The sequence below is a fragment of the Lampetra planeri genome, chromosome 14 (genome assembly GCF_965212315.1).
Source record: "Lampetra planeri chromosome 14, kcLamPlan1.2.h2, whole genome shotgun sequence".
NCBI classification, from domain to species: domain Eukaryota; kingdom Metazoa; phylum Chordata; class Hyperoartia; order Petromyzontiformes; family Petromyzontidae; genus Lampetra; species Lampetra planeri.
This window is the reverse complement of record NC_136120.1, coordinates 523,066-647,078: the sequence shown is the minus strand read 5'-3', so window position 1 is coordinate 647,078 and position 124,013 is coordinate 523,066. Positions and strand designations below refer to the sequence as shown.

Below are 124,013 nucleotides of genomic sequence, written 5' to 3'. Positions count from 1 at the left end.
CAATGACCAGAGACCAACAATTACCGATCAAACTCTTTTGTTGACAGGAACAAGAAGAAAAAAACAACTCGAGCAAGTGTAGGATTTTTTTTTACAAGCAACGGGTTGCTACATGCGTTGTATGCTTACATTAAAAGCATCTGTTTAAAACGGTCCCGTTTATTTTATTGTATTCAACTGACGATAAATAACGAAATCCTTCAGGAGAAAAAAAAATGCAAAGTGAGAGACACAGAGCAACTGGAATGATGTGATTTGTGAGTTAAAAGTAGTCTTTGGTGAACATTTAAAAGTAAAATACAAGCAGATAAATAACGCAAACGACTAAGACTGACCCTGTAACGACAGCATATTATGCACATGTTTGCTAGCCAGTATTAAAATTAACAATGTACAACTATAATACATCATTAAAAGCATTTTATATCTACCGTCATGTGTGTTGGTACGTAAAGGCTACAGTAAGGGAAAAAAAAATGTTATAAATTGATTTGCATTTTAATGAGGGAAATAAGTATTTGACCCCTCTGCAAAACATGACTTAGTACTTGGTGGCAAAACCCTTGTTGGCAATCACAGAGGTCAGACGTTTATTGTAGTTGGCCACCAGGTTTGCACACATCTCAGGAAGGATTTTGTCCCACTCCTCTTTGCAGATCTTCTCCAAGTCATTAAGGTTTCGAGGCTGACGTTTGGCAATTCGAATCTTCAGCTCCCTTCACGGATTTTCTATGGGATTAAGGTCTGGAGACTGGCTAGGCCACTCCAGGACCTTAATGTGCTTCTTCTTGAGCCACTCCTTTGTTGCCTTGGCCGTGTGTTTTGGGTCACTGTCATGCTGGAATAACCATCCACGACCCATTTTCAATGCGCTGGCTGAGGGAAGAAGGTTCTCACCCAAGATTTGACGGTACATCGCCCCGTCCATCGTCCCTTTGATGCGGTGAAGTTATCCTGTCCCCTGAGCAGAAAAACACCCCCAAAGCATAATGTTTCCACCTCCATGTTTGACGGCGGGGATAGTGTTCTTGGGGTCATAGGCAGCATTCCTCCTCCAAACACGGCGAGTTGAGTTGATGCCAAAGAGCTCCATTTTGGTCTCATCTGACAACACTTTCACCCACTTGTCCTCGGAATCATTCAGATGTTCATTGGCAAACTTCAGACGGGCATGTATATCGGCTTTCTTGAGCAGGGGGACCTTGCGGGCGCTGCAGGATTTCAGTCCTTCACGGCGTAGTGTGTTACCAACTATTTTCTTGGTGACTATGGTCCCAGCTGCCTTGAGATCATTGACAAGATCCTCCCGTGTAGTTATGGGCTGATTCCTCACCGTTCTCATGATCATTGCAACTCCACGAGGTGAGATCTTGGATGGAGCCCCAGGCCGAGGGAGATTGACAGTTCTTTTGTGTTTCTTCCATTTGCGAATAATCGCACCAACTGTTGTCACCTTCTCACCAAGCTGCTTGGCGATGGTCTTGTAGCCCATTCCAGCCTTGTGTAGGTCTACAATCTTGTCCCTGACATCCTTGGAGAGCTCTTTGGTCTTGGCCATGGTGGAGAGTTATGAAAATTATTGATTTATTGCTTCTGTGAACAGGTGTCTTTTATACAGGTAACGAGCTGAGATTAGGAGCACACTCTTAAAGGGAGTGCTCCTAATCTCAGCTTGTTACCTGTGTAGAGGTGTAATTGTGTATGGGCGCGGATGGCTAACAAACACAGGGGGCGTGGTTAGGGCCGTACACAGAGGAGGTGCTCACACCGACGTCCGCACCTGCATCCCCCACGGGCCCCTCCCGGGGGCCGAGTACTATAAAAGGTGGTGAGCCGGAGGGCTCGAGGTCGGGGGTATCAGCTTTAACCAGCGAAGACCGAAGACCAGCTAGCATAGGCCCCGGAGCTCCCCTGGCTCGCTGTCCTTGTCAGGGCCGACCAGGGCAAGCCGGTGGCGTGGCCCCGAGAGCCCAGACTCAGGGTGCCGGGATCCCAGCTTGACCAGGGCTGGGATAGGTAGCCTCCCTTAGCTCCGTAGTGGAGGACTTGGGCTTAGGTTAGCGGGGTTAGATGTTGTGTCTCCCTGTTAGCCGAGTAAAGGGGACGTTAACCCCTTAAGTACTGTGTGTACCCGCTACTGTACACAAGTTGGTGTTAATAAATAAGTGTGCCTCCGATCCCGTCGTCAAGCCTCCTGAATACTTACTACACCTGTATAAAAGACACCTGTTCACAGAAGCAATTAATCAATCATTTTCCTAAGATTTCTGGCTCCCAGGTGTCTTTTATACAGATAACGAGCTGAGATTAGGAGCACACTCTTAAAGGGAGTGCTCCTAATCTCAGCTTGTTACCTGTATAAAAGACACCTGGGAGCCAGAAATCGTTCTGATTGAGAGGGGGTCAAATACTTATTTCCCTCATTAAAATGCAAATAAATTTATAACATTTTTGACATGCGTTTTTCGGGATTGTTGTGTTGTTATTGTCTCTCACTGTTTAAATAAACCTACCATTAAAATTATAGACTGATCATTTCTTTGTCAGTGGGCAAACGTACAATATCAGCAGGGGATCAAATACTTTTTTCCCTCACTGTACATACACTGTGTAATGGATATATGTCCACACTATGTATTTGTTACATAATTGGTTCATATTTCGAAAGTGAGTATATACAATAATATATGCACACATATACAGGACCAGTTGGGGAAACGGTGGCACAGTGGTTGGCACACCGCACTTCCAACCCAGCAACCTCAGTTCGATTCCCAGCCACGAATACACATCAGTCAAAAGAAAACAATATAATATTTGTATTCAACAGGTAAAGCCCACAGAGCTATTAAGCTCCGATTCAGAGGTGACCTGGCCACACCTGATAGCTCATGGAAGTGGCATCACATGCAGAAATGTATCGGATCCAATTCATCTAAATAATCCAGATAATTACATTTTCTCCACCGGTCCTGCCCACCCATCCATCCACTAACCCACACTGACCAGCGTGGTGAGGTATCGACAGATAACCCTGATGGCCGATACTGTTTAATTAGGCCTTAATCCATCAATGGATTTGAAAGAGTGCTCCATTAATCTATTTTATATTCATATTTTTTTAATACATGAACAGCCACTATGTTTGTCTTGCTTTGTACATTATAAGTGATACTCAAATATTCGGAACAGGTTGTTTTTTGTCCTTTGCCCGCACCTCCAATTAGCATGGTTGGCTACGTACCGTGCAAAAGAAGTTCAACAAACATACACACACAAACTCACATGTTTTGTTCTAAACAGCGTAAGCCTGGACATCAATTCACGTGCCTTATCCACGGTTGAATTAATTTTGCAAGATTAAATTAAGGACAAACACACTGGAAAAAAGGGACCGATCGCCCTTCACAAACACTGCTGCTAGTTCATATATTATGCAACTGCAGAATGTATTTCTGCTCGTGATGGTGCTATTGAACGACGTTTTACATGGGGCATTTTCCATAAATTGTATATCGCTTGGGTTTATAAAAACGTTAGTAACGTTAGTAACGTCATACCTTTCATCACTCGACCTCGAAAAACACAATCACGGAGGATGTTGAATCTACGCGGAGTTGTTGACGGACAACAATTTGCCTGAACATGAAACGAAAAGAAAACCCTTCTAAATGAACTTGTTTCGTAAACAAAACGATGTGATCCATTTGTTTTGTTTGCGTTTGCATTGTGGCCATGACATTTTCTGTTGCTGCCCCACTGTGTTCCCACTCAACCATGGAATGTCCACGACTGAACGGTGGGAAAGGCATTGCTCGTGGTTCCAAAGGCAATTGTCGCGCGTGTCTTGGGCATCCGATTCCTAGCTGCTTCGCACGTTACTCCCCCGTTGGCGGAGCGCCAGTCCCACTTGTGTTCGATAAAAAATGAAACGACACGCGGGTTACATGTAAGTTACACCGTGTGGTGGTGCAATGTGCAGGTTTTACTCCCATCGTTTTCAAAACATCTGGCCAAAGTAGAACAGCAGGACAAAATACCCTCTATAGTTCCATTTCGTGGGAGGTCCTTCCGCCAGCAGTGACGTGATCAAGCAATTGCAGGGCTGAACCTTCCCCCCGCCCCTTTATCCACCTTTCACTCCACATAAAAGCGTCTGCAAGGAACACACTTGCTGATCTTTAGATATACATATATTTTTTGCCTTCACCATCCCGATCAGCATTTTCCTCTCCGGTTTGGCGCGTTGTTAAAAAAACGATGCCAAAACAGCGACGGTCGATTCAGAACACGGGTTTTTTTTTGTATCGTGGACGCGCACTCGTTAAATGAATCGGCGACAGAGAGGGCCCACCCCTCAACACCCCCCCGCCCCGTAACTGTGTGCGTACGTGGGGCAGGCGGCTAGTTGGCCTTGCCACCACGATTGTCCTTTTCGCTGGCGTCTCCCGCCTTCCTAAGTGAGCCCTTGTCGTTAGGGAGGGCGGGAGCTGGCGTCGACGCAAGGCTGGCGGCTTTGCTCTGCAGGTGCTTCTCTTGGTAAGCCAGCATCTCACCCAGCACCGTCTGGAACGTGCTCAAGGCTGCACAGAGGGCGGGCGTGCCGAAGCCGTGGGTAATGAGGCTGAAAATCACCGCGCCACGAGCGTTAACAACTTCTAACCACCCAACAACGTCTTCGCCATCCTCATCACACGACACCGAAGACAAACATCATTCTGCAACAGACTGTCAGGGCAAGTGCTGTTAGCGAGCACCTATGAAGGCCGGCACGGCACACAAGGGGTTTGGTGGCCAGCACCACGCCCGGCCGCTTTTGTCTCCCAGTGGCGATGTTTTTACACACCGCAACAGGTACTCAATTGAGGCTCAGTCGACCTAGGGGAGGCCCAGGACCGGTTCAGATATTCTTCACTGGTTTTGGCCGTGAGCAGGACTGGAACTTGGGTCGCCTGGTTCGTAGCGCAGCCCACTAACTGCTACACTACCGCTCCCCACACACCACAACCCCCACCACTCATAAAAACACTCGAAATGCAAACTCTTCACACTGGCGATCGTGCACAAATCTCCCCGTCCAACCGTTCCCCGATTGCCGTATTCTCTTCATACAGAACAAGAAAAAAAAACACCAAACATCGTAACCGGTATTGGCCAAGTCTCCCAATGCTGAAAAACAATACCTGCAAATCAGTCGATTTGGGATTACACATAGCAGCAACACACACCCGTTGAGTATCGATAGTAACAATTTCTGTGTGTTACTTTATTGAGGGACTGTTTATTGTCTTGGTGTGGCCTGTTGTTTTGTTGCCTTGCCCAAGCTTGCATTTGGTGTTGAAGGGTCGGCAGGAATGTATCTACTTATGCAATTAAGTACTAATATGCTTTGTGTCTTTATTTTAGTAACTTGGTTACCCTTTCTCTATGTTGCACTCCTATCGTATTTTGTATAGCTTGTAACTTGCCAACCCACCCCGACTGGACGTCTGTGAAAAAGAGCTTCATAGTTCTTCGGATTCCTCCAAGATAAATAAACATTGATTCTGAACCCCCCTTCCCCCGACAGTGAAACACGTGGCAAGACCCTGCTGAAAAAAAAACACGTGTTCATGTAGTATCTATTGAAAAGTGTGATAAATAGTCTTAAATAAGTATCTGTAATCTTGAGTCTATAACACCTGTTATGCATGTTGGTTGTCCACCCAAACACTGTCAGGGGTTTCATTCCTACTTTGTTGCAGAGTTATGGATGACATCGGGCACATTACAGGGGATCTGGCCATAGGTGGTCACAGCTGCTATATGCTGCTGGTGGTGGGGGGGTGTATGTTGTGGCCAGCAGAGCGCATTGCAGCAATATCCATAAAATTGTACTTCACTTCTACGCTCCTTCAATTCGCCAACCCGTACTGGCCAGAGTGCTGAGCTATGTGGTAAAGTCACGTAGATAGAAAAATAATAATAAAATTAATAAAAATAAAATAAGAACCACGACGTTTCGATCGCAACACAAGCGGTCGTCATCAGGAAAAGGGGCTTTTCCTGCGAGGCTGCCCTTACCTGATGACGACCGCTTGTGTTGCGATCGAAATGTCATTTTTATTATTTGTATTCACTTCATTATTATTTTTCCATCTATGTGACTTTACCGAAAGAACCAAAGAAAATGAAGTTCTACGTACATATGTAAGGCCCACTGAGCTAGAAATCTATTTTTCAGAAGAGACCTGGCCACAAATGATAGCTCAACGAAGTGGCTTATCACGTGGGCAAGTATAGCATGCAAATATACTCAAAAAACATGTTGATTCTAAATATGGAGGGAAAAAAACGGAGGATCCTGAGGAAAAAATCTACATGACTATGAGGAGAGAGAACATGCCAACTCCAAATATACAGCGGGCATCAGGGTCGGGATCGAGCCCAAAATATATACAGCGGTACCTCGGTATACGTCGTTAATTCGTTCCAGAAGGTAGGACTTATACCAAAAATGACGTACACCAAACGAATTTTTCCCATAAGAAATAAAGGGAAAGGAAATAATCCGTTCCAGAGTATGAGAAATTATATTTATATGGCATATTATACATTCTAGATTTGAAGCTTTCGTGACTGCAAGGATTCATATTCTTAGGTTTTTTCGGTAAAGTCACGTAGGTAAAACATTAAATTAATAAAAGTAAAATAAAATAAAAATCACGATGTTTCGGAGGCAACACAAGCTTCCGTCTTCAGGTGGAACCGTCACAGCCACGACAGCTGTATCAAGTAAATGAGAGATTACAAGAGCTACCACTCCGTGTATATAATGGTTGGAGAGGGGGGAAGGCCCAAGTACGGCACACTTTTTATTAATATGGTAAGGTGAGGCTTAAGAGGCTGAGCCTTTGTTATGGGGAGGTACGGTTTGTGACTAAGCCTGGCCTACATAACAATAGTGTGAAAAAAGAAACAACTAAACATGGTAAAACAAGCCTGGCTGTCTATCAATAACCTGTAATAGTTGTATGTCAAATAAGATGGTCCAAATAAGTGTAGTTAAATCTTTTTTGCATGGTTAATCACATCTTTCCAATGATTACTCAGTTTGTAACCATCATCACGGTGGAAATTATGTCTGTGTTTGTATATTTGTATGTTTGTACACGAAGCCATACAAATATACAAACACAGACATAATTTCAACCGTGATGATGGTTACAAACTGAGTAATCATTGGAACGATGTGATTAACCATGCAAAAAAGATTTAACTACACTTATTTGGACCATCTTATTTGACAGACAACTATTACAGGTTATTGATAGACAGCCAGGCTTGTTTTACCATGTTTAGTTGTTTCTTTTTTCACACTATTGTTATTTAGGCCAGGTTTAGTCACAAACCGTACCTCCCCATAACAAAGGCTCAGCCTCTCAAGCCTCACCTTACCATATTAATAAAAAGTGTGCCGTACTTGGCCCTTCCCCCCTCTCCAACCATTATATATACGGAGTGGTAGCTCTTGTAATCTCTCATTTACTTGATACAGCTGTCGTGGCTGTGACGGTTCCACCTGAAGACGGAAGCTTGTGTTGCCTCCGAAACGTCGTGATTTTTATTTTATTTTACTTTTATTAATTTTAATGTTTTACCTACGTGACTTTACCGAAAAAAAACCTAAGAATATATATTATACATTAATAGGGTTGTATAAAATAATATAGACACTACTTATTACTAAAATGCATACATAAATTAAAATAAATAAATTGAAATAAAATGTAACATCACTTTACCTTGCTGAGAGGAGTTGATAGCCTACGAAGATGGTGGTGAGGAAGGGGAGGAGTCGTGAACGGGGTCTACGCGGTGACTCATCCCGACCCATACAAGTTCTAGCAAGCGCGTCGTATCCCAAGCAAGACGTCGTATCCCAAGACATTTTTTTCTCGTTAAAACACGACGTATACCAAATTCTACGTATTCCAAAGCGGTCGTATACCGAGGTATGACTGTATACCAGGCGGTGTAGTTAGCATCTCACCACCATAGTAGCCCAACTGACAGTGAACTGACTGGCCAAGAGGACTGTATGTGTACATGTGTAGGACTTGAAATCACGCGCCACGCGTTCTGTTGCTAGGCAAGCGAGCAGAGTACAGTGGGAGCATCTGAGGACACGATTGTTGTTGTCGTGGCATTAAGGGGGGGGTCGTTAAGAGACACGACAGGTGTTAGGGGTGACTGAGGACGCAGGCCGGTGATTGGTCAGGAGGGTGAGTGGTTAATGACCGACGCCGGCCTGGCGGCAATAACATGGTCACGTGAGGCTGGGGGCCTGGGGGCGAGTAGCAAAGCGGGGGATGAGATAATTGATTGGGACTGATTGGTGCAGGGATATAGGGCACAGCGTAACGGAGAGACGGGAGTCTTGGTTGGGATTGGAGCTGGAGTGGTTGGTGCCCGGGAGAGAGACGGAGCAGCAGTGAGCAGGGATAGGTACGGTAGAGTGGATAGAGAGAACACAGTGTACGGTTAGCAGTGGATAGAGAGAACACAGTGTACAGTAGCAGTGGATAGAGAGAACACAGTGTACGGTAGCAGTGGATAGAGAGAACACAGTGTACGGTAGTAGTGGATAGAGAGAATACAGTGTACAGTAGGAACGGAGAGACATGGAGTGTTGTTAATGGCGAGTTGTGCATCGGAGCGAACGGAGACATGGAGCGATGATGAGGAGGTGTGAACTCTACGCGTGAATAAACGAGACGAGAAAGACAGCGAGAGTACGAGTCCTACACATGTACCTGAAGTGCGTGAGGTGACGCTGAACCTCTGGGTCCAGCACAGGTGTTGGCCGTGAGCTGCCAAGGGGAGAGCGGTCCTGGCTCAGGAAGTCCTGGAACTCCTTGCAGATCTGTCTGTCGAGAGCATGGTGGGTGGGTGGGTGGGTATGGAGCACCACGGTACCTCAACACCTGGGCGCACTCACAAGTGCGACCTTACAAGGTCCCACTCATCACACAAAGTTCTTGCCACAAATCACAAATGGGCCATGCCACGTTGCTGATCTCATCAAAGAGCATGAACCATCACGTGAGCTCCAGTCAGCCTCACGGCAGTGGCTTCTGTCCAGCCTTCGAACAAAGACGGTTACCGCATTGTGCGCGCTTTCAAATGTGCTTCTACGGCCGTCTGGAACGCTCTTCCTTTCTATATTAGGAAGCCACTGCAGCTATGCACTTTTAAATCATCTAGATTATAAACGAAATTATTTTATAACTTATTTTTGTGTTTTGTTTGTTGTCCTTCCCCCACACCTCCGATTAAAATGGTTGGCCAAGCACGGTGCGAAGGAAGTTCAACATAAGTACATACATACCAGGAACCATCCTGGGACGGTCAAGTGAACATATTGCATAGGGCGTTAAGCTCTTTGCTTATTGGACACATGTGACTATTCACTGCTCCGCGATTCAATTAAAGAGTGATGGCCAAATTCAGGAATCGCTTTGTTTATTTCGCAGTCGTGGCATGTGCAGAATCTGTAGCACGTGGACGGGGGAATTCTTTCCTTACTGAGGGGCGGATAGGACTGTCAAATGCCTGGCTGCCACACTTTAGTCAACACCATGATCACACCGAGACGGTACACACATTGACTGTGTGATCACAACTACATGAAAGACCCCAGCTGTCAAGGGCAATTGCCCTTCCTCAGAGAAGCGAAGAATGGCCATTGCTGCATTCTTCGATATTAGGAAGCCACTGGAGCTTTGCACCATCAAATCTAGATAAAAACGAATTTCTTTAGAACAGTTTTTCTGTGTTTAGTTTGTTCTTCCTCCACACCTCCGATGATGAGCGTAGTTGGCTACATCGGTGCAAAATAAGTTCTACATACATACAACACTGGTTGTTGTTGTCGGAAGGAAGAGCGTTCCAGATGGCCGCAAAAGCGGGCCTGAAAGCGCACGATGCGGTGACCGTCTTTGTTCGATGGCTAGCCAAAAGCCGCTGCTGTGAGGATGGCCAGAGATTTAGGTTCCTCAACGAGATCAGCCAGGTATTGTGGTTCAATTGTGACAAGCGCCTTTCCCAGAGCGCTGCTCACTTCATCAACAGCAGAGAAGATGACACGCGCCGAGTGAATCCCCACAACAAGGATGTGAAACTGCTACCCTGACGCCAATCCAGGGCGGTGTTGTTGGGGCCGCTGCTACTTATCATCTTGCATCGCTTACTTTTCATTATTGCATCAGTAATTTCACTTATCATAATTAATCTTGTATGATTACCTTATCATGATTATCTTACTTATGATTATGATTATTTTACTTATCATCTTGCATGATAATCACTTTGGCGAATGACAATATTGTGTAATAAATACTTCATCTTGTATCGCTTACTTATATTTTATCGCTAACTTGGTGGTGAGTATCATCTCACTTTGTGGTATCATCTCACTTGGTGGTGAGTATCATCTTACTTGGTGGTATCATCTCACTTGGTGGTGGTATCATCTCACTTGGTGGTGGTATCATCTCACTTGGTGGTATCATCTTACTTGGTGGTGAGTATCATCTCACTTGGTGGTATCATCTCACTTGGTGGTGAGTATCATCTCACTTGGTGGTATCATCTTACTTGGTGGTGAGTATCATCTCACTTGGTGGTATCATCTCACTTGGTGGTGAGTATCATCTCACTTGGTGGTATCATCTTACTTGGTGGTGAGTATCATCTCACTTGGTGGTATCATCTCACTTGGTGGTGAGTATCATCTCACTTGGTGGTATCAGCTTACTTGGTGGTGAGTATCATCTCACTTGGTGGTATCATCTTACTTGGTGGTATCATCTCACTTGGTGGTATCATCTTACTTGGTTGTGAGTATCATCTCACTTGGTGGTGAGTATCATCTCACTTGGTGGTGAGTATCATCTCACTTGGTGGTGGTATCATCTTACTTGGCGGTGAGTATCATCTCACTTGGTGGTATCATCTTACTTGGTGGCGAGTATCATCTTACTTGGTGGTATCATCTTACTTGGTGGTATCATCTCACTTGGTGGTGAGTATCATCTTACTTGGTGGTGAGTATCATCTCACTTGGTGGTATCATCTCACTTGGTGGTATCATCTTGGTGGTATCATCTTACTTGGTGGTATCATCTCACTTGGTGGTGAGTATCATCTTACTTGGTGGCGAGTATCATCTCACTTGGTGGTGAGTATCATCTCACTTGGTGGTATCATCGCACTTGGTGGTGAGTATCATCTTGGTGGTATCATCTTACTTGGTGAGTATCATCTTACTTGGTGGTATCATCTTACTTGGTGGTATCATCTTACTTGGTGGTATCATCTTGGTGGTATCATCTTACTTGGTGAGTATCATCTTACTTGGTGAGTATCATCTTACTTGGTGGTGAGTATCATCTTACTTGGTGGTAAGTATCATCTCACTTGGTGATATCATCTTACTTGGTGGTATCATCTTATTTGGTGGTGAGTATCATCTCACTTAGTGGTATCATCTTATTTGGTGGTGAGTATCATCTTACTTGGTGGTGAGTATCATCTTACTTGGTGGCGAGTATCATCTTGCGTCGTGTCTGCTGCTCTTTGGGCTCTGCGTGCTGCTTCGCCAGGTGCTCGCCCACCGCCTTGCCGGGGAACTCCGTCTCGCACGTGTAGCCAAAGTCACGCGCCAGGTGAAGGGCCTCGCCTGCGGGAGAGCGGACGATAAAGGCACCCCCAGGTAGCTGTGTGGCCTTAACGGGCTGCTGGGTCGACTTGCTATCGAAGCAAGCACCTACGAAGGTCGGCACGGTGCACTAAGCGGTTGGTGGTGGTCGGGATCGAGCCCATGACCTCGTGCATACCTGGCGAGGTAGTTAACATCTCGCCACCGTGGCACCCCAAATAGAGTGAAGGCACCCCAGAAGGCATCCACCACGGAGATGGAGTGATGGAATCAGCTCGTACTCAGGTGCTAACCCTTTTTTACATTCACTGATCCTAATAAATTGACAATGACCTGGTCAATGGTCCTAATTCAGGCCTCCCAGAGTTGTGTATTTTGTGTTTTGAAACAAAAGAGCGGGAAGTAAATGATCTTCTTCGGGAAAGGCAATGGCGTTAAATTGCATCGACAGTTTCAGCGCGTCAAAGCGTATTAAGGTGAACTCAACACTTTGGCAAAACATTTAAAACGAAAAACAAGAAAACAAATCCAATCATACAGGTTACAGACACATGGCTTTGTACAGCAGTATTACACTTGCCTGGAATTCACACTCATAATGAATCACTGCCCTAATTGGCATCACAGTACAGTATTGTTATTATTGTCATCTTCTTGGTTCTTTCGGTAAAGTCACGTAGAAGGGAAGTAATAAAATAATAAAAATAAAACATAATTAAACAATTCTCACGACGTTTCGGCCACAACGCAAGCAGCCGTCCTCAGGTGAAAACCAGGTCTGTCGAGGCGACAGCGTCTGAATGAAACAGCACACGTGCTTGGAGCATATATATAAGCTGGGTTGGAAGGGGGGAAAAGGGGCGCCTTGACAAAATAATATGCATATCAAGAGGCATTTAGCATATTTATGGGAAATGCAGATATGTGATTAGTACTACTTATGCCCGTACATTATGCAGGATTAGCAGCATCAAAGGGAAGGGATATGGGAAATGCAGGTATGTGATTAGCAGAGGTGTGGACTCGAGTCATGTGACTTGGACTCGAGTCAGACTCGAGTCATGAATTTGATGACTTGCGACTCGACTTGGACTTGCATAACAATGACTTTGTCCCACCTATGAGATGTGGACCCGAGTCATGTGACTTGGACTCGAGTCAGACTCGAGTCATGAATTTGATGACTTGCGACTCGACTTGGACTTGCATAACAATGACTTTGTCCCACCTCTGGTGATTAGTACTACTTATGCCCATGCATTATGCAGGATTAGCAGCATCAAAGGGAGGGGATATGGGAAATGCAGGTATGTGAATAGTACTACTTATGCCCGTGCATTATGCAGGATTAGCAGCATCAAAGGGAGGGGATAGGGGTAGCATTAATAAAGGGAAGGAGTGTTAATAGTATAAAGCTGCAGTAACTAAAACCACCATGTAAACAACTAAAGTATAAACTACATAGTATCATCAGTATACTAAATGCACTCTACAATAAGCTGAGTTACTAACAGTAAGTAATGCTTAATACAATGTACAAAGTAATATATAGTATAGTAATTGTATAGTCAATATACAGCAGTGTGATATACATTAGGGTGGGTAGAATAATACATAGTGTAATATTACAATGTATAAGGTTTAGGGTGGTTTATGACAATACAGTATATAATTTAATGTTGGGTTTGTCTATGGCAGTATATAGTACAGTGTAGACTCGTGTGATGTAAGAGAATAAACTTTAGATGGGAAAATATTATATGTTTTACGACGTAGAATTGTAATGTATTACTTACTGTTAGTAACTCAGCTTATTCTAGAGTGCATTTAGTATACTGATGATACTATGTAGTTTATACTTTAGTTGTTTACATGGTGGTTTTAGTTACTGCAGCTACATACTATTAACACTCCTTCCCTTTATTAATGCTACCCCTATCCCCTCCCTTTGATGCTGCTAATCCTGCATAGTGCACGGGCATAAGTAGTACTAATCACATACCTGCATTTCCCATATCCCTTCCCTTTGATGCTGCTAATCCTGCATAATGCACGGGCATAAGTAGTACTAATCACATACCTGCATTTCCCATAAATATGTTAAATGCCTCTTTATATGCATATTCTTTTGTCAAGGCGCCCTTTTCCCCCCTTCCAACTCAGCTTATATAAATGCTCCAAGCACGTGTGCTGTTTCATTCAGACGCTGTCGCCTCGACAGTCCTGGTTTTCACCTGAGGACGGCTGCTTGCGTTGTGGCTGATACGTCGTGAGAATTACCCTTTGGTTCTTTCGGTAAAGTCACGTATAAAGATAAAATAATAAATTAAATAATAGCATACGACGTTTCGATTGCAACACAAGCAATCATCATAAGGTATAAATGAAATAGCAACAAAAATCTAACCAGAAAACTATAGACAGACATATAAGCGGACAGATATCACCAAGATACATAGAGAGAGTAACACAGGCACAGAGAGGGAGATCGTCTCTGTGGCGAGGCCTTAAATAGACAGAGGGGGGGGGGCGGGGGCGGAGAGAGGGAGGGGTTAGAGAAAAAACTAACATGTCAATGAGTGCGGCGACGCGTGGTCAATTACGCAAGCTTGAACATTAGGAAAGAGGGAGAAAGAACACACTCAATTAAATAACTTAGCAAAATATCGAAATGTTATGTAATACAACACAGAGAGTCGGTCAACACACAATTAACGCATAGCCTGGTCGATTACGTATTTCAAAGATTTCTAAGTTATAATTTAAGTGTGAAAATTCCAAAGAGAGACAAAACATAAAAACAAGAGGAACGGAGACACACAGACAGAGCAGAACATAAGAACGACAAAAAACGAGTGGAGACAGAAAAAATACACTAAATACACAGGCAGAGAGAGAAAACAAAAAACCCAGAGAGAGAGAAAAAGATAAACTTGAAACTTCCCCGTAGAAGTGGTTCGATCTTTTTACCGCATAGCCTGGTCGATTACGTATTTCAAAGATTGCTAAGTTAGAATTTAAGTGTGAAAATTCTTGCTTGTGTTGCAATGGAAACGTCGTATGCTATTATTTAATTTATTATTTTATCTTTATACGTGACTTTACCGAAAGAACCAAAGAGTAATTCCTGCAGTCACGGAAGCTCCAAATTTAAGTTCGTGAGAATTGTTTTATTATGTTTTATTTTTATTATTTTATTACTTCCCTTCTACGTGACTTTACCGAAAGAACCAATACGATGAATCCCTGCAGTCACGAAAGCTTTAAATAGAAAATTATTGTCATCATCACACGGTTAATAGCAAAACTGATTAGACTGGGGCTACATTCGAAACTAGGGAGTTATACATTATTGTGGAAGAAGAGAGTTCCGTACTGTATACACTATTTACTGTATGTGTAGTGACATAAGAGGGGAGGGGCTGCTGGGGGCTCTGGGTTCCCAGGCAACCCAGACGCTTAAGCCCCTTGGCGCCAGGCGCTAGGTTCCCAGGCAACCCAGACGCTTAAGCCCCTTGGCGCCACCAACGGGGGGGGGGGGCTGTGTGTGCTCTGTGGGATATCTGGGGGCGCACACAACCCCACCCCTCGTTGGGGACGAGACATAAAAGGGCAGCTCCCTGGACGATCGAGGCCAGTTGTAGCTCAAGACCCAAGACCAGCCATCTCAGGACCCTGGGACGATGTGAGGGCCAGTGGTGGGACTCTGGAACTCCCGGCTCTACGTCCTTGTGAGGGCGAGTTCCAGAGCGTAGCCAGAGTAGTGTATCTAGGCTGTGTACCTAGGCTGTGTACCTAGGCTGTAACAGAGTATCAGGACTGTTGGAGTGTTGGATAGTAATAAAGAAGTTACCTCTACAAGTGCCTCCGGAACCCGTTACATATGTATTTATTAATTACAATACTGTATTGCACAGTAAAATGTAAAGTTAAACAACACGATAAAGACTTAGCCTACCTAATTGAACTGTGCGAAATTACAAATATTTTACAATTTTGTCGTATCGCTATGGCCATCGTAAGATCGAAATATCGTAAGTCGGACCATCGTAACTCGGGGACTATCTGTATTTACATCTTTAAGCTCATCATCAGGAATGCATTGGCGGTAAGCGACTGTGCTGGCAAAAACTATTGAAAAAAAACTCGGCACATGCATAATTAACATTGCGACACAACAAACAATATCGAATATGCCAACGCTTTGTGCAAAGACCCTTCATCAGAGTAGTTTTTTGTTTGGTATTTAAATGATGAACTGTAGATGTATATGCTAAGTGTTCCTCTGCGCCCTGCACTGACCGGCGTGGTGAAGTATGGTCAACCCTCTTGTACCATTCCCATTCTGTTGTCACGTGCAGCACTGCTGTCTACTTTATAGAGGGCGATATTGGCATGTAAAATAATGATTGATTGGATTGACAAAGGACTGAAAATGTGTTAATTACCAATTCCATTGTTCTTAAAAAGCGCACGGTGCTCTATTCGCTGTTGGTGCAATGTATGCAATTGCTGTGCATGTCAGAGATTAGTGTGTGTGGGGGGGGGCAAGGCTGGATTATGGACCGGGCTAGTGGGACCAGTGCCCCAGGGCCTCGGACTGGCAGGGGGCCTCCAAGCCTCAGGCCGCGCGCGGTGCGTGGCCCAAGACTTCCTAAGGCCCCTTGGTGTTTAATATGTGAGCTAACCACTAGGGCCCCCCAAACACCTCAGCTCTTACAATGTGAGGACCCCAGACCCCTTGGTGTTTAAAACGTGAGCTAACCACTAGGGCCCCCCAGACCCCTCAGCGCTTACAATGTGAGGGCCCCCAGACCCCTTGGTGTTTAAAACGTGAGCTCACCACTAGGGCCCCCCAGACCCCTCAGCGCTTACAATGTGAGGGCCCCTAGACCCCTTGGTGTTTAAAACGTGAGCTAACCACTAGGGCCCCCGGGCACCGCAGCGCTTACAGTGTGAGGCCCCTAGGTGCTTACAGTGCGAGTTGACTACTAGGGCCCCCAGGCCTCTCGGTGCTTACATTGAGCGTAACACCTGGGCCCCTTGGTACATACAGTGCATGTTTAAAACGAGAGCCTCTAGGAGAGTGCAGTGCTTCTGTACAACTGAGCCACTGGTTGGCATGCTATAATATGCTGTGACATGATACAATATTCACCAACATAGTCAGTTCATTCTGCATAACAGGACAGTTTAAAGGTGGTCATATTATGGCAAGCCGTTCGTTATTTGATTTACCGTAACTCGCTATCCCTTTATTTTAGCTAGCTGCCCATTTTACCTAGATAGTTGCCCAGATGAATCAGCTTGTTAACAGAAATTAGTTAGCTAGCTGCCATTTTTGCCAGCTAGCTGCCCTTAAACCAAATTAGCTGCACTAAAAAGCCAGCTTTGCTCTTCATCCACACAGAGATGGGCGAAAGTCTTTCGGAAGACAGATGTCAGACTGACATTAAAATCGCTGTCCAGTACTCGGTGGAGTGCTCGGACAGAATCAACCAAGGCACTGTGGAGAAATTACACCCACATTAGAGAGGCCTTCGGTGGTATGTGCAATGATGATAATGAAAAAAGAGATACTCGAATTGAGGCCGCTGGACTATGTGCTAAATTTGACACCTTAGAGATGGTGTTCATGGCACATTTCTGGGACGTCATACTTGACCGGTTCCACGCTACAAGCATGCACCTACAGAAAAGTGACATTGACATATCTGTAGCAGCATAGCTTTTGTCTTCGTTAAATTATTTTGTGGTGGGACAGCCAGACCAGTTTGAGGCCTTTAAAAGGGCAGCCTTAAATGTGACAGGTGTCTCTCAGTCATATAAGCAGAGGAAACACAAAACATTTGTAGATGAGAAATCAGAGCCAGGTGTCACACTTCAGGGGAGGGAGAAGTTCAAAATAGAAACATTTTATGTGGTCATTGATAAGCTCGTGGCATGCCTTGAACATCGCTTGGACGCTTACAAGCGTTTGACCAGTCTCTTTGGAGTTATGTTTATGTAAGATCAGGTGTCTAACAGTGATGTCATAGTGAAAAGGTAAATGCACTCTCTGCTGCATATCCATCAGACTTGGACATTAACTTTTCCAACGAACTCATCCAATTCAAGTCTTTTATGTCTGACTCTAAGGGTGAGAAGTGCCAAACTAAATTGCTAGAGACGTTGCAGGCACTTAATCTGCAGTCAGTGTTCCACAATGTTTTCGTGGCACTTCGGATTTTTCTAACTTTGCCAGTGACAAACTGCCAGGGTTCACGGACATTTTCTCTTTTAGGCAGAATAAAAAATGAGCTGCGGAGTAGCATGTTGCCAAACATGTCTCAGCTCATTGTCACTTATGCCCAGGGGCCTCACGGGACCATGCTCCGGCCCTGTGTGGGGGGAAGCGGGAGTGCAACGGTTAGCACGCTGCACTACCAACCCGAGTTTGATTCTCGCTCACGGCCACCAACACCAGTGACGATTATCTGAACCAGTGCTGGGCCTCCCCTCTAGGCCGACTCGGCCTCAAACATCGCCGCTGGGGAGACAAAGGCGGCCGGGCGTGGTTGTTGGCTACCTACCCCCTCGTGTGCCGTGCCGGCCTTCATTAGGTGCTCGCTAACGGCACTCGCTAACGGCACTTGCCCCAACAGCCTGTGAAGGCTACACGGGGCATCTTCATCTTTGTGCGTGCCCTACTACGCCTGTCACGTGTTCGGGGAGAGGCACGGAGGTGCCGACGCGGTGGATTCTCTTTGTCCGTCGTGCAGTTCAACGGGGTGTCAGCAGAGAGCGACAACGCACAAATGTCTGGCGAAGGCATTGCCACTCCAAACCACCAGCAAGCAGCGGGACACCTTCGATCTAAAGCCCCAGGGAGATCGGGATCAACGGCGCTTTGTATGAAACAATCGGGGATTCATTTCCGCTGGGTCTGTCCGGGTCGCCGACCCAGGCAAATATTTCCCCACCCGGCACACTGCATCCAGTATACCCCTTGCCTAATGCTAGCCAGGTGCCTCCTGCGGTCTACCAGAGAAATGAAGCCCTGCATATCATGCAAAGCACTGGATACAATTCACACACATTTTCGATTTTCACATGCAGTGACAACACGGTAAATGAAAACGCATTCCGTTGTTTTATTGTGCTCGAACGTTCGTCGTGACTTAGAATAAAGTCGTTGTTATTTCACAAACACTGCATGCGTAAATTATTTGCTTTAAAGAGAGTGGTGGGTGCTGTGAACACGGCGGCCGAGGTTGGTTCCCCAGCCACAGCCATTATCAGTGGCACGTGATATGTGCATCATATAGTCTTAAGCAGCCCATTCACCAACCCGTACGGAACAGAGTGGTGAAGTATGGTCAGATGCCCGTGAGACGCAACATTGTGGGGGGGGAGCTTCTTTCGGCAGTGGACTTAGGAAGAAAAGTGACCAAACAGAAACATCCCAATGCAGGCCCCCTCTTGAGACAAAGTGTCTCAGGATTCGGCGAGGCTATTCTGTGGTAAATAGGCGGGGGGGGGGGGTGCTTGGGGCTGGGGGGCATGAATGGTATCATCTGAGAACAGACATAACGTCATTAAAAATCTCTTTGAGAAGGACTTTCCAGTGCGCTTGACTTTTTTGGGGGGGACGGGAACGCAGCGTAAAGAGCCCTTGTTTCCGCTTCCCAACGAAACAGGTCACCAGGACACGACAAGGGGATTAGGGGCTGGCTTAGCCGTGCTTGTGTGTCACAAGTCAGAGACTGGTTTGTTGCACAGAGGATCCAATTTTTTCTTCCTACGCGACAATGTGCCGTGTTTTTTATTTTAAAGCTTCGCCGCCACAGAATCATAATAAACAAGTTTTTATTTTATTTTAACAGGGAAGGCCCAATGAGCTGTGTAGCTGCTTTTAAGAAGCGGCCTGGCCATAAATGATAGCTCAACGAAGTGGCTCATCACGTGGAAAATTTATAACAGCCAAGTAGTCTCAAAGCACGTTTCTAAATGTGGAAGGGGAAACCGGAGGACCCAGAGAAAAATCCACGCGACCACGGGGAGAGAGACACACAAACTCCAAATATACAGCAAGCGTCAGGGTCGGGATCGAACGCACGACCTCCTGTATACAAGGCGAGGTAGTCAACATCTCACCACCGTGGCACTCCTCAATCTTTTTATTTATCATGGAGAAAATTCCGATGAGCGATGAAGCTCTTTTTTTTTGCAGATGTCCAATAAGGGGGGGGGTCAGAAAGTTACAAAAACAAACAATACAAAAACCATAGAAGTGCAAAGTAAAGTAAAGGTTAGCAAATTACTAAATATTATATCTTTTTTAAGTACGTAAGTTTGAATTGTATAAGTACACCAATTCCTCAGGCTTGGGCAAGGCAGAAAAACAACGTTAAAAACAGCCCGAGACCACACCAAGACAAAACACAATAAAATTGCACGTACAAATTTGGAACTATCCATACATGGATGGATGAAAGTAAGGAATAACGTTACAAAATCAAGAGACTTTGTGCAGAGGACATCGGTAATTACCATAGGGAATAGATGGTAACCAACGGTGGAGCCGCCCTGCGATTGTTTACTCGTGCAACTGCCGGCAGAAGAGCCTCTCCCTCCTCTCCCAGAGCCCCTGAGGAAGGTAGTTGGACATACTCTTCCATGGCGGCCAGACTTTACCCCACCACACGCAACTTGCCGATCGACTGCGGCGAAACCCAATGACGCAGCTGGGGTGGACAGAGGGCACCGGGAGGGGAATTGATTTAAGAAACCTGCCCCCATCGTTTCAATTGCCATGCAGGTCGGGTGAGCTAACCGTTACACCATTGCAGCACCCCAATTCTACCTCAAACTAAAACAATATATACGGCATATATATAAATCATACTTCCATCTAAAGCCAAAACATGCACCCTCCGTTTCTATTATTTAATTACGGGCATGTTGCGCAGTCCGTTCTCCTTAGTGGGTCGGCATCACGCAAGAACTAACAGCACCGTAAATCCACAGTGGCAGGGCTGCTGGCGAGGCAGCAACTTCACGACACGGTGACGTTAAAAGCCAAATTGATTTGTCTTATTGAGAGCGTCATCGTTTGACGGTGCGCTCGGCGATGCGCAAAAATGGGATCTTGCTGCCGAAATAGAAAACACTTATACGTGCGCGGAGGATATATACGCGCACCTGGCTACACGCGGCGTCATATTGGCCATTCAAGTAAATAGGATCATCAGGATACAGGCAATGGGTGACCGCAGCTAAATATTGCACGTGGCACCCAACATCCCTATAACCTTCAGTTGCATCTCAGTACCCTTTTGAAATGAAACTAAAACTAAACTTTTTATTTTACCAGGTAAGACCCCTCCTGAGCTCTGTAGCTCTTTTTCCAGAGCGACCTGCCCACAAATGATAGCCCAACAAAGTGCTTTTAAACATGGAGGGGAAAATCCACGTGACCACGGGGAGAAGACATTAAAACTCCAAATATACAGCAGATGCCAGGGGTCTCGATAGATCCCACGACCTCCTGTATCCCAGACGAGGTAGTCAAGATCTCGCCAACGCGGCGCCCTGTATATTATTAAACATATTGACCATGATCAAAGAATAATATTTACAAGTGTAAATAGTTAAAGCCCTTTTGTGAATGCACTTCTTGTATAAAGGCATCCCCATGATGAAGGCTTCTGTCTAGCAAACACTCCTATGCCAGGAATCAAACCATATTGTTTTGCAAACAAGGGAGCAAGTTCCAGATGTCAAACTTGAAGAAGTAAACACTGCCCTTCGCAGTGTGAAAGAGATGGACCAGATGAAATAACTATGGACAGAATGAAGAAAATTGTACCAGCTGCTGGAAAAAAATTGCCAGAAGTATTTACTAAATATTTATACAGAAATGTAGCACTGTATTTTTAGTCACTGAATGATGCCTCGAACTGAATTTGAAAAGCTACAAACCCATCTGCCTCCTATAACATGAATGCAATTAATCACGAAGATCATTGAGAACGGAATAAATAATGGATCAGAAACATGGAGAGTCCCAAAGAAAATTTAACAAAAAAGAGTATGCAACGGAACGTGGAGAGATGCGTAATTGTATTTACACTGACAGACGGAAAAAAAATTAGTTAAGAAAAATAAGTGCAATGCAATCGAGGGACTTGTCTTGGTGTGGTCTAGGACTGTTGTTGTTTTTATACCTTGCCCAAGCTTCCATTTGGTGTTGATAAATTGACAGGAATTCATCTAAGAGTGAAATTAGTACTCCTATGCGTTACTTATGTTTATTGATTTGTGACTTTCTCACCTTTTCTCTACCTTACATCGTTTTTCCTTTTGTCTGTTGATGTACCACTTTCTGACACCCAACCCCGACCCTTCCGGACACGTCTGTGAAAAAAATCTTCATAGCACATTGATTCCTCCACTCTTAATAAAGATTTTGATGCTGAAGCGGCCTCGGGCAGGAAACGTTGCAAGAGGACATGGTGGCCGCCGGTGGAGACTAGTGAAGCCGTGTCAGCCAAAGGAGTGTACAACGCTCCGAGTGGACGACCTCCGGGGAGATGGAGCCTTTTGGATCGACTTGTGAGAATGAGACCGGTTGAATTGTTGTGTTACGAGGTCATGGGCGACTGCGGCAACTTTGCCGATGCCTTCGTCGCGCATTGGATAAATCATGGCTACTACTGCTGATGATGATGTGTGGATGCATGGAGAAGTTATTTTACATTGTACGTAGACAACCGTGCTATTTGGAGATGCGGGGAAAGGACAAATAAACTAAACAATCAGTTCGAAATAAATGAGTTTTAAATCTAGAATCATGATGAAGATGATGATGACAGTGATGCAAAAATATCCCTCCATGGACAGACACAACTCAGCTGGGAGACAAGCAGAGATACATTCAAACTATCACAATCACAATCGTGAGATTGTGAATTAAAACCTCACACAGGCGTCACTCGACAACCACCGTCCCGTCGAGGGTCGCAGCATCGCCCAGAGGGGCCTATCCAGCAGTTGGGTTCAAGCTACCAGTGGTTGTCCTATTTACAGACTACTCACTTGTTACTTAGTCCTTCCCATGCGTCAACAGAACACAGGGCATCGCAGCTTCTCCACAATTCTGATCTTCTTGCCATTTTGCCTGATTCATCCTACGTCGTTTCAATGAACTAAACTGGCATTTTTTTTACACCAGGAAAATTCCATTATTTCAAAGCAGTCGAGATAGTTGTCTCCCCAATTCTCTATCGGTCTTCCTCCTCTTTCCCTCGCTTTTTTCTTTCTTCCAAATCCAACTGCCTTGCCTGTGCCCCAAATCATTCACAAACTGGTTCTCCCTAAACATAAGCGATTATTTTTTCCAACACCGGCTGCGTACCGAGCAAATCGAGATGAAGGCGATCCAATACTCATTTCAGCATTGGGACGGGGAGGCGGGGGTGCTTTGACATTTGTGTAGTGAGTTCTCAGTGAGTCAGACGACGTAGTTGAGGCACACTCTTTTATTTAACCAAAGGCGGTAACAATACTTGAAGGGGTAACGGCCCCTTCACACGTACTCAATGGGAAACACCCCTAGCACTATTCCCTGACTGTCCTATTCCGAGTCCTCCGCTATGAGTGCTAGGGGAGACTATCTGATCCGGCCCTGGTCAAGCACGGATCCCGGCACCCAGCTAACCAGACCGTGCTCTTACAAGAGCAGCGGTCCTGAAGCTCTTGGGGCCGCACCACTGGCTTTCCCTGCTCGGCCCTGAGAAGGACAGCGAGCCAGGGGAGTCCCAGGACCTATTCTGCCGGTCTTCAGTCTTCTCTGGTAAGCTTCTAACACACTGGCCCCGAGACCTCTGGCTCCCCGCCTTTTATAGAAATATCTCCGAGGGGTGGGACTATGGGGGATCACAGCACCCCCCATGGCCCCCCAGGGTTAACCGATGCGGGCGTGGATGTAGACACCCGTGTGTGGGTGCAGACACCCTTGTGTTTCTGTCCACCTTTCTCCCCGTAATAACCCCTACATCACCCCCCCCCCCCCCTGTACAGCCCGCAGCCATCCCGGCTGCAAAAAAAAAACCCCAAAAGCCAACAACAATAAAGACGTAACACAATCAACATGTGTGTGCCTCGTAACAATAACAAGGGTAACAAAAACAACTGACGGTCCCCTATAAATACCCCAACCCCAACATGCAAAAACATATGTACAGAGTGTGATTTCCCACCCCCTCCCAAAAGGTGAGTGAGCCCCTCGGCAGCGGAACACGCACGGGAATCAACTCACAACAACCGGCGCGTCTTGGCGCGTGTCCGTGCAGCGGGCCCGTCACAAGGGCCTGACCCGGTCGGGCCGGCAGTGGGTGTTGAAAGTTCAGGTGCACGGCCCTCCGGCTTCTCGGACGAGCTTGCGCTGACCCCCTCGGGGGAGGCTGGCGGCCGAGAGGGCGTCAGTCTCTGGACCCCTGAAGGCGGAACAGTTAGCAGCGGATCAGAGGCTGGTGGTGAACCCGCCCTCCAGGAGTAAGTGGACCCCCCACATGTTCGGCCATAGTTGTGAGGAGAGGAAGCATGTGGCGCAAAGAACGGCTTCAACCATGAAGGGTGGACGAACCACCGGCACTTCCCCAACTTAATGCGAACACATTGGGGCCGCAGAACCTGCACAATTTCCACGGGGCCCCTCCATGGTCGCAACTGCTTAGACAAGGTAGCCAATGGCACCTGGGGACAGTGTAGCCACGTGTGCGACCGGCGCAATCTCAACCTTTCATTCGCCTTCTGGCGAGAGTCAGAGTTTTGAATAGCCGCCTCCCGTGCCTCAGCCAACTTGAGGATATTAAATTTAACATGGTCAGCCAATTTGGACTTAGCATGCAGTGTGGAAACGCGCAGCTGGGTCGCGACAGGTGGGTCAACTTTGCGGCCATACATTTTAAAAAATGGCGAGAATCCGGTCGCCGCGTGAGGAGCCATCCTGTAGGCTGCCAGAACCCCTGGGATTTGAAGGTCCCAATTGGTTTGGGACTCAGATACCTGGTGGGACAGCATGGACGTAATAGTCCTATGCAGGCGTTCTACCATCCCATCCATTTGTGGGCGGTATGGGGAGGTACGAATTTTCTTCGTACCGAAAAGCTCGCACAACTCGTGTAAAAGGGAACTAGTGAAGTTCTTTCCCTGATCAGTCAACAACCGTTCCGGAGCGCCCTTGTCGAGGACATAGCCCTGGACAAAAGCCTCCGCAATGGCTGCTGCCGACTGGTTGGCGAGGGGCCAAGCCATAGGCCATCGCGTGAAATATTCCACGCCAACCAGTAGGTACTTATTACCCCTAGGCGTGGAAGGAAACGGCCCCAAAATATCAAGAGCGACGAGCTCATTAACCTGGGTGACCGAAATAGACTGGAGCGGTGGGCTGGCTCCCCTTGCTGGTCGCTTCCGTTGAGCACACTGGGTACAGGACTGCAAGAGATCGTCCACATCCCTTGCCATGCTCGGCCAAAAGAAATTAAGCTGGAGCATGGCAAGGGTTTTGTGGGTGCCCACGTGCAGGAGCCACTCATGAGCAGCCCACACAGCCTTACCCCTCAACGTGGAAGGCACCACCAGCCTGTGGCGGCGGATCGTCCCGTCCCAATGCATGAGGAGGCCCTGGCACAACCCCCCCCATGAGTCAATGCCCGACCTACCCTGACCGGATTCCCCTGCACGATGCCGTAGCGCCAGGAGGGAAGTATCCTCCATTTGGAGGCGCCCCCACTCCGCACCTGACAACCCCAGTAGGGAATCCTTCCCTCCCATTTCAATAGGGCCAACACTCGAAGGTGCCTCAGCGGCGGCAGCAAGGACCCGATCATGGCTGTCGCTCGTAGATTTGCAGCGCCCCGAGCCCAGGAGACAAGTGCAATCCGAAGTGGCCGGCAGGCGCGACAAGGCATCGGCATTAGTGTGGCGAATCCCCTTGCGATATGTTATTTCAAAATCGAAATCCTGAATGATCTCCAGCCATCGGGGCAATTATCCCGCAAGGCATACTGCAATGCCGCATGATCTGTACGGACGGTGAAATGCCGACCGTACAGATATGGCCAGTACTGTTGAATAAAGAACACAATAGCCAACAGTTCACGGCAGGTGACGCAGTATCTTTGCTCGGCAGGAAACAATAATCTACTACCATAAGCCACTACGCGCTCCACGCCTCCAACAACTTGGGAAAGCATGCCCCCAATCCCCGTATTGCTCGCGTCCGTGTCGAGCAAGAAAGGTTTAGAAAAATCGGGGTAACTCAACAGTGGGGCCCCCACCAAGGCGTCCCGAAGAGAGTTAAAGGCGGCCTCCTCTTCCGGCCCCCAATGAAACTTCACCCCCTTTGCGTTAGGGCATGTAACGGCTTAGCGATGGAACGAACTCTGCGACAAACCGCCGGTAATATGGAGCAAAACCGATGAAACTCCTAACCTCCCCCACCGAGGTGGGAGTCGGCCAGAAGCTGACACAACACGTTTTGGCGGGATTGGTTGAGATACCTGACCGTCCGACGATGTGACCCAAATATCTCACAGATTCGCGGAACAAATGGCACTTTTGTGGTTTAAACTTCAAATTAGCGGCGCGCATTTTGAGAAAGACAGCCCGAAGCCTATCAAATTGTTCCTCGAATGTCCTACTAAATACGATCACGTCGTCTAGGTAAATCAAACAGACGTCCCATTGCAAGCCAGCGAGAACCAATTCCATTAGGCGCTGGAACGTTGCAGGAGTTGAGTGAAGCCCCATAGGCAAACTATTAAATTGGAAGAGGCCGTGCAGCATTCGAAAAGCTGTTTTCGGCTTTGATTCGTCATTCAAAGGGAGTTGCCAAAACCTTGACAGCAAATCCAAGGTGGAGAAGAATCGTGATCCAGTCAGAGCATCCAGAGATTCGTCCATTCGAGGAAGCGGGTAAGCATCGGCCACCGAGATTTTATTTAAACACTGAAAATCAACGCAGAACCTTTGGGACCCATTGTGCTTTTTGACTAACACTATGGATGCACCCCAAGGGCTGGTTGAGGGCGAAATAATGTCAGAAGCCAGCATGTCATCTACAGTCGATTTGACATGATCCTTTTCGGCGGGACTTAAATGAAAAGGATTTTGGCAGATAGGAGCGTTGTCACCGGTGTCAATATGGTGGCGCAGCAATTTTGTACATCCGATATCATATTTGTTCATACTAAAGACATCCGAAAATTCTCGCAAAAGGGTAAGCAATTTAGCACGTTGTGAGTCAGATAGGTCAGGTGTCTCAGCACAAAGTGCCTCCAGTCAACTCTTCGTCATGGTCTGACGGCAGTTGCGGCTGAGAAGCGGTGGCCACCTGGCCAATGATCGGCATTTCCGCAGGTACCGGAATCGCGTGTGTGAACACGGTTCCATGGGAAACCACAGCCGTCCGTGTCCCGACATTGAGGACCGCGATGAACGGGTCCTCATCCCCCTTACCAATTGTCTGGGCCGCCACCAAATCTGGGCCATTCACCCTGGCCCTAGACGGTCCCAGCAAAATGCCCTGGTCCAAAACCCCCTTAGCGAATGGTCGACGCAACTGCAGAGGCACGAGCATCTGTGCCCCTGGGGGTACGCGCACCGTTCGAGCAACGAGCGCCTGTACTGTTGCACAGGCTGTACGCAAGGCAGGGGTGGAGGGCAAGAACGTCATACGTCGGCCCGAGGGAAGTTCGATGCATCCCTGGTCAATCAAAATTTTAACAGGCATTTTGGCCAAGAAGTCTGTCCCCAACAGGCACGGAACTGCCAGAGAGTAGGAGACCAACACCGGCCCAGATCATTTAATATCCCCGATAGAAATTTGCGCTCGAATTTGGCCGATGATACCTAACAAGCCCCTGTTTGCAGCGTAACAAGGTATGTCGACGGGGAGCAACGGGCGACTCTGAACGGGCAGGATATTATAGATCAAATTGGAAACAATCGTGGCCGATGCTCCCGTGTCGATCAATATCCGTACCTCCACCCCATCAATGTGCCCCATGACAACGGACAACCCCACCGATGCAGCCACAACCCGGTGAGCCAACTGGGAACATTGGCCCGGTTGGAGCACCCTCCCCATCAAGCCGCGACCCGACGCACCAGCACCCGAACCCCGAGAATCGTGTGTAGGGGTATGTGAGAGAGAAGTGGGTGTGCGTGCAGGCCGAACATGTGGGGTGCCACGACTTGCCGGAGGTTGTTGTGGAGGCTTTGGAAGAAGGCCGTCCTCAACCCGAGTTCCCGCCCACGCTGTCGGGGAGCCCGGTATCCCGAGGCCACAGTTGAAGCACATGATGAGCGCTCCTAAAGACTTGGGCTACTCTCGGTGGCTCGGTGCGTCCCGAGCCGGTCGGCCGCCAGACCGCCATTCCGCTGGACGGCCCGCAGCGAAGACCTCCTCGCATGCGGAGGTGGTTGCCGCCACAGTGTGTCCCGCAGCTGCCTTGTTGGCCTTCCTCCGTTGGGACAGCAGGTTGGCATGGATGTGCCTCGCAGCCCGCAACGAAGACATGTCCGCATCATCCTGCGCCAGGATGACGATGTTCAAGTCGTCAGCCAACAGCAGGATCTTCTCGGCCACCATCGCGTCCACCCCTTCCTCGTCCATGCGCGGGAAGGCCGCCTTCACCAACACCAACAGGGCCGTACGGTATGCGAGTGGTGACTCCTTGTCGCACCTCTGCTGCTCGTAGAAAAGCTGGCGACAGTCGGAAGGCGAGCCATAAACCGTGGCCAGCAGTTGAAGCGCCGACCTAAGTGTGGAGCGCGCCGACTTGGGTGAAGCTGTGAGGGTGCCGAGGGGTCGCTATCCAGCGTCGCTGGGAGAGCACGCAGCGCCTCATTGTCCGTCCACGCAGCCATCTATTGGTGGGCGAGGAAACGGCGCTCAAACGCTCCCCAATCGCTGCCGCTTGATACGAATTCTTGCAGGACCGGCAGGCATTGCTGAAATGTCGGCTCCGTCCCCCGACGATCGCCCAGCACCGGTCCCGTCTCCATGGACAGTATGGAGAGCAATGGCGGACCCAAATGGAGGTCGTGCCGTTTGTGACGCGCTGGCTACGGCTTGGTGCTCAGTGCCGTTGTCCGCTGTTGATGACGCGGCGACCGCTGATAGGTAGCCACTGCTCGCTGGTTGGCCCCCGTCGCCCGCGTGATGTGCTGGGGCCCCTCCCTCGGCTCCTACTGTACTCGTAGCGGAAAATTCGAGCCGTGGCCCGTCGTAACGGCGGGAGTTTCGGCCGGGTTCTGTCCGTCTTTGCGGCGCGCCACTCCTCCCAGCCCCAGGCGGGTTATCTGCTTCAGCGTGGTGACCGCTGCATATAGGAGCTCCGCCAATCGGGAGTACATCGGCGGCAACCTCATGCACCTCCTCTTCCAAGCTGTAATCCTCTCCAGGGTCTTGGGTACGAGTTGTCCGTCTCGTATCGATTCTTTCTACCACTTCTGACCCCAGATATAGTGAGTTCTCAGTGAGTCAGACGACGTAGTTGAGGCACACTCTTTTATTTAACCAAAGGCGGTACTCAATGGGAAATACCCCTAGCACTATTCCCTGACTGTCCTATTCCCAGTCCTCTGCTATGAGTGCTAGGGGAGGCTATCTGATCCGTCCCTGGTAAAGCACGGATCCCGGCACCCAGCTAACCAGACCGTGCTCTTACAAGAGCAGCGGTCCTGAAGCTCTTGGGGACGCGCCACTGGCTTGCCCTGCTCGGCCCTGAGAAGGACAGCGAGCCATGGGAGTCCCAGGGCCTATTCTGCCTGTCTTCAGTCTTCTCTGATAAGCTTCTAACACACTGACCCCGAGCCCTCTGGCTCCCCGCCTTTTATAGGAATCCTCTCCGAGGGGTGGGGCTATGGGGGATCACAGCGCCCCCCATGGCCCCCCAGGGTTAACCGATGCGGACGTGGATGTAGACACCCGTGTGTGGGTGCAGACACCCTTGTGTTTCTGTCCGCCTTTCTCCCCGTAATAACCCCTACATCTGTACGTTCCTGGGCATAGGTTGATGCACTCATCTACAGCTTAGTTCCCAACCCTTCACTCCACCCCATTCTTTCTTTCCCCATAAGGCCAAAACAAAGACCGTAACTTGCACCTGCACCTAACCTTTTGCTCCCACATGTTTTCACCGTTCCTTTTCGATCTGCGCGTGTTTATGTCACCGTTAGACTGACGTGTAGGGTCTTAGTTGCATCTGTACCTCAATTTCCCTGGCGCCTCTTTGCTCTCACATTATATTTCCACCATTTGGACGATTCCCGGGTGTTTAGTTCACGACCATTAAACGCCTCGTTCGCTATTCCTTCAGGACCCTTCTGTACCGGTTTCTCTGCAGTGTTGATGTTTTTGTTTGCGTTGTTGAAGCTGCTGTGCCCAACACACCACAGATCTCCCTTGTAAAATAATCAACAGCTGACAAGACTGGATCATCCGTGTAACAAATCAAAATAAACTGTGAAGTAAACTATAAACAAATGTTGCTTTATGCCTTATTGCAACAACACAAGTCTCTAGCCCACCCCTTCCCTCTCCTTCCCCAAAAACACCACGTTCCTGATCATTGCCCCTACGTGAGTAGGGGGGGCATAATGGTCTCAACCACCTTCCCTTTCCCCTTACCCATGGGCACCTGGCCTCGGGCTTGCCATCTGCGGAATAACTTTACGCCTATCCCCTACCACTCGTGCGTTGTAAGAAGAGGCTCTTGTTCAACAAAAAAATAAAGAATGTCTCTACCCGTGGACCGTGGAATTGCTTTGTGTGTATGCAAAACGTCTTTCGCACGATTAAGTAGCCAACCACGCTAATCGGACGGTGTTTTTTAAAACACCACCAATTAGTCAACCACGCGCCACAGGGCCGATCCGTACGCGTCGACAAACCGACGGGGGATGTGGTCCAGGGTGATGTCGTGCTCGCTTTATTAATTTGCCGCGAACGCGAGCGAGTGTAAATAAATTACGTTAACGCAGCGACGGAATCACTTTCAAGGGCGATGCAGGCACCGGCATTCGCGGGGAGTTTTTATTAGATTTTTTAAAAGCGATTACGCACATAGATGGGGATACTTTCTCCTTTGCGATCTCTCTCCACTGCATCATGGAGTCCCCCTTTCCGTGGCTGCCACTGCCCAGAAATATTTCCTGTTTCTGAGGCGGCAGCAGCAACGTTTTTGTGGCTGCGAAGCTCGTACATATGTAGTGGTGATACGCGCTGGGTGTATATGTCGTGTGCCAGCGCGTATGTACGGGTGTGTGTGTGGTGACGCGCGCTGACGGGGAGGAGCAGGCGTCAGTGCGCGGGTGGGGGTAGTGCTGCTGATTGGCTGTGTGCCGGTGACGCGCCCAGAGGGAGTGATCGGGTAGCAGCGCGGTGTGATTGGTCGGGGAGTGGAAACACGCGCTGAGCGGAACCGGATCGTAGGGATAGCGCGTGGGGATTGGGTAACTGAGGAGCGGTGCCGACGTTGAGGTCCGCATCCGCTCCGTCTCCCGGGAAGAAGAGGTATATAAGGTGATGCACAGAGGAGCAGGGGGCAGAAGTGGAACCATCTAAGAATGAAGACGAAGGTGCAGAGATAGAGCCCGGAGAGGAGAGTAATGGAGAGTAGAGGAGAGTAATGGAGAATAGAGGAGAGTAAGGTATAAGTGTGTAGCCAGTGAGAGAGAACGGTCTACACGAGCTGAGTAATGTATAGTGTGTAGCCAGCGAGAGAGAACGGTCTACACGAGCTGAGTAATGTATAGTGTGTAGCCAGAGAGAGAGAACGGTCTACACGAGCTGAGTGATGTATAGTGTGTAGCCAGCGAGAGAGAACGGTCTACACGAGCCGAGTATGCATACGGTGTAGCCAGAGAGAGAGGAAGGTCTACACGAGCCGAGTATGCATACGGTGTAGCCAGAGAGAGAGATGCAAAGTCTACACGAGGCGAGTGGAGAGTGTAGCAGAGGCGCAGAGTCTACACGAGGCGAGAGAAGAGTGTAGCCGAGGCGCGGAGTCTACACGAGGCACAGAGAGCCAGCAGCACAGAATCCAGAGAGTCAAGAGAAGCGTAGGGTCAGAATCCAGAGAGTCAAGAGAAGCGTAGGGTGAAGAAGAAGAGGTCACGAGTTGTACCGTTGTATGGTGACCGCATTGTGAAGAAGAGAGGCCACGCGTTGTATTGTTACAAGTCAAGATTTAATAAAAGAAGTGTGTTCCCGTCAAGGAGTTTCCTGCCGTCATTTTCCAATACTTCATCTGGCGTCAGAAGTGAAACGGGCTTCCAAGTATGGAGACAAGGAAGACCCGTAGGACCCACGGGATTGACCGCGAGGAAGACCTGGACGACTCGGGGCCGCTGGTGGCGGGGGGTGAGGAAGAGGACTTGCCCACGCTACAGGGTCCGTCGACGGCGCCGGCCGAGCGACCGGGGACCGACGCCGGGCTTCGTGAGGCGCACTCCCGACTGGCGGAGCTGCTGCTCGCCGCCGCGTCCATCTTGGCGGAGATCAGCTCGTCGGGAGGAGCGGGGACGGTGGGGGACATTTTACAAGGTCGCCCCGCAGATTCCCGCCAAAACGAATGGGGGATTCCCGCCATTGCGCCTGGGCCTACTTTTGGCGGGAACGGCGAGCGCCACGTGGTGGTGGGTTCCCAAGCGCGCGCATCGACGTCATCAGCGCGCGAGGGGGTCCGCCATCTTACGTCTGCTGCTGGAGCCGCCATCTTAGACACCGACGGACAGGCGGAGAGGAACCACGAGGCGGATGACTTCATTTTTCAGCAGCGCCTGCCCACGTTGTCAGCCTTCAAGGCGGAAGGCGGAGACTGGGGCCAATTTCAGTGAAGGTTTTTGGCGCATCAAGAGATGTCAGCGTGGTCCGATGCTACGGCGCTGCGGGCATTGCCCGCCATGCTGGACGACGATGCGCTCGCGGCCTTCAGGGCTGCACGGAAGTCGGACCGCTCCACGCTGAAGGATGCGCTGGGTTTGTTGGCCAGGGTCTACGGACCTCCCTCTACGTGCCGCCATCAGTTCTACGCAAGACGGAAAGCGGCCACGGAGACCGCGCTGGCCTATCGCACGGCGTTGCTGGCTCTTGCTGATGCTGCGTTCCCTCGGATGGACGAGGAGGGCCAAGACGCGATGGTTTTGGAGCAGCTGCTCAAGTTGGCGCAGGACCTGGGGGTCCCTATCAACACAGCTGACGAGATTGATATTTCTTCTTTGAGAGTCGCCACGAGTATTCAAGCGCACGAGGCCCTACAACGGAAGCAAGGCGTTGGTTGCAACGCTGCTGTCGTCGCAGCCCCGGGTTTGGTGGTCGCCGAACCCCAAGTCGTCAGCCCACGAGAGGAGGCGTTCGCCACGGGACGACCAGGGGACTGGAGGCCGGGGGCCCGGTCGCCTCTGCGATCGGGCCGAAAGTCGGAGCAACCAAGATCTACTCCGACCCTCGTCACGTGCTATAACTGCGGCCTCCGGGGCCACGTGGCGTCCGGGTGCCGCGCTCCGCGGCAGCGCGCCATGGGAGCTTGGCTGGACGACGACCGAGAGCCCAAGTCATCTCTACAATCCCCGGCAAGTCGCGGCACCTCACACGCTCGGCCTGTTTATTCGGCACACATGGGACGCCGCGTTGCGGCGGAGGAGGGCCGGTTAAGGTTCGGGGATTCGGTTCGGCGAGGGGGGTTCGGCCGGGACCAGGGAGACATTGAATGGGCGGAATTGGGGCATAGAATTGTGGCTGCTTCGGCGGGTTCGTCCGTTGTTACGGGATCTATTGATGGGGTTGAGATTAGGGTGTTAGTGGACACGGGGGCATCGGCAACTATTATATCGGACCTCATTTATAATATTCTTCCGGTCCAATGTCGTCCGCTGCTTCCAGTGGATGTGCCATTTTACGCCGCTAATGGGGGATCGTTGGGCATTATCGGTCAGGTTAGGGCGTCCATTTGCATTGGAGATATCAAATTGTCGGGACCCGTTTTCGTTTCGTCTTCTTTGGCAGTTCCGTGTCTTTTGGGCACTGATTTTTTGGCTAAAATGCCTATTAAAATTCTTATCGATCAGCGATGCATTGAACTGCCATCGGGTCGCCGGATTTCATTTTTGACGGGCCCTACTGACATTCGGACGGCGTGCGCTACGATACAAGCGGTGGCGACGCAGACAGTGCAAGTGCCCCCGGGTTCACAGATGTTGATTCCCCTCCGGTTGCGGAAACCATGGGTGAGGGAGGCTTCGGGACAGAGTATGCTTTTGGGTCCTTCTAACAAGGCTGTCGGGGGTCTTGATTTATCGGTGGCTCACACTTTGGTGCGGGCTGACAGGGATCCGTTTGTGATGGTTTTGAACGCGGGGTCGCGACCAGCGGTCATTCCGCAGGGCACCGTGCTGGCTCACGCGGCGCAGGTCCCTGGGGATGATGGGTTGGTTGCGCAGGTGGGCTCGAGCCCCGCGCGGAACGTTGAGCCAAGGGAAGACCTTGAGTGGGTCCATTCGCTATGTGCCGCCTCGGACGATTTGTCGGCGGCGCAGTTGGGTGCGCTGCGCGAGTTGCTCATTGAATTCTCTGATGTATTCAGTAAACATAAGTATGACATTGGGTGCACGGATTTGTTGCACCATCACATTGAAACGGGCGATGCGGCGCCGGTCAGGCTAAATCCCTTCCGACTGAGTCCCGTGGAGAAGGAACATGTTCAGTCGGCTGTTAACGATATGCTAGAAGCCGATATTATTTCGCCCTCCTCTAGCCCGTGGGGAGCGCCTATTGTGCTGGTTGAGAAGCAGGACGGGTCCCTGCGATTCTGCGTTGATTTCCGTCGCCTGAATAAGATCTCTGTGGCTGACGCGTATCCGCTCCCCAGGATGGATGAGTCCCTCGATGCATTGTCTGGTGCGCGATATTTTTCGACTCTTGATTTGTTATCGGGGTTTTGGCAGTTGCCGCTCGACGAAGAGTCGAAACCTAAGACAGCATTTCGGACTCCAGGGGGGCTGTTCCAGTTTAACCGGTTACCCATGGGACTTCACTCCTCTCCAGCGACGTTTCAGCGACTTATGGAGCTGGTTTTGTCGGGCTTGCAGTGGGATACATGCTTGATTTATATGGACGATGTCATTGTTTTCAGTAAAACGTTTGAAGAACACCTCCGGCGATTGAGAGGGGTGTTCTTGCGAATGCGATCGGCTAAGTTGAAATTTAAACCGGCCAAATGTCACCTCCTTCGTAGGTCCGTTAGATACTTGGGTCACATTGTCGATTCTTCGGGGATCTCCACCGATCCCGCGAAGACGGATTGTGTCGGTTCGTGGCCGACACCTACGTCCGTTTCCGACGTGCATAGTTTCATCGGGTTTGCTTCTTATTATCGGCGGTTCGTCGAGCACTTCGCCACTATTGCAAAACCCTTGCACGCTCTAACGGCGAAGGGAGTGAAGTTCAAATGGGGATCGGAGGAGGAGGCCGCGTTTCGCTCCCTCCGGGACGCCTTGGTGGGTGCCCCACCCTTGTGTTATCCCGATTTTGCCAGTCCCTTTTTGCTGGACACGGATGCTAGCAACACGGGCATTGGGGGGGTGCTATCCCAAGTCGTTGGGGGTGTCGAAAGAGTTGTCGCCTACGGTAGTAGGGTGTTGTCTCCGGCGGAGCAGCGCTACTGTGTCACCCGTCGCGAGCTGCTTGCCATTGTTTTTTTTGTGCAGCAGTTTAGGCCATATCTCTATGGTCGTCACTTTACAGTCCGAACGGACCACGCGGCGCTACAGTATTCATTGAGGGTCGCCCAGCCCTCGGGCCAGTTGTCGCGTTGGTTGGAAGTCCTCCAGGACTATCAGTTTACGACTACGTACCGTAAGGGGTTGCGACACACGAATGCCGATTGCTTGTCGCGGTTGTTGCCTTGTGATGAATGCGCGTGTTTGTCGGGATCGGCGCGCTGTAAACCGACGCTTGCGGGGGAGATGGGGGCACTGGCTGCGACAGCGGGCGCACCGATCGGGGATGATTCCACTGCCTCTCAGGGTCGGGACTCGCTGCTCTCGCTGTCGCTCAGCGAATGGGGCCGCCTCCAGATGGCGGACAGCTCGCTGCTAGCATTGCGCCGCAAGGTTGGGGGTCCCGAGGGGGACCAGGAGCGTACCGGCTCCTATGTACTTGAGCAGGGCGTGTTATTGAGATGGGACAGTTTGTCCCGGCGGAACGCACTCGTGGTGCCTTCCGCTGTGAGGGGGAGGGTTGTCTTGGTGGCACACGAACGCCTCTTGCACTTGGGAGTTAACAAGACGCTTGCCCTGCTTCAGCGTGACTATTACTGGCCGGGAATGGGAAGTGATGTGGTACATATTCTGAAGGGGTGCGTTGAGTGCGCCAGGCGTAAACCACCGGCCGTGGCAGCTAATCCACCGCTGCAATCTATTCAGGTCTCGCGTACCAACGAGCTCGTTGCACTCGATATTTTGGGGCCCTTCCCAGTCACGCCGAGAGGGAATAAATATTTGTTAGTGGGGGTCGAATACTTTACCCGATGGCCTATGGCGTGGCCTCTCGCTAACCAGTCGGCAGCGGCTGTGACGGATGCCTTCGTCCAGGGCTATGTCCTGGACAAGGGGGCTCCCGAACGCCTGCTGACCGACCAAGGTAAAAAAATTTCGAGTAAATTGTTGCAAGAGGTGTGCGATCTGTTGGGTACCAAGAAGGTGCGTACCTCCCCGTACCACCCGCAGACTGACGGGATGGTGGAGAGACTCCACAAAACTTTGACTTCCATGCTGTGCCAGCAGGTGTGCGAGGCACATGTAGATTGGGACCTGCAGGTCCCGGGAGTCCTTGCCGCGTATAGAATGGCCCCCCATGCAGCTACGGGGTTTTCCCCATTCTATTTGATGTACGGTCGGGAAGCTGACCCGCCAATGGAAACGCAACTTGGCCTGTCCGCTCCACGAACTAATTCTAATTTGGCAGAACATATTAAGTTTAATATTCACAAGCTGACAGAGGCGAGGGAGGCCGCACGGCTTAATTCGCGGGCTCGCCAAATGGCTAATGAACGGTTGCGGGCACGGAAGGTGTCCATGCACGAATGGAAACCAGGTGACAGGGCCTGGCTGCATTGCCCTCAGGCACCCTTGGCTACGTCGCCTAAATTGTTGAGACCGTGGAGGGGACCCGTGGAGGTCGTGCGCGTTGCACGGCCCCAGTGCGTTCAGATAAAGTGGGGAAAGCGCCGTTGGTACGTTCACCCCTCCCGACTGAAACCGTTCTCGCCTCCATATGGCCTCCCCTTGTGTCGTGATGGCCGGGCGTGTGACGTGACCGGCGACCCAGAGGGGGAAATGTCTCTGCCTGATCCACACGTATTTTCGCCTGATCTGCTCCCAGGTGTCTCGGAACTGACAGCTGCCGATCACCGGCGGCCGGATCTCCGCGGCGGGGCCGGCCCTTTCAGGCCCGTTCCGCGCCGTCTGGAGCAGCCGGAACCGCCGGACGGTCGTCAGTGTCCCGCCCCATACGATGGACCAGCCAGACGGACTCGCGCCAGGTCGTGCTACTTTGCATGACCTGCCTCGTGAGGAGTCGGGGCAGTTGGAGCGCCTCGTCACTGCGTGTAGTCGCAGGGACGTGGGGCGCGTTCGTTTTCGAATTTGCTCGTATCGTGTTATTGTTGACTTTTCGTGTTCATTGTCAATCTGTACATAGTTATTCTTGTTGTTGTTGTTGTTGTGTTATGTTACGGGGCACACTCGGGGGGTTACGGGGTTTTTTTTGTTGGTTGTCGTTTTATCGTCGCGGTTGGTTGTTGTTAGCAGCCGGGCCGGCTGCGAGCTATGTGGGAGGGGGTGATGTAGTGGTGATACGCGCTGGGTGTATATGTCGTGTGCCAGCGCGTATGTACGGGTGTGTGTGTGGTGACGCGCGCTGACGGGGAGGAGCAGGCGTCAGTGCGCGGGTGGGGGTAGTGCTGCTGATTGGCTGTGTGCCGGTGACGCGCCCAGAGGGAGTGATCGGGTAGCAGCGCGGTGTGATTGGTCGGGGAGTGGAAACACGCGCTGAGCGGAACCGGATCGTAGGGATAGCGCGTGGGGATTGGGTAACTGAGGAGCGGTGCCGACGTTGAGGTCCGCATCCGCTCCGTCTCCCGGGAAGAAGAGGTATATAAGGTGATGCACAGAGGAGCAGGGGGCAGAAGTGGAACCATCTAAGAATGAAGACGAAGGTGCAGAGATAGAGCCCGGAGAGGAGAGTAATGGAGAGTAGAGGAGAGTAATGGAGAATAGAGGAGAGTAAGGTATAAGTGTGTAGCCAGCGAGAGAGAACGGTCTACACGAGCTGAGTAATGTATAGTGTGTAGCCAGCGAGAGAGAACGGTCTACACGAGCTGAGTAATGTATAGTGTGTAGCCAGAGAGAGAGAACGGTCTACACGAGCTGAGTGATGTATAGTGTGTAGCCAGCGAGAGAGAACGGTCTACACGAGCCGAGTATGCATACGGTGTAGCCAGAGAGAGAGGAAGGTCTACACGAGCCGAGTATGCATACGGTGTAGCCAGAGAGAGAGATGCAAAGTCTACACGAGGCGAGTGGAGAGTGTAGCAGAGGCGCAGAGTCTACACGAGGCGAGAGAAGAGTGTAGCCGAGGCGCGGAGTCTACACGAGGCACAGAGAGCCAGCAGCACAGAATCCAGAGAGTCAAGAGAAGCGTAGGGTCAGAATCCAGAGAGTCAAGAGAAGCGTAGGGTGAAGAAGAAGAGGTCACGAGTTGTACCGTTGTATGGTGACCGCATTGTGAAGAAGAGAGGCCACGCGTTGTATTGTTACAAGTCAAGATTTAATAAAAGAAGTGTGTTCCCGTCAAGGAGTTTCCTGCCGTCATTTTCCAATACTTCACATACATTACTGGCCTTTGATCAAATTGCCCAAACTGTGCCTTATCTCATCCGATTTCAGTATCCAAGCAGTGTTGGTGGTCCGGTCACGTAGGTTCTCGCGGTTGTGCCCTACAGGATCTCCCGATGCATTTTCTTTGGATTAGCGCAGTTGGCTACCTACGGTGCGATACAAGTTCGACGTACAGTACGTGCCGCACGTTGTTCGGCGCGGTGTCCAACTTTTCGTTCCACATGCCGGGAGCTTCTTCAGAAACTGAAAGCTAGAGTTGAGTATGTACATGTTTTTTGTTTGCATGTTCACCACAAGTACGTGTGGTTAATGCAGACAGGATTCCTTGAAAAAGGATTCTGTTTGGTGTTTTAACATCTTAACACAGCTGTTTTATTGCCAAAAAGGGTAAAACCAATTTTTATATTTTGATACTGGCAAGAAAGGTCACATATTGTGTAGAACATCCTTCGCACCGTATGTTGTCGACCGTGCTAATCGGAGGTCCGGGGGAAGGACAACAAACTAAACACAAAAAAGCACTTCTAAAAGAAGTGAGTGTGGTCAGTGCTCAAAGATGAGAATGGATGGCAATACGAGACATTACAGTCTCGGGCTGTGGCCATGAGATGGCAGTACAACAAATGTATTCTTGAATCCATCTGTGTCGACCTTCGACTGTTATATCCCCTCCTACACGCCAAACACTCAACGGTGGAAATGGCCAAAATATTCCAATGGCAAAGCCCTCGTGAATTTTGCCTCAAGGCTCGAGGCTTCTCTAGGAAAAAAACAAAACAAATGGCATCATTATTATTAATTCAGTACTGCATTTTCTCACACCAATGTTTGTAACAGAAAAAAACATTACAAAACATCCATGCCTGACGCATGCGATCTCGACTCGCGTGATGGCTGCCCAAGTAGATCTTGGATAAGTTGTAGGTTTGATCTAACCTTGCTCCGATCTAGCTCGTCTATTTTCTGGAGTCATTGTTTTGCTCAACCATCCTCACGTATTTTTATTTTATGGGGAGCGGGAGCATAGTAACGGTTAGCGTGATGTGCAATGAACCCGGCGATCCGAGTTCAATTCCTGCTCACGGCCAACATCGGGTGACGAATATCTGAACCACTCCTGGGCCTCTCCTTGGTCGACTCAGCCTCAATTGAGTACCTGGTGTAGTGTGTAAACATCGCCAACAGGGAGACAAAGGTGCCCGAGCGTGGTGCTGGCCACCCACCCCTCGTGTGCCATACCGGCCTTCCTCCGCACCTGCGATTAGTATAGTTGGCTATGTACAGTGTGAAAGAAGTTCGACATACATACGTACATACACACAAAAAATACGGTGATACAGGGCATGGCGGTGAACCCAGCGACCAAAGTTTGATTCCTGGCCATGACTGGCTTCAGTTGTGGGTGATATATTAATCAGTCCCCTACCCATCCCAATCCCCCCCCCCTTCACTAACTCACACTGATCAGCACTGTGATATACGCTCAAAAAGTTCCCATCCAGCTGTGACATTGGGATGTAGGAATTGAACAGCACGCACAGTGAACTCCAACGTGCACTCCGTTTGCCCCCGGATACCACGCATCTCTGCGTTCAAAATCCTCGGATACAACCACTGCTCGATTGCCTGCTGTACACTCGCTGCCCTGCCCCCAAAGTCATTTAACCTTTCGCCTTGGTTTGAAACGGGCTCCGAACACAGAACGGTTGGAGCGGATGTGGCTGATTGCCCAATGGAGGCAGACAAAGCACTTATAATAATACATCTACGACGAATACTACGCCAGATTAGGACCAGGTTTTTTTTTCTTTTTTATTTGCTCGCACACGCACACACGCGCAAAGACAAAGATCCCCCCCATAGCCCTAATACACTTTTGGCGCAAGTGCTGGTAGCGAGCAACCTATGAAAATCGGCACACGAGGGGGGCAGGTTGCGAGCACCACGCCCAGCCACCTTTGTCTCCCTAGAGGTGATGTTTACACACCAGACCAGGTACACGTTTGAGGCCGGGTCGACCTCGAGGAGGCCCATGGCTTGTTCAGATAATTGTCACCGGTGTTGGCCGTGAGCGGCAAACAAACTCGGGTCGCCGGGTTTTTAGGGCAGCGCACTAACCGCTGCACTACCGCTCCACCGCACACACACACACACAGACTTCGCCTCATGCTGCCGCGCATCCCCCCCCCCCCCGCCGTAAGGCAGCAAGGGGCCGGGGCTCACGCGACGGCGTGGCGAGTGAGCGGAACTAATGGCCTTTACCTTCCACCAGCGAGGTGAGCAAGGTGACGTTGGCTGCTTTCCTGCGCCCCGCGGGGAGGTTTAACCCCAGCCGGTCGAGTTTCTCGCGCAGGCACCGGCCACCGTTCTTCGACTTGGCTCTGAGCGGTGGTGGTGGCGGTCACGATCGGAAGTATGGGAAACAACACAAGGCGTGCGCACTGGTGAGTTCCACTCAATCGATGAGTTCACGATGATGATGATGATCATCATCAGCAAAGATTCATTTCAGCAAGGTCATCATAATCATCGTCAGCAAAGATTCATTTCAGCTAGGTCATCATAATCATCATCATCATCAGGGATTAATTTCAGTTGGGTCATCATTATCATCATCATCATCAGGGATTCATTTCAGTCAGGTTATCATAGGCATCATCAAGGATTCATTACAGCGCTTGTGAGAAGGATAACATTGTTGGAAGGACATACATTTTTTGCCTATGACCAAATCACCCAGAATGCACTTGATTCTGTTGGGCCTTGCTAGCTAAGCTGATTTGGGCCTAGAGAGTACCTTAGATGGGTGGCCACCTTGTCAAAAAACAGCATAACTAGGCAGTGAGAAACAGAGGGCATTGTGGCAAAATCCACCGTGATTCTGTACTCCCTGCAACCTTCACCAATCTGACCAACGTGGTGAGGCATGGGCAGGTAACCCTCATGGCCTGCGTGGTGTGGAGAGGCCCTCATCCAACACTAGATTGCCATGTGGGCTGTGTATATGTAGATACATTCATACCCATCCTATTGATTTTTCCACAACAACTTTTATTTGAATACACACTACTTGTTAAAAAAAAATGTTTAAGTGAAACGAAAAGCCACTCTCTGACCAACAACAACCACAAACGTGCACTACTCACTATGCCGTATCGATTCCCCTTGCTTAACTTTGCACTGGAACCATCCAGAACGCAGTTCCGAAAATTATTTTGGCTATCCTACATCCATCCATCCATCCATCTCGCCTAGTTTTTTTCTTACGACAACCGTGAGCCACCACCATTTAATTTGTATAATCCTGTTCATAGAGTTATAGGAATGTAGTAAATAATGATTATGGATAGTACTTTGTGCTCTAGTGGTAGTGCTTTCCACCAACAAGACCTGCTCCAAGCTGGCCTAGCCGCGTTGCGGAAAATATCGAGTGAGATGTTAACCTATTTACTAAACTAAAATTAAACTTTGTTTATTTTACCAGGTAAGGTCGACTGAGGATTATAGCTCTTTTCCGTAGCGACCTCGCCACAAATGATAGCTCAACGAAGTGGCTTATCACGTGGAAATATGCAGCAGCCAAATACTCTAACTGCACTTTCTAAATGTGGAGGGAAAAACCGAATGCCCTGGAGAAAAATTATATGTGACCACGAGGAGAAAATATACTGGCATCAGGGTCAGGATCGAACGCCTGCAACTCCTGCATACCAGGCGAGGTAGTTAACATCTCGCCTAAACCACAGCGAGAACAAGCGCATCCCAAGCAAAACAAACACTCTCACAGTCACTTAGCCTCACCGGCATTAGCAACAAACTAAGGACTGCAGAGCTTCAACAGCGATGTGTAGAAGAAGGTCAGGCTTATTACTGCGATACCCCGTGAACTTTACAAAGGAATGAATGTCAGATGGAGCACTCTCATCTCGCATGAATTACCATTCAAATATACAGGAAGTTTTAAAATAATGGACCCAATTTCTAAGCAGTATACTTCACGATGGCAACATGTTACAATTACACGAAAAGTTACAAAAGGTTTAATGAGTTCTCAAGTTTTACTAACCATTTGAAAAATGCTCTATGTGCCCTCCACCTGCTGTACGGACAACATCGAGACGATAGTTGAGTTCGTCCCAAACGCCTTTCTTCTCACGTTTTCCTCTGAGGTGTGTGGTCACCCTGTTCTCTTCCCCTTACATAAACAGCCTGTTTCCTCAAATTGTCGTTACCAACGACGAATGCTCTTTGACATTGGAGGATCAATGCCAAAACTCCGTTGAAACGCACGCTGCACCGCAATTACGGATTCAGTCTTACTGAGCTGCAGAACGCAAAACGCCTTGTGTTGCGGGGTTGCCATCTTGCGAATGACTGTGGCTAGGGGCTGTTTGTGCACTGGGAGAGGCATCTAGCGGTAATCATTTGAAACGTTATTCCCTGCCCTTTCAAGTGTTAAGAGTTTCATTCATGGGCGGTTCGTGGTTGCAGAGATATAGCGATTTCAAATCGGGTCCATCTTTTTAAAACACCCTGTATATCTCTCCCCCGCGCATTGTCCCCCCTTCTATGAGAGTCTGAACTTCTCTGCGCATCCTTGCCTTTCCCTCCCCGAGACACCCAACCCATCCGAAATATGTACGCGTGTTTAATTTGATCGTAGCCTTCAGTAAAATGTGCTGAGCAAAGTCTGAACGCAAGCGCATTCTTGCGCCGAAATGCGCGGCTTTTTACGAGTGATTAACATATAAATATGTAAAGAGTTACAAGACAATACCATTAACAAGACGGCAAGCATTCTACCGACGTTACCGTCAAACGCCGCTCCGCGCGAGAGTGCGCGGGATGCCGCGCGCATTTCGCCGGCGTGACCTATTTAAGAAAAGGTGTTGGACTAATTGTGCTCAGCACGCCCGGTCGCGAGCGTAGTTGTCAAAAAAATAAACACGGCCGCTATTTGCAAAGCTCTATCGACCGAATCAATCCTCAAACCTGTGATTAAAGTAGGGTGAGAAGCAATTACAGTATCTTTGCATTATTTCCTTAGCTAGGGACATTGGTATCATTGCTGTTGTTGTTAGTGACATGAGTTAAAATTTCTGGACCAGTAGACAGGTGACCTTTATGGTCAGTTGGAGGCCCACTAAAAAAGCAGGGCACTCTGTCAAAGTGAGATCTAATTTGAGATTTTGCCGACGACACGCAAAAAAAAAACCTTCCATCTTGCGAATAGTGCCAAAGGGTCTTCAACATTTTTACTTCATGCGCTTTGTTAATACCCAACAAGAAAAAAATTACCAGGTGGGCAAGAGATTCCGTGCAGTGGCTCTGCACAAACACGTTCAGCGGTGAGCGAGTTGACCGCGCGTGTAGACTGCGGGTTTAGCGATGTCAGAAATGTCAAACTCAAATATGCTACTTAACATCCCTGCAGCTAAATAAAACAACAGGTTTTCACAAATCGTTTTTTTCTTTCCCCACACTGTAAATATGGTCACACATTTTGGGGACAAATGCTGCTTTACGCAATGCGCTGTCCATCATCGTCATCGTCAGCCATGATCAATCCACTGCTGGATGAAGGCCACCCTGAAACGTTCTCATCTCTCACGGTCCTCATGCCTGCGCTGTTGAGATCCGAGGTTCAAATTCAGGTTTGAGAGCCACCCATGATTTTAAGCGGGTTCTCAAGTGCCATGTATTGATGGTCTCAGTAGAGTCACCAACGACTGCATGCATGAGTTGAGTATTTGGCTGATATGGATTTCCACGCGAAAAGCCACTTCTCGTTGAGCAATCATTTGTGGCCAGGTCACTTCTGATAAAAGAGCTATATAGCGCAATGGGCCTTACCTGGTAAAAAAAAGAGATTTCGTTTGAAAAAATCTTCGTATTAAACTCCATTCGTAATTTATTTTACTTATTAAAGCTACCCAATAGAAAACAAACGTTTGACTTCCACGAAACAAACACTCTGTAGAGGGAATATGAGCAACACATTGTGACACAAAATGTCAGCATTATCAGTGTGATTATTTTTGTGTGTGTTCGATGTTCTAATACGGTAATTACTGCACAAGTCGACAATAAAATCGTGTAATTGCTCCTCTAGGCGATGTGGAAATGTATTTTAAGCTTCCCACAGTTACAACTTGAATGGGGATGTCACATTAGCCTCCGCGCGTGTGTGTGTGCGTGTAGCTGCACGCAGTCCACGGGGCTGCACGCCACTCGTCACGGCCCGGTGCGAGATGTGGCGACGGAGCGGACAAACGCGTGCCGTTACGCAACGTGCGCTGCGACAACCTCCCAAGTGACACGACAAACTTGCGCTACACAGGCACAGCCAGCCGGCTCCGGTGGGGGGGGGGGGACTAATACCAGAACGACGAGACATTGTAAAACACCTCCTTTGTTCCCCTGAATATTGGTACCCACAGGGAGAATGGATTTTTGTTCTAACCAGCAAGCATGGTTAGATTGAGGATTAAGGTTCGGGTTGGGTTAGGTTACGGTTTTGATTCGGTAAGTTGGAGGGTTAGGTAGGCTAGTGGTATGGTAAGAGATACGATTAGGTTATTGTGAGGTTAAGGTTAAGATTAGGTTAGGATTAGGATTAGTTTACAGTTGGTTTTGGGTTAAGTGCCATGTCAGATTTGGTTCATTTAACGTGAATGCATGTTTCACAAATAGCTTTGGAAAAGTGGTACCTAAAATAGCATATGTTTTGTTGAATAGGCATGTATATAGGCTTACGTTCAAAACCTGAGTAGCCAAGTGGACTTTAACAGACCGCACTGTTGAAGAATGTGTAATAGACCAAAGTTCATGTTCTTTAATTGGGCAATGATATAAGGTTTTGGGAAAACGAGACGGTGGGAGAGAATGACAGTGTCGAGTAATGTGAGAAGACAGAGGAAAGTAGGGGGGTGCCATGGTGGCGAGATGTCAACTACCTCGCCTGGTATACAAGGAGGTCGTGGGTTCGATCTTGACCCTGACGCCTGTATTTTTGGAGTTCGCGTGTTCGCTCCCCGTGGTCACGTGGAATTTCCCTCCGGGTCCTCCGTTTTTTTCTCCCCACATTTTCAATCGGCACGTGTTTAGCATATTTAGCTACTAGAAATGCCCACGTGATAAGCCACTTCGTCCAGCTACCATCACGTGAGGCCAGGTCGCTTCTGAAAAAGAGCTGTGTAGCTCAGTGGGCCTTACCTGTTAAAAATATACATATTTTAGTTTAGTGTTGTGACCTGCAATGTGGTGGTTGAACCCAGGGTGGATGAGATGAAATGGATCAGTTTAATCTCATCGATGCTGTTAGAAGAAATCATTGAGGGAAATTCATAGGAATAGTAGCCATGGTAGTAGCGATTTAAGAGTGATGAGGAGACTGACCACCAGTAAGTCAGTGACTGGAGTCAATCACTGAGTGCTGGATCATAAATCAACGCTGACTGGTGTCAATATCTATCCCTCCCCGTCAATTGCAAGGCCTTCTCGTGGGAGTGCATGATTTCAACAGCATTGGTTCAATGCAATCAAACTCTGGACAGGTTTCGACATACAATTTGCCATCAACAGATTCTGACTTGCTTGAACTAATGCTGCAGAACTTTCCAGATATTTTAGGCAAGGGCCCTCTCTTTAATATATGGATCCTTTTTTTATGCAACGTCATAAAAATGCATACCGCTAAGTATTAATTAGCGTAGTTGTGGAGGACGCAAGCAACAACATAAATAAGCGAACACCATATCCCCTTCATATATTTGAACACGGGGAGCACAAACAAACATACTTTCATTTTGTTGACGTAGAGGGACAGATATATAAAGTAGTTAACGAGGTAGAGTCTGCTTATTTATCTTCTCCACAACGACGCTCATCATAATTCCGTGCTATGTATTCAGGTATAATGGTTGATGCAGTGTACCAGGTGGGACAATATTTACCAGGACACCCTCCAGCTACGGGCTGAGCCCCAGCTGAAATTAATCCATGGTTTCACCTCAGCATCTACCCCCTGCCTCCCCCCACACCACACCTCACCTTCTATTAAATTATTAGTTTTTACCAGGTAAGGCCCACTGAGCTACATAGCTCTTTTTCAGAAGCGACCAGGCCACAAATGATAGCAGAACGAAGTAGCTTATCACGTGGAAATGTACAGCAGCCAAATTCTCTAAAGGTATGTTGATTCTAAATGTAAAAAGGAAAAACCGGAAGACCCGGATAAAAATCCACGCGACCACGGGAAAAACATGCAAACTCAATTCCTCGGTTAACAGTGACATCGGTTAACGATTTTTCGGTTAACGTTCCGCCTCCAATAGGACCCCCATTGTTTTGACTAACGTTAACATTTTTATTAACGGTACGTTTATGTTATGCAATTTCGGCCAATCCGAGTACTCGTAAGTGAGGCTGAGCCATGCCCTCAGCCAATCAGGGACGCCCATTTATGAGCCGTTTAGACCTCAACTGGCTTTGTTTACATTACGTTTTCTGTTTTCGATTAATGCTTTTAAAATGGAATTCCTATATTCGATTAACAGTTATTTCGATTAACGGTAGCTTTTTTTGTGGAATGGATAAAAAAACGTTAACCGAGGGACTACTGTATACAGCCATCAGGGTCGGGATCGAACCCCACGACCTCTATGTACACCAGGCGAGGTAGTTAATATCTCGCCACCACGGCACCCCTTGACAAAGCGCAGCAGTAGCGGGCGTAGTCGCTCACCTCCTGAGGATGCCGCCCAGGAGGGACGCGTTGAGACATTCTGGGGGAGACAGTCGCCGCTTCACCTCTGCAATGGTCACCTTGTACTTGGACGTCGAGCTGAGGAGGGACAGCCGGCCGGGCACCGAGCAGAAGAGGTCAGTGGGGTTGACCGCTGCGGATCCACCTGCGAACCGCATGGGGAGGCACGGCGCACGATTAGGCGCCGCAAAAGCTGGGCCCGCACGCGCGTCTCCTTCACGCATCTGACCCTCCACGTTAATGCGCGTCCCATCGGTCACACGCACACACACACACCACTGCAGCATTGGTTCAACAGAAGCAAACTCTGGACCGGTTTTTGGGCTTTCCGAAACTTTGCACTCCTATCGTTTTTGTTTGTTTGTTGTCGTACCTTTATGACCTGCCCCCCTTACTGGACGTGTGGGGGGGGGGGGGAAAGAGGTTCACAACTCGTCAGATTTCTTCAGGATAAATAAAGATTTTGACGATTCTGGTCAGTGTCTCATCAGCGGTGTAAGAGGCTTGCTGGTGAACTACCAAATGTTTAGAGACGAAGACACGAGTCCTAGTTCAACGCAAACAGGCTCAAATTTAGACTTAAAACTTCCGTGACTGCAAGAATTAATATTCTTGGTTCTTTCGGTAAAGTCACGTAGATAGAAAACAAAAATCTAAATTAAAAGCAAAAAAAACCACGACGTTTTATCGGTGAAAGTGCCCCCTCTGAAAATTAGTCAAGAACACTGGACTAGAGAATGTGGCAATTGTTAGAACGATCTTATCGGCTCCCGAAAATGTAAAGCGAGGGTAAGAAACGTCGCTGGAAGGGATGAACGATGGCCGATGGATCAAGCAGGATGGCGGAATGGCAGCCGAAGAACGGAACATTGTCCAAGAGTACGTTCAAGGACATGGAGCGAAATCGGCTGTTGTGCAGGAGCTAGAGGTGGGTGTTTTACTTTGCAGGATCGTGAGAGGAGGCTATCGCGCTCGGAGTCGGGAGAAACTCATCCAGCAGTGGATTGACAAAGGCCCGTAAAATAAGTATTAATAACGTTCTTTAAGGGAAGATGCACTGAGTACTCTAAGGTTAAACTCTTTTTTGTGATACTGTGTTGGCAGTGGTGAATAGGCACGCTTATCAAAATATTGACCATGCATCAATAACCCTTACCTAAGAATTTAAACATATAAATAGGCAACGTGTCTGCCAATGGGCCCTTCTTCATAGCGCGACTGGCATGAGGCTACATAGAACCACCCATAACAGACTATAGGGGCAAGTGCTGTAAGAGAGCAGCACCTATGAAGGCCGGCGCAGCCCCGGCACGGCAAACGAGGAGGGTGGGTGGGTGGCCAGCACCACGCCCGGCCGCCTTTGCCCTCCCCAGTAGCGATGCTTACACACCACACCGGGCACTCATTTTGCGGCCGAGTTGTCCTAGGAGAGGGCCCAGGACCGGTTTAGCTCACAGGGCATTTCTAAAGAAACTCTTCTAAATTGTTCTGTTCCATGGCATAGCGCGCCTACCACTGTGCCATCGCCCCCCCCCACCGCCCCCCACCGCGAGGTAAGATTTGACCCGCGGTGAACTGCACGGAGTGGGAGAGCGCCCAGCCACCTGTTACTGACGCGTCACTCGCACGGGGAAGGGATTCATCCGCCGCACTCGTTGATGGAGTGCACACAGGGGGGGGGGGGGTCGCGCAGTTCGTCTGCCAAGTGGCTCGCGCGCTCGGTTGTAACCCTAATGAGCGAGGTTGAGGGCCTTTAGAGACAATGAGCATGGAGAGAGCCTCCGGAGCGCTCTGATGCTAACCCCAAGCCCAAGCGATATCGGTCAGCTGTGCCCCTAACGTAGTGCATATATATTATAGACCCAACTAGTATCGCCTTTGATTCCTCTAACATTGTTATCGGGATCTTCAATCAAACATGTTAGATATTTCCATATCATTACGAGGCATAATCAATCCACTGCTGGATGAAGGCCTCCCCCCAAGTCGTTGCATCTCTCAACAAACCACCTCTAACACCTGCGCACACCGACCATTATTCCTGAGTGGTGTGTTCTGCCTATAAATCCACTTCTTTTGTACAATTCGAAGCATGTATTTAACCTGCATATTTACGTGTTGGCTTCATTGCTTTGTTGAACTCTACTATGCTTCAACGTATATGCTCCCCACCTTAATTTCCCCCCACTGACCAATGTGGTGAAGTATGGTCGAATACTCCGTAAGACCCGCATGGAGTGGGGGGGGGGGGCGTTTTATTCAGCACTGGATGAACAAAGCGTTGACTGAGCATGTACGACTAACACTATATTTGGTATGTTAATGACTGCATTTACTGAAGTATAATATAAATGCAGCGTGAGCAAAAAATATGCGTGTAATCAGATATATTTTCATATGTGAGGCCTGCATCAAGCACCGAATCACTTAAGTGTGTAAGAATCGATAATATTTGATTGACGCGAGCAAACATGCCAAAGTTACTTTTAAGGTAAGTGTGAGAGAAAAATGTACAAAACACTGCTCAAGCGAAATAGTTTGCAATGCAAAATGGCTAAAGGAGGCGGATAAAGCGAGGCCAAAAAAATTCCATTTATAAATATATATATATAAAATAATCGCGGCCTGGCATCACGATTTCATCAATTCTCGGGGAGGAGGATGAAGGTGAATATTTGCTCCCAGTGCCAAAATATTTCCAATTGTCATCACCTGCGTCTACCCGTGTCTGAAATTGCAAGTTAAAAGACAGGATTTGATTATTACGACGATTCGTTGCCAGTCGTGCACAAGCACAATTACCAAAAACCAGAACCCCGCACTCACACTGCCGCAACATGTGCTATGAAAGTAGGCCCATTGCCCGAAACGTTGCCAACGATTATTATACATTTTCTGTTAAGGCAGTGTGTTGTTGACCGCGAGTTTGTAAAGTGGTTTCTTTTTTTTCCCCACGTGCATGTTCTGCGGTGGAGCAATATTCCAAGATGATGCAAATCGGGATCGCATTGTGTGTGAACAATTGCAGCCATTGGTTGGAATCATTCTCAACAGATGCTAATTATCAGAGGATTTTGACTCAAAGCTTTCGTGACGTAAAGTCATGTAGATAGGTTCAAATTAATAATGATGACGATCGCTCGTGTTGTGATAGAAATGTCGTGGTTTTTGTTTATGTTATTTTTATTAATTTGAACCTATCTACGTGACTTTAACGAAAGACCCAAAGAATATCAGGGGATTGTATAATATCGTGTGGCATGTCAATCGGCTGCTGGATGATGGCCTGCCTCTGTCGTGCAGGGTCGTGGCGGTTATTCGGCCATACTCAACCATGCTGGTCAGTGCGGGTTGTAGGACGAAATTTGAGAGCATGTCTACTCCCTTGAGTAAAACAATAAGGGTGCTTAGGTGTGCAGTAAAATAATTGAGGTTCGTTTGTATGTGTAATGCGAGCAAGGACAGGGTGGGCGCTGCCTCCGCACCACTCACACGGGCCGGAGTATTGGGGAGGCGGAGCCTGGTCGACGGGGCGTGTGGGAGGAGCCACTGCTCACCTCGGCTCCAATGGGAGTCGGGGTGAGTGGGGGCGGAGACAGGGGAAGTGTGGGAAGGAGGAGTCAGGGTCACGTGAGAAGGAGGATATAGGGAGAGAGCCGGAAGAGATCTGTGAGTCGGGAGAGCATGGAAATAGGGGAGAGCCACGCTGGGTGGTGGCGGAAGAGTGGCGCTATTTGCCACGTGGTCGGAGTCACGGCACCGTCGGCCAGTGGTGTACGTGGGATAGCAGTAGCTAGCGGAGTGTGTGGAGCTAGCGGGGTGTGAGGAGATAGAAGCGTGTGCGGGGCACACAGGGGGCAGCGGTGTGGCTGCAGAGTGTGCGGGGCACACGGAGCAGCGGTGTGGCTGCAGGGTGTGCGGGGCACACGGAACAGCGGTGTGGCTGCGGGGTGTGTGGAGCACACGACGCGTGCGCGGGGCGCACGACAGAAGAGGCGCGGGTCCAACACGCGGACATCGCGGGGTGCGAGACAAGAACCCAATAAAGGACAAACGGAGACCTACATCGCCTAAAGAGTCCTTTATTACATATGTATCCTGCTAAATATACTGTACTAGCGGGAAGTACCCGGCGTTTCCCGGGAAAAAAATACAGACACACACATCGACCTATACACACTTACAGACATTGACCCACACACACACAAAGACATCGACTTACACACACACACATATGGACTCACACACACAGACATCGACTTTAGATACACACACATGGAGCCACACACAGACATATCGACTCTCACACACACGCACATGGACCCCCACACAAAACACATCGACTGACACAGACAGACACATCGACTCACAACAACCGCCATTCACCACTAAGTGGCGGTGACGTCACCATGACGCTTGTGCCAGGCCATGTGCACCTTGAGGCCACGTGAAGTGTCGAACGCCCGCTCGCAGGAGGTGACGGGGCAGACCCAGGTGCCACGGGTCGACTGACTGAGATGACCGAGATGACTGGCTGATGCACCACCTGTGCCCCCTACTGTGCCAACTTGCTGTGCTTTAGCCACCCGGCGCTCCGCTCGTTTTTGTGAGCATCGCTCCTCCGCCCTCCGTTGTTGTTGGACGGTGACTGCCTCCAACTGCCCAGTAGCGTCCTTCACGAGCCTCCTCCACATAGGCCGATCTTGACACCGCTGGTACCAGTCATTGGCAAGTCCACTCAGCTCCACGTCCTCCTGTACCACATCACTCCATCTCTTCTCTAGCCCGTACCGTGCGCGTTTAGCCCCCTCGATCCGGCCGAACAAAAGCTGTTTAGGCATGCGGTGGCTGGGCATGCGGGCTACATGACCCAGCCAACGCAGCCTTGCCTGCCGGAGGAGCTCACAGATGGGACTTGCCCAGATCTTTCAAGGATTTGTGAGCTCCTCACACAATCCAGCCTGGTTAAACCCAGGATGGATCGTAGGCAGGCCAGCCTAAATGTATCTAACCGGCGAAGATGCTCCATTAGGGGGGTACACGTTTTGCAAGCGTAGAGAAGGGAGGGAATGACTGGCCAAGAAGACCTGAAGCTTCGTGCGGAGCAACAGACCAGGTAGCTCCCACACAGCATTACGCAACCGATGAAAAGATATTGCCGCTCGACTGATTCAGAGTGAGACCTCTGCTGTTAAACTGGAGCCGGTCATAAGCACACTGCCCAGGTATGGGAAACTCTCCACTGTCTCCACAACTGCCCCATCACCGATTGGGAGTTGTGGGGGTGGAGTGTTCAATGGTACAAAATACCCAGGCAGGTGCTTAGTTTTGGTGGGGCTGATGGTAAGGCCCCACCTCTTAGTGGCACGCTCCAGTTCTCAGCAGCATCTCCAACTCCTCCTCTGAATGAGCAGATATTACCAAATCATCGGCATACATAACGTGGTTGACCAATAGGGAGCCATCCCTTGATCGCACCCGGGCATCGATCAGCCTCCTATCATATCTGTACCAAATGGAAATTCCCCCCGGTACAGCTATTGAAGGCTTCACGAACTACGTGGTCAAAATAGATGTTACATAATGTGGGAGCCAGAGGACATCTCTGTCGCACCCCAAGGTGTACAGGGAATGGCTCCGACTCCCGGCCACGTAGTTTTACCCGGGCCCACTCACCATCATTAAGGTCCTTAATGATCGTGAGCAGAGCGTCAGGGACTCCGAAAGCACGAAGAACAACCCAGAGCCCAGGCCTACTGATGGTATCATAGGCCTTGACCAGGTCAATAAAACAGAGATGTAGGTCTTGTAGGAATTCCCTACACCTCTGCTGTAGCAGACGTACAGAAAATATGGCATCTGTGCAGGACCGCCCTTTCCTGAAACCGCATTGGGGCTCCGCAAGCCTCTCCTCAGCGTGCCTAGCAAGGTGATGTTGAATAATCCTTGCCAGGACCTTTCCCGGCAAACTGAGGAGTGAGATGCCCCTGTAATTGTTACAGTCTGTGCGGTCCCCCTTCTTAAAGAGGGGGACCACCAGAGCATCCTTCCAATCCTGCGGAACCTGTCCAGTGGTCCAGACTGTTGTTATGATGTCATATAGGGCAGTTTGTGCACAAACGCCACCCTCCCTCAGCATTTCGCTTGGGAGATCATCTCTGCCCGGTGCCTTTTCTGGTCTCAGACTCCGGATCGCTTTCAGTACTTCCTCAACAGATGGCACCTCAGCCAGCCACTCACAGGGGGTGACTTCTTCTAATATATGAGGCACCGCAGCCTCAGCAGGGTCATCACCACTTTGTGCCATGATGTTTTCCTGGCTGAGGGATTTCCCCTCCCCCAGGACCTCACAGAAATGCTCAGCAAATCTGCAAACCTGTTCCTGGGGGTCGGAGATTGGATCACCGTTTTTTCCCCTAATGATGGTAATAGGTGTGGCGCTGCAGGTTACTTTTTTGATGGAGTTAAATAGTTGTCCACTGAGGCAGACTCCATCTCCTCAGCAACCCGTGACCACCACCCATCCTTGCAGCGCCTTACGGCTCTCCGAACCTCCGAGCGAAGGCTGCGGTAAGCCTCTAACATTCTCTGACGTGGGATGCTGTAGCCGATGAGAGTGGGCCTGTCGCTTTTTCTCAATTAACCTGAACACCTCCTCCATCAGCCAGGGTTTCTGGGGAGGTCTGGACCGCGTACCCAAAGCAGCCATTGCAGCTGCATGAGTCACAGTCTTAAACCTCGCCTATTTACCCTCGACATCAGGTGGAATGGGGGACGATGCCAACCCCAGCTGCAAGCAATGATGAAATTCTCGCTTGCAACTTTCATCAGCTAACTGAGACCAGGCCACTTTTGGTTGGAATGGGATCCTGGGTGTACACCCACCACCGGAGTGGAAGAATGGCAGGCGCATCTTACAGATGACTAGTCGATGGTCAGAGGTCAGATCAGCTCCACGGTAGGCCCTGGTGTCAAGGACATGGGCTCGCATCCGCTGGTCCGTCACTATGTAGTCCAGCAGATGTTCTTGCTTGGACCCGGCATGTATCCATGATGTTGTGTGGATGCGCCGATGCCAGAAGAGCGTGTTGGTAATTACAAGCCCATGGGCTGCACAAAAATCTAGCAGCCTCCTACCGTTATTATTGAGCTGATCTGGCCCATGCCTTCCAATCACTCCAGACCAGGTGCCAGCATCATGACCAACTCGGGCATTGAAGTCACCCAACAAGATGACTCTGTCCCGAGTGGCCACTTTAGCCAGCACCTGTGACAGGAGGTCATAGAAAGCGTCTGACTCATCGGCTTTGCCTGCATCCCTCCACGGATGTTCGTCTTCGGTGGGGGCATAAGTAACCACGACCACCACTCCTCGCCTCTGGTTGATGGGAAGGCGAGCCCAAAGTATCCTGGGGCTTACAGCTTCCCACACCTCACCGCCACGCTCCCACGCCCCCTTCATTCTTTTGTTCAGAAGAAGAGCCACACCCTGTTGTTTGGCAGTCTCCTGCCCCGAGTAGAGGACTGTCCACCCCTCATGGTGGCAGGATCCACCGGACCTCCTGAATGCCACAGAGATCCAGGCGGTACCGGTCCAGCTCCCGACAGAGGAGTGGCAGCCTCTCCTCCGCAGTGAGCGTTCGAACATTCCACGTGGCCATCCGCAATGGTTTTTCGTTGTTTCTGGAGGAGCCCCGAGGGTGAAAATTCAATCTCCTGGCTCCGCCAAATGGGGTTTGGCCAGGAGACGTCATAAAAGCCTGACCCCCCGGGGCCTCCGGCACAAGCTTATTAATTACAGGTTTATGTTTAATTCGTAGTTTAGTGGTGATTAATTGAAGGTGGAGGGGTTACCAGCCCCTCGCACCCGTCCAGAGCCCCCGTTTAGCCACTGTGGTGGTCACAGACGCCATGAGGGGAGAGGCCAATGGGCATTGGCCCTCCCCCCACAGCACTGCCCACGACAGTGTTGCCCGTCCGGCACCGCGAGGAGGTAGGAGGTTGTTTTGCCGGACACACACACACATGCACCTACACACACACACACAAAGAAATGGACTTACACACTCACATGGAGCCACATACACACAGACTCACACACACACATCGACTCACACACACAGACAGGTACCCTCACACACACATACATCGACTCACACACACAGACACGTCGACTCACACACACACATCGACACAGACAGGCACATAAAATCACATGCACACATGGACTTAGACACACACGTAAATAAAATAAAAAATACTAACTTAATTTCCAAATTTTAGTTGTCTATGCACACACACAAACTACGCACACACATTGACTAACACACACACATCGACGGACAAATACACATATCGACTCATATACACACACGAAAGGACTCACACACACACATATCGACTTACACACACGCACAAAGACTTACACACATACATAGACTCATACACATAGATTTGCACGCACACACAATAGATGTTTTAGTTGCATTTGCACACATACATACATCGACTCACACAGACACATGCACCTACACACACAAAGAAATGGACGTACACACTCACATGGAGACACGCACACACATCGACTGACACACACACATGGACTCACACATGGACTCACACACACACATAGACTCACACACACAGACACATCAACTCACACGCACACATGGACTTAGACACACACATATATATTAGGAAATGTCAATTTTTTTTAAAAATAATTAGTTGTCTACAGACACAGACCACGCACACACATCGACGGACACACAGATATATCAACTCATGCACACACACATCGACTCGCACACACATGGACTGATACACACACACACGGACGTAGACACCCACACATAGTGGAAGACACACACATGGACTCGCACGCACACAAGGCCGTAGACACAATAAAAAAGATAATAACATTCACCAAGTAAATTTAGAAATCTTTGTTGTGAACACACAAACATTATGAATGTAATATTTGCAAGGTAAGTCTTTAAAAATCAGGTTTCTATCAGCGTGAGTTGACACAATAATAATAATATTATAAATGACTATGGTAATTTAAAAATATTAGTTGTGAGCAGACAAAAAAATAGTTGTCTGCACATAAACATAGTTAATGTAATATTAGCAAGGTGAATATAAAAAAATGGGTTTCTATAAACGTGAATATAAGGAAAGAAGCAAGGAAATAGTACTTAACATTGCCGTGGTGAGGCCTTGTCCCGTGCAGAGCCCCTTGCAGACGTCGCAAACGGGTTTTGATTCCTTACCCGTACCCGGCCGCACCAGGGCCATACCCGTACCCTACCCGAAATGAGTGACAAACGGCTACTCACCAGTGACTCATGGCCTACCAGTACCCGTACCCGGCCGCACCAGGGTCGCAAACAGCTACCCGTACCCGTACCCGGCCGGGTATGGGTAGCCGGGTATCGGGTAGGGTACGGGTATCGGTTACCCGATTGCGACCTGTGGACCCTGGCTTCGCCTAGATTGCCCAGCCAGCGAGGTGTCACCTTGGCAGGGTGTGGGCTGGACCGCTCCCCCCGGCCGTGCTACATTAATACTATCTAAGCGCAGTAATATTAATATCTACGGACTCTATAGTAGCAACAGGACGCATTGGGGTGGAGTGGGGAGAAGAGGACATCTCACTATGAAGAATTAAGCTCAGCGTTGTGTGTTTTGTTGCATTTTTAACGCGAATGCAAATGTGTGCCGATCGTGTGTGCGTTGCTAGGGGCAACCCCTGTCAGCAGTGCAAAGTGTAATTTTACAAATGCATATCATAGTAATGTGTGCAACGTACCTTGTAGAGTGTGAAGGAGAATAAAAAAGCCGGCACACCTCCGGCGATGGTGCGTGAGAGTTTGTGGGGGCTAACCGTGATGAGCGTTGTGCGCATGTGCAGCTGTGCGCGTTGTCCCGCCCCGACCGGCGAAGGGAAATAAATATATAATAGCGGAACTACATCTTTTCATAAAAATAAATCGCAAAAAATACGCTATTTTAACTATTTTAAAGGTGAGTGACGGGAAAACTGAATAGTGCTTGCCCACCGCGATGCTTGCGGCGTGGTACCAGGCAAATTTTATTTCACGTAAACCCCACCGTTTGAGAGTCAAATCCCTCGCAAGCGCAATTGCGCAGACAGAGACAGACGGACAGACAGACAAAAATTTCATTTTATAGGTAAGAGATGTATAGCAAAGACCCCCCGATATAGCCAGCAGACTGTTTGGGCAAATGCTGTTAGTGAGCACAAATTAAAGCCGACACGACACACGAGGGGCCGAGTGACAAGAGACCACGCCCGGCTGCCTTTGTCTCCCCACTGCTTATGCATACATCAGGTACTCATTTTAGGCTTAGTCCACCTAGGGGAAGGCCCAAGGCTGATTCATTTATACGTTAGTGGTGTCGTCCGCAAGCTGCAATCGCCACCTGGGGTTTGTCAGCCGCAGTGCGCTAACCACCGTTCTCCTTCTAACTACCGACACACTTTACATTTAAAATACACACATGCATCATAATACACGACACACAGGGCGCCGATAATAGGTGGCAATACGGTGGGCGTTCTTGCGTCAATGCGAACTGCCGTTTACTGGACACGGGCTACGAAGAGCTTCGTAGCCCGTCGGATTTCTCCAGGACAACAAAAAAAATAATTCCGATTCGGCGAATACCTAGGCGCGCACGCTTCGCACGATGGCACGCATCTCCTCCGTGCCACGTGGCTTTTGTTTGGTGGGGTGGTGGGGTAGGGAGAGAAATCGCTATGAAAGATGCTAATTGGGGCTTCGGCTACGATTGGCGAGAGGGGCTCTAGCCCTTTTAGGGTTGTGACATATACAAATTATCTCATGAAGGCGCCTCTCGACGCGCCGAGATCGGTTGGGTGGGAGGCAGGCAACGTTACAAGCAAAGCGATATGTGCGGTGCCGTTTCGTTCATATTAATGTTGAAAATGTTTTGATTCAAAAGCAGTTTGTAGTTTCTGTCGCCGACGGCAAAAAAAAGCGAGGGTGGAATCCGCAAAAAAAAAGAGAGAGAGCGCCCGTCTACAATACACCCTCCCCTCCACCCACCACCCCACCATCCCTCCCCCAGCTCTACTTCTCTCCCCCCTCCTCCCCTCTTTTTTTGCGCCCTGGGCGAAAGTCTCGGTTAGGCTGTGGGGGTCGCCCGCGGCGAGCGGAGGAGCGGATCACACGCAACGTCAGACGGCGACGCGCTGAGCGAGCAGCGGTGCGCACGCACGCCGCCTCCGCCTCCTCCACCGCTCACAGACCACGCGTGTCGATAGCGCTTGGCCGTGTGTTAAGTGAGAGTATGATAGTGTGTTGTGTGTGTGTGAGGTAGTGGTAATATAGCGGTCAGCGCACTGCGCTCCGAACCCGGCAATCCGGGTTCGATTGCCGCTCACGGCCAACACCAGTGACGATTATCTGAACCGGTCATGGACCTGTTCGAGTTCGGCCTCAAAGGAGTACCTGGTGGCGATGTGTGTGTGTAAACATCGCCACTCGGGAGACAAAGGCGGCCGGGCGTGGTGTTGGCCACCCACCCCTTCGTGTGCCATGGTAGCCTTCATAGGTGCTCGCTAACGGCACTTGCCCCACCAGTCTGTTCTGGATATATGGGCAGAATCTTTGTCTTGGAGTGTGCGCGAATGTGAGATTATAACTCAAACACTTTGTATGTATGTTGAACTTCTTTCGCACCGTACATAGCCAACCGTGATAATAATCGAAGGTGCAGGGAAAGGACTTTAACAATCTCTCACTCGTACACACAGAAAGACAAAAATCCCCCCCCCACCCGTATATCATGTTTTGGCAATAGTGCAATAAAGCCAGCACCTATAAAGGCCATCACGGCACACGAGGGGGTCTGTGGCCAGCATCACGTCCGGCCGTCCTTTGTCTCCCCAGTGCACCAGGTACTCATTTGAGGTCGAGTCGACCTAGGGGAGGCCCAGGACAGATTCAAACAATCGTAACTGTTGTTGGCCGTAAGCGGGACTTGAACTCAGGTTCGCCGCGCTAACAGCTACACTACCGCTCCCCACACACGCAATACACAAATACAAATATCCCCCTGTTGGGGCAAGTGCTGTTAGCGAGCACCAATCAGAATATGTATTCATGCTGGAGGAATCCGATAGACTGTAAAGCTTTTTTTCACAGATGTCCAATAGACACCGGACAGTCACCGGCGGGGGAATCCACCGCCACGTCAAACTGCCTTTGTTTCTCCATTGTTAATTGGAATGTGTTATTTCGCAGAATAACAGTCCATGGTCAATCCACTGCTTGATGAAAGGCATCAACCAAGCCGTTTCCACACGGGTCGTGGAAGCTGTTTTAACAAACTTCACCACGTTGCTTTGGCCAATGCAGGTTGGTCAAGACCGGGAAGAAGGGTGGGGGTAGAGGTACTTGAGATCGGTTCAGATATCAGTCGCCACTGATGTGAGCAGCTGTTGCCGTGAATCAAAATCCGGTCGTCGGGTTTTTAGTGTACAGTGCACTAACCACTGGGCCACCGCTCCGCCACTCTGATTACTCCCGTTGTAGATATAATGTACTGGTACTCTAGTCACATTTAGCAAACACTTACTTCGACACACGGGGTAAAGTTTCTGAAAGCGGGTTAGGGGTTTGTGATAATGGCACACCATTATCTTGCTCTTACAAACTACACTACAATCTACAGCGCCCGCTATAATTTGACGAATACAATACTGCAGCTGGTGGTAGCTCTAAGCCGGAATCGAACCATCGGTTTACAGTACAACCGAGCTCAGCAGTGAGATCTTCTGTCACGATAGACTATTAATGGACTAACGGGAGGCTTGAATACCTATACAGGAAATCACGTGGGCCAAAGGATACCCCCACCGATTTCGAATAACCATAATTGCCCTCAACAGGCGATTGACTCCTGTGAAAGCTATAGCTCAGTGTGTATATATGTACACATATCCAGATTATACAATGCAGGATTGGTACACGTTCACTCCTGCATGTTTGCCTCTGGGCCATTTTATGCTGTATTTGAATGATTCTCACCTGGGCTCCGTAAAAAAAACGCTACTGGGTATTAGACAGAACATGCTTCCTGTTTCAGCAGGGGTTTTAAGATTGTATTATTATTAGCCATACAAAGTGGGTTTTAAAGAATCAGTTACACAGATTACGTGGCCCAAATGCAAAGTCCCTAATATATCCACAACTGAATTGAGATTGAAAAAAAACAAGAATGTGTTTTGTTATTCTTTGCATACACGTAGCAGGTCTGCACATCTCTCTTGCAAAGTACCGTAGATCGTTACTGTAATTATTTCACATTCACAAAAAAAATCATCAATTGTAAATTAATGATTGCTACAAGTTTATAAATTTAATAACATTTAAACAAATACATGCGCCAATGGCTTATGACAGGAATGCGAATCTTAACGTTTTTGGCATTGCGCTTAATTAATATACTGTAGAGCACACCTATGCCAAGTAATTTTCCATGGTGATTACCAAAGTGCGCAACTATCTCTAAAATGGGACATTAAAAACCCAATGGTATCGTAACGGAACGACGGTGCAAGGCAGTGTTTAAAGATGTATAGTATCTGTAAAAATATGTGTACTTATTTATATCAATTAACCTTGCACAATAGTGGATTGTCAATGGGTTGGGCACGTGGATTACATTAACAATATCAAGCAATTAATATATTTTTCCCATAGTGTAAGGTCATGTACATAACAACTGGTACACAAATGTATTCTCGATAATTCACATCGTATTATTATTCAGTGCATGACAGGTGGCAGTCAAAGAAATTGTACAATTGGATGGTTACACTGACGCAGTAAATCACTGCAAACATTTAATGATTAATTCATACTTAATACACGACAGTCAGCCTCGTTATATAGAGGGTGATGCATTTAGAAATTCCCCACGGACATCTAACGACCATTTACTTTCCTCAGACGATTTAATTACTGTGGAAGTGATGGCTCCTTATCTTACAACGTGTTGAAACAACAGTAACAATCATAATACGTGTATTGAGATCGGTGGGTCGACGTGTGGAGATTCAAAATAAAATGTTTCGTTTCTCTCCAATTCATCCATACGATTTAAAGCGAGGTACCTTACAAATCGATCGCTCAGTGCACGAACTATGATCAAAGTCAGCAGTGACCAACAACAACCCTCGGCTACACTTTGGTCATTGCTCCATTATGAACGACAATGTTTACCATCAGCCAAGAAGGAAACCTATTTGTTTATGACCGAGGTGTTTTTACTGTGTCCTGAGCTCAACAAAACATGCAGCGATCCCACCGCTGGTCGAAGCTCACCACTACTGCATTGTGTATAGCCTACAGTATATGCAGTACATGTACTATTTTGCTTGTGTGTGTATATGTGTAGGGCTTGTATGCTGCTGTATGCCTGCACGCTATATATATGCGTATACATTTTAAGCAGTCAAGCAGCTGTATAAACAAACGAACAAAACTCGTGTGCAGACGTGACACACTTTGGCAATGTGTGCACAGCCATGGTCCCGAATGTCTTACCCCTCCTTATGACACCGCCTGGGCCATTGATGAGCAATCCACTTGGTCCTTCAAGGCAGCCCTGGGCAAATGGAAACACGAAGGGAGATTTTTTTTTTTAAACACATTGTGCACAGCGGTTGCGTCGCCTTACGCAATCCCTATATGCAAAGATTAAGGGCCTTTTCACGATTCCTCTGCATCCCATTAGCGTAATGAATCATCGTCGCCACCACCACGTGTTATCTACATTACACCAAACGAGCGCGCGCAATTTACAACCACGATTTGATGATTGTACTAAAATTGCAACAAAAAAACACATGCCCACGTTGCAAATGTGTAGGGGGAAAAAACATGTGAAACCTAATTCACACAAATTAATTGTTTGAGCCCGTGAAGCTGAACACAATGAATGCACATCCATCGGTAGAGGCGAATCTGTAGGATCTAAGTCAATGTCCTACTGTGAGCACATTAGATGGTACACACGGATGCGCATTCAGAGAGGCAAGGCCTCGTTTTGTTTCATGGTGAAGGTAATGGGGCTAAGCACAATACGAATTTATAATCTGCATTATCCAACATCCACCGGGCAAACGGAACAATGAAATCAGCTCGCGTGCAAGGTGGCGATCGATGGGATCGTTGTTATTACTTTCGCAGGATCGTCGCAGGTAGCGACGGCATCGGGGAGAGGCCTTCGTCCAGCTTTGGATTGACCAAGACTCACAATAAATGACGAATTTACATATAAACACACGCATGCGTGGACTATATAGGTGTACGTGGGCGTATACATATATGTGTGTATGGTACAGTGGTCTGAAGTGTGAGTGTGTCGTGCAGGCCTTCGCTAACAGCAGCACTTGCCCCAAAAAGTATGTTAAAGGCTACACACGGGAGAGATCTTTGTATTTTTGTCGGTGCGTGACACGGTTAAAAGACACGCCGGTAGGATGGGATTTTTTTTAGCACGATCTAGCGAGCGAGCGAAATGTGTGTGGGGGGTGGGGGGCAACTGTTGTAAGCAAAATGAAAGTGCGCCTCTCTCCGTCAGCCTTGTCAGCGCCGCCTCCTGTGATTCGGGCTTTTAAGCAGGGACCGGGGTGGGTGGGTGGGTGCCCCGTGACTGACACTCGAGGCTGTGGGCGCGTGACGGCGAGGAGAGGTTGTGACAGCTCCCATTATCCGCCACGGCAAATCTCTTCATAGGGCCGCACGCTCTCGAGGAGTTTCAGCGCCAGAGCCGCTGCTCCGTAGGCGCTGTGGCTGTACAAAAAATGGGGGGGGGGAGGAGGCCGCTTCCTCCTCTCGCATCCATCTGCCAGTGCCAAGAAAGCTTTATACATCTTTTAAACACCCACCACGCGAAGTAGACTGCAGGGTGGAAGGTGAATAAAGCGTTTAAAGTAAAGCGCCACCACCACGTTTTCCCCTTCCTTAACATATCCATTATCCCAACACCGTGTTTGCTTTGAGGTGCCCCCGTTTTTAGCGAGCTGCCTATTAATTTATTTCTTTATTGAGCCAGGCGAGCGAGCCGGGGTTTTTTTGTTCGTGTTTTAACTCGCCCTTTCTCTGCCGCTAATTTTATAAGCTCTGAAGCACTTAAATCCGTCGTCTGCCGCCCCCAGGCCGCCTTTTGTCGGTGGTGGCCTACGAAATGCGGGAAGAGTTAAAGGAGGAGGAACAGGAAGACGAAGAAGAAAACAAAAAAAACCCGACGGCGTCTGTTGCTGCTGGTGTCGCTGTACAATAACGGCGTTAAAGTCCCACAATTGGATAAACTCTGAAGCGTTACTTTTAATCGGCGAGGCTGATCGGCCCGTCCGAGAGCCCCCCCCCACCCCCCCTAGTTTTGTTCCAAGAGGGATCAGCTCCACGGACAATGCTGGACCAGTTGGGAGTGCGCGCGAGCACTCCATCATCGTCATCATCATTTTAATAGCAACACAATGTAAAATGTTAATGCTTTACAAGGGCCTTGTAAATCCACTGCTGGATGAAGCCCCCGCCCTCCCACCACTCCCCTACCCCACCACGTCGCCACCTGCACGATCCTGCGATGTGATGAGAAGAATCCACATTGGCACCTTGCACCGATAACGGATCGATTTCATCCTCGAACGCGTTCCCATTCCTTGACTCTTACGTCGGCTAATAACTGTTACAGTAGTAATAATTCACAACCTTTCATAAACCCACTGCTGGATTGGGTTTTAAGTCTCCCCCCCTCCACACTGAAAAATTATCATGGGGTGGGGGTTGTTTGACCATACTTCACCGCGAAAAGTATAATTACGCACAGATATCAAATCACATAAGGTCACACCGAGATGTTGAAACCTTTTCAAACGACATTGCCGACAGACGCACAGTACGCGTCTGTGCGAGGTGTCAACCTACGGGAGTGCTCACGCACGATTTTGCACACTTGATGCTAATTGTAAGTAACACACACAAAGACCCCCCCCCCCCTTATAGCCTTTAACAGACTGTTGGAGCGCGTGCTGTTTGCGAGCACACGAGGGGGTGGGTGGTCAGCACCATGCCCGGCCGCCTTTGTATCCCCCCCCCAGTGCTGATGTTCACATCGCACCAGGTGCTCAACTTAGGCTGAGTCGACCTAGGGGAGGCCCAGGACGGACAACGAAAATCGGAATTCGAATCGCCGAGTTCGAATCGCAGCGTGCCAACTGCTGCACAAGCAAATACAAATATCTCCCCGAAAGCCTCAACAGAGTGTTGGGGAAAGTGCTGTTAGCGAGCACCGATGAAGGCCGGCATGGCACACATACGACCGCACGCACTCTCTGACACGTGCAGTATATGTGTGTGTCAGTGGTACATTCGGCTCGACCCAGAATAATCAGACTGCACTCGCACGCAATCACAAGCAGCGGCTGGTCGCTAGATTTTGGGGGGTGGGGGGCGTGAAAAATGTGCCCCCCAACCCCCATACGCGCCACTCCCCCCACATCTGTGTGGACTTCATGGCGTCAATGCGATCGAGTGGTTGAGCCAGAGTCACTCGTGGCAGATGCGAGAGGTCACCACCGAATAATGTTCTCAACTATTCTTGTTTTATGTTTCGACCCACCAAATCCCCCCACTCCTCCGTTTTTTTGTATTGTGACTTATTTAAATTATAATGTTTTTGTCGTTGTTGATAAGCGGAGTTTGATATAAACATTGTTGCGGTATTTGAATAAAACTGGACGGAAGGTAACATATTCGATGTCGAATTGGGACCCTGTTTTAAAGGTTCATTATAATATATATGTAGAACACCGTTCTATAATCCCCATCTATAAATACAAACTTCGTTTTATTCCAACGGCTTTCGAGATCAATATCATTCAACAGCATTCGTCTAAGCAAGCAAACAGTGGTTCGATTTCTCCTGCGTGTATAGTGGCCTTTTTTAAATTAGCCTCTGAATAATGGTTAATTGTGGATTTTTTTACATGCAACAGTAAGACGGTTGCAGACATTGATAATCATAATAATTATTATACGTTTCTGGAGACACGTTCCAGATTGTGACACCGATACAAACAATAATCCTATCGCAGCATAAGTACATACATATTCTTATTAAAATAAATACTGCACTCAAAAAATATATTGAAGGCATCCTCATAGTTCGCGTATGTCCATCAGCAACACAGGCTATTCGGTTTGCGGATGCGTCGAAGTATCCTCCTTGGAATTTAATTCTATACACAGTACTATATACTGTATCGTTGTTTTAAAAAAAATGTTATTTTCACCGTCATGGTCAATCCACTGCTGGATGAAAAAGCATTTCCATATCCACCGCCATCCCTCGCGATGTAGTAACGATCCACGCAGCAGCAGCATCATCTGTGGTTGTTGTTGTTGTGGTTGTTGTTGTTGGTGTAACGCGTGGCGATTTCCCCCACGGCCACATTCCTTCCATTCCTTGCGCTGCCACTCCGCACTACTCTCGACCATCACCACCATCATCATCGTCCCTTCCAGCGTGGGTTTACTCTCCAACACACAAGCGATGTGCTGAAGTAATAACTCAATTGTCACCTTTTGTTTTACGTGACAAACCAAACAATTGCCTGCGTCGGGTGGTGGCGGGTTTAACGACGCAATTTATATTTACGCGATCTAACCCCAAAAAATACCTTTATTATGGATAATATTGGTCGCGAAAGCCGACGTGTTAAACTGCCCAAACCAAATTACTAATCTCGACAGTTCAAATTGTGTACTCATTTGAATTGTTTCATTGTATTAAATACTATATATGCAATTACACAAAATATTGAACAAATTCAGATCGATGAAGTTACGTCTGCAACATACGCGCACGGTGTGCAAACAGCAGCACTGGGAAGACGAAGACGGCCGGGCGCGGAGCTTTCCACACCACTCGCACCAACGTGCGTCGTTCCGGCATTCATAGCTACACAATTTAATAAAGGGTGTCCCACCAGCCTGGCAATCAGCTATCACGGGGACTCTTTCGTGTGTTGACGATTGTCTATTGTTGGGGAGCGGTGGCGTCACGGTTAGCGCACTGCGCCACGGTCCCAGCCACCCAGGTTCGATTCTCACTCACGGTCCACGCTAGTGACGATTATCTGAACCGGTCCTGGGTCTCCCCTAGGTCGACTCGGCCTCAAATGAGTACTTGGTGTGGTGTGTAAACATCGCCACTAGGGAGACAAAGGCGGCCCGGCGTGGCGCTGGCGGCCCATCTCATCGTGTGCTGTTCCGCCCTTGATAGGTGTTCGCGAACAGCACTTACTTCTACAGACAGTTAAGGCTCTACGGGGGAGGGGGGTTCTTTGCATCCTGATATCTTTGCGAATATGATCCCGTTCGCATTGTTTAGGAAGTGTAAGTGGCGCGTGTTTACATGGCACGCGAGTCGCTGCCATGATCAGCGGGCATAGCCGCATCGTAGCGCCGGTCCGCACGCGTCAGCTGCGGTGGGACAGCAGCGTTCAGTCTGTGCGATATAACGGAGTGTTACACGCCGATGTGCTTTAACACGGCTTTGAAATGAAATTATTAAACGTATTTTGTGTGTCTATATATTACGAGTGGCACGTCACCCCGTTCGTACGACGGGCTGCCCACGAAATAGTTCAAAGCATTTCCACCCGCTTACCAGAGAATCAAATCGTTTGGACTCTGAACGTGTACACACGTACCACGTGGTAGTAGTAGTTGTCGTCTGAACGTGTACACACGTACCACGTGGTAGTAGTAGTAGTTTTTGTAGTCTGCCGAGCTGACTACATACTCTAATGCAGATCAGATGACCCACAAGATTGAGAGCCATAAAAAAGTCGTAATTTGTGTTTTTTTTTAGCAAGATCTAATTGTGTTTTTAGGTTTCTCTTTGGATAAAATCTACACACCTGTGAGAACCGAGTCTGCAGTTAAATTAGGTTAATTAATTACAACAGCACCATTGTATGCACGTACATCACCCACGGCATGCGCGTACAGAGAAAGTATCACACACACGTAATGTAGAGCGAGTGGGGTCGTCAGCTCTCTCATGCATCGCGCTATAATTAACGCTCGTTTATTTTGCTCGTGTTATAATGAACTAAATTATTGCGTGAATTGTCGAGTGCACATTAAATATTTCGCATTACAAAATGTGCCGCTTTGCATGCGAGGCAAAACACGACAATTATAATGCTTTATTGCATTTTAATTCCAAACCACCCCACCTCGAGTCGTGAGCGATTCAAATGTTTAACTGTAAACAATTAACAATGCGCCGCATTTGTACCAAATTAACGATCGGCTGCCTTTGTACTTTATCTTAGCGCTCGACAAATTAAAAATAAATCCTCGCATTAATTAATTTGAAGAAAAAAACACATTTTGCTCGTGATTTAATTATGATGAATATACTACGGAGAAATGTATACTGTATTACAGTACTGATTACTACACAACATTGCTTGCAGCATTGAAAATACACAACGCGTGTGTGTGTGTGTTAGGACAGAGTACACACATTGTGTTGTTCACAAGCTGTGGCAATCACGCGTCGGAGTTAATGTTACTCTAGTAATGCGAGTCAATGTTACTCTAGTAATGCGAGTCAATGTTACTGCTGCTGGATGCATTCACAGAGGACTCGTGCAAATCGAGTTACACAGACAAACACGATTTAACCCAATTGCTCAGTTAGCGTGATCATTTAACTCGTCGTTAAATCTGTGCGATTGCAGAGGCGCGGGTCACAGATACAGATTGCAGGTTTCCCTCGTACTATGCGGGTTCCGTTTGAACAATTTCGCCCCGTATATGCGGCTAACCCTTTTATACCAAACAAATCGCTATATGCGGTGTGAATTCTCTCATATGCGGCTTTTGCGGTCAGACGTAGGAGAACATTGTTTGTGTACTGTGTGCGCTGCTCGCGCGATTTCGCTTTGTGCGCCCCCCCCCCCCTTTTTTTTGAAACGCATCTACTACCGCGTAAAGCGAGGCAACCCTTTACATTGATTTCTGCTGAATGTTTCGCCAGCACTAAATTAAATCACGATCTGTTAACTTGCGCGTGTACCTAAATGCTCGTTGAATCTTCACGTTGCAAGTTGTTCAACAAATGCATTTAATTCAAATTCAAAATGAACTGCTAGCGATTGTTAAATTCATTATAAAAACTCGACGCTTCTCTTAAAGACGATATATTCGAGCAATAACTCCTCGTACGAGAGATCACGAATAAATGCTAATTTGAAGGGTGATTTCCCGAAACGTTGGACAATTTTGACTAATGTTGAGTTTGTCATTTGTGCTTATGCACCATGTGCCAACGCAATGTCAAACGTAGTTAATTTTTTTCTAAATTGGTTAATTCCGTTATAAATTATGGATTTGTATCGTTACGTTAAAACTGTACAATATTTATAACATTATAAGCGAATAAAATATTGCGGTCACCGATATACAGATTCAAAATTGCAATGGACCAATGCAAATATGTACCAAACTACAAAATTATCTCTCCTTGTAAGCCTAAATATTTTCTGAATAAGACCAGTTGGCCGAATGTGTCGTATCTGCTCCACTTTACATCCGAATTATAGCTGTTCAATGCAAAACATATTTGTGTTGTATTGTGATTTTGATAGCGTTGTATTACATTGGACACTTTGCATGAAAACTATGCTATATGCAGTCCCCCATTGATGTAGGTGTGTAAAAATAAGTTCAATGTCATTACCGATAAAACTAAACCATCAAAACTTACTCCCGATAATAATCTCAATATTTAACACTAGATTATCAAGTTGCTGCTTTATTGAAATTGCTCTATACACAACATGACAAGTCCATTTAAATACGAGGTTTTTCCTGGTATTGAGAAAGAAAAAACGTTCGACGTTTCAGTTAACTAGCCTTCAAGGAACGTTTCCTTCAACAATCGCTCTGTTTTTATTTTACCTGTACATAATACTTCACGTACACACTTTACGCTATATTGTTTTCCGGGCTCACTTTCAGGACACAGTTCAGCGATCACAATTACTGCTTTGCTAATTGGCCACTTAACAAATAGTGACGCCGCATTGGTCAGACGGCTCAACTCGGTGGTCGTCTAAACTCTCAATACAATTTACACGATCTACAACAACAACAACAACCTCGCCCGCTCAACTCGCCACACTTCACAAGAACATTCCCCCCACCGCCAAGTACAAGGAGGGGTAGAGGAAGTGGTGGGCACGAGGGTGGGGGGGCTGCTGCTGTTGTTGTTGAGGGGCGGTGGGAGTCGCGTGGAGGGGAAGGAGGTTCCGATCGCCAGTGGAGGCATCTTACCGGACTGTCTTCTCCTCCGTGCGCGGCCAGGCCGAGGGGGGGACCCGGCAGAAACAGCTGATCGGGGTGCACCCCGAACTGTCCTCCCGCGTGGCCCATGAGCGAGATGTCGTGGCGGCGGTGGTACGCCTCGAAGCATGCCAGGTCGCGCCTCTGCTGCTCCTCGAGCCCCGACGCGGGCTTGAGGGCCCTGCACGCCCCGGCCAGCCCGGCGTGGAGACCCGCGTGGAGCTCCGTCGCCTGCTCGCTCGACGAGTGCCCGTGGTGTAACTGGGAGTAGTACTGCTGCGACGGATGCAGAGGCGTGAGCGGGTACGCGTCGGCAGCCACGGCCGCCGTGTGCGCCGCGGCGCCCTGGTGGTGGAAGTCGTAGTGGAAGGCTTGCGCGTGGTGGTGGTGGTGCAGGGCATTGTACTGCGGCGTGCCCGAGAAGTAGGCCGATCCGAAGTCCGGCGCCGCCGCCGCCGCCGCGGCCGGATAGGCGAGGGGAGACGGCGATGACTCGAGGCAGCCCAGCTGCATCAGTCGGTAGCTGTTGGAGCCGTCAGCTCGCATCTGGGTCGGGGTTGCGAGCGGTGGTGGTGGGGGGGTTAAAAGAGGTGGTGGTGGTGGGGGGAGGTGATGGTGGTGTTCGTGAGGTTGCGTTGGTGCTGGTGGGGGGGAGAGACTTGGAGCCGCTGCCGCCGCGCCCGCCACATTAAACGGCTCGCCTAGAGGGGCAATTGGGAGGGGAGCTTTTAAACAAAATGACTCGGTTCAAAAGTGGAAACTGTGAAGAACAAGAAGAAGAAAAATAAATTACCAACAGACATCCGCGTCAGTGGCTCGTTCAGCCGGTGCACGAGAGCTTAATGAAAACTCGCAGTTTGCGTTAATCTGGGAGGTAATTGGAGGGTGGGTTTGTCAGGGAAAATAAAGACCCAAGATGTTAGCAGCGACTCGGGTGGTTTTGTGTTGTTGCGGTGCGGGAGTCGGCGCAACGGACTCCTCCCGCGGGCGACAGACGTCTCACGATGCACGAGAGCACAAGCCCGAGCCCATCTCGTCAACTCTGACGGTCAAACACCCCCCCCCCCTACTCTCTCTCTCCTCGCAACACTCGCCCTCCGCATCGCTCCAAAATAATAAAACCCCTCCACAACCACAAAAGCACCGAGCAATTGCTCTCGCCTACCTCAGCCTCATGCATGAGCCCCGGAAAAGGCGCTGACATCGTGGCCTGCCTGCCGCCTCACGCGTGCCTGCAGGGGACGAGATGCGAAGGGGAGGAAAGAACAAATCGAGGAGGAGGAGGTTGGAGGAGGAGGAGGTTGGAGGAGGAGGAGGCTTTGTGTTGTTTTGTATTCGGGAGTGGCCTGCGCAGCCGCGGTCGTGTCTGTTGCTCTGCCCGTGCCGAGCCTCTTCTACGCTCGCGGCTGCACCTGTCGGGGAGGCGTCTTGTGATGCGCGAGGTCCCTTGGCAATAGCGGCGCTCCGGAGCTCCCCGCTCGGAATAAAGAAGAGGGGCAGCGAGCCGAGAGCCAGCGAGGCAAAGAGCCAGCGAGCCAGCGAGCCAGAGAGCCAGCGAGCCAGAGAGCCAGCAAGCCGAGAGAGCCAGCGAGCCCGAGAGCCAGCGAGCAAGCGAGCCGAGAGAGCCAGCGAGCCGAGAGAGCCAGCGAGCCCAAGAGCCAGCGAGCCCAAGAGCCAGAGAGCCGAGAGAGCCAGCGAGCCAGCGAGCCGAGAGTGCCGAGAGAGCCGAGAGAGCCAGCGAGCCAGAGAGCCAGCGAGCCGTTGCCACGTCCGCCGCTCGTGGATTTTTGACGTTGTTTGTGTTGATTCTATTTTTTTAAAGATTGTTCCGGCTTGTTTCGTTTGTTATAAAAGTACGTGCGAGAGGGGTGGGGGGGGTGAGCTATTTATGAACGATTGCTCTCCAAATGCCCACATGCGTTGCAGCGTGCCGTCTTCTTAGCCGATAGAGGCTTTCGCCGGATTGTGGTATTTATCCACGTGTATCGTTATCGGAACGAGTTGTATTTAACGCGTTCGGCCAAGACAACGCGTTAACGAAGGGAACATCTTTCGTTTACAAACCGCAACGTCAACGAAGCATTCGGCAAAAGCTCCGCACATCCCCGTAGCATCGCTGTAGATTCTTTGTGCAGCATCGGGCGTCGCATTCACTCGGACGAGCAAAACACATTTTGGCAGCCGAAGAACATTACGAAGAATACGCTGTGGTCGATAATTTCGTTAAATACATTGCTTTCTTTCTCAAAAACAAAAAACATTAGCGCCGAGTTATACGAGATTAGCCGTACATATGCGTGCGTATGTATATATACATATACTGCGCGATCACGCCTGTGTGTCATTGAAGTGACCACGGGCACGCATACACGTTGTTGCCGAGGAGCACCGATCCACATATCCCAACTGATAACACAACGTGTACACAGTACAGCATTCTAAGCGAATTCCACTAAAAACAGCATACGTACACGATACACGGCACACGCTTTTACCAAGCCGTGGTGCATGTGTTACGTTGGATGATGTGCGCTGTTTTGCCGTGCCCGCACGCCACGCATTGAGAGCCGGTTGGGTTATAAGTGGGTGGGTGGTGGTGGATGATGCCACGGGAAACCTGGGGTACACAAGTGTGGCGAGGGATGGGGGGCGAAGGAAGAAGTGCAGCAAGGCAAGTAGGAGAGGGGGCACATTTACCACGCTACATTGCTAATGGCATATCACTGTGCGGTCGTAGACAGTTGTGGGTGCGTGGTATCGTAGCAGCGAGGGTAGGTATCATTGTGTGCACTTGCGTTCAACGCCGCGATGGTAAACGAGGAGGGGGGCGAGACGCGATCCACCCACGGTCACGTCCCCTCCCCCGGTATATTTTAAACGGAGTGCTCTTACCAATACCATATTTTTTTTCTAATTCAGCAGCATTTGTTTATAACGAGCCTAACTATAAGCCGATGAGATCCAGTGGATCCAAACCGGTCCAGAATGTTACTTGCTCGGATAAATGTTGCTTTCATAGTATTGGTCCTGAAGGCCGATCATCTGATGGACTTTTAGTTGTGTGCACGACAGAACGCAGTTATGCTTACATTTTCCCACAGCGACGCTTACAATTGTATATAACACGCAAGATTACCTCTAGTCGCCACGCATTGGCTGAAACATCTCTGAGCTTGGGCAATCGTCTGCGCCGGCTTGTCTGTGGTTCCTCACGCCTACGAGCCCTTATGTTTCCAAGCGAGCGAATACTGCGCAAGTTAAAAGTATGATCTTATCATTATGCTGGACTTTTCCAAATACCCCTCTACATTAATTAAACAAATATTACTTCCATTTCGGGGGGGGGGGCGATTGCGTAGTAGCTTCGACGCTCAAAGATCAGGAATCTAAATAGATGACGCAACATAGCCGGACACGCTTTTGGAGCGAAGGCCTTCAATTTCCAGTGACTCATTGTATATTGTATTGTACTGCAGATTTTTTTTGTATGCACCAACTATGCGATAACGCAATTTTAAAATATCGTTTGCAATGCAGATATGGGAAATCTCTATATATATATTCTGTATAAGAGCAAAGCATTTGCGCAAATGCAATCATGTTAATTGGAATAAACGGTGTGATGTTTAAGCATCGCTTCTCTTCGCGCCACGTGCTTGCTTCGTTCCTAATTAGGAACAACAGCGAGCTCAGCCTGTAGTTAATTACCTGAGTGAAGTTCCTCATCTGATGTAGCTTATACGCGATTACGCATCGTGTCGCCTACGAAAGAAAATAATAACCCACCAGATTAGCTCTGAACATACATTTTAACTGTACGTTCACGCAGCTAATGTTAATGTGTATTATTCTGTTTTCACTCTATTTAATTACAGTCCATTTACACACTTGATGGGTCATTTGCTTATAACGATACAATAGGGTTGTCTGCGCTTATGTTTATTTAAACGTCGTATACACATCCATATTGTCTGTATATTACAACAGTTGTATACTATTGGCACGAGTAGTGTATTTAAAGTCAGATATAATTTCATTAATGCACGTATGTCATTTCATAAAGTTTCATAAGCGCAATGCAATAACGCTACTATAATGGCCAAATGTATATCTGAATTGTTTTCGTTTGTATATACATTTACAAATCATGATTCAGAATATTCACAATGATTTGTCTACAAAGTTAGATATTTATACATTGATATCAATGATAATATAATTTACAGACCTGTGTAAATTCACCGCTTGAAATCCCCCCCCCCCCACTCACGCCGTGTCAACCCGTGTGGATTGTTTGAACATACTTCACCACGCCGGTCATTGTGGGTTATTGGTTAATCTGGTTACCCAGGACCGGGCTCGGTTCACATTTCACTCGCGGCTTATGCGAGCCGTGGCCTGGAATCGAACTCGGGTTAGGCCGGGTTCGTAGCGCAGTACGCTAACCGCAGCACCACCGCTCGAACCGTCGCATTAAATATTGAATACAAAACATCACCTCATCCCTTCTCAAGGCACGCAGCTGTAATGAATTACAATTAATAGATTCCTGTACTGTGACATAATGCGCTCACGTGGGTGATTCAATTAATTCAATTATTTTCACTGACTAAATACAGTATATGTATAGTATAGACTGTATATGTGACTGGATGGAGATGGATCGGTGGTACCGTGGTTAGCGCGCTGTGCTATAAGCCCGGCGACCTGAGTTCGACTCCTGACCACGGCCAAAACCGCTGAGCAAGCGATGTCAACACCAGCCCTTGGGTTATCCTTGTTGGCAATCCGCTCTGACCGGCATGGTGAAGTATGGATAGAAAAACAAATCCCTGATTAACCCACATTACACTTGGAGGCCTTTGTCATATGTAAGAATTGAGACTGCATATTCATATCTAGATATATTTAACTACTATTATAAGATTGGACGATTGTCGACCGACAAAGCAATAGATGATGATAATGACGATGATGATTATGAAGCGCCGTTATCGTTAATAACAACGGAGTTACTCGGGAAAAATTCCGTCTACCCATCGCTGTCATCTGTAAAAGAGAAACAAGTAGCAGTAGCAACAGCAGCAGCAACAACAACGGTCAATCATTACCATCGTCTATACCGGCGCAGGGCAGGCGGTCTGTCGCGCGTCACACAAGAAAACTCCGCTCAGGAGACGCGGGAGGGGGGGGAGCGAGAGAGTTCGTTGATCAACGGACGCGCGGTTCTGTCTGGTTGTGGGAATTGCTTCATTTCGGAAGAGGGCGAAAACAGAGGGGTTTGGCGTGGCGCGCGCCCTTCAAGCTGTTGCTGCAGTGGCACAATCACACGTGTACAGAGAGGAGAGTGCGTGTGTACATACACAAAGGCAAAGATCCCCCTTATAGCTTAACAGACTGCTGGGGGGTGGCAAGTGCTGTGAGCGAGCACCAACGAAGGCCGGCACGGTACACGAGGGGGCGGGTGGCCAACACATACGCACGCACGCACTCACTCGCGAGCACGCACACGCCCGCAGCGAACGGACGGCTACATATGTCGAGACGGCGACATGTGTCGAGACGGCGACATATGTAGTGGCTTGGGTGGGAGGTGGGAGGCTGGGTCGGTGGGAGAATCCTAACGGGATGGTGGCGACGGCTTGGAGGAAGGCCCTCCTCATCCAGCAGTGGATAGACCATGGCTGGGATTATGATGATTTTATGCTGGGTTATAAATCATGTATATAGTATATTGAACTTCTTTCGCACCGTCCGTAACCAACCGCGCTAATCGGATGTCCATGTGAAGATACGGCACTTGTCACGCTCTAAAGATAAACGCTTTAGAACAGCGGTCGACAGCCAAAATAACAAGAAGATATGTTTTTGTCGATTTCGGCAAAACAACCACCCCCCTCCTCAATATTCCAAGAGCCGCAATGCGCGTCAATACGAGACGGTGGGGCTTAAATAAATAAATAACGGTGTAACGAAGCAGAGTCCCTTAAAGAGCCGCATGCGGCTCTGGAGCCACAGGTGACCGACCCCTGCTCTGGAAGATTTCTGGTATCGAGCGGAGTGAAGATCCCACCCCAATGTGCCGCCATCTCGCACGTTACCAGTGTGGTGAAGTATGGTCAAACAAGCCCCTCGATCTATACAGCTTGGGGAAGCCGTCGTCCAGCAGTGGAGTGATAAAATCGCTCTACCAGAATCTCCTCATTGTTTATCTCTTGAACATCACAACAAATTTGCATGATTTACAGTGCAGAATATAATGCCAGCAGTGGATTGACAAAGGGCTGTATTATATATAAAGATAATTATAATGACCCGTGTTCTATTCTGAAGAAAGCAATGACACACTGAACGTGTGAACTGTTCACATTGGCCAATGGGTATTTTTTTCCCCACCCCGTTATGGTTCTGTACCTACTGCTCAGTCAACCGTGGCGAGACGCGGGGATACACGAAGGCTCCGCTATTTATTTTTGCTATTAACAATCTCCGCAACGACGCTGCAGTGATTATAGTGAACACTCATTGCTTTAGAACTGCTTTTTCGTGTCTAGTTTGTTGTCCTTCCCCCGCATCTCTAATTAGCACGGTTGGCTACGTACGGTGTGAAGGAAGTTCAACGTACTTGTTGTGCAACATGCCTCGACCTAGGGCCCATTTATCACAGAAAAATGCCTTCGTCTATAAACATCGCGCAGTTCACCGGCGATGTGGTTGAAACAAGCCCGATGCTTGTGACGAGATGCTGAACGAACATTGCAGCCGAGGTCCGCAGTGTTGCTTGCATTGAACCAATGCTGCTGATGAAATGCACCGAGATGAACATCGCAGAATGCTGTGTGGCCGATTATTCTCTGTTGTAGGTGCGGAGCCGTTATTTGTTCTTGATATTAGCACTTCCACAACGACGCTTCGTGATGAGTTTGCCTTATCGGCCACGGTGTACTGCAAACCATCCATAGTACTGTATCAGCCTCCATGCATACATTGATGGCATTGCTATTGACATTCTATGAAGGTAACACCGCCTCAATTATATGAACCGTATGCATATTTGTAGCTCCTGTCGTTTGCATTATATGCAATTTCCTTTTATTTTACATATATACGTTAAATTGTCCCAATAAATGTTTAATACGTGGTTGTAATTAAGGCTAAATAATTCACAATATAAACAAAAGTTGCGGGGAATACGCCGTGCTGTAATGCGGTTGTATATTACAATTGTAAGGACACAAATGTGACATGCCAAGAGCGCCCAAGGGGACTTTTGGTTGCACATACAAACATTTGGAATGTATCCACGCAATATACAACACAATAGTCTCCTACTCTAGGGATGACTTCGGATATAACTTCGTCGGACTGTTAGGACTCATTTCGGATTTTTCTCCGTATTTATTTACTAAACGCACTTTCATGAAATTGGAATAACTCGTTGTGATGTTCTTTTTTGACATTTGGAACTGAATATAAAATCGGTAAATTTAAAATGTTTAATGCTACAAAAATTTCACGTAAAAAAAAATGTAAACAACAGTGACGTAACGCATTGTGCAAAATTACGCCAGTTAACGTATCGGTGCTAAATACCTCTGACGCCACCTCATTTCGCGGGACGTAACATTTTTGACAATTCCAGCCGTGCTCTGCAACTGCTGTACTCATGTCGCCGAGTTGAACAGCGCGCAGCGGGAACGCAGTGCGCTGTGACACTCCGGACGCAGTGCGTTAAGGGGCCGTCCATAAATAACGTCACACGATTTTTTACCCCACCCCCTCGTCACACGGCGTCACAAAAAGTCAGACCCCCCCCCCCCCTGAAATATGACGTCAGAAAGCTCTGCCCCCCCCAAAAAAATTAAACATGCTTCAAATCGCTTGAAACTATTGTCATTGTAGTGCGTATTTAATGTGGCGCTGCACTCTGATGTTGTAGGAGAAAACATTTATTTAAAAAAAGTATATTTAATTAAGTAGAACGTGTTGTCGATATCCATTTAAAGTTGCGCATTTTGATGTGACGTCACATTTCTCAACCCCCCTTCCCCTCGTCACACATCGTCACAAATGTCAGACACCCCCCCCCCCTAGGTGCGTGACGTCATTTATGGACGGCCCCTAACCACTGCGCCACCGCTCCACATTTGTTTTCGTGATACAAGCATACCCCCGATCTTTGTCAACATCGCAAACAGTTTAAACACCGCGCATTATTTAAACCCACTGTCGTGCATTCTAGACTACAAATGAAGTATTGGAAAATGACGGCAGGAAACTCCTTGACGGGAACACACTTCTTTTATTAAATCTTGACTTGTAACAATACAACGCGTGGCCTCTCTTCTTCACAATGCGCTTCTCTTGACTCTGGATTCTGTGCTGCCGGCTCTCTGTGCCTCGTGTAGACTCCGCGCCTCGGCTACACTCCTCTCTCGCCTCGTGTAGACTCTGCGCCTCTGCTACACTCTCCACTCGCCTCGTGTAGACTTTGCATCTCTCTCTCTGGCTACACCGTATGCATACTCGGCTCGTGTAGACCTTCCTCTCTCTCTGGCTACACCGTATGCATACTCGGCTCGTGTAGACCGTTCTCTCTCGCTGGCTACACACTATACATTACTCAGCTCGTGTAGACCGTTCTCTCTCGCTGGCTACACACTATACGTTACTCAGCTCGTGTAGACCGTTCTCTCTCGCTGGCTACACACTATACATTACTCAGCTCGTGTAGACCGTTCTCTCTCGCTGGCTACACACTATACATTACTCAGCTCGTGTAGACCGTTCTCTCTCGCTGGCTACACACTATACATTACTCAGCTCGTGTAGACCGTTCTCTCTCGCTGGCTACACACTTATACCTTACTCTCCTCTACTCTCCATTACTCTCCATTACTCTCCTCTCCGGGCTCTATCTCTGCACCTTCGTCTTCCTTTCTTAGATGGTTCCACTTCTGCCCCTGCTCCTCTGTGCATCACCTTATATACCCCTTCTTCCCGGGAGACGGAGCGGATGCGGACCTCAACGTCGGCACCGCTCCTCAGTTACCCAATCCCCACGCGCTATCCCTACGATCCGGTTCCGCTCAGCGCGTGTTTCCACTCCCCGACCAATCACACCGCGCTGCTACCCGATCACTCCCTCTGGGCGCGTCACCGGCACACAGCCAATCAGCAGCACTACCCCCACCCGCGCACTGACGCCTGCTCCTCCCCGTCAGCGCGCGTCACCACACACACACCCGTACATACGCGCTGGCACACGACATATACACCCAGCGCGTATCACCACTACATCACCCCCTCCCACATAGCTCGCAGCCGGCCCGGCTGCTAACAACAACCAACCGCGACGATAAAACGACAACCAACAAAAAAAAACCCCGTAACCCCCCGAGTGTGCCCCGTAACATAACACAACAACAACAACAACAAGAATAACTATGTACAGATTGACAATGAACCCGAAAAGTCAACAATAACACGATACGAGCAAATTCGAAACGAACGCGCCCCACGTCCCTGCGACTACACGCAGTGACGAGGCGCTCCAACTGCCCCGACTCCTCACGAGGCAGGTCATGCAAAGTAGCACGACCTGGCGCGAGTCCGTCTGGCTGGTCCATCGTATGGGGCGGGACACTGACGACCGTCCGGCGGTTCCGGCTGCTCCAGACGGCGCGGAACGGGCCTGAAAGGGCCGGCCCCGCCGCGGAGATCCGGCCGCCGGTGATCGGCAGCTGTCAGTTCCGAGACACCTGGGAGCAGATCAGGCGAAAATACGTGTGGATCAGGCAGAGACATTTCCCCCTCTGGGTCGCCGGTCACGTCACACGCCCGGCCATCACGACACAAGGGGAGGCCATATGGAGGCGAGAACGGTTTCAGTCGGGAGGGGTGAACGTACCACCGGCGCTTTCCCCACTTTATCTGAACGCACTGGGGCCGTGCAACGCGCACGACCTCCACGGGTCCCCTCCACGGTCTCAACAATTTAGGCGACGTAGCCAAGGGTGCCTGAGGGCAATGCAGCCAGGCCCTGTCACCTGGTTTCCATTCGTGCATGGACACCTTCCGTGCCCGCAACCGTTCATTAGCAATTTGGCGAGCCCGCGAATTAAGCCGCGCGGCCTCCCTCGCCTCTGTCAGCTTGTGAATATTAAACTTAATATGTTCTGCCAAATTAGAATTAGTTCGTGGAGCGGACAGGCCAAGTTGCGTTTCTATTGGCGGGTCAGCTTCCCGACCGTACATCAAATAGAATGGGGAAAACCCCGTAGCTGCATGGGGGGCCATTCTATACGCGGCAAGGACTCCCGGGACCTGCAGGTCCCAATCTACATGTGCCTCGCACACCTGCTGGCCCAGCATGGAAGTCAAGGTTTTGTGGAGTCTCTCCACCATCCCGTCAGTCTGCGGGTGGTACGGGGAGGTACGCACCTTCTTGGTACCCAACAGATCGCACACCTCTTGCAACAATTTACTCGAAAATTTTTTACCTTGGTCGGTCAGCAGGCGTTCGGGAGCCCCCTTGTCCAGGACATAGCCCTGGACGAAGGCATCCGTCACAGCCGCTGCCGACTGGTTAGCGAGAGGCCACGCCATAGGCCATCGGGTAAAGTATTCGACCCCCACTAACAAATATTTATTCCCTCTCGGCGTGACTGGGAAGGGCCCCAAAATATCGAGTGCAACGAGCTCGTTGGTACGCGAGACCTGAATAGATTGCAGCGGTGGATTAGCTGCCACGGCCGGTGGTTTACGCCTGGCGCACTCAACGCACCCCTTCAGAATATGCACCACATCACTTCCCATTCCCGGCCAGTAATAGTCACGCTGAAGCAGGGCAAGCGTCTTGTTAACTCCCAAGTGCAAGAGGCGTTCGTGTGCCGCCAAGACAACCCTCCCCCTCACAGCGGAAGGCACCACGAGTGCGTTCCGCCGGGACAAACTGTCCCATTTCAATAACACGCCCCGCTCAAGTACATAGGAGCCGGTACGCTCCTGGTCCCCCTCGGGACCCCCAACCTTGCGGCGCAATGCTAGCAGCGAGCTGTCCGCCATCTGGAGGCGGCCCCATTCGCTGAGCGACAGCGAGAGCAGCGAGTCCCGACCCTGAGAGGCAGTGGAATCATCCCCGATCGGTGCGCCCGCTGTCGCAGCCAGTGCCCCCATCTCCCCAGCAAGCGTCGGTTTACAGCGCGCCGATCCCGACAAACACGCGCATTCATCACAAGGCAACAACCGCGACAAGCAATCGGCATTCGTGTGTCGCAACCCCTTACGGTACGTAGTCGTAAACTGATAGTCCTGGAGGACTTCCAACCAACGCGACAACTGGCCCGAGGGCTGGGCGACCCTCAATGAATACTGTAGCGCCGCGTGGTCCGTTCGGACTGTAAAGTGACGACCATAAAGATATGGCCTAAACTGCTGCACAAAAAAACAATGGCAAGCAGCTCGCGACGGGTGACACAGTAGCGCTGCTCCGCCGGAGACAACACCCTACTACCGTAGGCGACAACTCTTTCGACACCCCCAACGACTTGGGATAGCACCCCCCCAATGCCCGTGTTGCTAGCATCCGTGTCCAGCAAAAAGGGACTGGCAAAATCGGGATAACACAAGGGTGGGGCACCCACCAAGGCGTCCCGGAGGGAGCGAAACGCGGCCTCCTCCTCCGGTCCCCATTTGAACTTCACTCCCTTCGCCGTTAGAGCGTGCAAGGGTTTTGCAATAGTGGCGAAGTGCTCAACGAACCGCCGATAATAAGAAGCAAACCCGATGAAACTACGCACGTCGGAAACGGACGTAGGTGTCGGCCACGAACCGACACAATCCGTCTTCGCGGGATCGGTGGAGATCCCCGAAGAATCGACAATGTGACCCAAGTATCTAACGGACCTACGAAGGAGGTGACATTTGGCCGGTTTAAATTTCAACTTAGCCGATCGCATTCGCAAGAACACCCCTCTCAATCGCCGGAGGTGTTCCTCAAACGTTTTACTGAAAACAATGACATCGTCCATATAAATCAAGCATGTATCCCACTGTAAGCCCGACAAAACCAACTCCATAAGTCGCTGAAACGTCGCTGGAGAGGAGTGAAGTCCCATGGGTAACCGGTTAAACTGGAACAGCCCCCCTGGAGTCCGAAATGCTGTCTTAGGTTTCGACTCTTCGTCGAGCGGCAACTGCCAAAACCCCGATAACAAATCAAGAGTCGAAAAATATCGCGCACCAGACAATGCATCGAGGGACTCATCCATCCTGGGGAGCGGATACGCGTCAGCCACAGAGATCTTATTCAGGCGACGGAAATCAACGCAGAATCGCAGGGACCCGTCCTGCTTCTTAACCAGCACAATAGGCGCTCCCCACGGGCTAGAGGAGGGCGAAATAATATCGGCTTCTAGCATATCGTTAACAGCCGACTGAACATGTTCCTTCTCCACGGGACTCAGTCGGAAGGGATTTAGCCTGACCGGCGCCGCATCGCCCGTTTCAATGTGATGGTGCAACAAATCCGTGCACCCAATGTCATACTTATGTTTACTGAATACATCAGAGAATTCAATGAGCAACTCGCGCAGCGCACCCAACTGCGCCGCCGACAAATCGTCCGAGGCGGCACATAACGAATGGACCCACTCAAGGTCTTCCCTTGGCTCAACGTTCCGCGCGGGGCTCGAGCCCACCTGCGCAACCAACCCATCATCCCCAGGGACCTGCGCTGCGTGAGCCAGCACGGTGCCCTGCGGAATGACAGCTGGTCGCGACCCCGCGTTCAAAACCATCACAAACGGATCCCTGTCAGCCCGCACCAAAGTGTGAGCCACCGATAAATCAAGACCCCCGACAGCCTTGTTAGAAGGACCCAAAAGCATACTCTGTCCCGAAGCCTCCCTCACCCATGGTTTTCGCAACCGGAGGGGAATCAACATCTGTGAACCCGGGGGCACTTGCACTGTCTGCGTCGCCACCGCTTGTATCGTAGCGCACGCCGTCCGAATGTCAGTAGGGCCCGTCAAAAATGAAATCCGGCGACCCGATGGCAGTTCAAGGCATCGTTGATCGATAAGAATTTTAATGGGCATTTTAGCCAAAAAGTCAGTGCCCAAAAGACACGGAACTGCCAAAGAAGACGAAACGAAAACGGGTCCCGACAATTTGATATCTCCAATGCAAATGGACGTCCTAACCTGACCGATAATGCCCAACGATCCCCCATTAGCGGCGTAAAATGGCACATCCACTGGAAGCAGCGGACGACATTGGACCGGAAGAATATTATAAATGAGGTCCGATATAATAGTTGCCGATGCCCCCGTGTCCACTAACACCCTAATCTCAACCCCATCAATAGATCCCGTAACAACGGACGAACCCGCCGAAGCAGCCACAATTCTATGCCCCAATTCCGCCCATTCAATGTCTCCCTGGTCCCGGCCGAACCCCCCTCGCCGAACCGAATCCCCGAACCTTAACCGGCCCTCCTCCGCCGCAACGCGGCGTCCCATGTGTGCCGAATAAACAGGCCGAGCGTGTGAGGTGCCGCGACTTGCCGGGGATTGTAGAGATGACTTGGGCTCTCGGTCGTCGTCCAGCCGAGCTCCCATGGCGCGCTGCCGCGGAGCGCGGCACCCGGACGCCACGTGGCCCCGGAGGCCGCAGTTATAGCACGTGACGAGGGTCGGAGTAGATCTTGGTTGCTCCGACTTTCGGCCCGATCGTAGAGGCGACCGGGCCCCCGGCCTCCAGTCCCCTGGTCGTCCCGTGGCGAACGCCTCCTCTCGTGGGCTGACGACTTGGGGTTCGGCGACCACCAAACCCGGGGCTGCGACGACAGCAGCGTTGCAACCAACGCCTTGCTTCCGTTGTAGGGCCTCGTGCGCTTGAATACTCGTGGCGACTCTCAAAGAAGAAATATCAATCTCGTCAGCTGTGTTGATAGGGACCCCCAGGTCCTGCGCCAACTTGAGCAGCTGCTCCAAAACCATCGCGTCTTGGCCCTCCTCGTCCATCCGAGGGAACGCAGCATCAGCAAGAGCCAGCAACGCCGTGCGATAGGCCAGCGCGGTCTCCGTGGCCGCTTTCCGTCTTGCGTAGAACTGATGGCGGCACGTAGAGGGAGGCCCGTAGACCCTGGCCAACAAACCCAGCGCATCCTTCAGCGTGGAGCGGTCCGACTTCCGTGCAGCCCTGAAGGCCGCGAGCGCATCGTCGTCCAGCATGGCGGGCAATGCCCGCAGCGCCGTAGCATCGGACCACGCTGACATCTCTTGATGCGCCAAAAACCTTCGCTGAAATTGGCCCCAGTCTCCGCCTTCCGCCTTGAAGGCTGACAACGTGGGCAGGCGCTGCTGAAAAATGAAGTCATCCGCCTCGTGGTTCCTCTCCGCCTGTCCGTCCGTGTCTAAGATGGCGGCTCCAGCAGCAGACGTAAGATGGCGGACCCCCTCGCGCGCTGATGACGTCGATGCGCGCGCTTGGGAACCCACCACCACGTGGCGCTCGCCGTTCCCGCCAAAAGTAGGCCCAGGCGCAATGGCGGGAATCCCCCATTCGTTTTGGCGGGAATCTGCGGGGCGACCTTGTAAAATGTCCCCCACCGTCCCCGCTCCTCCCGACGAGCTGATCTCCGCCAAGATGGACGCGGCGGCGAGCAGCAGCTCCGCCAGTCGGGAGTGCGCCTCACGAAGCCCGGCGTCTGTCCCCGGTCGCTCGGCCGGCGCCGTCGACGGACCCTGCAGCGTGGGCAAGTCCTCTTCCTCACCCCCCGCCACCAGCGGCCCCGAGTCGTCCAGGTCTTCCTCGCGGTCAATCCCGTGGGTCCTACGGGTCTTCCTCGTCTCCATACTTGGAAGCCCGTTTCACTTCTGACGCCAGATGAAGTATTGGAAAATGACGGCAGGAAACTCCTTGACGGGAACACACTTCTTTTATTAAATCTTGACTTGTAACAATACAACGCGTGGCCTCTCTTCTTCACAATGCGCTTCTCTTGACTCTGGATTCTGTGCTGCCGGCTCTCTGTGCCTCGTGTAGACTCCGCGCCTCGGCTACACTCCTCTCTCGCCTCGTGTAGACTCTGCGCCTCTGCTACACTCTCCACTCGCCTCGTGTAGACTTTGCATCTCTCTCTCTGGCTACACCGTATGCATACTCGGCTCGTGTAGACCTTCCTCTCTCTCTGGCTACACCGTATGCATACTCGGCTCGTGTAGACCGTTCTCTCTCGCTGGCTACACACTATACATTACTCAGCTCGTGTAGACCGTTCTCTCTCGCTGGCTACACACTATACGTTACTCAGCTCGTGTAGACCGTTCTCTCTCGCTGGCTACACACTATACATTACTCAGCTCGTGTAGACCGTTCTCTCTCGCTGGCTACACACTATACATTACTCAGCTCGTGTAGACCGTTCTCTCTCGCTGGCTACACACTATACATTACTCAGCTCGTGTAGACCGTTCTCTCTCGCTGGCTACACACTTATACCTTACTCTCCTCTACTCTCCATTACTCTCCATTACTCTCCTCTCCGGGCTCTATCTCTGCACCTTCGTCTTCCTTTCTTAGATGGTTCCACTTCTGCCCCTGCTCCTCTGTGCATCACCTTATATACCCCTTCTTCCCGGGAGACGGAGCGGATGCGGACCTCAACGTCGGCACCGCTCCTCAGTTACCCAATCCCCACGCGCTATCCCTACGATCCGGTTCCGCTCAGCGCGTGTTTCCACTCCCCGACCAATCACACCGCGCTGCTACCCGATCACTCCCTCTGGGCGCGTCACCGGCACACAGCCAATCAGCAGCACTACCCCCACCCGCGCACTGACGCCTGCTCCTCCCCGTCAGCGCGCGTCACCACACACACACCCGTACATACGCGCTGGCACACGACATATACACCCAGCGCGTATCACCACTACACATATACTACACGAGTTAGTTTGCAGAGTAAATATTAATCACGCACACAAAATACTAAGATACCCCGTATAGCGTTAACAGACTGTTGGGACAATTCCTGTTTACCGAGCACTTATGAAAGCCGACACGGCACTCAAGGGGGTGGGTGACCAGCACAACGCCCCGTCCGCCTTTGTCTCCCCAGTACTGATGTTCATGCGCCGTGTCCAGCACGTACCCATTTAAGGCTGAGTCGACCAAGGAGAGGCCTAAGGACCGGTTCATATATTCGCCACTGCCATTGGCCGTGAGCGGAAATCGAACTCGGGGGTCGGCGGTTTCGCAGCGCAGTGCGGCACCTAACCACTGCGCCACCGCTCCCCAAGCACATGTGCTCAAACTTGCAACTGTCACCCCCTAACTCCAACGCGTTTGCTTTTTTTTACTAAGGGACCGTCCATAAATGACGTCACGCGATTTTGGACAATTTTTGACCCCCCACTCGTCACACGGCGTCACAAAAAGTCAGGCCCCCCCTCAAATATGACGTCACAAAGCTGTGCGCCCCCCCCCCCCAAAAAAAAAACACATGCTTAAATCGCTTTAAACTATTGTCATTGTAGTGTGTATTTAATGTGACGCTGTACTCTGATGTTGTAGGAGAAAACATTTATTCAAAAGTCTATTTAATTAAGTAGAACGTGTTATCTATATTTATTTAAAGTTGCGCATTTTGATGTGACGTCACATTTCTCAAACCCCCCCTCCTCGTCACACATCGTCACAAATGTCTGACCCCCCCCCCTAGGTGCGTGACGTCATTTATGGACGGCCCCTAAGGGTTGGCACACCCATACAGACAACGTCTTACGTAGGTCATCACAATTGTACTGGTAGGAACCTCCTGGTTACACCAGCCCACAGGGAATTATTGTGTCCGTCCGTCGTGCAGGGGCTGGGTGGGGAGGGGCTGGGTGGGGAGGGGCTGGGTGGGGAGGGGCTGGGTGGGGAGGGTGGAGAGGGGCTGGTCACCCCGTGGTGCCCTTATAAAACTCAACGTTTAACCTACTCACGCCGGCTTGTGCCCGCCCTCACAGTCGGCCATATTTGCGGAATACTCCACGCCGCCGTTGACCCTGGCCATTGACCAACGTTCCTACCAACTCCCTCAGCAGGAATGTGTTTATTCTGCACATCGCAATGTGTGTACAATGCACACATATATATATAACTGCGTTGGATATTTGTGATAGTGTGCACATTCCACGTGATCTGGATAGAATATAAATATTGTATGGTGCAGGACTACGGCCAATTTTGTGGGCAGCAGAGGGCATTGGAACACAATCTCAAGTTGTGCTGCACTTGCATACTACGTCTACGCTCCGTTCATAAACCCGCACTTACCAGCCTGGTGAAGTATGCTCAAAAAGGAGGCCGTCATACAACAGTGGGCATGGAAAACGCGGCTGTATATGTACGATCGTCTCGCTTCTTGCCAGACGCCGTGAGAGAATCCGCATTGTGTTGTGGTTAGACAAAGAGGAACCGCAACTTCACCACTCTGGGCAAGAGTTAATTGGCTGACAAGAAACGCGATGGACGAGTCTTTATTTTTTTGATAGCCGTGTATTGGCGGAACCGTTCATATCCAAGTGTCCAATAACCGTACATCGAAACAAATAACAACGGAAAGGAAAATCAATGACGATGCCGAAGAATGCTGTGGGCCATTTTTCAACGATTGCTCAACTTTTGTGCGGGTTAAAGTAAATTAATTGTGTGGTTGTTTCGGGGTGACGGGATCGCACAGCAGAGCGCGCACAGTCCGAACTAGCAGCCACGGCAGCTGCAGCGGGCTACCTGCAGCAGCAGCAGGCTACTTGCAGCAACAGCAGCAGGCTACCTGCAGCAGCAGCAGTAGCAGGCTACTTGCAGCAACAGCAGCAGCAGGCTACTTGCAGCAGCAGCAGGCTACTTGCAGCAGCAGCGGGCTACTTGCAGCAACAGCAGCAGGCTACTTGTAGCAGCTGCAGGCTACCTGCAGCAGCAGGCTACCTGCAGCAGCATCAGCAGGCTACCTGCAGCAGCAGCAGTAGGCTACCTGCAGCAGCAGCAGTAGGCTACCTGCAGCAGCAGGCTACCTGCAGCAGCAGCAGGCTACTTGCAGCAACAGCAGGCTACTTGCAGCAACAGCAGCAGCAGGCTACCTGCAGTAGCAGCAGCAGGCTACCTGCAGCAGCAGCAGGCTACCTGCAGCAGCAGCAGTAGGCTACCTGCAGAAGCAGGCTACCTGCAGCAGCAGCAGGCTACCTGCAGCAGCAGCAGGCTACTTGCAGCAACAGCAGCAGCAGGCTACTTGCAGTAGCAGCAGGCTACCTGCAGCAGCAGCAAGCTACCTGCAGCAACAGCAGCAGCAGGCAACTTGCAGCAGCAGTAGCAGCAGGCTACCTGCAGCAGCAGCAGGCTACTTTCAGCAGCAGCAGGCTACCTGCAGCAGCAGCAGGCTACCTGCAGCAACAGCAGCAGCAGGCTACTTGCAGCAGCAGTAGCAGCAGGCTACCTGTAGCAGCAGTAGCAGCAGGCTACCTGCAGCAGCAACAGGCTACTTGCAGCAGCAGGCTACCTGCAGCAGCAGGAGCAGCAGGCTACTTGCAGCAGTAGCAGCAGGCTACTTGCAGCAACAGCAGCAGCAGGCTATTTGCAGCAGTAGCAGCAGGCTACTTGCAGCAGCAGGCTACTTGCAGCAGCAGCAGGCTACCTGCAGCAGCAGCAACAGTAAGTAATCCATTCTTTGCGAAACCAGAGATTAATTTACCTTGTAACTGTCCCGGGGCTGAACTCGTGTTCGGGTCGCTCACCGGCTACCTGGGCCACAATGGTGAAACAACACCAACAACAATGACGTAAAGATCGCCCGGAGCGATAGCGGGACAGTCTGGTTCCCCGGGACCATGGTTAGTTACTAATGGACGTACTGATGATGATTGACGGAACAAGCGTTGACAGGGTCACGTGAGGCGGAGCACGGGAAAGGGAGGTGAGTGACCGAGGCAGGTGGGCGAGGAGAGTTCGAGAAAAGGGGCGTGACCGGAGCAGGCGAGGTATAAGAGGCGGCGCGAACCGGACCTGGGGGCTGTTGGTGTGGGGAATCGCCGTCGTCTTCGTCGTCTTCGAGATTTCTTGAGACTAGAAGCTATGTTGTGTCAGAATAGAGTCGTCTAACTTCCCAAGTGTATATAGTCACTCGTGGTTACTCGTTGAGTTGTCTGTGGACTTTATTCAGAATAAATATACAGAAAGACAAGACGGTGTCTCTGAGAGCTACATTACAATAATAATAGGCTTTACCCTTCCTGTAAATAAGACAGGAACTGTTAAAGATATTCAAACACCAAATAGATACCTTTTTGCTAGGCATCTAGTCTGCATTAAACGCACGTACTTGTGGCAAAACATGCAAACACGCGTGCCCCTACAATGATATACGCGTTGTCTTTGGGCCACAATACCGAACAAAGTCCTCTCTAGCCCACGCCGTGTCGGCAGTGGTCGTGGGGGTGTTTGGCCATACTTCACCACGCTGGTTAGTGCCCTCCCGCGCTGCCCCCCCCCCACCGCCTTCCTGCCACTGCTGCCTCTCGCTTCCCCATTCCCTTTGTCGCCACTGAAAATACTTTGTGAGAGGTTAAGCCCTGGGTGTAACTAATAGTGTACAAACCGCTGTAGTTTGAAAAAGAGTTGTAAATGAATGTATTAATACGCACCAACATACACCTATCTTTAAACGGAAGCTGATTTCATTGCAAACATGTTTTGATTGAGTATAATATATCGGAACTTGATGATGCAGTGTTGTCTTAAACTATACAATATGTATTTATTTTAAACATTTAAGCACAACAAAGTTTCAGAGCGCTGGTCTTGCCGAAAGGTGATTCTGAACTACAAATTAAATCGTGAGAATTCTTGCATGGCTTTTAAAAGCCATGAGCTCGGAGGATGATATTGAATCATATTGAATCTGACTTAAAACACTTGGCAAATTGTTTTCCATCAAGACACACCTAAAATAGTTGCGTTGTCTACAATTGCAGGCAACTCGTAAATTTCTCCCAACACGCAGAGCACAACACAAGTTGTGAGAGTCTCGCTACAAGGGGCATATCTTTAGCCTCACTGAACACAAAAATCTTAATTGGTGATGTTTTCCATCTGCTCACTCGCAGGTTTGAGCAACATGGAACAAATCCTCACGTCGTTTTCACAGCACCCGACTATATTGTTCCTTTGATTAGCCAGTAACAATGTAAAGTAACAATGCCAAGTTGGCACCAAACGTCAAGTGTGTCTATATATGTGTGTATGTGTGTCGAGGGTGCGATTAAACGTGTTGGAAGAATTCGTTCTTATATGTCTGAATTTGGCCCCAAAAAATATTCTCAACCTCTCCATTAGCTGCAACAGTGGAGCAAAGTTGCCGATGGGATGATGCATTTTAGAAAGTTTCACCAACGCATTCATCTTCCCCCTTCGTCTTTATTGCAGCAGAGTGAGAAACTCATTTACAGGGGAAAGAAAACGATTGGTTTTACTTTTTTTCAACGATTAAATAAAATCGAGCTAAATATGGAGGAGACAATTATTAATTTGGGTGTTTCTAAGAAGGAATCCATGTGGTTTGTGCTTTAATTTGCAATAAAAAGACGAAGACAAGTCAAAGATCCCCCATATAGCTTAAACAGGCTGTTGGGGCAAGTGCTGTTAGCGATCACCTATGAAGGCCAGCATGGTACATGAAAGGGTGGGTGGCCAATATCACGCCCAGCCGCCTTTGTCTCCCCAGTGGCACCAGGTACTAATTTGAAGCTGAGTCGACCTAGGGGAGGACCAGGACCGGTTCATGTAATCATCACTGGTGGTGACCGTGGGCGGGAATCGACCTCGGGTCACCGGCTTCGTAGTGCAGCGCGCACACAACAACAACGACAGCCGTCGTTCATCACGAAGTGGCCGTGACGTCAACCACGACGCTTGTGCCATGCTGGGTGCACTTTGAGGTCACACACACAATCCAGATTTAAATATAATTTCTTCAGAACTGCTTTTTGCGTTTAGTATGTTGTCCTTACCCCGCACTTCTGATGAGCACGGTTGGCTACGTACGGTGCGAAAGAAGTTCAACGTACGGACATACAAACAGTCCGTGTATGCCAACGTGGAAGCAGCGGGTTGAGAGGAAAGAGCGGAATGAGGACGGATCTGTGCCGGAGACTACACAGTCAGAGAGAAGCTCACGGAGGATGGAGTGAGTGCTCTATGATTCTGACTTGTAAGTTAGTGACTCGCCGCGTACATTTTGTTTCTGTTATAAATCCAAAATTATTATTATCATCGTTGTTATGGTGTCAACAGCAACATGGGAGAATTGAATGGCTGATGATCAAGATAACTCTCTTTTTCAAAAGCGACCTGGCCACACATGATAGCTCAACGAAGTGGCCTGTCACGTGGAAATGTACAGCAGCCATATACTCTTAAGTGCGTGCTTGTAAATGTGGAGGGAAAAGTCGGAGGATCCGGAGAAAATCCACGCGACCACGGGGGAGAGAAAACATGCAAACTCCAAATATGACAGACATCGTCAGGGTAGGGATCGGACCGACGACCTCTTGCATACCAGGCGAGGCAATTAACATCTCGCCACCGTGGCATTGCCAAACAGTAACAAACAGTGATATGAGAGAAAAAAAATAACGACTACAAACAGGGCACATGATGCTGCTTGGTGCCTTCAATGCACAGTCGCCGTGGCCAAGCAGTGCATGTGACAGCGTGCCTGATCCTCGCAAAGCGATATGTTTTTTTGCCTGAGCGCGCTGATGCGAGCGGGCGGTGCGCCAAGCCGCGCAACAAACTGCCTCGTAGCGTTGACAGCTGCGAGAGAGGAGGGCTGGGGCGAGGGAGGCAACGCCGGTCGCCCCGCTTGTCACGGACCCGGAAGCGAGCTGCGGAGCTCGCCGATGCATGCAGACGTCGCAAGAAGCCTGCCACCTTGGCACCTCTGATCTGTCCGTCCGACCGGCAGCGGTAGAAGCGGTAGCCGTTTGCGCGCCGCAGGCGGAACACGCGGGGCTCCGCGTGCGCGCTTCGCGTCCTCCTCGTCTTCGGGCGCCGCAGTGGCGAAATGTGACCGACCTCGGCTTGTATGCAGGGCGGTCCTGGGTTCGATCCACGATCCTGACGCCTGCTGTATATTTGGAGTTTGCATGTTCTCTCTCTCTCCCCGTGGTCGCGTGGATGTCTTTTCTCCTGGATCCTTCGGTTTTTCCCCTCCGCATTTAGAAACACGCGTTCAGTGTATTTGGCTGCTATCCATTTTCACGTGATGAGCCACTTCGTGAGAGATATCATATGTGGCCAGGTCGCTTCGTCTTATCCCCATGTGCAATGAGTAATAAGGCAGTGCTAATCTCACCCCTAATGGATATTCGAGGTAGCGGTGGAACAATGCATCTATTTACATCAATTAATGTTAATTCTCAAGATAATGCACGCATCAAATATCCGAAACAATCAATATTTTTCGATTCGTAAATGTATTGCGATGGGTTCACGTGACTCCGACACCCACTGGAAGTGCCACCATTCAGCAAAATGTTATTCAATCACCACCTTGAAGTCTTAAGTTGTCCGATGCTGGGAATTAAATCCACAGTCCTCGCCTATATGAAATAATAATAATGTACATTTATTGTATCTATATAGCATACGTGCAAGCCAGGGGCCTATGGGATGTACATTAAAATGCTATCCATATTTTAACAGTACGGTATTACGTTAAGTAATCTTCATTGTGTGGCATCGACAGTGCAGAAGCTGCGGGATCTGAAAGAGGGTGAAACGCATTGGTAGCGAGGTGTGGTGGCATCTACCACTTTGGCCATGAGGCAATGTCGAACTTGATCTTATATAGATTTATGTAGCGCCTTAATCCAAGCCGCTTTACAACAATTATAACATTGTACATAAGATGACAGTGGTTAAAATAAAGAGTTTGTGGTTATTCAAAGTGATGGTTGTAGTTATGGTGACAGGGGGACAGGTGGGAGTGGTTTAGGAGGGGTTGGGGTAGTGATAGGGATTCGGGTAGTGGTAGGGGTAGTGATAGGGGTAGTGGTAGTGATAGGAGTAGTGGTAGTGATAGGGGTAGTGATAGGGGTAGTGGTAGGGGTAGTGATAGGGATTGGGGTAATGGTAGGGGTAGTGATAGGGATTGGGGTAGTGGTAGGGGTAGTGATAGTGGTAGTGATAGGGGTAGTAGTAGGGGTAGTGGTAGGGGTAGTGATAGGGTTTGGGGTAGTGGTAGGGGTAGTGATAGTGGTAGTGATAGGGGTAGTGGTAGGGGTAGTGGTAGGCGTAGTGGTCGTGATAGGGGTAGTGATAGGGGTAGTGATAGGGGTAGGGGTAGTGATAGGGGTAGTGGTAGGGGTAGTGGTAGTGATAGGGGTAGTGGTAGTGATAGGAGTAGTGGTACTGATAGGGGTAGTGGTAGTGATAGGGGTAGTGGTAGGGGTAGTGGTAGGGGTAGTGATAGGGGTTGTGGTAGGGGTAGTGGTAGTGCTAAAGGTAGTGGTAGTGATAGGAGCAGTGGTAGTGATAGGGGTAGTGGTAGGGGTAGTGGTAGTGATAGGGATTGGGGTAGTGGTAGGGGTAGTGGTAGGCGTAGTGGTCGTGATAGGGGTAGTGATAGGGGTAGGATAGTGATAGGGGTAGTGTTAGTGATAATGGTAGTGATAGGTGTAGTGATAGGGGTAGTGGTAGGGGTAGTGATAGGGGTAGTGGTAGGGGTAGTGGTAGGGGTCGTTATAGGGATAGTGGTAGTGGGTAGTGGTAGGGGTAGTGATAGGGGTAGTGGTAGGGGTAGTAATAGGGGTAGTGATAGGGGTAGTGGTAGTGATAGGGGTAGTGGTAGTTCTGTTTGTAGCTGGGGGTCGGGGGCAGGGAGTATCAGGATGATGGGCGAGTGAGAAGAGATGGATTGTTTTTTTCTTCCCCCCACTCCCTCTTTCTTTCTAAAGTAGGTTGTAACCCTCGCCCTCCACTTCCCACGTACAAAAGTTCACATCGCCCGCTCGCCGTCCCCACTCGACGGGGCAGCGAGCCCAATCACCACCCCACCACCCACCCAGTTGTCTCATTCAGGTGCACTGCGTTTGGGACTTTGTGTTCGCGGAGTGTCAGTACCCCCACTCCGCCTCCTATGTCGCGATTTGTGCTCTGTACGGGGCTCCTATTTAAATACAAAAACAAAATATGAAACAGAAAATACGTGCAAATAGTTGTGGGCAGGAGATGGCAGTGCAGCAAAGTCCATCGTTGTACTCTACATCCATGTGCCCACGCTGCCCGCCTTCACCGACCCGCACTGAAGTATGGTCAAATGCAAACTCCAAATATCAAAGACATCGTCAGGGTAAGGATCGGACCGACGACCTCTTGCATACCAGGCGAGGCAGTTAACATCTCGCCACCGTGACATCCCCAAACAATAACAAACAGTGATATGAGAGAGAAAAATAACAACAAACAGGGCACGTGATGCGGCTTGGTGCCTTCAATGCACAGTCGCCGTGGCCAAGCAGTGCATGTGCCAGCGTGCCCCAACGACCTGCAGGACATGCGGAGACCCAGACAAAGGCACCCAGCACATAACGTACACGTATAGCAACTTAGATCATTCTACGCGTTGAATGTTTGCCAAAGGAAGTTGGATATAAAAAAGCGGTTGCGTGAATTATAATCAGAAATAAAAAAAATAACCCGTAAAAACAAAGTTTTTCACTATAAATCCTTTATATGCGTGGCGGCTAGAGTCCTCTCGTCCTCTGGCTTGAGATAGCTGCCACCTATGGGTCAGATGATTGCCTGCCACCATTAAGCAATTGGTAATTAAATATTACTATTTTTTTCCTAAAAAGTGTAAAATTTTGGAAAAAAAATTCACGAAAATACATTGTCACGCACAACGAGTCTGTGTGCAAAATGTCAGCTCGATTGGATCACGGGAAGTGGGTTAAAAAACGACCGAAAGATTTGCACGGTCGTAAGCGCGCAAGCAAGCAAGCAAGTGAACGTAATATAAAGGATTTAAAAAAGAGAGCTTCGATAAAAGTTTAACCCACACGACTTTCTCGTCTGGTACAAAGCTATTAGGACGGCCACTCAATAGGTCAACGGCAAAGGGAGGTGCATTGTCAGCGTTGTTGGTCAAGTTTTTGACGGAGCTGCAATTAATTGTTACGCATTACTTCACGTGCTACGCCAGAGTAAATACAACGCACACACAAAATACAATCCAAACATAATTTACAAGTTGTGTAACACATTCGGTATCGCTGTACCTGGCTCTGTGGCTACGTGAGCTTCACGTCCACTCGCTTAACAAAGACAAAATACAAAGGTCCCCCGAATAACCTGAACAGACTGTCGGGGGCAAGTGCTGTTAGCGAGCACCTATGACGGCAGGCACGGGACACGAGGGGGCGGGTGGCCAACACCACGCCCGACCGCCTTTAACTCCCTAGTGGCGATGTTTACACACCGCACCAGGTACTCATTTGAGGCTGAGTTGACCTAGGGGAGGCCCATGACCGGTTAAAATAAATATAATCGTCACTGGCGTTGGCCGTGAATGTGAATCGAACTCGGGTCGCCGGGTTCGTAGCGCAGCGCGCTAACCGCGACAACTACCGCTCCCATACATACATATGCATTCCTTTAATTACTTCTCTCCCTTGTTGCATCGGATGCTTTAACTGTCTAGAAGTCACGCGTAACAAAAAAAAGGCCTTCGTCAAATAAATAAATAAATCTCTGCACCTGAATTTCCCCCCCCCCCCACCTTGAGAGATTTTGCGCGAGAAGAAGAGAAACCGACACATCTCTCAACTTGGGCCGTCGCGCACGCACCCGACCACGCACCCAGTCCACGCACCCGCGTGTCACGTGACGATCTCGTCGTCGTTGTCATGTGTCACGTGATGACGACGATCTCGTCGACGTTGTCCTGTGTCACGTGACAACGACGATAGTTGTCGCTGCTGCTGCTACTGCAGCGCGAGCCGGCATGGCGCGCATGCGGTCATTCTCCAGCGACAGAGGGCCACTTTTCTTCCCTCCCATTGGAAGCGTTTCCTACTTTGCTCCGTGACAGATTGGCTTAACGCCACCCACGGCCACAAAAGCAAAAAAACGAGCGCGGCGGAAAGCTAATCGTGCCCCACGCGAGGCGGCCTGCAAAGAAAAAAACCCTCCGCCAAAGTTTGAGCCAACAGAAGTGTGTCAAGATTTTTTTTGTGTTTTGTTGTCGTTTGTTACAAAGCTAATTCGCCTGGGCCTACCGCTGACCCTAAGCGTGCTGGAGACCTCTCGGGCCTGACCGCCAGACGACGGGGCCGAGTGGGCAACAAAGAGACGGGCAGACGCGTCCCACACAATGGCCTCCCGTTTACCCGGCCGGCCTTGGCCTCGGCACCTGGGTAGGATTACAGGCCTTTCATTTCAGGCGACGCGTTAAGCGTTAATCAGAGAGCTGGGGGGGGGGGAGCCAGATTGGCCACTCCTTCCCTCATTATTTTTTTTGTTTTAATCTGCACTGTCTCCTAAATTGACCGTGACAAGCCCCATTGAAATACCGTCCAGGGGCTCAGACTCACGTTCAAGTGTGAAGCCCGTGGAAATCTGACAAATCTCTGATGTGACCAGATCTGCTAAGCCGCTACATTTTAATCCCATTATTTCGCCTACTGCTGCAGGAGAGAGCTCCCATTCACTCTGCCCGCTCCTTCACTTTCTTCCGTTCGGCTTCTCCCGAGCCGCATTTATATGCGCATTCACGAGAGTGGACTTCAATAAAAAAAAAACCTGCGGTGTTCGCGGCCATCGCCGGCCAGACTGCGCGGGCGGTTTATGGCCAGCTTGTGGTGGAGTACAAAAGGTGTTTTATGTTCCACGGCCGCAAATCCCATTTTTTTTTTAAAGTTTATCACATTACAGCGCTGAGCAATGGCCAGAAGCGTTGGCGAATGACGTTACTTTCCACGGGTGCGTGTTATCCAGGCACTGGGTTTCGTACCAGCATGGGTTCGAGCGAACGGACCTGTTTATGTCACCTATATATATGGGCATGTGAATGAGTGCCAACTGAACAATGTTTGTGGAAGATCATTATTTTGGAAGCGAATAATATATTCTGCAGAGGCCCAGTTATGGATATATTATTTGGTTCTTTCGGTAAAGTCACGTACATGTAGATAGCATTTTTTTAAATTAAGTTAATAAAAAACACAATAAAATAAAATAAATATTAAAAACACTGTAGACTACAGCCTGGTTCTTAATCGGAGTGGGTGCACTGGCAATCTCTCATGTGGACTGTAGCCTGGTTATTAAGTTTGGTGAGTGTACTGGCAGTCTATAATGTAGACTGTAGCCTGTTTTTTAAGCTGGTGAGCGTATTGTCAGTCTATAATGTCGACTGTAGCCTGGTTCTTAACCTGAGTGAGCGCACTGGAAGTCTATAATGTAGACCTATTCTGGTTCTTTCAGTAATAAAAAGAAGAATAAAAGTAAGAAAAACCACGACGTTTCGATCGCAACACAAGCGGTCGTCATCAGGAAAAAGGGGGTTAGCCTCTAAAGGCAAACTGTTTATGAAGGTTTAGGGATGGGCGTAGCCTAAGTGTGTCAGCAGCATGGGCTTTATTATTAAATCCTTTATATTAAGTTCACTTGCTTGCTTGCTTGCACGCTTACGACCGTGCAAATCTTTCAGTCGTTTTTTAACCCACTTCCCGTGATCCAATCGAGCTGACATTTTGCACACAGACTCGTTGTGCGTGACAATTTCTTTTCGTGAAAAAAGAATTTCCAAAATTTTCAACATTTTAGGAAAAAATTTTTCTATTTAATTACCAATTGCTTAATGGTGGCAGGCAATCATCTGACCCATAGGTGGCAGCCATCTCAAGCCAGAGGACTAGAGGACTCTAGCCGCCCGTTTCAAAGACCAATGTGGGCTGGGTTGTGGCCCATTGAACACGTACTGTAATTTATTAAATCCTTTATATTAAGTTAACTTGCTTGCGCGCTTACGACCGTGCAAATCTTTCGGTCGTTTTTTAACCCACTTCCCGTGATCCAATCGAGCTGGCATTTTGCACACAGACTCGTTGTGCGTGGCAATTTATTTTCGTGAAAAAAAATTCCACTTTTAGGGAAAACGTTTTTTCATATTTAATTTAAAATACCAATGTGATAAAAATGAAACTCTTACTCAAGAAAAACAGAAATGAATAATAAAATAAAACCGATGCACGCATATAAAGGATTTATAGTGAAAAACTTAGTTTTTACGGGTTAATTTTTTACAGTTTAAACCATAAAAGTGAGTTTCAACAAGCAGCTGGTTTAAGTTATTCATTCCTTGTGTATCTCAATTACAATATTACCATATCATATTATGCACTTTTTTATTATTATTCAGCCAAGTCAAATTGTATTTTTCGCTGTAAGCTTTAATTTCGTTACAAAAACGAAATGCAAAACATCGTCATCATCCACCATTGTTTATCCACTGCTAGATGTAAGTCTCCCTACACAATTGCCACCCCTCATGATCCTGTAATGCCATACTCCATCTCACTCCTCACATCCACCAATCTAATCTCTCCATCTCTGCAGCAGTCAAGATTTTGGACACATTCTTACCCCTTTCCCAAAGTTCAGATATTTATAATAATACGCCTTAAAAACATGAAACCGAAGTGAAATGTTTGTCAAATGCTATATAAAACAAGCAGGTGAACTATAGTGGTTCAGGCCCTACATACATGCAGTGGTGGCACAATGGTAAGTGCGCTGCACCTGTCAACTTGATTGTGGTGGCGTGGATTAAACTCCAGTGTTTTCCTACACATTTAAAAACACGCATTTAGAGTCTTTGGCTGCTAAAAATTTCCCCATGATAAACCACTTCGATGAGCTATCATTTGTGGCCATGTCGCTTCTGAAAATGAGCTACATAGCTCAGTGGGCCTTACCTATTAAATAAAAAAAACTTGAGTTTAATATCAGTCACGGCTAACATCAATGGTGGGTGATTTCTAAACCGGTCCTGGCTCCCAACTTAACATATGTGGTGCCACAGCGACGGGGCCGCTCTGCCGAGCCAGGGAGCCGCCCGGCTTCCACCACCGCACTGCCCCCCATCACCCCCTCCACATAAGCACGCACCCGCACCCACGTAGGGCCTCGTGGTCGGGTCACCTACCCTGAGTTTTCACCCGAGGGCCCCCTCGGGGGGTTACCCCACGGTTTCTCAGGGCCAGGGAATTGGACAGGACCCTTCCCAGGCCAAGTAACACTGCGGCGCCGTGGGCGGATTTGAGATCGCACGACCACGGCGAGCTCAGAGAGCCCCGCAGTTAGAAACGCATACAAACACAAACACGGGTCAGCAGGGCAGATAGCTGGGATCAGGACCCGGGGCGACTGATTGGTCGAAAGGTCAAAGGCCGGCGGGATCGCAAAAGAGCGGGAAATCCTAGGCTCAGGATTGGTCGAGAGACCAAGGCGGTCGGGACAGGGGCGCCTAGCCTTTGATGTGAATAGTTTAAAAGAAAACGCAGGGGCAGTAGGGAACTCTCTTCTTCTGGAGTTTTGACACAGAGTCAGCGACGAAGGAGTCATCGGGCGAGCCGCTAGATTGTCTGCAGGACGATCTGAGCGCCGCAAGGTCACCAAGGTCTACAGACGGTATCGTATTACGCGCCTTACAACACCTCAGAGCGGAGAGTAGGATCCGTAGGAGAGGGTTAGTTCGGGGTAAGGACGAGAGGAAAGCGGTTTAACAGAGAGCGCAGCATAGAATAGGGCTGCACGCCACCAGAGTGTGGGTTAGAAGCGCCTTGCTGGCCCGCACACACACACGGGTGGCTCGGTTGGTTAACAAGGGCTAATACAATCTCGAGCGTAGTAATAAAACCGTGTTGTTGGGTATTTTTGCACGTGGTATTAGCGTGCACTGCATTCGCGGGTGTGTGGTCGTTGTATGCGTAAAGGCCGTGGTCTCTGTACGATGGTGCGGGTACGGAGGTGTGTGTGTTAACGCCCGGGGAGCGCACAGTGTATTTGTATAAACGCGCGGCCGCGCAAGAGGGGGGTTTTACGTGCTCTCGCTCGAGCGTGGGCGTCGCTCGCGTGTGTGCACGCCGCGCTCGGTAAAACCCGCAAGCCGCACACGGTGAACCCGCGAGCCGCGGCGCCGGAGCACGCTGTGATCGCACGGCCGGGGGGAGCGAGAAGAGGAGGAGGGAGAGTACTTTTGTGTGTTTGCGTGCCTACGCAGCCGTGTGAGAGGAGAATCGTCCTTGTACGATACTTGTGTTGACGTACACGCGCGAGTGCGGGAGGGGACGAGTCGTTGTGTCGGCGTGTGCCCCGCTCGCGTGTGCGAAACCGCTGTGCGCATTGAAGCTGTTAGCTTTGTGCGATCGTGCGCGTGCTCGTTACCTGCGTAAAGTGCGGCGCGGTGGTGGGCCCCTGACCCCCAACCCCGCGGCTCGAGCGCGTAATCGGCTGCGCATTGTTGTACGGTATATCTCGCGCGCACGGCGGCGGCAACTTGAGTCGTTGTGTCGGCGTGTGCCCCGCTTGCGTGTGCTCGTTACTTGCGTAAGTGCGGCGCGGTGGTGAGCCCCTGACCCCCAACCCCGCGGCTCGAGCGCGTAATCGGCTGCGCATTGCTGTACTGTTTATCTCGCGCGCACGGCGGCGGCAACTTGCGCTCCGCGGCCAACCTTAGCGCAGGGGGAGCATGCACACACGATCCGCAGCACTCACGGGGGTACAGGATAGGGAGCAGATGGGGGACGAAAGTCCGGACCCCACCAGACAGCCAGGGGGTAATGATACGGAGGGGACGATGGAGACAGAGGCGAGCAGCCTCCACACATACACTGATCAATATGGTGAAGTATAGTCAACCCCCCCTCCTTCCTTCATGCCAGACATGGTGTGAGATGGCCTCCATTCAGATTGGCATGAATGTCCGACTCGAAGAATAGAGTAATATCTGTCGATATCCAGTGAACCTAGGTAACATTCTCAGCTATTCTCATGAATAAGATAAATCAACTTAAATAATTTTTGTGTTGCTCGTAAACTTCATGGTCAAGGTGTGGGAAAAATCATTCACAGAATGATCACGAAATATGGTGGGGGTATGCTCCCCGCCTCCTCCCCCAACACATTTCCAAGATTTCCCAAACTTAGTTGAAGTTCACGATATCCGTGACTACAGTGACCTCTGTGCCAAATTGGCAGCCTTACTCGAGAACAATATTTCGTGTTTTTTCCCCATAGGTTCCCTACGAGTACCCTTCCTGTGTTTTAGCACAGATTTAAACTCATGTATTTAGAACTGCGTTTTTATGCTTAGTTTGTTGTCCTTCTCTCGCCCCTCCGATTAGCATGGTTGGCTACGTACGGTGCGAAAGAAGTTCAGCATACATACAGTACACACAAGAAAGCCACTGCCGGCTATAGATACCCAGATAATTTCAAAGTGGCCCTCTTGTGAAATAATGTTATAACAGCGTCTGCCCCACAGTTCGCAGAGGAGAGTGTTTGAAGATTTTAGCACGCATATTGACATTAGTAGGAGACATTATTTTAGTGGGCTAGCCAGGGTTCGATTTCTCTGGTGGTGGTGGGTATGCACATGGCCTGTAATCCAGCACTGCGTAGAGGAGGCGGTGAGGCTTTGGTGGATCATCGCAGAAATGTTGTGAAGCTACCTTCCCATAGGCGTGGAGGAGGTGGTGCCATACCCTGGCTCGCCCAGCAGAAGGCAGTACAGCAAGTGGCCAAATCGCCTTCTTGTTTCCATCCGTACTGGAATAGAGTGTTGTTGCCCTCTTTGCGCAAGGCGTGGGTTTTTTCCCCACTTGCTCCGGTTTCCTCCCACTTGAATAATGAACACAACTCATCACTGATTGGCTGAAAACATCTCTCAAACATAAAACAAACACAACAAACGTAACAGGACCCTCCTCAAAAACTGCCAGCGTGGCTCTTCTGGATAAACAATAAAAAGTGAAGATCTCACTCGATATTTTCCGTAACGCCACTAGGCTGGCTTGGAGTAGAGATTATCAGTGTAAGGCACTTCCACGAAAGTACATGGTATGCCTATCAATAATACGTTTACCCAATATTCCCATAAACCGATGGAACATGTTTTTTAAAATATATATTTAAAAGGACAAACTCGATGGATTGTCGCGTTCACTGAGTAAATGGATATACTGTAAATGTATATCAACTGTTCTCATGCCAGCAAGAGTTTCCCAATAGCTCTATAGTACTTCATTAAACATAAGCCATGCCTTTAAGTGCATTCACTTTGTCCTTTCTTTGAAGCGCTCAAAAGAGCAGCACACAAGTGCTTGAAAAAAGCAGGTGGTTTTTCATGTGCAACTCGTGCATTTTGCAACTGGGCGAAAACAAATGCACAAGTTGTGTGGTGCGTTATCCTGCGTACATAGTGGCTCATTGCCTTGTGGGCTTAAAAAAACATTCAAACTCGTTCAAAGTGGTTTCTGGTTCAACTGATCATGAAATAATGTTCCTCTCCACATTCCTACGACACGAATGAATCTAATATTAATAATAATCATCATCAGCCATCATCGGTCCACTGCTACGGATGAAGGCCTCCCCAAGCCACCGCCATCTGTCACGTACCCTGCGGTGTAACACTCCACCCGGCACCATCATATAGGCCAGGGGTCGGCAACCTGCGGCTCCGGAGCCGCATGCGGCTCTTTTGAACCTTGACCGCGGCTCCGGGGCGGATGCTAGCGAGGGGAGGAGGCGCACTGTGACACCTGCTCTGGCGTTGCCGCTGCTGACAGGTCGCCGCTCCGCTCCACACTGCCCGCCCGGTGACAGGCAATAACGTTGCCGTTGCTTTGTCACATGTTTGGAAGAAGTAAAAACCTTCCTGGGCAGCAAAGAGCTCACCTTTGCTGAGCTGGAACAGCCAGAGTGGCTGGAAAAATTACATTTTATGGTAGACATGACAGCACATCTAAACACGCTAAATACAACCCTTCAGGGGAAAGGAGGCACAGCCCTGCACATGCTGGAGGAGGTTTTGGCATTCGAGCGCAAGTTGACAGTGTTTGTCAAAGATTTACAGAGAGGTACACTGTCTCACTTTCCCTCTTTGAGAGAGTTCAAACAAAGTCATGATACGATAAATTTGGAATATTTCAAGTCTGCAATCACCACAATGCAAAGTTCGTTTGGGAAACGATTCTGTGAGTTCAGAGAGGAAAAAACGACATTATCCTTCCCTGTCACTCCCCTGGCGATCGATCCATCCCTATTGAATATGACTGCATTTGCAGGTGTAAGTCAACCTGATCTTGAGATGGAACTGGCCGATATAGCCGACAAAGATATATGGGTGTCCAAGTTCAAATGCTTGACCGCTACTCTTGAGGATGTTGCCCGTCAGAAGGCCATTCTGGCTCAGAATCATAAATGGAGTGATATTGAAAACCTTCCCAAACAGGACAAACTTGTATTCGAAACATGGAATGCCACCCCCAACACTTATATAAACATGAAAAAGTATGCATTTGGAGTCCTGTCGATCTTCGGCTCCACATATGTATGTGAGCAGGTCTTCTCCAACATGAACTATATTAAAAACAAACATCGATCACGCCTCACAGATGACAGCTTGCAAGCCTGTGTGAAAATGAAGGTGAAGTCTTACAGCCCTGATGTGCAGACACTGTGCACTGAGGTTCAGGAGCAAAAATCCCATTAACCAGGTAATTTAGCTATTAATTTGCAAAAATATATTTTACATTGTTAAGTGAAAAAGTCCTTTTTTTATTCAGATTGGCAGCTGACTGCACGATCCTGTATATAGCAATAAGGTAAGAAACAATATATGCAGTGTTATATTTGTTTTAAATGTTGCAATGGTTTTGCGGCTCCCAGTTTATTTTTTCCTTCGGAAACGGGTCCAAGTGGCTCTTTATGTCTTAAAGGTTGCAGACCCCTGATATAGGCTGATGGTGTGGCTCCATTTCCGCGGCAGTCACTCCTTTCAGGCGCGTTACCTCCCTCAGCTGCCACTTCCGTCATTAAGAGTCAGAATCTTTATTTAGGCTGTAAGAGGAATCCGATGAGATATGAATCTCTTTTTCACAGATGCCCAGTAGGGGCTGGTCAGTCTTGATCATCAGCCATTTAATTATCGTAGACCTTTCTATTGCTGTTAACACCATAACAATCATAATAATGTTGGATTTATAACCGACAGAAAATGTATGCAGCGAATCACTAACACAACTCAGAATCAAAAAGCAGTCACTCCATCCTTCGTGAGCTTCTCTGTGACTGTGTAGTCGTCTCCGACACAGTTTTTCTCTCATCCAGTTGCTTCCACATTGTCATACTAGGACTGTTGAACTTATTTCGCACTGTACGTAGTCAACCGCGCTAATCGGAGGTGCGGGGGAAGGACAACAAACTAAACACAAAAAATACTTCTAAAGAAACGAGTTTTCAATATAGATTTAAAAGTCATCCAGTGGCTTCCTAATATCGAAAGGAAGAGCCTTCCAGACGGCCACAGAAGCGCATCTGAAAGCGTGCGGTGACCGTCTTTGTTCGATGGCCAGCCGAAAACCGCTGCTAAAAAGATGACCGGAGTCGCCATCAGCTCAGAAACCCCTATGCTATGGTGTCATGCAAGACTTCATCATTACCCCCCCCCTTCCTGCTCTTCTCAACATATCTTCTCCTGGCAAGATAATTTGCAGTTTGAACGCCGAATCTCAGTTATATGTTGTTGATTGACATACCATCGACTCCAAGAACCCAACGTCACTGTCCACTCTCACATCCTGCCTTGATCTGGTCTCTTCTTACACTGGTTATGCCTTCCTCCGGCGAAATGTTGACAAAAACGGAAGTCCTCGTCAGCAAAAAAAAACCCTTACAGCATCCATAAAGCTCCAGTGCTTGTTTGCACCTCCTGAATGTTTGACATTGCGCTGGCAAAGAAAGGCATCTGTGCTGTCGACTACCTGCCCCTGCTCAGGTCCACGGCCAGAACCTTCCTCTTCTCCTCTGCCTGGTTTTTTTTATCAAATAAATATTCCAATTGTTTCGCATCAGCGTCTTAACGTGTTTACATTTAGACGCCTCATTAATCTAAATTACATTCTATTCTGATACGTTATTGTGTTTTACATAAATTAAAGCAGTTAATAAGGGATTATGCAATTCCCATGCTTATTTTTATTTCAAGATTTCTCCAAATTTGTACAGCATCGGAGCGTGAAGTCCTCTTGTTTTTATTTTATATTTTTCTTTTATATGTTTATACCAATCGGTACGACCAAGTTCATTTTCAAATTAGGCCTGGGAAGGCCATCACCTTGGGTTTTTATACATTCCCACGCCCAAAAAAGGGCCGTAATCTAATAAAAGTGGATTTTGACGAATACTTATTATTAACTAAAAAAAACAAAGGTCCACAAATGAAAACATGTACTCTCAAAACATATAAATGTGCGTACATTACCATCATTTAGCATTTTAATCGGAGTTGTCACACATATCCACAACAAACCAAATTCAGATGTTGTTGCCCCGAGGGTTTGAGCCAATTCATTGCCACTGCATGATGGGGGGGCCGGGGAGTCGACGCCAGGCCGCGCACGTCCCGTCGCAGCCACACGGGGGCACCCTAACCCGCTTTTACAGGAGCACACAGAGGCTGGCCGAACATCGTATCAAATAATGATCGCGTTTAAACGTGTTTTTTTACCACGGGAGAAACTTCACATATTATATGCATCATGTCATCGTTTTATTCAGCAATGATACGCTGTAGCTGGAGGTTCTGGTGAAACAAAGGATGCTTGTCTCATTGGGCTAACACTAAAGTCTGTAAAAGGGTCAGTGATTGATCGGCTCATTGACTTGACACCAAGCCTTGCCTCCAGCGTGAATGTAGAGTTACAATGCGAAGGCTCTATGAGCTTGACGAACCTGAGTGTGATTTCCCGGCCACAGTTAACATCAGCGGTGAGTAGGCGGGTATCTGGATGAACCCGGGATTGAGCTCTCCTTCGCTCATCAACCTATACTGACCAGCCGGGTGAAGTATGGTCAAACGACATGGTGTCAGAAGGCTATCACCCAGCAGTGGATTGATAGAGGGCTCACAATGACAATGTCAATTATTACTGTGCACGATTCACTCGCTGCTGTTGCCAGGTTTCCCTAACATCACGATGCACAGAATTAAGGGTACCAACGAAATATGCAAGCAGTGGGAACGTGTCCAAGATTACGTCCGTGGAGGACATAGAGTAAATATATAATTCAGTGTGCAGGTGCAGGGTGCATTATTATTACATCGCAGAATCGTGAGAGGCGGTGACGGCTTGCGGAGGCCTTGATCCACCAGTGGATTGACCACGTCTGCTGCTTTTGCTGACTATGATGGTGTTCAAAAGACTAATCATAGGACCTCCTTTGCCAGTACCAAAATATGAGAATAGGTTTTCCCCTTTTTTCTGGCAACAAAACAGGTGTTAAGATGTTAAAACACTAAACTGAAATCTTTTACAAGGAATCATGTCTGCATTAACCACAATACTTGTGGTCAAAATGCAAAAAAACATACTCTGATAGCGTTTTAACATCTTAACACCTGTTTTGTTGCCAGAAAAGAGGGGGAAACCTATTCTCAAGTGGACTAATCGTCATCTGTTTCCCTCTGTATGGGTGGGGTTTATCCGGCTGTTCAGCTTTCCTCTCATGTGGTGTAAATGCTCATTAATTGGCTGAGAACATTTTAAAATATTTAAAAAAAATCGAATACATGACCCTGCTGGGCTCGGCGTGGCTATCCTGGATAAAGAAGTACTAAGTAAAGTTCTCGCTCGATATGTCCCGGAACGCGACTAAGTCAGCTTGGAGTATGGATTGTCAGCGTAAGGCACTGCCACCAGAGTACAAAGGTACGCCTACCAGTAATAATCAACACTATACAGTCTTACAACCCCATGAACATGTTTTAAACCGCAATGCAAGAGGAACCTGATGAAAAAGAGTCCGACAACTCAGTGTGTCTCCCTGCATAAATAAGTACACATTATTTGTTCAAAACGTATTGTTCCAAGTAAACACAGTGTTTGTGGTGACCGTTCATCAATGTCGCGGGCGCTGTGACGTCGCGGCAATGCGCCCGCAACCCGCGGGCTTCGCTAAGTAACCGTTGACAAGTGACGGGCAGTGTGAACGCAAGGAGGTTTCTTGGAAAAGCAACCCCGTACGTACCCAGAGGGGGGGGAGGACTGAGATCCTGTTTTAGCCGCCCTGCGTGACACGCAGCACACTAAATTAAATATCCCACACATGCGCCGCCGTGTGCTGCTTTATGCAGGCGGGTTGTTGCCAGTCTGCCACTTTCCACCGCTGGGCAAATGCCTCCCTAATTTTTTTCGGCTTCCTTCCTTCGCTGTAGTTTGCTCTCGGCCAGTGCTGCGCTGACCTCCGTTGATTTTTGTCTGTCGGAGTTAATTCCTTCTCTCATCTCTTTGTCAGTTGTTCTCGCGACGCGTCCTGCCCAGTCCCACTTAATTTATTTTGCTTTAACCACAGCATCGGTGACCCCTGTTCTCTGCCTTATTTCTGCAGGCGGGTAGGTACCGGTTATTTAATTTGCAGCGTCTCATATTGTACAGGATGACACGGAGAGCAGGACGATCCCTCTGGGCATCAGCTGCAAACGAACACCTTAGCACTGTGGCTTTTGTAGAATAAAAACCCAGCATTTAATCCCAGTTGGCATATGCACAGTTCTTCTCTGAATCAATATGTGTGTGTGGGGGGAGGGTATCTTTGCATATATTTTTTTGTTGAAATTGTCAATCAAAATCCAGCCGACCTACATAAAATAACCTGCACATTGTCAGAATAATGGTGTGAATTCGGCAGGTTTTGGGGGAATTAAGTGTGTGCAGATATCTGGCACATCTTTTGGGAAATCTCAAATTAGTTTGACCTTGCTCTTCACACTCGTGGAGAATGTCATCAGTTCAGGGCAGTCCCACGTGGCACATCGTAACGGTGGTGATCTTGTGGCTCTCCAGACAATGGGTACTGAGCCACCACGACCAAGATCTTGGGCCCTCGGTCTCAGGGTGGACAAGATAACAATACATGCTATTTTCCAAATCACTGCAGGGTTGAGACGATCTCATATTGTCTGTGACAAAAGGAAAGGCGTATGCTATGTCAGTTATTTATAATATGGAAATATGTACTCAGAAAACGTAACTTTTGTCTCAATACACTGAGGTCTGAGACCTCCAAGAAGCCACAATCAGGATACAGCCTATGGGTACTCTGCAGGACACCCCATCACTATCACTATTGGATGGCATCTCAAACAACGCAAAGACGATGATGTATTAATCACAATAATGGTGTATTATTGGGTCTTTCAGTAAATTCACGTAGATAGGTTCAAACAAAATAACAAAAAACTATGACGTTTCGATCACAGCACAAGCGGTCGTCATCAGAAAAAGGGGGGGTTAGTTTCTAAAGACAACTGCTTATAAATGTTTGAAATGGGCGTAGCCCAAATGTCAACAGCCAATGCCAATGCAAGTGGTGGGCAGCGACAGCAGCGGTGGTGGGCTTTCCACCAATCAAAGGGCTGGCAGGCAAAAAATAGCATATCAATGCAAGATCGCCGCGCAGAGTGCGCCAACGTGGCTATGTTAATGTGACAGATTAGCATGTTAATGGCAGATCGCCGACCATCCTCCGGGGCGAGCATGCCAAGGTGGCTATGTTAATGTAAGAGATCAGCATGTTAATGGGAGATCGTGAAACAGCAGCCTCGAGAATGGCGCGCGAGGTAGCTGTGTTAGTGAGAAATTTAATCTGTTAATGTAAAAAAATCAGAGAGCCGAAAATAACAACTAACATAAAAAGGTGTTAGGCTGGGAACATCACAGCCAGTTATGACTTAAACTGGTTAATAACATCCTTCCAATGATTGCTCAGTTTGTACCCATCTTCTCGGTTGAAATTGTGTCTGTGTCTATATATATGGATGGCTTCATGAACGAATATTTGTTGACAGCCAGTGGGTTTGCAAAGTACCTTCGTCATAGAGAAATCTATTTCGTGTGAGCGCACCGCATTGAAACAATGATCAGCCATGGCCGAGGTATTGGTCCTACCGTGTTTCAGATGTGCCTTATTTTCATGAACACGGTCCGAGACATGTAACTTCATTTTCCTGATGTAACTACTGCCACAGACACAGCTTAGTTTGTAGACGCCGGGGTATTGCATGTCAGGGATCACATCCTTCACAGATGGGATCAGATCACGAATGTTATGTACTGTATTAAATCGAACCTGGATCTTGTGCTTGTTCATGATTTTGGAAATCTTTTGGTGACCCCTGTTATGTATGGCAAGGTGATGGTTTTGATTGGGTCCTCAGATGGTTCTTTCTCACTGGTTGGGGTGATAGCTTTATGGAATGTGTAGTCTCAATATCCATTCATCTTGAGAGCTTGGCGTACGTGTTCCAGTTCACGGGCTAGGTGATGATGGTCAGACATAAATCGAGCTCTATAGTGTAGAGTTTTGATGAAGGAATTCTTCTGGGATGGATGGTGGTGGGAGTCAGGTTTTAGGTAGACATCTGTATGGGTGGCTTTCCTGTAGACAGAGTGTCCCATTGTGCCATCTAGTCTCTTTTAGATTAAAACATCCAAGAATGGTAACTTGCCATCCTTTTCCACCTCCATGGTGAATTTGATGACTAGGTGTATGGAATTGATGTGGTTGAGGAATTGGTTCAGAGCTGGTCGGCCATGTGGCCAGATGACGAACGTGTCATCTACGTACCTCTTCCACAAGGAGGGACGTAGAGTGGATGCCTGGATGGCATCTGTCTAAAACATTTCCATGAAAACATTGGCTCCAACTGGAGATAAGGGAGAACCCATTGGGGTACCTTCAACTTGTTTGTAGAATGTTCCATTCCAGGTGAAGTAAGTGTTGGGGAGGCAGTGTCTCACCAGGGCCGGTACATTAGCATTCAGTCCTTGATTCTAGATTTGAAGTTTTCGTGACTGCAAGGATCCATACTCGTTGGTTCTTTTGGTAAAGTCATTTAGAAAGAAAATAAATGAAATAGAATACGACGTTTCGATTGCAACACAAGCAGTCGTCATCAGGTGTAACTAAATTTGAGAGAGAGACAAAACACAGACACACATACAGACACACAAGCAGAGAGAGACAACACAGAGACACACAGGGGGAGACACACAACATTGACACACAGAGATTTAATCTTTACCCTCGGGGCTCCTCCAGAAACAACAAAAAGCCACTGCGGATGGCCACATGGAATGTTCGAACGCTCACTGTGGATGAGAGGCTGCCACTCCTCTGTCAGGAGTTGGACCGGTACCGCCTGGATCTCTGTGGCATTCAGGAGGTCCGGTAGACCGGCTCTGGCTCCTGCCACCATGAGGAGTGGACAGTCCTCTACTCAGGGCAGGAGACTGCCAAACAACAGGGTGTGGCTCTTTTTCTGAACAAAAGAATGAAGGGGACGTGGAAGCATGGCGGTGAGGTGTGGTAAGCTGTAAGCCCCAGGCTACTTTGGGCTCGCCTTCCCATCAACCGGAGGCGAGGAGTAGTGGTCATGGTTACTTATGCCCCCACTGAAGACGAACATCTGTGGAAGGATGCAGGCAAGGCCGATGAGTCAGATGGATTCTATGACCTCCTGTCACAGGTGCTGGCTAAAGTGGCCCCTTGGAATCATGTCATCTTGTTGGGTGACTTCAATGCCCGAGTTGGTCATGATGCTGGCACCTGGTCTGGAGTGATTGGAAGGCATGGGCCAGATCAGCTAAATAACAACGGTAGGAGGCTGCTAGATTTTTGTGCAGCCCATGGGCTTGTAATTACCAACATGCTGTTCCGGCATCGGCACATTCACACAACATCATGGATGCATGCCGGGTCCAAGCAAGAACATCTACTGGACTACATAGTGACGGACCAGCGGATGCGAGCCAATGTCTTTGACACCAGGACCTACCGTGGAGCTGATCTGCCCTCTGACCATCGTCTTGTCATCTGTAAGATGCGCCTGCCATTCTTCCACTCCGGTGGTGGGTGTACACCCAGGACCCCATTCCAACCTCCGGTGGCCTGGTCTCAGCTAGCTGATGGAAGTTGCAAGTGAGAATTTCATCATCGCTTGCGGCTGGGATTGGCATCGTCCCCCACTCCTCCTGATGTCGAGTGTAAATGGGCGAGGTTTAGGACTGTGACTCATGCAGCTGCAATGGCTGCTTTGGGTACGCGGCCCAGACCTCACCAGAGACCCTGGCTGACAGAGGAGGTGTTCAGGATGGTTGAGAAAAGCGACAGGCCCACTCTAATCGTCTACAGCATCCCACATCAAAGAATGAGGAAGCTTACCGCAGCCTTCGCTCAGAGGTTTGGAGAGCTGTGAGGCGCTGCCAGGATGGGTGGTGGTAGCGGGTTGCTGAGGAGATGGAGTCTGCCTCAATGGCCCATGATCACAAATCCCTATTTAACTCCATCAAAAAAGTAACCTGCAGCGCCACACCTATTACCATCATTAGGGGAAAAAACGGTGATCCAATCTCCGACCCCCAGGAACAGGTTTACGGATTTACTGAGCATTTTTGTGAGGTCCTGGGGGAGGGGAAATCCCTCAGCCTGGAAAACATCATGGGACAAAGTGGGGATGACCCTGCTGGGGCTGCGGTGGCTCAAATATTGGAGGAGGAAGTCGCCCCCTGTGAGTGGCTGGCTGAGGTGCCATCTGTTGAGGAAGTACTGAAGGTGATCCAGAGTCTGAGACCAGGAAAGGCACAGCGCAGAGATGATCTCCCAAACAAAATGCTGAGGGTGGGTGGAGTTTGTGTGCAGACTGCCCTACATGACATCATAGCACCAGTCTGGGCCACTGGACGGGTTCCGCAGGATTGGAAGGATGCCCTGGTGGTCCCCCTCTTTAGGAAGGGGGACCGCACAGACTGTAACAACTACAAGGGCATCTCACTCCTCAGTGTGCTGGGAAAGGTCCTGGCAAGTATTATTCAACATCGCCTTGATAGGCACGCTGAGGAGAGGCTTGCGGAGCCCCAATGCGGTTTCAGGAAAGGGCGGTCCTGCACAGATGCCATATTTTCTATCCGTCTGCTACAGCACAGCTGTAGGGAATTCCAACAAGACCTACATCTCTGCTTTATTGACCTGGTCAAGGCCTATGATACCATCAGTAGGCCTGGGCTCTGGGTTGTTCTTCGTGCTTTCGGAGTCCCTGAACCTCTGCTCATGCTCTATAAGTACCTTCATGATGGTGAGCGAGCCCGGGTAAAACTACTTGGCCGGGAGTCAGAACCATTCCCTGTACACCTTGGGGTGCGACAGGGATGTCCTCTGGCTCCCACATTATTTAACATCTATTTTGACCACGTAGTTAGTGAAGCCTTCAATAGCTGTACTGGAGGAATTTCCATTTGGTACAGATATAATGGGAGGCTAATCGATGCCTGGATGTGGGCAAGGGATCGCTCCCTATTGCCCAACCACGTTATGTATGCCGATGATCTGGTAATCACTGCTCACACAGAGGAGAAGTTGGAGGCGCTGCTGCTGAACATGGAGCTTGCCACCAAGAGGTGGGGCCTTACCATCAGCCTCACCAAAACTAAGCACCAGCCTGGGTATTTTGCACCATCGGACACTCCACCCCCACAACTCCCAATTGGTGATAGGGCAGTTGTGGAGAGAATGGAGAGTTTCCCATACCTTGAAAGTGTGCTCATGACCAGCTCCGGTTTAACAGCAGAGGTCTCACTCCGAATCAGTCGAGCGGCATTATCTTTTCATCGGTTGCGTAACACTGTGTGGAAGCTACCTGGTCTGTCGCTCCGCACGAAGCTTCGGTTCTTCTCAGCCACAGTAATTCCCTCCCTTTTCTATGCTTGCGAAACGTGAACCCCCCTAATGGAACATCTTCGTCGGTTAGAAACATTTAGGCTGGCCTGCCTACAATGAATCCTGGGTTTAACCAGGCTGGATTGTGTGAAGAGCTCACAAATACTCGAAAGATCTAGACAAAGTCCCATCGGTGAGCTCCTCCAGCAGACAAGGCTGCGTTGGCTGGGCCATGTAGCTCGCATGCCCAATCACAGCATGCCCAAACAGCTTTTGTTTGGCCGGATCGAGGGGGCTAAACGGGCGCGGCATGGGCTAGAAAAGAGATGGAGTGATGTGGTACAGGAGGATGTGGAGCTGAGTGGACTTGCTGATGACTGGTGCCAGCGGTGTCAAAATCGGCCTCTGTGGAGGAGGCTTGTGAAGGATGCTACTGGGCAGTTGGAGGCAGTCGCCCTCAACCAACAACGGAGGGCGGAGGAGCGATGCTCACAACAACGATCAGAGCGCCGGGTGGCTAAAGCACAGCAAGTTGGCACAATAGGGGGCACAGGTGGTGCATCAGCCAGTCATCTCAGTCAGTCGACCCGTGGCATCTGGGTCTGTCCCGTGACCTCCTGCCAGCGGGCGTTCAACCCTTCACGTGGCCTCAAGGTGCGCATAGCCTGGCACAAGCGTCATGGTGACGTCACCGCCACTTAGTGGCGAATGACAGTTGTTGTTGTTGTGTCTCCGTGTCTGTGTTTTGTCTCTCTCTAAAATGTATTTCTATCTGATGACGACTGCTTGTGTTGCAATCGAAATGTCGTATCCTACTATTTAATTTATTTTCTTTCTACGTGACTTTAACGAAAGAACGAAAGAGTAATTCCTGCAGTTACGAAAGCTTCAAATCACTTGGTATCGTTAATTAAGGACATCTCACTATCTCCAGGTGATTTTCTCGTTAGTTTCGATGTGGTCTCTTTGTTTACCAAAGTTCCTGTGCCTGACACCATTGCAATTATTGAAGATTTGATCCAACAAGGACTGAATGCTGATGCACATACTTAACCTAGAATGCAACATTCTACAAAGAAGTTGAAGGTACCCCAATGGGTTCTCCCTTATCTCCAGTTGTAGCCAATGTTTAAATGGAAAATTTTGAGACAGATGCCATCCAGTCATCCACTCTACGTTCGTCCTTGTAGAAGAGGTACGTAGATGACACGTTCGTCATCTGGCCACATGGCCGACCAGCTCTGAACCAATTTCTCAACCACATTAATTCCATACACCCAGCAATCAAGTTCAACATGGAGGTGGAAAACGATGGCATGTTACCATTCTTGGATGTTTAATAGAAAAGAGACCAGATGGCTCAATGGGATACTGTCTACAGGAAAGCCACCCATACGGATGCCTACCTAAAATCTGACTCCCTCCACCATCCATCCCAGAACAATTCTCTCATCAATACTCTACACTATAGAGCTCAATGTATTTCTGACCATCATCACCTAGCCAGTGAATTGGAACGCATACACCAAGCTCTCAAGATGAATAGATATTCAGAATACACAATCCGTAAAGCTATCACCCCAACCAGTGGGAAAGAACCATCTGAGGACCCAATCAAAACCATCACCTTTCCATACATAGCTGGGGTCACCAAAATATTTCCAAAACCATGAATAAGCACAAGATCCAGGTTCGATTTAACACAGTACATAAAATTTGTGATCTGATTCCATCTGTGAAGGATGTGATCCCTGACATGCAATACCCCGGCGTCTACAAACTAAGCTGTGTCTGTGGCAGTCGTTACATTGGGGAAATGAAGTGACATGTCTCGGACCGTGTTTGTGAATATAAGGCACATCTGAAACACGGTAGGACCAATACCTCGGCCATGGCTGATCATTGTTTTAATGCGGTGGGCTCATACGAAATAAAAAAAAATTAAGACGAAGGTACTTTGCAAACCCACTGGCTATCAACAAAGATTCGTTCATGAAGCCATACATATATATAGACACAGACATAATTTCAACCGATAAGATGGGTACAAACTGAGCAATCATTGGAATGACATTATTAACCAGTTTAAATCATAACTGGCTGTGATGTTCCCAGCCTAACACATTCCGATGTTAGTTGTTATTTTTGGCTCTCTGATTTTTTACATTTACAGATTAAATTTCTCACTAACACAGCTACCTTGCACGCCATCCTCGAGGCTGCTACTTCACAATCTTGCATTAACATGCTAATCTCTTACATTAATATAGCCACCTTGGCATGCTCGCCATGAAGGATGCTCGGCGATCTTGCATTGACATGTTAATTGTTGCCTGGCAGCCCTTTGATTGGTGGAAAGCCCACCACCACTGCGGTCGCTGCCCACCACTTGCATTGGAATTGGCTACTAACATTTGGGCCATTTCAAACCTTTATAAGCAGTTGTCTTTAGAAGCTAACCCTCCCTTTTCCTGATGACGACCACTTGTGTTGCCATTGAAACGTCGTTGTTTTTTGTTATTTTCTTTCAACCTATCTACGTAACCGTTAATTTAAGCAAGCAACGAATACCGGCCTCCATATGTTATGTGAGTCACAGGGGATATTTGACCATATTTAACCACGCTGCTAGGTTGGGGGGGGGTAAATGTCTTACGAATTGCAGTCAATTAGCATAATTATGACTCTGTTTACATGGAGGTGCGTGTTGGGGCAGGGAAGTTGTCATGGAATGTAGAAAAACAGAGTTGGAGTCGTTCTCCAACGTTGTAGTGTATTTTTTCGAGCATCAGTAACAAAATGTATTCATATTTTTTCACGATTCCTTGTGTTCTCTGAATCTGCAATTCCTCTTTGAAGTTGTTTCTGCTTGGGGTTTACAGGTGCGCTGAGCATTAAACTTTAACCTGAGATTTTTTTTGTATCATTGGTGAAAGTTTTTATTTTGTTTTCGCTATGCATTTTCCAGACTTACATTTTGAAAGGGATATTGCACTGGTGATTATAATCGCACCCCGGCATTTATTCTTTTCCTTTCCAAGTGTAATAACAGCCACAGAGGGTTCACGTGGGGATTGGCTTGCCGGTCCTGCTTGTAGCCAATAAGGGTTGAGATAGGGACCATGGCCCATGCGTCATCATGACAGGCCGTCAGGGGGATGGGCTTAGCCATTCGGGGCCCCAGCTAATGGGGAGCCGGATGAGGGGCGTGGTCCCGGGATTGACAGGGAACCATCGAGAATGGTCGGAGCTGTCCATGGATGATTGGCTGGGGGAACCACGTGACGAAGGTGTTAAGAGCGAGGGGAGGAGAACGATCGGGAGCAGACTGGAGCAGGAGGAGAGCAGGGTCACGCGCGGACGGGGCCGGGGGTTGCCACGTGCGCGGCGGGGACTTAGTGGGTGGTCTGTCCTCTCTCCGTTGTCTGCCAGCAACGGAGAGTGAGTGAGCAAGGTGTATCGTGAAGTGAAAATAAAAAGGACCGATTCCAAAGCCGTCTCCTGAAGGATTATTACATTGGTGTCAGAAGTGATTCTGTGACTGTTTGGACGATCGTCAAGATGTCTAAACACCTCAGAAAAAAGAACCTGCCCGTGCCTCTGTCGGAGGAAGAGGCGGAGACGGACGAAGATGAGCTGTTGGGAGCTACAGCCCTGGTGCCGCCGGCCGACGATGCTCGCCTCGACGCCTCTCAGCGCCGACTGGGAGAAGATGCGGCTACTGCGGGATCGAGAGACGAATGGCGGCTGATGGCGGAGCAGATTGAGTCGCTGTGCGCAATTCTGCTCAGTTTGGTGACCGCGGTGGCGTCCTCACCAGCCGTTGGTCGCCAGATCGCCGATCAACTGGACGCCGCGGGAAAGGGTCCTACTAAGGAATCGGGCCCCGCCATTGCTCCTGCCACGCGGGAGGACACCGTCGTCTTGGGTGGGGCGGCTGCGTCGGAGTCGTCAGCCGCCATTTTAGGCGCGCCTGCTACCACGCGGCCGCCGGACGCCATTTTGCCTGCACCGAGCGGAGAGCGGGAACGGCGGCCGGAGACACCCGCGGCGCGCGCCTGCCACCGTGGACATCGCCTTCCACACATAAAAGAATTCACCGCCGGAGGTGATTGGAGTGCTTTTACGTGGTGCTTCGAGTCGGCATTTAGATCTGTCAACTGGACGGAGGAAGAAGCGCTGGCAGCGCTACCTACGCTGCTCGATGATGTGTCTCTGGGGGTCTTCCGCGCTATCCCGGCGTCCAAGAAGAAGACACTGCGGGATGCGTTCACAGAGATGGCAGAATTTTACGACCCGCCGACATCGGCCACCAGGAAATTCATGTCGCGTCGCCGGGCACCGGAGGAATCGCCGTTGGCCTATCGGGGGGCGTTGATGGCGATGGCCATGGCTGCCTACCCCGACGCAATGGCCGAGCATTTGGATCCACTCATTCTTTCCCGCATGCTGGAGTTGTCTCAGGAGCTCAACATCTCGCTACCAGTGTGCGGCCACGAACCGCTTTCATCGCGGTGGGTGGCGCGCTGCCTGGACGCTAAGTTTAATATCAAGCGATGGGACCAGATGGCGGCGTGGACGGGGAAACCCGAGATCGACGGGCCGCCGCTGGGGTGGTCTCCGCGACTGGTGGTCCACTGCTCCGACGACTCGGGCGACGACGACATGTTGGCAGCGGCTGTTCCGCGTAGGATTCCAGGCCGCCGGCTGCGCGACCAGCGGGGCGACTACACGGGCCGACCGCGTGCGAGGGCCGGGTCGTCCGCCGGCCGACGTCGGCCGCGTGTTTCAAGTGCGGTAGACGGGGCCACTTCGCCCGTGATTTCCGCTGCCGACCTCTGCTATCGCCTCCTCTGCCAAGGGGACCTCCATCTCCTCTACCTGCCGCGGAGCTGCAACAACCTCGGGCGAGTCGGCACAATACGGGCACCCGGCAGGTCGTGTCACATCATTCATCCACTTGCACTCATTCGTACACTCCTAGAGCCAATTTTACTTCTGCTCCATTGACACGCTCCACGACACAGTGGAAGAAATTGGCTCGCAGGATTGTGGCTGCGGCGTCGGGCTCGTCGACGGTACGTGGTACCATCGACGGCGTTGACGTCCGTATCTTGGTGGACACTGGCGCGTCGGCTACCATCATTTCGGATGTGATTTTCCATTTGTTGTCCATTCCTGCGTCGAGGATACGCAAGGTTAATGATGCGTGTGTTGCCGCCAATGGTGGGAGTATGGGTATCTGCGGACAGGTGGATGTGAGCATAGCTATTGGAAATATCACCGCCGCAGGACCTGTATTGATTTCTCGCTCGCTAGCTGTTCCATGCTTGTTGGGGACAGATTTCCTGCGCCGGATGCCGTTGCGAATACGGGTCGACCAGGACTGTTTGGAAATGCCGGGGGGTCGTAGGATGGCGTTCCTGCCTTCCCTGCTGGCCAAGGCGCCTACAGGTAACGCAGTTACTGCTGTAGTTGCGGCTACCGTGGAAGTTCCATCGGGAGCGCAAATGCTCATTCCGCTACGTTACCGAAAACCGCTTCAAATGGGAAGGGGTGCGAAAGGCGTGCTGCTATCCCCATCGAATTCCGTATCGAAATCTTTTTCTTTGGCGGCGGCACAAACGATTGTGCGCCTGGGTCAGGCACCTTTCATGCAAGTCTTGAATGGGGGACCTGATCGCGTTGTTTTTCCCGAGGGATCGGTGCTGGCTCACGCCACTACCGATTTCGCCTCTTGTGAGAAACCGCCGCGCATGCAGATGCCTGCTCATGGATCTTCGCATGATCGTTCACAAGAACGCTGGATCGCGGATTTATGCGGAGAGAATTCGTCCTTGTCTAATGAACAGAGGAACACCTTGCGTTCGCTGTTACTGCAGTACGCTGATGTGTTCAGCAGGAATGATTTGGACCTCGGACGCACATCGCTTTTGTCGCACCATATTGAAACCGGTGCATCGCCACCTGTCTGTATGCACCCTCACCGCATGAGCCCCGCGGAAAGGGAACACGTGCGTGGGGCGGTAGATGAATTACTGGCGGCGGATATTATCTCGCCATCCAATAGCCCTTGGGGCGCGCCTGTCGTCTTGGTTAAGAAGAAAGATGGTAGTACGAGGTTTTGCGTTGATTTCCGCCGGTTGAATAAAATCTCGGTGGCAGACGCATACCCCTTACCGAGGATGGATGACTCATTGGATGCGTTATCGGGTGCTAAATTCTTTTCCACCCTTGACCTGTCCTCGGGCTTTTGGCAGCTTCCCCTCGATGACGAGTCAAAACCCAAAACGGCATTCCGCACACCGCAAGGCCTCTTTGAATTTAATCGGCTGCCGATGGGCCTGAACGCGGCCCCGGCCACGTTTCAGCGGCTAATGGAACTGGTGTTGGCGGGACTGCAGTGGGAAACGTGCCTCATATATCTGGACGATATAATTGTCTTTAGCCGCACGTTCGAGGAACATCTCCAAAGACTTGAGACAGTTTTTCAAAGAATGCGTGCGGCTGACCTTAAGTTTAAACCGAGGAAGTGCCACCTCTTGCAACACTCCGTCCGTTACCTGGGTCATATTGTCAGCTCGGACGGTGTATCTACTGACCCTCTGAAAACAAAGTGTGTACGTGAGTGGCCCACACCCACTTCAGTGGGTGATGTTCGGCGGTTTATTGGATTCGCTTCCTATTATCGCCGCTTCGTTAAGAACTTTGCGACGTTGGCAAAACCATTACACGTTCTGACTGGTAAAAATCAAAGGTTTAAATGGGGGGCGGAGGAAGAAAATTCCTTTAAGGCACTTCGGGAACACCTCGCCACGGCACCTACGTTAGATTACCCTGATTTTTCACAGCCGTTCATCCTTGATACGGATGCTAGTGATATCGGCATAGGGGCCGTTTTGTCGCAGCGCAAAGACGGGGTTGAGAGGGTGGTGGCGTATGGCAGCAGGGTTCTGTCCCCTGCGGAAACGCGATATTGCGTGACAAGGCGGGAACTTTTGGCAATTTTTCATTTTGTTCGATTGTACCGACCGTACCTGTATGGACGGAAATTCTTAGTCCGCACTGATCATGCGGCTTTGCAATATTCCCTCAAATTGGATCAGCCGTCAGGCCAATTGGCCCGGTGGTTGGAATCGTTACAGGAATTCTCCTTCGATATAACGTACCGAAAGGGAGCCCGTCATGCGAATGCTGATGCGCTCTCAAGGCTGCCACCGGCTCCTCCTTGCACTTGCCTGACGGGCACGCACCGCTGCGCCATACCGCCCACATCGCCCTGCCCGGTTATGGGGGCGATAGCGAATGAGGACGACGCAGGGGCGAAAGCGAAAGAGAAGGACCAGCAGGTGTCGGTGGACACCGATGACACCTTACGGTTGCCGCACGCGGTCTGGTTGCGCGAGCAGGAGGCCGACGCCTCGCTGTCTCCACTACGTAAATTGGTTGGGAAACAGAAATCGCGATTGGGAGGCTGGAAGTGGCAGATGTTTCGGGGTAAGTCGGGATTGCTAATGTGCACCGACGGGGTGTCTGACCGACCACGCTTGGTGGTGCCTACTTCGCTTCGCTACGACCTGCTCCGTGCTCTGCACGCTGACAAATTGATGCACCTCGGTGTCCAAAAGACTGTGGCCGCGATGCAAAAGGATTTTTTCTGGGCCGGTCTGACAGCGGACATCAATGATTTTGTCCGCTCGTGCCATGACTGTGCGAAAAGGAAACCGCCTCGGAACCACTATGTACCACCGTTGCGTTCCATTGAAGTGTCCCGTATTAACGAATTAGTGGCTCTCGACATTCTGGGGCCGTTTCCCCCGTCGGCTAGGGGCAATAAGTACCTTCTGGTCGGGGTGGAATATTTTTCTTGATGGCCGATGGCCTGGCCTCTGCCCGACCAAACGGCGGCGTCCATCACCGACGCTTTCTTGAACGGGTATGTCATGGACAAGGGGGCACCTGAAAGGCTGCTCACAGATCAAGGCCGGAACTTCTCCTCTAAATTGCTTAGGGAAGTTTGTGACGCGCTGGGTACAAAGAAGGTTCGCACTTCCCCATACCATCCACAAACAGATGGTATGGTGGAACGATTCAACCGTACCCTTTCCGCTATGCTTTGTCACACGGTCAGTGAAAAGCAAACTGATTGGGACTTGCACATACCAGGCGTCTTGGCGGCATACCGCATGGTTCTGCACACGTCCACGGGATACTCACCGTTTTTTTTGATGTATGGCCGTGAAAATGTTCCACCCATCGATGTGCAACTGGGTACGCCGGCTAAACAATCGTCCCGCTCCCTGCCTGACCACATGCGTGACTCGCTTGAACGAGTAACGGCGGCGCGAGAGGCCGCCCGGTGTGCGACGGGCCGTGCTCAGGCAAGGAACGAATGGTACGTGCGTCGATCGCACACTCGCATGCCTTGGTCGGTGGGAGACCTGGCGTGGCTCCACTGCCCCCAAGTACCGGCGGGCACGTCCCCTAAACTGCACAGGCCATGGCGGGGGCCTGTGACGCTCGTAGATATTCGGAACTCGCAAAGTATCCGTGTTCAATACGGCAAACGTCGGTGATACGTTCATTCCTCGCGACTTAAACCCTATGTTGATGCGCGCGTCGGTCCTTCATCCCCAATAGCTGACCTGCCGGGTTCTGCTGGGCCGACTACGCCGCGTGATACGCCCGTTGATCCCAGGGGGGATTGTGTTGTGCCTCCTGCAGATGAACAGGTTCTGAGGGCTGAGGAAGCCCCGCTGCCCCCCCTCCAACGGGGCCCGCCCTGGACGCGACCGAGCACCAACAACCGACTTCTTCTTTGAGCCTGCCACCTCCTGTCCATCCGGAGGCAAAGCGACCTTGCGCTGGGAGCGGAGAGGGTCCCGCGTCGCGTACGCGGTCGAGATCTCTTCCGTTTCGTTAACGTCTGATCGTTTTGCTAATTCCCTGTCGTTACCGCGCTGCAGGGGCGCCCTAATGTATGTTGTGATTTTTTTTTATTATTATGGGTGACTGTTGAATGTTGTTAGGCGCGGAAACGCTGGTTCACCCTCAAATTGTTAAATGCACCTTGGTGCCCTAATAAGATTTTACGGAATTGGTTCTTCACCCCTTTTCCAGCCGAGACGGCTAAATTTTTTTCACCGGGGGGAGGGTGATGTAATAACAGCCACAGAGGGTTCACGTGGGGATTGGCTTGCCGGTCCTGCTTGTAGCCAATAAGGGTTGAGATAGGGACCATGGCCCATGCGTCATCATGACAGGCCGTCAGGTGTATGGGCTTAGCCATTCGGGGCCCCAGCTAATGGGGAGCCGGATGAGGGGCGTGGTCCCGGGATTGACAGGGAACCATCGAGAATGGTCGGAGCTGTCCATGGATGATTGGCTGGGGGAACCACGTGACGAAGGTGTTAAGAGCGAGGGGAGGAGAACGATCGGGAGCAGACTGGAGCAGGAGGAGAGCAGGGTGACGCGCGGACGGGGCCGGGGGTTGCCACGTGCGCGGCGGGGACTTAGTGGGTGGTCTGTCCTCTCTCCGTTGTCTGCCAGCAACGGAGAGTGAGTGAGCAAGGTGTATCGTGAAGTGAAAATAAAAAGGACCGATTCCGAAGCCGTCTCCTGAAGGATTATTACACAAGCATGAAATGGCTATTCAAAATAATCATTAGAGGTTATAACCTTTTGCCAGGCCATCTGCGTCTTCGAGCAACGCTAAAATAAATAATAGGCAAATCTAACTATTAAAAAAATAAATTGCCTTCAAAGAGCCTTTCAAATGGGTTTTTGTTATCGTTGTTGAATATTTATCTTCACGTTGTAACATTTAGTTTAATTTTAAACGTATACATTTGTCTAATAAACACAGTTGTAGTACTGCATGCATACGTTTTTTAATCAATGTTCGATGGAACTCTCTCACTGATAACTGTTAGAGCGTGTCTACCTTGACTGTGGATGTGCGGTATAATCAGCAGCATATGTAAATGGTAAGCTACTTCCCGCTGTGTTATTTCTAAGTTCAAATATCAATCTTGCATGCCCATGGGAACATGGCAACAGCGTTACATTTCATCAAAACACACCTGCAGAACATGGGTTCCATGTTTATGTTTTGATGTATTGTATGTGTATGTTTTTTGTTTGTTTTATCCAAGTGGCTCAATGTTCGAGTGGTTAGTAGGTTGGAAGTTGAAATCCTCGCTGGCGGTTGACTAAGCCCCATCATTCCTGCAGGATTGACATAATGAATCACCACTTTTGTCGGCACGAGTGAACGGTAGTTTACGCATATATGGCTGGACTCGTCCTCAGCATAGTGATGTGGAATTTCCACCGAACGTCTCGGCGCTGCAAACAGATGAGCACCGCCCCCGATGCTCTGGCCACGATGCCGGACGAACAGCCACTGTGCACGACACGTCGCCGGCGACCGTTAAGCCCGGTTATCAGATTTACTATTTACGATCACTGTCATCCGCACGGCTCAAATGAGTCCCAATGAGTGTTCACGTTGGCCTCAAGTCATATAGCGATGAACAGCACAAGTCCTCTTGGCTGTCGTCTCTCTCTCTATCTGCCTACCATCTCGCACGCGCTCCTTCTCCTCCCACGCGCCAGAGCCTGCGCCGTTACCGCGAAACGTCGCCTCTCAACTTTTACAATTGCGGCCCGTTTCGCCGAGCGTGTGCGCAACATCTGGCTGTGAAAAAGAAGCAGGAGCCGGCTTTGAGGGGGGGGGTAGGGGGGCCTAAAACGCGTTGGGTAGGGACCAATAAGCCTTTGAAATCAATCCTCAAAATGACTGAGCGGAGATGCCGCGGCACCCCCGGCCCGCCGAGCCGGTGACAGCAAGACGTGACAGCACCCCCCTCCCCCCTCTCTCTTTCTCCATCCTTTCATGCCTCTCGTACCCTCCCCTGGCGTTGTCACATCCCATTTTCGGCGGCGTGGGCCGAACACAGGCCGGCAGGGTAGCTCGGCGCCTCGGGCTGTTTGCCTCCAGTATAAAAGCCTTGGCTCAGTTCAAGTAAATCCATTGGAGGCCCTATCGGTTGTGAAGGCTTGCCAAGGGGAAGGGCGCGGGGCTTTGCGGGTGGCGGTGAAGGATGCGAGCTGGCAA

The 124,013-nt window shown here is 49.5% G+C and overlaps 2 protein-coding genes across 2 annotated transcripts; both read right to left on the bottom strand.

Moving 5' to 3' along the window:
- Positions 1-2,760: 2,760 nt before the first annotated feature.
- Positions 2,761-70,524, bottom strand: TFAP2D (transcription factor AP-2 delta). The gene is made up of 7 exons (XM_078600371.1): positions 69,839-70,524; positions 62,024-62,084; positions 47,400-47,565; positions 40,916-41,034; positions 11,581-11,722; positions 8,796-8,909; positions 2,761-4,624 (listed from the first exon to the last, which is right to left on the bottom strand). The coding sequence occupies exons 1-7, from the start codon at positions 70,391-70,393 to the stop codon at positions 4,405-4,407; spliced, it is 1,377 nt and encodes a 458-aa protein (XP_078456497.1). The 5' UTR covers positions 70,394-70,524; the 3' UTR covers positions 2,761-4,404.
- Positions 70,525-79,249: 8,725 nt separating this feature from the next.
- LOC144722273 (uncharacterized) lies at positions 79,250-84,726 on the bottom strand. Its single transcript, XM_078600369.1, has one exon. It carries the CDS (start codon positions 84,706-84,708, stop codon positions 81,211-81,213), a length of 3,498 nt encoding a protein of 1,165 aa, XP_078456495.1. The 5' UTR covers positions 84,709-84,726; the 3' UTR covers positions 79,250-81,210.
- Positions 84,727-124,013: the final 39,287 nt, after the last annotated feature.

Bases quoted from the DNA above. Each gene is read 5' to 3' on its own strand.
- TFAP2D (XM_078600371.1), bottom strand. From the start codon at position 70,393: ATGCGAGCTGACGGCTCCAACAGCTACCGACTGATGCAGCTGGGCTGC. The intron at 11,723-40,915 runs GTAAAGGCCATT...GCTCTCCCGCAG, and splicing joins GCTCACCTCGCTGGTGGAAG to GCGAGGCCCTTCACCTGGCG. The intron at 8,910-11,580 runs GTAAGATGATAC...TGCTCTCGACAG, and splicing joins AAGATGATACTCGCCACCAA to ACAGATCTGCAAGGAGTTCC.
- LOC144722273 (XM_078600369.1), bottom strand. From the start codon at position 84,708: ATGGAGACGAGGAAGACCCGTAGGACCCACGGGATTGACCGCGAGGAA.